Below are 128,747 nucleotides of genomic sequence, written 5' to 3'. Positions count from 1 at the left end.
GGGAACCAGGACTTCCTCGGCACATTCTAAGTTCTGGGTGTATAAGTCTCCCCCACAGTCCTCGGGTGTGTACTATGACCCCCATTTTGCAGACAAGGAACAAGAGGCTCAGAGAGGTCAAGTCATTTGCCCAAGGTCACTCAGCTGGTAGGTGGGAGAGCGGGACTTTGACCTCATGCTTCAGCCCTAGTCGAGCTCAGGTGGGTCTCAGGGGTGGGAACCTGGTGCTGCCCGTGTGAGTACACCCTTGACCCTCGTGCCCCCTCCCACCCGCCCACTCAGGGGCCCAGGCCTGTGTGACGCTGACGAACAGGACCGGCTTCCTGTGCCATGACCGGAGGAGCTGCATCTCGGCCAGCGGGGTCTGTGACGGCATCCGCACCTGTCCCCACGGCGAGGACGAGGAGGAGGCCTTGTGCCGTGAGTACCTGCTCAGTCCCGCCCCTGCCCTGGGTGGGCCTTCCAGGGCCCTTTGGGGGTTGCCCCCCAATTACATCTATCCCTGCAGCCAAAACGAGGCTCAATTGTCCCTGAAATTACCAGGCACCTTTGTGTCCTAAGGCCTTCGCTTCTATGGCCCTCAGCCAGGAACACCTGCCCCCACACGCACACATAAGTAGGTGCCCCCCTTAGGGAAGGCCTTCACTCTGTGCGTCTCCATGCCCAGAGAACCTGTATTCAAACTTCATGGCAGAGTTCAAGTGTCACCTCCACCAGGAAGCCTTCCCTGACTCTCAAACAAGGCTCAGGTCCCTGCTTTGGCTCCCACAGTCCCTGTGCTTCCCTGGTCCCAGCTCTAGTCACCTTGGTTGACACTTTTCATTGGCCTTTTTTCCGTGACCATCAGACTATAAACTCCTCCAGGGCAGGCCTGGTCTGCTTGATTTGGGGGTCCCAGTGCCTGATGCAGGCCAGGACACGGAGGGTGTTCGGAATGATTTGCTGAATGAGTGATAGAATGAAAGAGTGAATGAATGAATGGGAAGGTCTTGTCCCAGACCTTCAAGACCTGATAATGAATTCTCAGGAGAGAGAGGCCAGGGCGCTTTCCATGGAGGAGGGAGAGAACTTGGTAAGTTGATGAGGGTGGAGGAAGGGAGCTAATGAGGGGAGGGACATTACATCATAAACCTAGACGAGATCTTAAAAGTCATCTAGTTGTGTCCCAGCTCATGCCCAAATCCCTTCTATAACAAACCCAGCAGAGGCCACCCAGCCTCTGCTTACACACTCCTGGAATGGGGAGCTCCCTACAACTTGAGGCAGCTGCTCCCACCATTACATGTTTTCTCATGGGATTGTCTCCCACCGGCATCCTTGATTGGTTCCAACTCTGGCCTCTCATCAACCCCTGCCCCCCGCGAACCACATCTTGATCCATCTCCATGATGGTGGCGGAACCACATCTTGATCCATCTCCATGATGGTGGCGCTGCATGAATTCGGGGAGTGCATTCCCCACCCCCAGATCAGTGTCTCCTTCCCTGGGCCACACTCTGAACTGCCAGTCACCCCCCTTGCAAGCGGTCTTCCCCACTCTCCCAGCACTCCCCAGAACACATACCAACTGCCCACCACCCTCTCCTTGGACAGCTCCACGGCACTCATGATACTTCTGACGGGCTCTGGCTAGTCCAAGGAGCAAAGGCTTTCCCCCTCGCAAGTCTGGGCTATACCTCCAGTGATGTGGCCTGAGTCTGTGTTAACTTTTGGAAGCTGTGCCACACTGCTGCCTAACACAGAATCCATTTCAAGAAAGGTGCTCTGACTCCCTCTCACAAGGTACGTGAACTCACAGCCTCTGACTGCTGGGACCCAAGTGCAAGACTTCACGTTTGCTTTTGTTATGTTCCGGTGGGAGAAGGCTTCCTGGGGGTAAAGGAAGCGGCATGGACTTGAAATAGATGGTTTTGGATGGGTGTCAAGGAGGACATTTCTAGAGAAGGGAAAGGGCAGGCAATGGTATAGGGTGCGGACGCATATGAGCTGAGTAGGGAATGAGGAGGGGAGAGGCAACTCTCTGGGCATCTTGTTGGATATACAGGGAACGGACATGTCTCTCCTTTTGACTCGACCTCCTTCCTCTCCAGGAAAGCCTTTTCCTCATGCCTTTCCTGGGACAGATGCATGGTAACCCTGAGTTTGGCAACTGCCCAGGTGGCTTGGACAGTCCACTTCCATATAGCCCCCATGAACCTCATCTTAATCTGAGACAGCTGTGGCCAGATGTGGACTTCCTCTTGCCTCATCTGCCCTCTGTAGGAGATGTGCCCCAGAGTCTCCCCAGCTTCCTTGTGGCCCACTGTGGAAACCCAGCTTCCTGGTAACCCTGAGTTTGGCAACTGCCCAGGTGGCTTGGACAGTCCACTTCCATATAGCCCCCATGAACCTCATCTTAATCTGAGACAGCTGTGGCCAGATGTGGACTTCCTCTTGCCTCATCTGCCCTCTGTAGGAGATGTGCCCCAGAGTCTCCCCAGCTTCCTTGTGGCCCACTGTGGAAACCCAGCTTCCTGGATCTACTCAGACCAAAAGTGTGATAGAACCAACAACTGTGGGGACTGCTCAGATGAACTGAGCCCAGGTGGGGGTCTGGGCACGGGCTGGGCTGGGGCAGGTGGCCAGGCAGTGACCAGCGAGCAGAGGTTGACCAGGGAATCTCTGAGGTTCCTTCTGCACCTCCTCCTTGCATTCTAGAAAGATGGGAAATAAGGGATATAGCCAACCCATGTCGGATGGGATGGGGCTCTGGGGAGCTATGGCAGGTGTCAGAGCGAGGGGTGCCCGAGGCATTCCAGGACACTACAGCTGCTCTTTTGTCGGCTCTTGTCCCTCCAGTGACTGCATGCCCACCCTGCGGCCCTGGGTGGTGGCACTGCCCCTCCACTGTCTTCGAGTATTGCGACTGTATCCCGAGGAGCCTCTGCCGGGACCGTGTGCAGCACTGCTCCGACTGGTCTGACGAGTACTCCTGTCCTGGACCCTGAGTGGCACCAGGCCCGAGCAGGACGCTGGTTGAACGGCACTGGTAATCCTTCACATGAGCATAGAATCACAGAACATGAGGGCAGGAAGGAGCCATCAAGATCACCTAGTGGGATATACACACTATTGTCTCTGAATAAGACTTGCCTCTCCGGCTTTCAAGATGTTCACCCTCTCCTTGCATGCCTCCAGGGACAGGGAGCTCACTATCATGTCAGGTAGCTCCTAACAAAAATGAGGGGAATCTGCTTCCATGATTTTAGGCTGTTTGTGGCACAACACAGAGGAGATCTGCTCTGTTCCAAGACAGACGTGCAGATCCTGACCTTACTGCCCCTTAGAGAAAAGACAGGTCTGGGGCTCACACACCAAGCTGAGGCATTTAGGCCTTATTCTCCATTTCCTGTCTCTGCGGTACCCGAGGCAGGTATTGCTGGGCTTGGCTACAGCCTTAGCATTTTCCTCATTTTCCTCGCTGGCCCTGCTGGTTGATTACATGAAATTGCGCCTGAGATGGGGCTTTGTCATCCTGCCAGTGGGAAACCGTCCAGGAGGCTCTGAGCTATAAAGTAGAAGGACTGGAGAAAGAGAAGCCCTTCTGTCCATTCCATTCTTCACCCTACCACTCCCCTCGCTCCACCCCGTGACCAGTACCAGACATACAGCCCCGGGTTCTTGTAGTAAGGATTGTATTTTTATCCCAGAGCCTGAGTGAAGGAGCTCTTTCTCTGCAGAGCTTTTCAGCTTCCCCACACCCAGACAGACAAGGATGGATGCTCCCATTAAACAGATGAGGAAACTGAGGCCCAGTGGGAGAAATTACTTGCCTGGGATCATACAATAAAGTCAGTGGGACTCTGAAACCTTTCCTGCTATCAATATAATTATCTCTTGGCTTGTGGGCCAAGGGGATGGGGATGTGCAGAGTCCCTGTGGGGTATTTTTAAAATGAGCTTGAGGGTCAGAAAGTGTCCCACCCTTGTTCTGAAAGAGAGATTTGAAATCTGGCCAACAACAGGGTTCCTGTTGAGGGAGACAGACATATCCCCATGGAAATTAATAAAATCAGTTTTATGTATCAGTCTCATGTGAGTTTTGAACTGAAAATGGGCATCTGAGAGACAGGTGAGCTCTGCCTCATTCATCACTCACCGAAGAGTCCCTATGCACCTGCCCGAGGCCAAGCTGAGTGCCAGGCACCCAGAAGTGAGGACACATGAGGAGCACATGGTCTCATGGAGGAGGCACCTCACACCATGGAAGGATGGGGTGCAGGAAATGCTAGGCAGCCGCTGGGGGGCAGGAAACCGCCATGTTCCTGACCATGATGCACTGAGGACCCATGCCTAGAGCAGGGCACCACAGGGATCCTGCCTGAGGAATGGTCAGCCCTGGGCCCTGGCACCTTTGGCTGAGTTTTCTCTGCAACTGCAGCACAAGTGAGGAGCTGTGGGTACACTCGGGCATCCCGGGTTCTGACCACCGACCCAGAGGAGCTTCTTCCCCAGAGGAGGGCCATTTGGGCTGGTTCTGGAGGGAAGGAGAACTTCCAGTGGTACCGGTGCAAGCGAAGGGTATTCCCAGCTGAGGGACCATGTGAATGAAGGCGTGGGCATGGGCCAGTGTGTGGCTCAGCCAGGGAATGCCAGCAGGTCAGGGCGGCCAAAACATCAGTGGGGTTGGTGGGACGGTAGGAGAGGAGGAGGTGAGCAGGGACATGATTCTGGAGGGCACAGCAGGTCGCACTTCATCCTGAGGACCATGGCGATAAGGCATGGTAAACGACACCTACTGGCGTCACAATGACCTTTAATTACAACAGTTCAAGAAAGAGTCGCCAGGACTGGGACCAAGTAAGCAGAGAAGGGAGCATGTCAAGGGCTACTTACTGGTGGAGCATGGAGCACATGCTCCTCAGGGACCTACGGAGTCAGGGGGTGAAGAGGAGGAGGCGGGAGTCCAGAGGCCTGCGAAGGAGCACCGGGCCTCCCTCCCTGGGCCACGCCTTCTCCAGGCGAAGAGAGGGTTGAGCTGGTCCCTGAGGAACAAGAAGCTTGTTCAGCATTCAAATGCCAACACGTTGCTGACACCCTGAGCATCGGTTGTTGAAAACAAGGTCACTGGGGACGGACCACGGGACACGAGCCTGCGTTGCTCATACCAGGCAGCCTTGCTGGTTTACGCAGCAGGAGAGCACCCAGGTCCTGGCGGGGGCTGGTGGTGCATCAGTTGGGCCCATGGAAAGAGACAGGTGGACCTTGGTGGTCATCTAGTCCTAGGCCTCTTTGGTGGCCTGTGGCTCTCCCCAGAGGCATCAGCGTCACGGTTGCACATCCTTTCGCCCGCCCCTCCCAACCAAGCCCTCCATAGTCCCTGCGGGAGTTTCATTTCACAGGAGGGCGAAACCCAGGCTGAAACCAACTTGTCCAAGTCCACTCAGCGTGTCAGTAGCAGGGTGAGGACTAAACGCCAGGTTTCTTTTCTTTTTTAAATTTAATTAAACCTACCAGGTGACATCGGTTAATAACATTATGAAAGCTTCAGGTGTACAGTTCTGTCGCACAACATCTAGGCATTGCATCGTGTGCTTAGCACCCACAGCCTAGTTTATTTCGTCTCCGTATATCTGACCCCTTTACTTTCTTCATCCTCCCCCACCCCCTTCCCCTCTGGTAACCACCATACTGTTATCCGTGTCTACAAGTTTGGGTGTTTATTGTGTTTGCTTTCTGTTTTATATCCCACAAGTGAAATCATATGGTTCTTGTCCTTTGCTGTCTCATTTATTTTGCTTAGCATAATACTCTCAAGATCCAAGCTGTCACACAAGCAAAAGCCAGGTTTCTAGGTGTGCACATTAGCGCTTGCCGAGCGCTTGCTGCGAACCGGGCACTGTGCTAAGAGCGGTGCCTCTCACTCTCCCTAAAGCACTCTGAGGGAGGTCCTGGTTATTGGTGTTTTTTTTAATATACATATTTTTATTGATTTCAGAGAGCAAGGGAGAGGAAGAGAGAGACAGAAACATCAATGATGAGAGAAAATAATCAACTGGCTGCCTCCTGCATGCCCCCTACTGGGGACTGAGCCCTCAATCCGGACATGTGCTCTGACCGGGAATTGAACCATGACTTCCTGGTTCATAGGTTGACGCTCAACCACTGAGCCACACCGGACAGGCGGGAGGTATTGTTTTAATGCAAAGCTTAGACAGGCCAGGCAGCTGGTTTCAGAGCATATGACCTGTGGGGCTCAGAGCCAGGTGTTTGAGCACTTAGCTGTGGAGGGGCACTGTTTTATGTTATGTCTCGAGGTCTGGCAGCTTCCAGTGGCGACAATGCCTAAGCAGGGACGTGATGGAGCCAGGTGGGAAGCAGGGACAGGGCAGTCCCGGCTGAGGTGTGAAGCAGTTCCCTGTGCTGGAGCTTGAGGAAGAGCCTCTGATTCGGGGCTGCAGGGAGTGAACTTGGCTCAAGGCTGCAGGGAGCTGGCAGAGGAGTTCAGCAGGAAGAACACACTGGATTCCTCCCTCTGAGGAGGGGCTGCAAAGAAGGCGCCCTCCTCTGTGCATTAGGAATAAGGACATCATGGCCAGACCATCTGCAGGCTCATGGAGAGGAAAAGGGGAGAGCTGGCATGTGAACGCCACTTGGGAACAGCGGAGCATCAGGCAAAAGAAAGGGGAGTGTCAACTGCTGTGTCAGGGGATTAATGAATATTAACAGCCAATGTTTAGCGAGCCGAGCGCATGCCAAGCACCATGGCAAACCTTTGGTTGTCTTGTCTCTTGTATCTCATTTCCAGGAACCTGGTTTGGTTATGAGCACTTCACAGAGGCATGAAGTTGCTTGCTTAAGATCACATAGCTTTTATTTATTTATTCTTCGTTAATCCTCACCTGTGGGCATAGAGACACATCCATTAGCTGCCTCCTGCATGTGCAGATTGAACCTGCAACTCAGGTATGTGCCCCTGAATGGGGATCAAAGCCACGACCCTTTGGTGCCTGGGCCAGTGCTCTAACCACTGAGCAACAGCAGCCAGGGCAAAATCACACAGCTTTTAAAGGACTGAACCAGGATCAAACCTTGATAGACCCAAATCCAGAGCCTACCACATCCCTCCTGAATGCCTCACCCTTTCTAGGCCAGGATTCCCTAGAAGAGAAAGCTGAAACCCAGGCTAGGGGTGGCAGCCTGGAAACTGGAGGTGGCTGGCACTGAAGAACAGCAGTTGTTCTTTTCTTATTTATTGGTTCTTCCTTTCGGAAAGAAGCAGATGCCCCAGCAACCCTGCAAACAGCACTCCATAAGCCAGGTCCAGAAAGACACAGTGCCCAGCGCAGCCCGCCAGGGCCCGCCCCTGGTTCTCATCAGCAGAGCAGGGGATTTAATACCATAGCCTGCAGGGAGGACCCAGGCCGCCAGCATCAATATTTGCCATCTCCCAGCATCCCTGGCCCCAGCTCCAAGATCAGTACTTTAAGTACAACAGGCTCTTTGCTGTGCAAACATGCTGGGATAGATGGATGGAATTTAAAGTGGCTCAGCCTTCACCCCAGGGTTTGGATTGGAAATCTGGTCTGACTTAACCCTCTGCCATTGCTGTTTGCCTGGGACTTTCCGTTCATCCTTAGATTCATTGAACTACAGACATCAAAGCTGGAGAGGCACTGAGAGCTTCCCAGAGAGGGAAGGGACCAGCCCAAAGTCACGCTGCCTGGTGGCTTCTGCTGGGATTCTGAGGGTCACCCGAGTCAAGGGAGAAATGATTTCTCTGAGTCCTTTAAAAAATGGTCTAATTGAGATATAATTTACACACAATGAAATGCACAGATCTTAAATATACAGCTCGAGTTTTTTAAATCAGCTTTATTGAAGTATAATTGATGTACAGTAAGCTACATGTATTGAAAATGTACATTTCCCTAAGTTTTAACACATGTATATACCCATGAAACTATTACAATTAAGATAATGAATACATCCATCATTCTCAAATGTCCTTATACTCTTTGTAATCCTTTGTCTCACCCCTCCCCATCCACACTACCATACACAGGCAACCTCCAACTTATTTTCTGTCAGTATAGATTAGTTTGCACTTTTATAGTATGTTGTATACATAAATGGAATTATGCAGTTTATACTCTTTTTGTCTGTCTGGCTTCTTACACTCAGGATAACTATTAAGAGATTTATCATGTTGTTGCATGCCCAGTAGTCATTCTTTTTATTTTTTTAGTAGCATTTTGTTGTATGGATAGTGTTTTTGTATTCCAGGCTGAAGAAATGTATTCTTCACTTATCCATCCATGAATGGATTTGGGGTTATTCCCAGTTTTGGCCATTACAAATAAAGCTGCTCTAAACATTTATATACAGTCTATATATATGGATGTATGCTTTTGTTTATCTTGGGGGAGTGGAATGACTGGATGTGGTTTAACTTTCTTTGAAACCGCCTATTTTCCAAAGTGATTGCATCATTTTACATTCCTGCCATTAGACTATGAGAGTTCCAGTTGCTCTATATCAGGGGTGGGCAAACTTTTTGACTCGAGGGCCACAATGGGTTCTTAAACTGGACCGGAGGGCCGGAACAAAAGCATGGATGGAGTGTTTGTGTGAACTAATACAAATTCAAAGTAAACATCATTACATAAAAGGGTACAGTCTTTTTTTTTTTAGTTTTATTCATTTCAAACGTAGTTTGCCCATGGCTGCTCTATATGCTTGGCAACAATGCTTGGTTTAGTCAGCCTTTTTAATTTTAGCTATTGTAATAGGTGTGTGCTAGCATCTTATGGTGGTTTTACTTTGCATTTTCCTAATGGCTAATGATGATGAGCATTTTTTTGTGTGCTCTTTTACCATCCATTTATCTTTTCTTGGTAAAAGGTTTGTTCAGATATTTTACCCGTTTTATTAGATTGTTTTTTACTACTGGGTTTTGAGAGTTGTTTATATATTATAAATGCACATCCTTTATCAGATACCCGATTAGCAAATATTTCTCCCAGTCTGTGGCTTGTCTTTTCATTCTTTTAAGTGTCTTTCAGAAATTTTTTATTTTGATAAAGTCTAATTTATGAAATATTTTCTTTTATGTATCATGCTTTTGTATTTTTTGCATTTAAAAATTCATTGCCTAATCCAAGTTCACAAAGATTTTATCCTATGAAACTTATAGTTTTAGGTTTTATAATTAAGTCTATGATTCATTTTGAGTTAATTTTTGTAGATTGATCCCCATCATACAAACTTGCTAAACTCACATATTAATTCTAGTAGATTTTTTTGGGTAGATCCCATCAGATTTTTCTATATAGCTAATCATAAAGCCTATGAATAAAAACAGTTTTATTTCTTTGTTTCCAATCTGGGTGTCTTGTCTTATCAGCAGCTATTTACAATGTTGAATAGAAGTGGTGAGAGCAGACATGGGCCTTATTATGTCTGCTCTCAGATATTCTTGATCCAGAGGAGGAAACATTCAGTCTTTCACCACTGAGTATATTAGCTGTAGGTTTTGACAGATGAACTGTATCAGGTCGAGGAAATTTTCTTCTATTCCTAGTTTGCTACAAGTTTATATTGAAAATGGATGTGAATTTTGTCAAATGTTTCTTCTGCATGTATTGAGATGATCTTTTTTGTTGTTTTTAATGTGCTGAATTACATGAATTGCTTTCAATTGTTAAACTAAATCCTGCTTTCCTGAGATAAATCCCACTTGGTCATAATGTATTATCCTTTGTATATATAGTTGGATTCGATTTGCTAAAATTTTTCTGAGAATTTTTCCATCTGTGTTCTTTTCTTTTTTTTTCTAATATATTGTATTGATTTTTTACAGAGAGGAAGGAAGAGGGACAGAGAGTTAGAAACATCAATGAGAGAGAAACATCGATCAGCTGCCTCCTGCACACTTCCCACTGGGGATGTGCCCGCAACCAAGGTACATGCCTTTGACCAGAATTGAACCTGGGACCCTTGAGTCCACAGGCCGACGCTCTATCCACTGAGCCAAACCGGTTACGGCTGTGTACTTTTCTTGACAAAGTTATGTCTTTGTCAAGTTTTGGTATCAGAGTAACATGGGTTTCAAAGATGGGTTGGGGAGTGTTTCCTCTGCTTCAGTTTTCTGTAATAGTTTGTATAGAACTGGTATTATTTATTCTTTAAATGTTTGATAGCATTCATTAATGGAGCCACGTGTTCATGGAATTTTCTTTGCACAAGTTTTAAACTAAAAATTCAACTTCTGTAATAAATATAGAAGTTTTAAATTATCTATTTCTTTTTGAGTGAACTTTGGCAGTATCTTTTCAGGAATTTATCCATTTCTTCAAAGTTGTTGAATTTACTGACAAAATTATTTGTAATATTCCCTTATTGTACTTTTAATATCTGTAGAGTCTGTAGTAATGCCACTTCTCTTATTCCTGGTATTTGTAATTTGCATCTCCACTCTTTTTTTCCTGATCAGTTTAGCTAGAAGTTTATCATTTTCACTGATGCCTTCTCTCTTTTTTTTTGTTTTGTTGGTCTTGCTAGAAATATACCATTCTGTGTGCCCTTGAGAATAATGTGTATTTTGCTGCTGTGGATTCCATAAATCAGGCCTAGGTGGTTGATAGTTTACTATATCCTGCCCATTTTCTGTTTACTTGTTCTATTAATTGTCAAGAAGAGAGTATTAAAATCTCCAGCTAGAATTGTCTACTTGTCTATTTTTCCTTGCAGGTTTATCAGTTTTCGACTCATACATTTTGAAGCTCTGTTATTAGGTGCACACATGTTTAGGATTGTTACATCTTCTTGATGAACTGACCCATTTATCATTAGTAATTAATGTTCTTTATCTCGTAATAGTCTTTGCTCTGAAATCTATTTGTCTGATATAAATTTAGTCACACCAGTTTTCCCAGTCTTATGTGGCCATCAAGTACTGCTTCCTCTAATCCTGGTGGGTGGTCTTTTCCTGGCCTCAGTTTCTTCACTGGGTGTTGAATACTCAAGGGGTATTCTCTGCATATCTCTGGAGCTCTCTGTGTCTGCAGCTTTCTCCTCTCCACCACTCTTTCCTATGACCACTAGCTGCCTTGCTTTCCCTGACTTCTTCACGCCATCTTGTTAGTTCATGGATTGTTAGGCTTTATCTGCCTGGATTCCCCTCTCTGTGCTGCAGCCTGGAAACTCTCTCCAGGCAGTAAGCGGAGCAATGGTGGGGCTCACCTTGTTTCCTGCCTCTCAGGGTTCACTGTCCTTCATTGCCTGGCGTCCAGTGTTTTAAAACTGTTGCTCCCAATAGTCTTTGTATACGTTTTGGTTGTTTTAGGCAGGAAGGTAAAGCTGATCCCATTACTCCTTCTTGGCTGCTTGCTGGATCTTTGAGCAAGGCAGAGGGAGATGCTTCCCCAGAAGTCTTCCTGGGGCGGGGGAGTGTTTATATTTGGAGATTTGTTCTACCTCATCCATTGAGAAAGCAGGGCCCAGCCGTCATTATTTCATTTTAAAGGCTGGGAGTCTGAAGCAGTGACTTGAGTGTCCTATTTTCCCCTGATGGGAGTGGTGGAAGTAAATGAGGTTAAGGCCTGTAAAATTCCCCATTTAGCCTGCTCAATGCCACGGGGAAATATTGGACCTGAAAGTGAATCTGAAATTTACACCCTGACTTTCCCAGCAAGTCCCCGACACAGCCACGCATGGTTTCTCCTCTGCAAAGCACAGGGTTTACAGAGTACTTCCCTTGGAAAATCCTTGTCATCCTCACTCCATCATCGTCATCCAGTTTCCCAAAGAGGAGTCCTTGGATCTGCCACATCAGATTCCTGGGGGTGGGGTTGGGATGTCATGCAGGGGTGTTGCTTGATGAAAATGCAGGTTCCTGGGGCCAACCAAATCTCCAGAATCAGAATGGAGGGATGAGGGTTATCTGCACTTTATTACAGGCTTCTCAAGAGGCCCTTGGGAACATCTGGGAATCGTTGATCCAAATCCTAAGCCAGTGATTTCCTTCCAAGAGCTATAACACTTGCTAGATGTGCTCTCTTGTCAAGCTATACTATCATTTTCTATTCCAAACCTCATGACCATAATTACTATTTTTTAAATATTTGTATTGATTTCAGAGAAGGGAAAGGGAGAGAGAGATAGAAACATTAATAATGACAGAGCATCATGGATCACTGCCTCCTGCACACCTCACACTGGGGTTCGAGCTCCAGGCAACCCAGGCATGTGCCCTGACCGGGAATCCCACCGTGACTCTTGGTTCATAGGTCAACACTCACCCACTGAGCCACTGCAGCCAGGCATGTGGCATAATTATTTTATTTATTTATTTTTAAAATATATCTTTATTGATTTCAAAGAGGAAAGGAGAGGGAGGGAGAGAAAGATAGAAACATCAATGATGAGAGAGAATCATCGATTAGCTGCCTCCTGCATGCCCCACTGGGGATCAAGCCCACAACCTGGGCATGTGCCCTGATCAGGAATCAAACCGTGAACTTCTGGTTCATAGGTCAACACTCAACCACTGAGCCAATCTAGCTGGACTGTATAATTATCCTATACTAGAGGCCCGTTGCAAGAAGATTCCTGCAAGAATAGGGCTTCCTGAGACCAGAGGGAAGCAGAGAAGGGAGCGAAGCCCGCCTCGCTCCCTCCCTTCTCCGCCACTTTGCTCCCTCCCATCTCTGCTGCCTCGCTCCCTCCCGTGTCCGCTGCCTCAGCTCCGCTCCCATCTCCACTGCCTCGGCTCCCTTCCCTTCTCTGCTGCTTCACTCCCTTCTGCAGCACTTGGCTTCCTTCTATGCAGTCTTCAGTCTTTGCTCTGTGCCTGTGTATGCAAATTAACCGCCATCTTTGTTGGGTTAATTTGCATATCGCTCTGATTGGCTGGTGGTCATAGCGGAGGGATGGTCAATTTGCATGTTTCTCTTTTATTAGTGTAGATAATAAAAGGGTAATATGCAAATTGACCCTAACAGCAGAATGACCAAGAATGACCGGTCGCTATGATGTGCACTGACCACTAGGGGGCAGATGCTCAATGCAGGAGCTGCCCCCTGGTGGTCAGTGCACTTCCACAGGGGGTGTGCCACTCGAGCAGAAGCCGGCTCATGGCTGGCCAGCCCAGCAGTAGTGGCAGGAGCCTCTCCCGCCTCCACGGCAGCACTAAGGATGTCTGACTAATGGGCCTAAGGCATTAGTTGGACATCCCCTGAGGATTCCCGGGCTGCCATTGGAATGTCTAACTGCCAGCTTAGGCCTGATCCCTTGGGGAGCAGGCCTAAGCCGGCAGGTGGACATCCCCTGAGGGGTCCCAGACTGCAAGAGGGTGCAGGCTGGGCTGAGAAACAACCCCCCCTCCCCCAGTGCACAAATTTTCATGCACCGGGCCTCTAGTTTTTAATAAAATGCATTAAAACAGTCTTTTGGGCCATTTCACGAAACACTTTGAGATTACCAGGGAAGCCTGATATGTTAGAGATTCCCAAGTCTGGAAGGATTTATAAAGGACATCTAATCCCCCACCTGATGTTTGGATTGCCTATATAGCAACCTCATCAATCACCCAGCTTCTGTGTGCACACTTCTGAAGACGATGAACTTACTACCTCTCCTAGCAGCTGTGAGTTTAGAAATTTCCTCCTGCTACTGAACCAAAACTGTCTTTAATTAGTTCTGAATCCAGAAAAACATATCTGTTCCCTCTCCCCAGGAAAGCCCTTCCTCTGAAAACAGTTAACTGATTCCCCCTGAGGCCTCTCAAGCTGCACAAACCCCAGGTCACTGACCGTTCCTCCTGGGATCAAGTTGTTCAGCCTCCTGAACCAGCCCACCTGCAGAGAGCTGCCCAGAGCTGCCTTTGCTCCCCTGTACCTAGGCTTCCTCTTGCTCCTTGTGAGCCACTGTTGCCTGGCACAGCCACTGCTTTCCTGAAGGGTAAGGACTGATGCAGCCTGGAGACCTGGTGGCCAAACTACTCCCTTCTCTACACGTTTGTTCCTTGCAGCATATAAACATGTGTCACATCACCAACTTTCTGATGTTAAAACAGACTTCTTCTATATCAGGTTCTCCTCTGGCTACCTTTTCAACTCAAAAAAAAATTTTTTTAACTCAGTCTTTTCTCTTCCGCCTTTGTCCAACTGATTGGATGAGGCTCACCCACATAATGGAGAGCAACCTGTTTTACACAAAACCTACTGGTTTAAATTTTAATCACATCTATAAAATACTTTCACAGCAACACCTAGGCTGGTGTTAGAACAAATAACTGGCACCATGACCTAGCTAACTGGACACATAAAATTAACCATCACAATGAATCAACTTCCTCCCTGTGAGCCTCAGCTTCCCCATCTGTAAAACAAAGAGCTGTGATAATGTTCTAGGATTCTATAAAGAACTTGAACCTTTCAGAAACATTAACACTGCTCCCTTCTTGTCAAAACATTTTCACTTCTGGGTTATATTATACACTCTCCTGGTTTTATCTTCGACTTCAACATCCACTCCCCTTTTGTTTTATCTTAACTGTGGGAAGGCTCCAGGCCCAGTCTCAGGCCTTCTTCTCTTGTCTATCTACACTCTCCCTAGGTGATTTCATGAAGTCATGGGCACGAAATATCTTGAACCCCAACTTCATTTATATCTTCACTCCTGACCACTCTCCTGAGCTCCAGACTCATATACCAATTGCCTAACAGCATCTCAAACTTGTCTAAAACAGAACCTTTGATTTCCCCACACACCTCTGTTCTTTACCTGTATTTTCCCATCTTAGTAAATGACATCATTATCCACTCAGTTGCTCAGGCAAAACCCTAGGAAGCAATTGTCTTTGATTTGACTCCTTCTGTTCCTTAACACCCTGACACCAAATATATCAGCATGACCTTTCAGCTCAACCTCCAAAATAGTCCCTAATCCAACCTCTTCTCATTGTCACTACTATCACTCCAGTCCTACTGCCATCATCTCTCACCTGCACTTTAATGGTCCTGATTGGGCTCCCTGCTCCCCTCTGGCCCCCACTATGATCCATGTTCCATACATTGGGCCCAGCAAAGCAGCAAGTGTTCGCTCTTCAAAGTATAAATCAGATCACCTGTGATTTATGCATAATCAGTGGCCTTCCATTCCATCGAAGTAAAATGCAAATTCCATGACTCAGAAGGTCTGGATCTGCCACTTGTCTCCTAAACGCATCTTTTGCCACTTACTCACTCTGTACCAGCCACCTGACCTTCAGTTCTTTCTTTTTTTCTGTCCCTAGCATGTGCCCACGGTTTGCCATCTCCGGTTGTTTTCCTTCCCCGAGACACTCTTCACCCCAATGTTTGTATGATTAGCTCATTACCATACCTCTCAACTCAAACATCATTTCCTCAGAGATGCCTTCTGTAACCCTCTAATTTAAAAATCTAAAGTAATTATCCCATCCGCCAATATCCCATTCTACTTTTTTTAAAGTACTTCTCACTATGTGAACTTAGCTTGTTGATTTACTGCCCTATTTACTTCTTGTCTAACTCATCCCCCACCTCCCAATATAAGCTCTTTGAAGGCAAAGACCATCTTTTCACTGCTGAATCCCTAGCACCTGGCATATGTTAAATGTTCAATACTTTTCAATGGATGCTTTCTCAAATTAATAGCTCAGTATTTTTTTAATAAATGTATGAGAAAACTTGGCCCAGTGTCAGAATCTTCTGTAATTCTAACAAACTAAGAGATTCTGAATATAGGTGGGGGTCCAGGAATTTTCATTTTAACCAATTCCCCTTGAGACTGGGCAGAGGTCCATAGACCACACTTTTGAGAAACACTGATTTATTCATTCTTACAAGCATTATGCAGGTAGGTGGCAGCGTTTCAAAGAGGTAAATTGAGGATTAAGAGAACTGAGTCACTTGCCCAAAGTCCATAAATCAGCAAGTGAATTCTAATAAGAAATTATAATTTAGAAATAGCTTAATCCTCACATGTAAGTTAAACACACACACACACACACTTCTTCCATCTATTTTATGCCAGTCATAAATTCTTGACCTTCATCTGATTCATTAAAACAAAGCCTAGACTTTCATAACTCCATCTGAATGACTACAATAAATTGTTCAGATCAAACAAGAAATATTTCAAGGAATCACCAGCAGAGAAAATGAGATCCTTGAAAGAAAAGGATTAAAGAAAATGAAACCTTAGCTCTAAAAGTAAACTGTGTTTATAAAAGAAGTAATCAGAAATTGCTTTGAAGGAAGATTTGCCTTCCAAAATGATCTGAACAGGTGGAATGTTTGAGAAGTAATTCCAGATGCCACTTGCTGGTATAGCACTGCAACACCACAGTGGAGGTGGTGGGAGTGGGACGTGGTCAAATTAGACTCAAGTTTGCATAACAACATGTGCTAAGTTTGGCAAGGCTGTTTATTTGCACTAGGAAGTTGGCAAGGTGTGCTGCTGTCCACCAAATGACACTTTAAAACCCAACTTTACTTCTATGAAGAAAACAATCTACACTGCCTTTCATTTTATAACTTTCACAAATCAGAGCTTTTGATATGATCCTGGGAAACAGGCTAGCACCCTAACTCTGAATAGAAAATACATACCAGATCCAAGATCTACCTTTATTAAAATCCCTGTTAAACTCTAGAGCATTTCCAAATGTCAAACCTGTCACAAAATTGGCTGGGCCAATTTTCTTAATTCCTTTAAGGTATTCTCATTCCCTTCCTTTTACTTGCCAGGCCTTACTCTAAGCTAGCTTTTAGGAATGGAATACGATCTACAGCAGCACTGTCCAGTGGAAATACAATGCAAATCACGAATGCAAGCCATGTTACGTTTTGTAGTAGCCACATTAGAAAACCAGGTGAAGTGAACATTTTTAATCCCCAAATTACCATTTTAACATGGAATCAATACTTAAACATGCAGATATCTTTCATTCATTCTTTTGTACTTCAGTGCCTGATATCCGGTGTGTATTTTACTGCACATCTCAATTTGGTCTAGCCACATTTCAAGTGTTCAATGGCCATGTGACTAGGGGCTACCGTATAGACAGAGAAGGTCTAGAGACTTGCTACTAAAAGTGCAGTCCACAAATTAGAAGCAGTGGCATCATCCGGAAACTTTTTCCAAATGCTGAACCTCACGTCCCACTCTGGACCTACTGAATCAGAATTTGCATTCTAACAAGACCCCTAGGTGACCGCATGCACAATAAAGCTTGAGAAGCACTGGTCCAACTGGTCATTGGTCTCAGGTTCCTCATCTGAGTATATTATCACAGAGGTGATAATACTTTGGAGAACTGCTGTGAAGATTTCTGGTGCTTTACTTCACAGACATAATGGCTGGGATTTTAATAAATGGTAACTGCCCTGACCAGTTTGGCTCAGTGGATAGAGCGTCGGCCTGCGGACTGAAAGGTCCCAGGTTCGATTCCGGTCAAGGGCATGTACCTTGGTTGCAGGCACATCCCCAGTGGGGGATGTGCAGGAGGCAGCTGATCAATGTTTCTAACTCTCTATCCCTCTCTCTTCCTCTCTGTAAAAAATCAATAAAAAATATATTTAAAAAAAAAAAATAAAATAAATGGTAACTATTATTTAAGAGGCACTGTCACAGAGTGGGCTTTAGAGTTGGACAGAAAGGAGTATAGATTCTGGTTCTGTCACTTACAAGCTCTGTGACCTTGAACAACTCGCTTAACTTGAGGCTGAGTTTTCTTAACTCTGAATTGGAGCTAATACCTTTCTTCCATGGGGCATTCAATATGGTGGAGATATATATATATATATTATTGGCTGGGCCACATTGGGGTGGCAACAAATCAAGCTAAGCTGCCTTGTTATTTCAGATGGCCTTTCATCCCAAACCAGTATTATTTCCTGTGGCTCCAGTCCATATTTCATAAGCAGAACTTAAGGAGAGCAAAAACGTTTATTTGAAAAAATTACTATGTATTGAAAATATACATTAGAAATTATTACATACTTCCATAGCATTCCCCTCCCCCACCACAAAAGTAGAAATATCTGCTTGCTATGCTAATGTCATAGGTAAATTCAAACAAAGAGGAAAACATCAGCCCCTTTCCTCATACATTAGAGATGGGGCGGAGGGGGGGGGGCGGGGGAGGTCAACTTTCATCTGCCAATCAATAGGAGTTTAACAAGTCCCAGTCTTCCACAGCAAGACACACATATTTCTGCTTTGAAGACTGTGAAGAGTTACTCTGTTCCTTTTCTGGCTCCTCAAAACCTCTCTTCTTGCTCTTCTTTGACTCCTGGCTTGAGACAGCTTCAAGTTTCAACAATGGCCCATGGCAGTCTGGGGCTTTCTCTCTATAGAACTGGAGTTTCTCAGAAGAGTTCATGTGCGTGTCTGCCAGGGGACACTTCCCTGGGGTTTCTGTTTGAGCCCGCTTCCCATCTGTAAGAGCGACAAAAGGAAGGGTGATGAGTTTACTAGGCTGGCATGCTAATGCCTGCCTAGGTCTAGAAAGATGATCCAAAGAAAACAACATAGGTCCAAACAGGGAGATGTTTGCATTAATTTTATTCCCTTTTGAGTGCCCTATGAAGTAATAGTGGTATATGCACTAGCACAGGTTGAAGGCGTGTACACTGCCACTTCCTGGATAAGAGACCTTGGGCAAGTGACTTGAGGATCAGTTTTCTCATCTTTGTAGGGATATAAAACCTATTTCATAAGGGTGATATAAAGATAAATGAAATAATGTACATAGAGTGCTCAGCACAAGGCTTGGCACACAGTAAAAGCTAAAAAATATTAGCTATTATTATTAAAAATCAGGACTTGACTGTCTTCCAAGAGCCAAATTTATGGCACAACTCTAACAAACGATATGACATTATGTATTTCTTTTTTGGCATACCCTAGCTTCTTGTTTTGTTACCTTTATTTTCCCTTCACTTCGATATTATCACTTAGCCTCATTTTTAAAAGTTATGGTAAAATATACATAAATAAATTCACCATTTTAACCATTTTTAAGTTTACAGTATGTGGCATTAAGTGCATTCACATTGCTGTGCTACCACGACCACCATCTAACACTAAACTGTTTCATTTTGCAAAACTGAAACTCCATACCTATTTAAACAGTAACTCCCTAATACCCCTCTCCAGTTCCTGACAACCACTCTTCCACTCTGTCTCTATGAACTTGACTATTCTAAAAGCCTCATATAGAAAGAATCACACAATATTTGTCTTTTTCTGATTGGCTTATTTCACTTACCATAATGTCTTCATGTTATAGCATGTGTTAAAATTTCCTTCTCTTTTAAGGCTTATTATAATATTCCACTGTATGTAAATAATACATTTTGTTTATCCATTAATCTACTGATGAACACTTGAGTTGCTTCTACCTTTTGGCTACACTTAATTCCTTTTGAATCTCTGTAATCTATCTATGCAAATCATTTTTGGAACAAGATGGGATATAAATACATACATACATTTAATAAGCTATTTTCCTTGTACTGGTGTTCAAAGTGTACTCTAAACCAGCGGTTGCCAACCTTTTGGACCTCACGGACCACCAGCGGTCCGCGGACCACCATTGGCAACTGCTGCTCTAAACTATTTGAGAACACAAGTCTTGGTGATCTAATTAAGTTGGCACTATCACAATTAATTTTCCCATTGTGTGAAAACAAGTTAACTGCTTTAAGGGTGCAAAAAACCTAAGGGCGAAAAGGAATTCCAAAGAAAAGGGAATCTCTCACAGAAGTGCTGAGCTGCCTTTCGAGGTTCCAAGGCATCTCGTGGCTTCACAGCTTCCGAAGTCACACGCTCCCACTGCAGAACAATCTAAAATGCATTTGGAAAGATTTGAATCTGAACAAAATCTCAAGCTTTTAATCTCAAACCTTCCTTGTTCCCCTTTGTTCCCTTTCCATAAACACAAACTCCTGCGGTAATCTTACTTCAGATGATTGGTGATAAGAATAAGAATCAAGTCAAGCCTGGATTTTCTGTTTTAATGCAAGAGCCAGTCAGAATACAAACCTGTTAGATATGTGTATTTGCATGACTTAGGAAAAATCCACAATGCTCACTCCCTCTTTTCATCTCTATTCCAAGCTAGAAATAAATTGCATATCCTTAAACTAAATACTAAAATTTGAAACCTTAGTCATTACTATTCACACATTTCTAGTCTCACCCTCATGCCTTAAAATACATCAGTATAACTCAAAACTCTTGTGTGTAAAATGCCCACATTTCCATATTCTCAAGACACTTCATGATCAGCTGCCATTTTTAAAACCATTACAAATGTATTTTTATTATAAGCTACTACAAATTCTTTTGGAAATCTGGCCAGGTATAAACTTTATATAAATAAACGATTATTTCACATATACCATGAGTAACAAGAACTAAACTTAATACTTTTCATGGTATGCAATGAAATGATCATAAAGAAAAACATTTTCAGGACACAGAGGCAGTATGACACAGTTTAAGAATACAATTCCAGAGTTAGCACTACTACTTACTAGCCAAGGGACCCTTGGCAAGTGATTTAATTTCTGATCTCAATTTCTTCATCTGTTAAATGAGATAACATACATGAAGGGTCTGGCACACAAAAAGCACTCAATAACTATCAGTTGTCAACCCTTCTATGATACTTTCCTGATTATGGGAAATGTGGACAGATCTAAGAGAATGCCAAGGTGGATGGGCTGAATCTGGTGACTCAGTGGGCAACTGGGAAAACAGCACTTTCACTAAGAAATAAGCATGTCAATAAGAAGAGTTTGGGGACAGGGAAGAAGAAAATGAGTCAGGTTCTGGACAAGCTGGATTTGAGGTGCCAGGTAGAGATTTATGGATGATATGTAGGAATGGGTCAAGTGTGTGAGAGAAGGTGGAATCATCCCCACGGGACAGTTATGATCACCAGGAGAGTGAGTGGAGGTATCCGAGAAGAGAAGAGGAATCAGCAAGAGCTAGAGGCAGAAATGAAAAAGTTAGGGGAGAGCTAAGAGAAAGGTCATGAGAGAAAAAGCTAAGCAGAAAAGATAAGGCAGGTGAAAATGAGCTCACATGCTACCTTTAAGAGAACAGTAGAGGATGGAGGCCAGACCTAGATCACAAAGGATTAAGAACTGAGGAGACAGTGAGGAGGTGGGAGAGATAACAGAAAACAATCCACAGTTCTGTTGGGGGATGAGGAACATATTAGAGTAAGAGTAGCTCAAGTATGTTTATTTACAGAAAGCAAACAGCCAACACAGGGTGAGACTGAAGATGCAGTGGTGGGGTAGTAGAGGGAAATAATTATTAGTAAAATATCACAGAGGAAGCTGGTGGTTGTAAGGAACAGAACTGAAAGATAAAAAGGAAAAACTAAAGGCTTATCAGTGAAATAAAAGTGGCATCCTTATTCCCCTTAGATAGGAGGAAAGTAGAATATGGTTGAAGAAATGGAGAAAATTTAAGACAGAGATAGGGAAGGAAGGGGACTCCTGTCAGATAGCCTCATTTTTTCCATGTCACCTGCTGAGAATGAAGCAGGAGCAGCCCAGAGTCAGCCTGAAACAGTTTTAATAAGGGATCAACAAGAGACAGATAAAGCTCTGCAGCCAAGCCACAGGGGCCAGGCTGAGGTTGCATGGCATGAAGCCGCAGAGTCCAATTTGCTTACTTCCAGGCAGGCTGCTAGGTATTTTACTTTATTTTACTTCACCCTTACCAAGCTCTGCAAGAGAGGTCCTGGTTTCTGCATTTTACAGATGAAGAAACAGAGACTCAAAGTTGCCTTGTCATATCCCTACTGGCTTGTCAAGCCAGGACCCCAAATCCAGGTTTCTTTGACTCCATAGCCTATGCTCTTTCCACCATGACAACCTGCTACCAAACTATCTCAAGCCTTTACATGACCATCCCACACTTACCTGCCCCAAGTCCACTACTGGCTATGTCTAGGATTAATCCAGTGCTACAATTGTGTTTGGCAATGCACTATGATAATTATTTCAGCATGCATTTTCTGGACCAACTTCAAAGTGCTTCTGAAATTCGGACTCACCAGCACCCCCTTCCCTGTTGACCTATAGCAGCGGTTCTCAACCTGTGGGTCGCGACCCCTTTGGCGGTCAAACCACCCTTTCACAGGGGTCGCCTAAGACCATCCTGCATATCAGATATTTACATTACGATTCATAACAGTAGCAACATTGCAGTTATGAAGTAGCAATGAAAATAATTTTATGGTTGGGTCACAACATGAGGAACTGTATTTAAAGGGCCAGAAGGTTGAGAACCACTGACCTATAGGGAGGTGATACTACAATCAGACAGTTGGGATAGGTCCACCATCAGGTTATAGTTTGAGCCAAGGAGGAATCTAGAACAAAACAGTCTGGGGAGCCCCCTAGGCCTCCACACCAAGTAACATTGGTTTAAAGTGTTTGAAGGAGAAAGGCACCAACCACAGGCAGGCAGGCATCTACTGGTGCTGTATACTTGGTTACCTCTGACTTCCTACTTAAGCCTGTACTTGACCAAGTTGGGGGAGACCATCAAGAAGACAAGACTGAGTCAAAGTAAAGTTCAACCAAGAAGATAAAAACGGGAACAGTCAGTGAGAGGAGGACAAAAAAGACCATTCCTCACTAAGGCTCTGAGATGTAAGAAATGTGCCCCGAAGAGGAGGAGTCAGGTTTGAATCGTTCTTAGTGTGACTTACTCTCTTTCTAGACTGCTAAGAGAATCTGTCCTTCTGAAGCTGGGTCATACTGCTTTTTTCATTAGCAGGGCAGAATTCACTTATTTTCGGAATCTTTGTAAGATGACATTTTCTCCTAGGTCCAATAAGGATAAGGCACAATCTAGTGACTAGAGCATGAGATTTAAGGACTAGCATCTAATACCTTTCCTTAAGTAGCTGGGTCAGTTATAGGCCATCAGTATCTCTGATTTGACATAAAGATGACAATTCAGCCAAGAAATACCAAAGGATTAATGTTCGTTCAAAGTGTTGAATAAGACACTTAGAATTAAAATAAAAAGCCATATTAACTGTGTGTGCGGGGAGTGGGGGCGGGGGGGGGGGGGGGGGGGGGGATATACAGTACCTGGTCAGCCCAGCCCTCGGTCTTGCAGTTACTGTGATCAAATTCCTTCAGAGGCACTTTAGAGTGGACAAGGCCTATGTGGGTCTGGAGCTTGTGTTTGACAGCTTTGATGTCCTAGTAGGGAAAGACAACAGGAAGCCCACACATCTGGTCAATTAGTACTAGTTTTCAGTAGGAAAGAAGCACCATCATAAATACTAGCCTTTTCTAAACTCCAATTAACAGAAGCAAAATATCAAATTGTGAGTGTGAAAAAATAAGAGAAGGGAGTAAAAGTCCTACCTTGAGCCCTGTCCCAGAGATATCTAAGCAGTTTAGTTTTCTAAAAGAAAAGAGGTATCCAATTCCTGCATCTGTGATCTCAGGGTTACCTAGATGTCAAAAACAGGTAGTATTCAGTTACAGTTTACTGCCAAAATGCCAACAGTAAGGTCAGAAAAAAAGGCCACACAATGTTAAAATATTGAGTGGCAAAATATTGAGTGAACAAACTTTTCAGAATAAATAAAATATAGGAATCTTATCTTTATTCTATCTGTAATATGAAGGAGTCGCACACCAGATGATCCTTAAGATCCTTTATAGCTCTAACTTTTTAGGAGATGGGGGTTTAGCAGAAAAAAAAATGAACCAGGTAATTATCCCAAAGGGTTTAATTTACAACCATATGGAAACAACATACATAAACATGCATTAAAATGGTTCGTCAGACTTTGTTCATGGCTGTTTCACTTCCAAAGTAAAAAGATTTGTTTTAAGAAGACTTTCAAAGGCACTTTGACACAGAGATTATTATTACTCTTCCTAATTTGCTTTTTCCCCCAAAGCCTTTCTTACATATTACTTTCTCACATCAGAGTCCTATATTTAGCACTGAGCCCTCAAGGCCATAAGCACAATTCCTGGCACATTGTAGATGCTCAAAAAAAATATTTGTTGAATAAATACACTTTTGTGGGAGGAAGGCAGGATATTCATTATTATCTTCATGTTACAGAAGTCAAAACCAAGGCTCAGAGAGGTTAAATAACTTGTCCAAGGGCACACAGCCGATAATAAGAGTAGCAGAGCAAGGAGTGTCCTCTGACCTCAAACCCTGCTCCCTCTATTTTTCTGACACCATACTATCCTGCCATACATTCAAAGGATGCTCAGTTAAACTGTAAATGATCCCTATCAACTTTCTACCATTGGTGTCAGTATCTGGATAACCCTGAGTAAGTTATTGCAATTGTGGATTCATTCAGATTTTCATCAAGCAAATACTGATTAAAAAAAAAAAAACAACAAAAAACTTTACCCTGGCTGGTTTTTCTCAGTAGTTAGAGCATCAGCCTGCAGACTGAAAGGTCAAGGGCACGTACCTTGAATGCAGCTCCCCAGCCCAGGTAGGGGCACATGTGGGAGGCAACCAATCGATGTGTCTCTCTCATGTCAATGTTTCTCTCTCTCTTTCCCTCCTTTCCTTCCTTTAACTCTAAAAATCAGTGGAAAAAATATCCTCCAGTAAGGATTAACAACAACAAAAAAGGACCTAGATGAGACACTGAGTCAGCAACTCAAAGAAAGTAAAGATAAACCAAATAGATGCTACGAATATGATGAAAGTCTGCCTTGTCTGTACACAGTGAGTGGCATGGATGAATCTATATGAGCTTTTCCTACTTGTAAAGAAGTGCCAACATGCCAGGAGAGGTATTTAGCCACAAGTCAAGAGCCTTTGGCTTTAGTCCTGCTCTATCACTAACTTGCTGTGGCACCTAACAAAGTCCCCTCAATTTATCACTTCTAAAATGAAGGGAAGAACTAGATGATCTCTAAGGCCATCTTTTAACATTAATAATCTATAACTTCTAATAAAACTTACAAGATAAGTCTAATAATGTTAGATTTTCAAGGCCTCTTTTCATCACTCGAACTGGTGCTGTCATTTTCCGTACCCCGGCATCAGATAAACAATTATCCTTCAAGTGGAGTTGAGTTACACTAGGAAAACAAAGTCCATAAATAAATTATTTAAGAGAGTTTGAGAAAGTCCAGGTATGTAACACACTTTCATAAAAGTTCATTTAAAAATATTAAATATCCTCTACCCCCTGCTATTTCATACTCAATGCATTCAACGAAGCTAAAGATCTTTTGGTGCTATTTCAGTTACTAAGTGAGGGTTAAGTTAGGGATCAAAATGTCATATAGTATTAATCTCAGATGGCAGAAGGCACTAGAGGTATATGGTGGAATGAGATAAATGGACTTCATTAGGGAGATAAATATACACTTATTAAACACAAAAGCTGCATTCCTGACAAATGCTATGGGAACCAAAAATACTCTAAATGTCAGGAAAGTCCGCTAAAGAACTCCTTTGAGAATTCTTTTGGCAAAACAAACAATCCTCTAAGTTTAACTAGCTTTATAAATGCAGATTTTCAGATTGAGTTTTTAAGGTATACCTATAACCCAGTCCATCCAGCTAAACTGACACTGGTGTATTAATGTGCTTCAGTGTCCATGCACAAGAGGAAACCTGAACTTCTACTAACCTCACACAAAAATACCTTTGCACAGAGCAGTATGTAGGTGTCTGTCCTAGGAAGGCCCCAGCAAGTGGGTTAGAGCCAGGTTTGTAACGCTGCTATCCCTCTGGGTGTTTATGAAACCACAAAGAAATCCATTCGGCCTCCTGTCTGCCAGTCAGACTGAGATCAATCTAATTATTTGTGAATGGTATGAACTGGGTGATTTCTTTAAATTATGGTTCTTGAAAAAGATGTATTTGGCTGTCTTTAATAGTTGACTTTTTAAATAATTTATAGTTCATTGATAGTTAAAATAGAAAATGATGACTTTGGAAAATTGTATGATTTCTCATCTCTTGCTAGATTAAACTAGGACTAGACAAATAAAGGAAAAAATAATTTTTCAGCCCAGGTAGCTTCAAGTACTACATGTTAAAGGTTATTTAGAAAAATGAAATAACTGACTTACTTTCAAAAGAGTTATCTAATCTATATTGCTCCTATCAAGTAAATGGAAATTGAAAAAGTTTACGAAAAAACTTAGCAAATAAACAGACTTGGGAGGTAATCGGTATTCTTGAAGATGATCCTATTGGATCATCCTTTCTAAAAAATAATAAAACAATTCATCTGCAAATGGTGGTAATACCTAGATAGGGCCTCATTGGTGAGATGTTCTAGGAGTTCATGTTCATCTCCAAGCTTGCAACAGGAAAGATCCAGGCAGGTCAACTCCCGGAAAGACTTAATCTCCTCAAGTTTTTCTGAAATCACCAGATATCTGTGGAGTATGGAGAAGAATCAACAGTTTTTCTTTTCCTTCTTTAAAAACATTACCAAAAAGATGAACAAAAAGAAAAAAAGATTACCAAGAAGAAAACAAACAAAAAAAGACAAAAATAAAAAAATTACTATTTGTGGCTTTATGCCGCACAACCAACATTCCATCAGGAAAAAGTACTATGTAATAACCAGACTTCACTGATTACTATGTGGGCACTGGTTGAATTTTTTTCATTAGTAAATACATTGAAAGTCTTTTTACATGACAGTGGAATAAAAACTTTAAATGAAAGTATATGAGCAAAGACCAGTCACAGGAGAAAACATCTGCTTTTTTAGACGACAGACAGACTTTGGTGGTTTGTGGACCTTATCGGAGAATTTCCAAACTGTAGGATACTCAAAATTTTTAATAAATTATTCCTTTAAGGTTGCTTTTTATCTAATGCTCAATATTTAGTGGTTTAAAAACTGGAACAGGGCCAAGAACACTGGGTTCTAATCTTCACATCCAAAGAGATATTTGACAGATCACATTTTATCTTTTCCACGAGTTTGAGTAACTGCCCACTCCACTGTGCCTCTGTTACCCAGCTAACTTTACTACAAAAAGTAAGTGCAGCATGACTACTCACTCTAATCTAGATGGTTATTAAGACAAACCTGTGAGCTCAACAGCCAAGTTAATTACACTGGAGTACCTTGCCAGACTGTTATCAGGAAGTATCAGGGAGGTGCCTCCCCTGAAGAGGAAAGGAGATCAAAAAGGCACTCCACATCCCAGGCTCCGGCCTCCACCCTGCTTTCTAGTCCTTCATGAAAAGGGATTAGGTGTGAGTGACAGAGGAAGAGGATCTTAAAAGAACAGGGAAACTAACTTGTGGCAAAAGCATGCCTTTCTGATCCATTTTCCTCATGGATGTCTAGATGTTTCCACAGAGAGATGGATGGCATGCCAGGACCAGTGGGGTTATACTTAGAAGTGTTCACATCTCTATTCTGTCAGCAGGATCATAATCACCACAAACAGGATGAAATAATGACAGTACGAGGGAAGTTAGGTCTCTTTTCTTTCTACTTCCAACAAAAAATGTACTGAAGCTGTCACTGGCATGACTGCCATGTACAGATGACCTGGGGCACTGATACCCCCTCTAAGATGCCTGATGACCGAGCTCAGCTGGGTACACAAATGAGCCTTATTTCCTCACACGTATTTTAACTGCACTATAAATAAAGCTGCTGTTTCCCATTTTACAATTACAGAGCTGAAGTGGGTAAATGGGAATTTGGGGGATTACTGGCAATCAGAGAAAGAAAAATACACATCCTTTGATCAATTAATCAAAAGATTTTTAGTAATTCTGGAACACATCTGAGAAGGACTAACAATGTATAATCTGATTAACAAACATTACAAAAACCAAAGCTAAGAAACCAACATGCAAAACCACAGACCTTACTAGAAGTTTATCTAGAACAGCAATTTTCAACCTTTTTTATCTCTTGGCACGCATAAACTAATTGCTAACATTCTGTGGCACACCAAAAAATATATTTTTTGCCCATCTAAGAAGAAAATAGGTATAACTTTGACTGATTTACAAAAATATAATAACTAGAGGCCCGTTGCATGAAATTCATGCACGGGGGTAGGTGTTCCTCAGCCCAGCCTGCACCCTCTCCAATCTGGGACCCCTTGGACATCCCTCTCACAATCCAGGACTGTTGGCTCCCAACTGCTTGCCTGCCTGCCAGCCTGATCACTTCCTAACCACTCCCCTGCCAGCCCGATTGGCGCCTAATCGCTCCCCTGCCGGCCCGGTCGCCCCCAACTGCCCTCCCCTACTGGCCTGATCGCCCACAACTGCCCTCCCCTGCCGGCCATCTTGTGGCTCTGGGCACCGCCACCTTTGAGGGTGTGGCAGTTAATTAGCATATCCCCTCCTTATTGGCTCTGGGCGCTGCCATCTTTGAGGGTGAGGCAGTCAATTAGCATATTCCCTTTTCTTCTTTTTTTTTTTCCAAATATATTTTATTGATTTTTTACAGAGAGGAAGGGAGAGGGATAGAGAGTTAGAAACATCGATGAGAGAGAAACATCGACCAGCTGCTTCCTGCACACCTCCCACTGGGGATGTGCCCGCAATCAAGGTACATGCCCTTGACCGGAATCGAACCTGGGACCCTTCAGTCCGCAGGCCGACGCTCTATCCACTGAGCCAAACCGGTTTGACAGCATATTCCCTTCTTATTGGCTGTGGGCGCTGCCATCTTTGAGGGCGGGCAGTCAACTAACATATTCCCTCCTTATTGGCTGTGGGCACCGCCATCTTTGTGACAGCACGAGGGTTAATTACCATATTCCCTCTTTATTAGATAGGATAGTTATTACCTACCCTTTTGCTCCAAAGTGACTTTAAAAAATCAGGTGCCTGTACTTGTATGTAAGGATTTCTGGTACCAAGAATTAACCAATCAGAAGCAATGTGATTATGTAATGTGACCAATAAGATGCAAATCTATTATATGACCTACATATTTATGGTTCAAGACAGGGTATTCACACCAGAAGGCTATTGTTGTGTTGGCTATTGTAATTTTTTTATTTGACCATCTGAGGAAAAAAGAAGTCAGTGCTGTTGACTAAATAGTCAGGGAGTGCATGTTTTAAAAATTCTTGCGGCACACTGGTTGAAAAAATCACTGATCTAGAACATAAGTTCTAGGGTCCTGCTCAAAACTACTCTTCCAATTTGCCACTTCAAGAGTTCAGAACAGCCGAACCGGTTTGGCTCAGTGGATACAGTGTCAGCCTGCGGACTGAAGGGTCCCGGGTTTGATTCCGGTCAAGGGCATGTACCTTGGTTGCGGGCACATCCCCAGTGGGGGGCATGCAGGAGGCAGCTGATCGATCTCTCTTATTGATGTTTCTAACTCTCTATCCCTCTCCCTTCTTCTCTGTAAAAAATCAATAAAATATATTTAAAAAAAAAAAAAAAAAAAAAAAGAGTTCAGAACAGCGAGTCGGGCCACCTTCAGTCCCGTGAGAAGGATGCGGTACTGTAGGACCTATGGGTGCGGCTATGGTCAGAAATTAGTCAGGAGAGATTAAAAATGGCGGCAGAATAGGAGGATGCTGCACAGACATGCTCCCAGGAACAAGCTGGAATTACAACTGAAATACAGAAAGGCTTCCTGAATAATCAATGGAAAACTCACAGGAGAGAACCCTGATACCCAAGGACCGAAGATGGAGACAGCATAGAGACTGGTAGGAGGGGCGAATGGGCTGGCCAGGCACCTACAGACAGCAACTGAAGTCCCGGAGAGCTATCTCAGCTGTGGAGGGGAGCCACTGAGAACTCTGAGATCTAATCCCGAAGCTGAGCTCCCCAGTAGAGAGCACCAAACTGAGGAGGGTAACCACATAGTATCTAGCTGTGAAAAGCAGTGAGGTGCTGTCTGCCAGGGAGTGGCAGCTGAAAGTTCAGGCACGCTCGTAAAGGGCCAATGCACAAAAATTCCCAGTGGAGCCACCCACCTTATGCTCTGGCAGAGGGAGGGTGAAGTGGACTGGAGCTGTGAGAGCAGAACCCAGGACTGGGGACTCGGGGGATAGAGCTCAGAAGGCAGACACCCCAAGTTTCCTAGGCTGAGTCATTTCCTCACACAGTGGAGGACATCTTTCCCACATAGACATCTGCCTTGACTGGAGGAAAGACAGTTGACACACACTGAGGCCACTTAAGAGATTAAAACTAACAATTAGCCTCCAGGAAGAAGCAACTGCCCACCCTGTTGAAAAAACTCTCTCCACACCTGAGGATGACTGCCTGGGGGCAATTCAAGTCAGAATCCTATTAGTCTGTAGACAGAGACTGTCTCTGGAAGCTTTGAGTCTTTGCCTGATCCAATTAGTCAGAAACAGCCTTTAACACTGTCCTGCACTAGAGATTGAGAGGTGTAGAGGATCTACCTAATACATAGTCACAAACCCAAACAGACAACCAAAATTAGGAAACAAAGAAACAACCCCCAAATAAAAGAACTAGGGAATTCTCCAGAAGAAGAGATAAATGAAGCAGAGATAAGAAATTTATCTGAAACAGAGTTCAGAGTAAAGATGTTAAAAATGCTCAACAGTATGAAAAAAGATATAGTAACCATGAAAAAAGAACAGTCTAAGATAAAGAATGACAAGACAAAGAACACATTGGAAGGAATACACAGCAGATTAGGGGAAGCTGAGGATCGAATCGGTGGATTAGAAGACAGAGTTGAAAATATCACTCAATTAGAGAACCAAAAAGAAAAAACAATTAAAAAACAGAGACAGCCAAAACCGGTTTGGCTCAGTGGATAGAGCGTCGGCCTGCGGACTGAAGGGTCCCGGGTTCGATTCCGGTCAAGGGCATGTACTTGGGTTGCGGGCACATCCCCAGTGGGAGCTGTGCAGGAGGCAGCTGATTCGATGTTTCTAACTCTCTATTTCTCTCCCTTCCTCTCTGTAAAAAATCAATAAAAATATATTTAAAAAAAAAACAAAAAACAGAGACAGCTTAAGGGAGCTGTGGGACAATGTGAAACGTAACAATATTAAAATAGTAGGTGTGCTAGAAGAGGCAGAAAGGGAGAAAGGAATAGAGGTGTTTGAAGAAATAATGGTAGAAAACTTCCCTAACCAGTAAAGGGAAAAGTCACACAAGTTCCAGAGGCACAGAGAACCCCAAGCAAGAAGAACCCAAACAGACCCATTCCCAGACACATCATAATTAAAATGCCAAAAATTAAAGACAAAGAGAGAATCTTAAAGGCAGCAAGAGAAAAGAAAACTGTTACCCACAAAGGAGTTCCCATAAGGCTGACACCTGATTTCTCATCAGAAACTCTACAGGCCAGAAGAGAATGGCATGAAGTACTCAAGGTAATGGAAAGCAAGGATCTGAGACCAAAATTACCAAATCCAGCAAGTCTATCATTCAAAATATGGTCAAATAAAGAGCTTCCCAGACAAAAATAAGGCTAAAGGAGTTCATCACCACCAAGCCAGCATTATAAGAAATGCTAAAGCAGTGGTTCCCAAACTTATTTGGCCTACCGCCCCCTTTCCAGAAAAAATTAATTTTTTAAAAATTTTAATAGCAATTAAACAGAAAGATATATGTATTAATGTTTCTACCTTTTTCGTAAAATATAGTAAAGAAAGGTGTAAATTAGAAACATTGAAGTTTGAAATTATGAAACTATTTATTGAACTCAGAATAGAAAGGTAATACAAAAAAAGTTAAAACAAATGCACCTGTGGCCATCACCGCCCCCCTGGATCGCTGCAGCGCCCACCAGGGGGCAGTAGCGCCCACTTTGGGAATCACTGAGCTAAAGGGATTGCTGTAAAGAAGAGAGAAACCTAGCCATACAGAATTAAAATGACTATAAATAAGTACCTCTCAATAATAACCCTAAATGTAAATGGATTAAATGCTCTAATCAAAAGGTGTAGGGTAGCTGAATGGATACAAAAACATGACCCAACTATATGCTGTCTACAAGAAACCCATCTCAAAACAAAAGACACACATAGGATGAAAGTGAAGGGATGGAAAAAAATGTTCCATGACAATGGAAAAGAAAAAAAATATGGAGTAGCAATACTCATATCCGGCAAAATAGACTTTAAAAGCATCATGCTAAGTGAAATAAGCCAGTTGGAGAAAGATAAATATCATATGATCTCACTCATTTGTGGAATATAATGAACAACATAAACTAATGAACAAAAATAGAGACAGAGGGGAAAAAAAATTCCAGAATATAGAAGTAATCCTGTTATTTGCAAATTGTTAATATTTCCTACAACTTTTATTATATCATACTATGTTAATACAGTTTTGGGAATATTATACTTAAAATTCTTTTTTTCTTGAAATAATAATGTTTATTGCATGTAATATTATTATATAAGATCATTTTTTGAATAATTGGCATTTATTGCATGTAACATTATATTTAAGATCGTTTTTCTTGAAATATTAAGATTTACTGCATGTAACATTATTATATTTAAAATAATTTTTCTTGAAATAAAAGAACTAAAAAGAAATTTGAAAATGGTGGCTCCAGCTCCAGCCCCTTTCCAAATTTTCAGCCCTGCCCTGTTTAGATTTTTTAATTAAAGACGAGTAGTTCTCTTCGTGTGAAAAAAATAAAAAAATAAAAAAAAAAAAGAAATTTGAAAAAAGAAAAAAAATTAGTCAGAGGAGTTTGGAACATGGAGAGTTAGCAAGCTACTGGGCATAAGTTCAATCAGTTTTTTCTATCCCTTAGTACTGGTAGGCACTGGAGCGAAATTGGACAGGAGGGGTAGGATTAGGAACACTTGACAAGAACAACAAAAATGCAAGATTTTATGAAGAAAAAATATATAAAGTTTTTGAAAGAGATAAACGAGGGCTTGAATAAATAGAGAACTACACCATGATCATGGATAGACTGAGTATGGTTAAGATGTGTGAAAAAGAGAAGCGTCACCAGAACCATGGCCAAATACTCCTACGTCAAGTCCACCAAGCTTGTGCTGAAGGGAACCAAGGCCAAGAGTAAGAAGAAAAAGAGCAAAGAGAAGAAGAGAAAAAGAGAAGATGATGAAGAAACCCAACTTGATATTGTTGGGATCTGGTGGACAGTAACAAACTTTGGTGAAATTTCAGGAACCATAGCTATTGAAATGGATAAGGGAACCTACATACATGTACTTGACAATGGACTTTTTACACTGGGAACTCCACATAAAGAAGTGGATGAAGGCCCTAGTCCCCGGAGCAGTTTATAGCTGTCAAACTGTCTGATTCCGGAAGTGCCCTAAAATCTGGCTATGGAAAATACCTTGGTATAAATTCAGATGGACTTCTTGTTGGGCGTTCAGATGCTATTGGACCAAGAGAACAATGGGAACCAGTCTTTCAAGATGGGAAAATGGCTTTATTGGCCTCAAATAGCTGCTTTATCAGATGCAATGAAGCAGGCAATACAGAAGCAAAAAGTAAAACAGCAGGAGAAGAAATGATAAAGATTAGATCCTGTGCTGAAAGAGAAACTAAGAAAAAAGATGACATCCCAGAGGAAGACAAAGGAAATGTTAAACAGTGTGAAATCAATTATGTAAAGAAATTTCAGAGCTTCCAAGACCAGAAACTTAAAATAAGCAAAGAAGGCAGTAAAATTCTTTAAAAGGCCCAGAAAGATGGATTTTTGCATGAAACACTTCTGGACAGGAGAGCCAAATTGAAAGCTGACAGATACTGCAAATGACCAGGGTTTTTGTCTCTGTCTTGTTTGTTTGTTTTTCTGAATAAAATAATCAGTGGAAGTGTTTTTACACAAGAAAAAAAAAAGTTCAGAACAGTGAGTGGAGAAGCAATAGAACAAGCACAGACATATTTTAGAGTCAGATGTACCTGAGTTTGGATTCTAACAACCCTAATTACTTTTGTGATTGTGAGAAAGGTACTTAACCTCTCTGAGCCTCAACTTCTCCAGCTAGAAAATGGGGCTGATAATTACTTCTTTTCAGGATTATTAAGGCCTTTATTAAATGGTAGCTACTAATATTTACTTCAGTTACACAGGGTGATATTTTAAGGAAAACATGCTTGCCTCCATGTGACCACCAGTGGGATTAAAAATCACTGGGGTTTCAACACAGGGAGGACAGTTCTATAGGGTTGGAACCCAGTTGCAAAGACACTAGCTTCTCCTTCTGGCAGGCAGCTTTGTCACTCAATCCCAAGACAGCAAGCCCTGCACCTACCCAATTATCTTATTTTCAATTATTTCCCAAGCTCTTTCCCTTTGCCTGAACCCTTTTGTGCTGGTAATACCTTTGCTGCTGCAGCTTCAGCCTTGGATTGCAAATGCAAACCCAAATTTCTTGCCCTGTTCCTATTTTTGGGGTGGGGGAATTCAAAAGGAGAAGGGAAGTTTTTTGATCACAGTTGGAAATCTTACTCTTATATCTGAAAAGGACAGCAAAGTTTGGAATTAAAATCTGAGCCAAAAGATTGTTAAAAAATGTTTCTTATATTTTTCTGATTATAAAAATAGCACATCCTCCTTGGAGAAAAAATTAAGAAAATATGAAAAATTAAAAAGAAAATTAAACATTGGGGGGGGGTGAGGGCATGAGCGGGGAAGTGGGAGGGCAATGGGGGAATAAGGACACATATGTAATACCTTAATCAATAAAGAAAATAAAGAAAGAAAATTAAAACCCAGTTTCAATCCCACTATCTAGATTATATTTCAGTGGGTTTCTTTTATCTTTCTATATATGCAATACATATAAAAATTCTTATTTTAAAAAACAAACTGAGATTATAAATATAACTTCAATTCTTATTTTTTCATTTAGCATATAATGAGCACTTCACCACATAATTTTAAATGCTCTTTAAATATTATCTTAATAGTTATATATCATATGAATTTACTATTAATTTGCTTAACTAATTTCCTCTTGTTGAATAGTCAGGTTTCACTATTACATCTACTACTATAATGAATACTCTTATGTAAAAACATTTGTTCCTATATGCAATTATTATATTAGAAATTAGAACAGATTCTTAGTAAATGGAATTAATGGACTAGCAAATGTTATGGGTGTTTTTTAAGGCTCTTGATACATATTGCTAAGCTGCTTTTCAGAAATGTTACACTAATTTATGCTCTCATTAAACATGAATAAAAGTACTATTCTCATCCAATCTGACCACTGGAACAATAAACAGACATCACAAATGGATAAAAAGCATTTTCACTATCATGACAAATACTTAGGCCATAATAGTAAGTAGATAAAAAACCAGAATACTAGTTGTAGATTAGGGTATATCCCCAAATGTATAAAGATATATATTTGAAAGTGATTACCATGAATGGTGAGACTATTAATTTTTTAATATTACAGTTTTATGTATTTCACAAATAGTATGTATTGCCTTTATAAAATAATTTTAAAATGAGGTATACATCATAATTCTATTTTTCATTGTTCAAAATTTTCTACAATAAACAAATAACTTGGAATAAAAAATAAAGAAGTAAAATGTATTTAAAATGTATGAGCTGCAATGAAATACTGCCTGACTTTTTCATTTAGAAAAGGTAATTTTTTCCTTTCCACTGGCAGCAGCCCCAGGTTCAGCCGTGACTGAGACCACAGCACAAAGACAGAGCTTTCATAAGGTGTCTGTACCTCATGAGTCCACAGTTGTTTTTTTCCTGCATCTGTTTATGTCTTTTCTTTTTAAAATACAATATTTGGTCTGGGGTAAAAATATTAATTCTATGAGCTGATTAAATAAAGATTGCTTCTTTATTTTCCCAAGCAATATGAGCTTAACTTATGCTTTCTGGAATGACTTTCTCTTTTAGTACATACTTTCTGTTTAGCCTTGTTTTAACGATCATATATTTTTTTAAATTGATTTGAGAGAGAAAGGGGAAGGGAGGGAGAGAGGATAGGGAGGGAAGACGGAGAAGGAGAGAGGGAGAGAGGGGGAGAGGGGGAGAGGGAGAGAGGGATAGAGGGAGAGAGGAGAGAGGGGAAGAGGGAGAGAGGGAGGGAGAGGGAGAGGGAGAGATCGATTTGTTGTTCCACTTATTTATGTATTCATTGGTTGATTCTTGTATGTGCCCTGACTGGGGATGAAATCCACAACTTGGTGTACCGGGATAATGCTCTAGCCAACTGAGCTACCCAGCCAAAGTCTTAATGATCATATTGACTATGCATCTTAATAGAAACTGCCTTTCACATTATCACAAAAAAGTTCATATAGTGGTATACTATACAGCTATTTAAAAAACCTGTAAGTATTGATGGTAAATAATTTTCAAAATATGTGAAGCAAGGTACACACAATGTAAGCAGTGTGTTGCCATTTGTATGACAAAGGGAACTGTATATGCATGTATATGTACAGAATATCTCTAGAATGATATAAAAGAAATTGATAATAGTAGGGGCCTCTGGAAAGAGGAAAGAGGAGATGAGAGGAAGGCTTATGTTTGCCTTTCTACTTTTTTGTGTTTGTTTTAAATTCTTTTCTGTGTACATTTTTTTAAAGTTTTTAAAAAATTCGTAGATGCTTTGAAAGTCATTTTACATGATGGTGGAATAAAAACTGTAAGTAAAAAGAAGTATATGAGCAAATGCAAGTTACAAGAAAATATATCTGCTTTGTTAGGAAAAGACAGCCCTTTGTGTTAGTGTTTGGACCTTATTTGAAAATTTTCAAATTTTAGGATACTTGAAATTTTAATCAGTCATTCTTTTCAAGTTTCTTTTCATCTAATGCTCAAGACCTAGTAGTCTGAAAACTGGAACAGGGCGGAGAACTCTGCTTGCTAATGTTCACATCCCCAAAGCATACCAAGAAACAGATCACATCTTGTCTTTGCAATTTTCTCTTACGAGAAAAGTTGATAGAAAAGTATTTTCTACCTAATGGAGCTGTGGCAATCAACTAATCCTTGTAAAGTGTTTTCAAAATAAAGCTAAGCGTTGTCTGTGAGAGTGAGGGTGGAAGACAGTGATTTTTCTCAAAATGGTGCACCTCTTTGTCTGGAAGTTCTAAACTAAAGTTTTATTTGATGGGGGAAGCCTCCAAACCTACTAAAGCCCCAGAGCTTGACACAATTAACACACCCAATAAAACATTCAATTTCCTAATCAGAATACCCACCTGTTTCTCAAACACAGGGAGCAAAGCACCAGACTTCCATAGGCCTCTGTGAATTTCTGTAAAGCTCTTAGCCCTGCACCAGGCTCTGTGAATTTCTGTCTGGCTTCAGCAGCAGAGAATAGCTTTTCAGCAATCTGCTCAGGAAAGCCAATAAGGGAATCAATGTGATCAACATTGTCGGAGATGAAGCCCAGGACCAAGCTGAAGAGGGATTTGGCAGAGTACCGGAGGTTCCCCTCCCGAGTGTATGTGAAGATGAAATGATCGGTCTTCTCTTTCTGTGCAGTATCATCTTCCCTGTTCATGCAAAGCTCCACAGAAAAGCCTTTGGGAAACAGTCTGAAAGGCCTTGGCTTCTGCAGGCTACTCCTGACGCCATCCAATGCCAGATTGACCATGTGCAGCTGCCCATTCTCTCGCACATAGATGGGCCCTGGGTCCAGGTGGTTTTCTGAGTTGAGGTAGTAAGACATTGCCTTGCTTGCAACTGCAAAAGCAAGGCACAAGGGAAGCAAATCCAATTAAAATGCCATTTGTAACATGTAACTTCATCTTGCTGTGCCCAGAGTTTTATGAGCCTACCAGGCAGGCCCTGTGGCTGGTTTGGGAAAATGAAGCTTACCAGTTGCCTATGAACTTTGGCACTGGAGATCGCTTCTATTACCTCTACCTGGAATGCCCTTTCCTACCCTCCCCCTTTTCTTGTCTATCTGGTGATCTTCTATTCATCTTTCAGAATCCAATTCATACCAGTATGTCATTTTTAAAATTTACCCTCAGGAAGTTTAATGCAGAAGTGGGCAAAGAATCATCGACAAAGTAAGTCATGGCAGCAGTTGATATTAGCAAAACAATGGGAAACAACCTAAATGTCCAAAAACAGGAGTGTTATTAAATAAATTATGATACATCCATACCATGGAATGTTATGCAGCCATTACTATTATAAAATTTTTATTGATTTGAAAGTTACAAATAGTACATTTGGAATTTATTATTTCTATTATTTTTAAACCATATATATATATATAAAACAAAGACTAGAAATGAAAAATTCCCTTGCTACCATGGTACCTTCCTCACACTTCTTTGTTGTACTTGGCTCACTGCTCTGCTACTGATTTGTTTCTGGGCCTGTGTTCAGCTGGTTTGAGCCCCTTGAGAGGAGGGACCATGTTTAATTCAGCCAGACTTCCTAACAAAGTGCTCTGGCATGTCACAGGCCCTAAGAAGGTATTTGCAGAACTGCAGTTTACTCATTTGCTAAACCTTACACAGACCACAAGCAATAGGGTTTGTATTGGATTTACAAATGAAGACCTCCGTCACAAGAGCTAAATAAAAGCTATTCTAACCCTTGGAAGCATCACTTTTATTAAGATACTTTTAGGGCACTTTTGAGGTAAGATGAAATATTAAAAACAGTTGGGTATTTATGTGATCACATGGTTATATTTTGTATGGAAGCACTAACTGGAATAAATACTTGTTTTCCTGAGGAACTGTGAGATTTCCAAATACACAAGAAATTGCTATGTTAAAGGAAAGTATTTGATTATCATTTCTACAACAACTAGTACAAGAAATTCAAAAAGCTGCTATTATCTCTGAAAGACTTTCATTGACTTTTAAAGTGAACCCACCCAGCTTTTTCTGCATTGATGCAGGGCTAGGATGTAGCTATGATGACACTTAAAAGTGTCAGCAAACAAGTCAGTGATCAAAAATGCTGACTCTCTGAAGATCAAACAGTTGATCCTGTTTGTGGGCATCAGTACAATCCATGTTTCTCCCAAGGATAATTATGTGCGTAAAACACATCAGAAAAGAGTGCCTTGCTTAGGCTAAGAGCCTCACCCTTTTCCTTTTGCTCTACTCTGACTAGGCAATACCACCCACCAGGTAAACTGGCTGGGCTCTTTTCCCACTGGCCTTTGCCCATTTGGCTCCCTTGGGCTGGAATACCCTTCTCTGCTTCCCTGACTTAGCTAATTCCTACTCATCATTACCACCACCATCCCTCTCCTGGGAAACCTTCCCTAACCCCTGTACCAGTGCCTGTCTGGTTTTTCCCAAAGCACCAATGGCTCCTTCTACATAATACTTAGCACCATGTACTCTGTCTCCTCTCTTACCAATGTTCCCAGAGTTGTGAGCTCTTTGAAGGCAAGGCACTTATTTGATTTGTTTTTCATTCCCAGGCCCAACGTAGCGCCTGGTGCTGAGTAAGCCCTCAACAGATATTTGCTGAGATGAAGAGTGAGACCTCAAAGGGACAGGCTTAGTGCTCTGAGCTTCAGGGCCTGCTGATACTGTTGCTAGGAGCCAGCTCCTCTTCCAGGCAACAGCTGCAGCTCCTCCCCCACTTGCCAGACCCTTCCTTCTGCAGGTGGTAGAAGCAAAGCAAATGATGGGAGTATATTGCTACTGGTACTACGAGGGCGGGGGCGGGGGGGGGGGGGGGGGGAAGGGGGGAGGAGGATCTACAAACCAGAAAAAAACAAAAGCCTCCTATAACAGTGCAGGCTCTTATAACTCATAGTCTTGCTGGTGTTCAGCTTGCTACTAAGGAGATGCCTCACTTATTCTAAGGTCTTCTTCCAGTAGAAGTAAACATCTGGTTCCTTCAACCTCACAGACTTTAATCTTGATGAGGAGATAAAGCAGACCCTTTGGTCTTTATCTCTATGATTGGACATTCAGAGTCCTACTCTACCTGAAGATCAGAAAGTAGACAGCAGGTACAGTCCTAAAAAGAAATGATTTGATTTTAATAGAAAGGCAAATTCAATGGAAGATAATATATTACAATGGCTCAGCACACTATAAGCTCCTTGACAAAGAAACAGAGTCTGCCCATCTGTACTACCCATAATCTTCACCCCCAATAGTGCCTTCCACAAACTTTGGAGTAGAATGGACAAATGCGGGAATGGAGTACTTTGGGTGAAAATCAGAAAAGTCTGATTCTATCCAGCAGGGGGCACAGCAGCTTGGGACAGGAGTAAGGATGTTTACCCAGGCTGCCCCAAATCCTGGCAGCTTCTGCTTCCAGAGATCATTTTCAAAAAAAGAGCATAGTTATGGCTATATTTTACCCTTAAAATACTCATCAAATGCTAGTTGTCTTCCTAAATAATGAAAAGAGATCCAAAATTTCCTAAAGAGTAAACCCATATCATCTGTCCAGAAACCCCAAGGCCTCTCTATTCTTCAACTATGGCACTTGAGGAACTCATCTTGGTTCCAGGTATCCTGCTGAGCTTTGATTTCTACTACTGAATCTCTGCAACTTGCATTCTCCCAATAAGGAGCTTCCTGAGAATCTGTGAGGTACTATAAAATGATCTAAAAATCACAACCTTTTGTATTTAAACCTTTCAAGATAATAAACCATGAAGGCAAGAGAACTCCACACAAAGCTTCTGTACTTGTTTCTTTTTTCCACCTGGCTGATGTACAGGGTGGTCTATTATGAATGGGTCTCCTCAGGGGACATACCATGGCAAAACCCACAGAAACTGGAAAATTAAAATAATCAGTATCTGTAAGGATAACAATGTCCAGTGTAGATCTGCATTAGCTATCTTTTATATTAGATCAACAGAGTAACAGGGCCATTCTATTAATTTCCCAGCCTCCTACAGAGAGGCATTTTTGTAACACATACAACATTGTAGAAAAATATCACAACAGTGCATGTTCTAGCATTTGGCCACCATAAATGAACCAATACCACGCCACATGTCATTTCATCCAATGAGTAAAATATAACCTTACTACATTAATAACTCAGTTCTCTGCAGCCTCTTTGAATCAGAGGCAAAATAAAAGAACTGATAACTAAACATGATAGTTTTTTTAGAACCTGAAGCCAGTTTACCAAGCAGGAAGCATGAGAATAAGGAAATGCCTTCTTCTCATGTCAAGTGGGGGGGTTGGAAAGTTGGGGGGGTAGGAGGCAATAGGATTAAATTTGTGATCTGAGTCTATGGATATCTAATTTGAAGAGAAGGAGAAGAAAACACCTAACTTTAGTAGGTAAAGTAAGTTAACAACCCCCATCATAATAAATCCTAGGGAAGACTATGATGATAATGATAGTAGGTATGATAGCTACCATTTATTAAGCATCTGCCAGTTGTCAAGCACTATGCTAGGTACTACATTAAATGATCTCATGGAATCTTCAACAATTTTATGAGGTCAAGACTGCCATTTAACAGATGAAGAGGCCCAGAGAAGTAACGTAACTTACTTAAAATACACAACTAATAGGTGACAGAGCCAGCATTAAACCTCAAGGCTGTAATACTCCAAAATTCAAGCTCTTTCCACTGCATGATGCAGTCTCTCAAGAATAAAAATATGACATAAGGATAAAACAGTATGTTAAAAATTAATCTCACCCACCTGTTTGATTCCTCTGGTATTCACTGGCTCAAGCTGGGAGGATGGAGGGACAGGGAGGAGACTTAAAACACACACACACACACAAAACAGTGGACATTTGAGGAAAGAGTTGGTGGGAACAGAGCCAGGAAAGAGAGCTACACTGAGGCCTCCCTTCTTCCTTCTGCCAGGGCAGAAATGACCCACATCCACACACCAGGAAAACATCTGTCAACTCACGGCCTTCATCCCCAGGCTGCAGACACCCTTGGTTAATTTGAAAATGCAGAATTCTTGAGAAAATTTCCAACATAAAAACCTGAACAGAAACTAGTTCCAAGCCATGAATAAGCAACTGACAAGCTTACCTTCACTGTTCTGTGTCAGCCACCATTATTCAATTTTCAGTTCCTCTCACTCTTCTTTTCCCCTGTAACTTGCATTTTCCTACCTGCCTTCTCGCCCATACCCTTTCCTCTCCCAAGCTCCCGAGGACAGCACCATACCCTGCTCCCTAGTGTGCTCCAGGAACACACCAACCTCTCCCACATCTGGAGACTTAAAGTTTAGTTTTCCTACCCGCTAACTTTAGAGCTTCTCACACAAAATCCAGTTTCTCCAGGAAAAATCCCAAACCCTCTTTCCTTCGCCCACTCTCAGCTCCTCTGCCCACACCTCTGAAACCTTATGGCCTTCTAATCCAGTGGTTCTCAACCTTCCTAATGCCGCGACCCTTTAATACAGTTCCTCATGTTGTGGTGACCCCCAATGTCATTGTTACAAATTGAACATAATTAAAGCATAGTGATGAATCACAAAAACAATATGTAATTATATATGTGTTTTCCGATGGTCTTAGGCGGCCCCTGTGAAAGGGTCGTTCAACTCCCAGAGGGGTCGCGACCCACAGGTTGAGAACCGCTGTAAAAACCTGGCCCTTCTGAAATTGGGCTCTGGGGCCCCAGACCCAATCCCACCACCACCCGGCCTCCCTCTTACTCCCCACGTCATTCCACCCACTCTCACCCCCAGGCACCATCTATTCCGTCCATTACCACCTATCCTTCCCTTCCTCCCCCTCTCGGATTCCCTCTCCTAGGATCCAAACCTCTCCATCTCTTTCCTTGTCCTGTCTTCAACCTTCAAAATCCCCTTCCTTCAGGCCTCATAGGCTCAACTTCACAATCCACAGCCCCAACTTCTTTCTTCCCTACCCTCAAGACCCCACCCTTTCTCCTGCTTCAACCTAGATCCTTTCCTCCTCGCACTCCTCAAAGCCCCTTTCCCAGCACTGCAACTCCCCATTTCTCTAAATTCCCACGCATGCCCCTCCCCGAATCCACCCCCAAAAAATCCGGTTCCCTTCTCCCACCCCGCCCCGAACCCCGATTCTCACACGCCCCCATACCCAACCGCAGCACCACTACCTCACCCTTAAACCCATCTTCCACACCCCCTATATCCTCATCTTCACACCTTTCACCGAACCACACCCCAACCGCATCCCCCCCGGCCTTCCCCTCCCCCACCCGCCCCTCCCTCACACCTCGCCCCCGCCCCCACTCGCGGCCCAGGGCTCCGTGAGCCGCCCAGCCCGCGGCCGCCACCTACCTGTGCCCCTGCCCGGGGCAGCGAGCTGCAGTTCGTCGGTGGCAGCTCCCTCCTCCCGCGGCGTGGCAGAGCGAGGAAGCGGCTCGGCTCCCCGGGCACAAAGCTCCGGAGGGTGGGACAGAGAAAAGATGGGAGGAGGGAAGGGGCTGGGGGCGACCTAGCGCCGTGGGACCGCGGGGCTGACAGGGGCGAGGGGTAGGCTGGGCAGGGGAGACGCGCGTGCGCGGACCCGGCATGAGGGGCGGGGCCGGGCCGGGCCTGGGGGCGGGGCCGGGCCCTGGGCTGGCGACCTGAGGGCCAAGGGCTCGGAGCGCGGAGAGGTGGGGACTGCGCGTGCGCGCTCGCGCGGGGGCGGGTCCCTGGGGGTCTCACAGGCCCTAGGGACGGAGCCGAGCTGGGGAGCCGGAGGCCCCGCCTGGGTAAAGGCCCGTGGGCGGTCCTGCGCAGCTCAGCGGGCGAAGTGGAAACGAGCTTGGGGGCGTGGTCTGGGTGGGGCCTGAGGGCGGGGCGGGGTGAGGGGCCTGAGGGAGGGGCGGGGTGAGAGATTTGTGCGCGAGCCCGGGAATTCCGTGGAGGCTCAGGCCGGTGCGGAGCGGTGGAGAGAAGACCGGGGGCGGGGCGGGGCGGGGACACGGGGCGGGGCGAAGAGTACGGGTGAAGAAGTGCGGGTACCCGAGAACTCCGCGGAGGCGGGAAGAGCGGGCGGGGGCGGGGCTGGGGGCTGGGCAGCGGGGAGCTCCGCTAGGCCTGCAGTCTACGCTCGCGGAGCTACCCCGAGGCCTAGGCAAGCGGGTCGGCCCGAGGTCCAGGCGAGCGGGTGGGCGCGGCGGGCTCGGCCGGCACCCGGGGGAGGTGGGAACGGGGCTGGACTAGGCCACGGAGGGCGGAGGGGGCGGAGAGGGAAGCGTGAGGGGGCGGAGGGCGGGGGGATGGTGAGGGGACGCGCGGCGCGGAGGCGGGCGGCGGGAGGGCGCTGTGGCGCGGCCGGCGCGGGGGCTGCGATGGGAAAAGTCTGACGAAGGTCTTTAGCCCTAGAGACACATGAATGCCAGCCCACGAACTTTTTTGAGTTTTGGAATAATGTTTTGACCCCCCCCCCCAAAAGGGAAAAAACGATTGCAATGACTACATCTACCAGATTTAATGTAGGATGTGGGTTCATTCGTGTATTTTATATAACTTGGGGCGTGCATGAGTGTTTCGGGCTCTCGGAGGTCTTGAGACGGCCTGGACTTAAGAGGAGCCTGTGTTGGGCTGGAGGTGAGGGGCGGAGTCGGGCAGCTTTGCCTCCGAGGGGTCCCCAGCGCAGATGGCACTGGGGCCGGAATCGCTGTGTCCGCCTTTACCCGGGAGTGCCCAGGGGATGCCAGGGGGAAGAAGGGGGCTGGTTACGGAGAAAGAGGACGAGGACTAACCTGGAGGGGCTTCTGGAAGGAAGGATCTGAAAGGGCAGGCGAACGGGAGGTGCGTGGGTAGGTAGTTCCGCGGCTCTGGATTTAGAGGGCGGGACAAGACAAAATGCCCACTGTGTGCCAATAGCATCACACCCCATCCCAAGTTGTGACAGCCCACATGTCTCTAGACATTGTTAAATGTCGCTGAGGAAAATGGGGCTACAGGATAAAACCCATTGTCTTTTTTTTTTTTTTAAACCCACTGCCTTTAACCTGACTATTAAGATCCTTCATTATCTGTTCGCAATCTACCTTTCCTAGAATTTGATTGAATCTGAAAGAACCACCAAATGCAGGAATTCTTCCTTTAGTTTCCTTCATAGATTATTACCTAGTCTTCTTGGACACTTTCAGAGATGGAAAAGATTTTAAATCTTTACTTTTTTCCAGAAAGTTCTTATATCTATGATGTCTTCCTGCTTAAAATTCACATTTGTTCAGTCTAGTTGTAAAAGAAAAATTCTTATCCTTTTTCTATTTGTGAACACGTGTGATATTAAAAATTATAGTCATATTTCTCTCATTTCTTGAAATGTTTCAGCCCCTGTTCCTTTAGCTTTATCTATGTCACATACTTTATAGATTGTCAGAACTTTTTGCTCTCCTCTGAACAATATCAAGCCTGATAATGTCCTACTTAAAATGTACTACCTAGCTCGGCAGGTACTGCTCAGTGGTTGAGCATCGACCTAGGAACCAAGAGGTCACGGTTTGATTCCTGGTCAGGGCACATGCCCAGGTTTTGGGGTTGATCCCCAGTGGGGAGCATGCAGGAAGCAGCTGATGGATGATGTTTCTCTCTCATCGATGTTTATATCTACCCCTCTCTAAAATCAATAAAAACATATTTTAAAATGTACTACCCAGAACTGAACAAAGCATTCTGGATGTAGATCACACTATAAGCATATAACATATTATATGCATGCTTGTCCATCTTCCTTGACTCTGAGCTTGAAGGCAAGAACCAAGTTTTAGTCACTATCTTTGTCTTAGGTATAGTCATCTTTGCATTACTAGCACAGTGCCTGAAAATTTGATGGAGTGCAACTCTTTTACCTTTGGGAGCAGATATAGTACACTCTTGCCTTAGAGTGACTTTGTAATGAACCAAACCTATCCTATATAAAAAAAAAAAGCCTAATATGCAAATTGTCCCCTCAACCAGGAGTTTGACCAGGGGGCAGGGCCGGGAAGGGAGGCCTTCCAGGCTGTCAATAGCAGGTGGCCAGGGAAGGGAGGTGCCCCAGCCAGTAGCCGCTAGGAACCCTACCTGTGTACAAATTTTGTGCACTGGGCCTCTAGTATATTATAGAAAAGCATTCTTAGGCCATACAAAAACAGGTGGCAGACTAGAATTGGGCTCACAAGCAGTCATTTGCCAACCCCAATCTAGACTAATCCTTGTGTGATTGATTTTTTAAGTCTGAGTAGATAGGCTTTTACTTTTATCCTTATAATATCTTATTGATTGCAACCCATCTTTCTAGCTTGCTGAGATCTTTTTGTGTGCTGATTCTGTCATCTGGCATATTAGCCAATTTGTGTCATCTGCAAATTGCTAAGCATACTTTTTTCATCCTTAATTAATAAAAATGTTGAATGGGGATAAGGATAGAGGTCTTCCACAGAAGTATTATTTTGTTCTGTTAATCATCATTCTTTTAGTATAGCCATTCAGAGTCATAAATATCTACCTAAAGTACCACCTGTCAGCCAACCCATATTTCTTCATCTGTTCCATAGGATATCTTTAGAAGCTTTATCTGAAGTTTTGTTGAAATGTTCAGAAAATATTCCTAATTGGTAGTGACTCCATTAAACAAATGTATAGGTATGGTGTAACTTTTGTGACCTAAAGTTACTTCTGCTTCCTATTTTACTGCATTTTTATTTACCTTTTCAAAGCCATAATTTTAATAATGAAATTTAATAATTTTGTTGAGAATTAACATCCAAGTTCATCAATCTATTATTTTTAGGAATTCACAATCTTCTCAAACTAAGGGTTAATATTTATCTAATACCAGTCCTCTGGTACCAGTAGTAATAAAAGCAAGAAAAATGCACGAATAAAAAATATTAGAATATATGCCTTCTTCTTGACCAGTCTTACCACAGTTTTAATATTGTCATACTAGATTTCAAAATCACAATAAAAAAATGAATTTTATGCCAATAAATATAAAAACTAAGAAGAAATGGATAATTTTCTATAAAATATAAATTCCAAAATTGTTTCAAGAAGGTGTAGAAAACTTGCCCAGGCCAGGTAGCTCAGTTGGTTAGAGCATCATCCAAATACACAAGTTCAATCCCTTGTCAGGGTACATATAAGATTCAACCAATGAATGCATGAATGGGTGGAATAACATCAGTGTTTCTCCCTTCCTTTCTCAAGTTAATTTTAAAAAGAAGGTGCAGAAAACTTGAACTATTGAACTTGAAATAGTAAAAAAAAAATCTACATACACACACTTTATCAGGCTTATAGGATCAAATAACCCCTATCTTTTAAAAATTATATATATTTACTGATTTCAGAGAGAATGGGGGAGGTAGAAAGAGAAACATCAGTGATGAGAAAAAGCATTAATTGGCTGCCTCCTGTATGCCCCACACTGGGATCAAGCCTGCAACCTGGGTATATGTCCTGACCAGGAATCAAACCGTTCACAGGTCAACACTCACCCACTGAACCACACAAGCCGGGTATAAGAAGTCAGTTTTGATTCCTGGTGTTCACCTAAATGTAATGTGTTTTTTGCTTTCTCTGTTTTCCCCCTCTTTAATCTTCAGCAGTTGACTAAGACATGTCTAGGTAGAATCTTCTTTGTATTTATCCAATTTAGGGTTCATGAACTTCTTGATCTGTGGGCTTATGTCTTTCACAGATTTTGGGAAAATTTCTGCCATATCTCTTCATCTACACCAGGGGTCCTCAAACTTTTTAAACAGGGAGCCAGTTCACTGTCCCTCAGACTGTTGGAGGGCTGGACTGTAGTTTAAAAAAAACTATGAACAAATTCCTATGCACACTGCACATATCTTATTTTGAAGTAAAAAAAACAAAACGGGAACAAATACAATATTTGTATTTGCATGTGGCCTGTGGGCCGTAGTTTGAGGACCCCTGATCTACACTGTTCTCTATCTCCTCTCCTTCTGGGACTCCAATTACATGTATTTCAGGATAGTTTGATAGTGTTTCTCAGGTTTCTGATACTTTTCTATTCTGTTATTTTCATGTACTGTATATCTGTGTTTCATTTTGGATCATTTCAATTGACCCATCTTTAAGTTCACTGACCCGTTTTTATGCTGGGTCCAATCTGATGTTGAGCCCATCTAATAAAATTTTTACTTCAAGTATTGTACTTTTTAGTTTTAGAATTCCTGTTTCAGTTTCTCTGCTAAAATTCCCTTTCTGTTCACCCATTTGCCCATATTTTCACTAAATTCTCTAACAGATATATAGCAGTCATCTTTATCTATGTCTGCTGATTCCAGCACCTGTGTCATCTATAGATCCGCTTCAAATGACTTTGTATATTGGACATTGTGTTTAAATGAATAGACACAGCATATAATTTTTAAAAAATTTTATTGCTGAAAGTATTATAGATGTCCCCTTTTTTCCCCCCATTGAGCCACTCCACCTTGATTTTGCCCCCTCCCCAGGCCTTCACTGTACTATTGTCTGTGTCCATGGGTTATGCATATATGCATATAAATTCTTTGGTTAATCTCTTTATATAAGGTTAGCCCCCTTCCCCGAGAGAATACACTATTTTCTTTGTCTGGGAGCTAGAATAAGGAGCAAATCACTTCAGTCCCCCTAGGGATTGTGCTAGGATTGGTTTCAGCTGTAGTTTTATTTAAATAGTTCAGTTTAGCCATGGCTGGTTTGGGTCAGTAGATAGAGTGTCAGCCTGCAGACTAAGGGTCCTGGGTTCGATTCTGGTCAGGGGCACATGCCAGGGTTGTGGGCTTGATCCCCAGTCAGGCGGCATGCAGGAGGCAGCTGATCAGTGATTCTCTGCTATCATTGATGTTTCTCTCTCTCCCTCTCCCTCCCTGAAATCAATAAAAATCTATTTTTAAAAAAATTAAATACTTCAGTTTACCTCTGATTTTAGATATTTGGGAGTGAGATTAGGTCCCTCCTTCATAAGGGTTTTGAGATGTAAGTACCTGAAATCACAGAAATTTTTTGCTTTTCAGTTCATACCAACTTCCTCTGAAGCTCTATTTAGGGACTGATTTAAAAAAAAAAAATCTCATTAGGAGTTAAACAGGGTGGGGGTTAAGATGCACTTTACTTAGTTACACTTCAACTCAGTTACACACAACCACATGCATAAATCTCAAAAACCTAATAATGAGTGAAAGAAGCCAGATACAAAAGAGTACAATCTGTATGATTCCATGAATATAAAGTTCAGGCAAAATTAATCTATGGTGTTAGAAATAAGGACCATGCTTTACCTTTAGAAAGGAAGGAGGAGGAGTGCTTGAAAGAGGGTATGAAGAGGGCTTCTTAAATGCTGATAATGTTCTAGTTCTTTACCTGGGTGGCAGTTACCTGGGTAGTGGTTACTGGGGTGTGTTTACCTTGTGAAAATTTGTTGTGCTATATACTTATGATTTGTATCTATAACTATATGTATGTTATAGTTCAATAGCAAAAAAAGAAAGTGTGTGTGAGAGGTGGGGAGACTCCTACACAAAAAAAACAAAGTTACAAAAAAAAAAATCAAACCACAGAGTAGAAGATATTTACAACATATAATAATGGATTTCTACCCTGAATATTTTATTTTAAAAATACCTACAAATAAAAAAGAAATGGACAAAAACTTTTTTTTAGAGCAATCCAATAGAAAAATGAGCCAAGGATAAGAAAAATCAAATAACAGAAGAAGAGGCCTGAATGGCCCATAAACATGATAATGGTATTCAGCTTCACTAATAATCATGGAAATACAAATTGAAATCTTATTGAGATACCATTTCATACCAATGAGATTGACTATAGCCAAAAGTCTAACAATACCACATAGATTATGGTTAGACTTTGAGGAAGCAGAAACTCTCATACAATGCTAATGGCAATGAAAATTGTTATAATTTAGAGATCAAATTGATCAATTATTGACTTAAAAACATGCTGATTCTAAGTTTCTGCAATTTTATTTCTATAAAGAGAGTCTTTCTGTCCTGGACAAATTTTCTCAGTGGTTACAGTGTCACCCCACAGATTGAAGGGTGGTGGGTTTGATTCCGGTCAAGGGCATGCAAGTACCTCGGTTGAAGGCAGGATCCCCAATGCTGGCCCTGGCGCTTGGGAGAGGCAGGCTATTGATGTGTCTCTCTCACATCGATGTTTTTCTCTTTCCCCTCCGTTCCACTCTCTCTAGGAATCAATGGGAAAAACATATTCACTCCTCAGGTGAGGATTTGAAAAAAAAGGTAGCAAAAGGAACCATCCAAGTTTTCAAAGAATCGTGCATATTGTTTATGGAGACATATGTATGATAATAGTATAAAATATAGTTAGGAGGGATATTTATCAGTTTTAGAATAGCTGTTACTTCTGGGCCATGAAGGGAATGGGGCCAGTGAGGGGCTACATATTTCTCAAAAAGAATTTTTTTAAGTAGATATAGCAAAAATGTTAACATTTATTACCTCAGGGCAGTAATGCATAGTTGTTTAATATATATAACATTCTCTGTACTTTGCCATTTGTTTATTTGTAATTGTCTCCTTTTTTAAAAAAAACTGGGATCAGTGTGTAAAGGGTATTGGAAGTCTTCCTCAGGTTTGTAAACACTCTTTTAATTCTTTGTAGATACAGCTTTCCCAGCCACTTTGCATCTATATATTAGTTTTTGCCCTATCATCACCAGATCAAGGAGGAGGGTGAGTGAGATCTAGCAGAATCGTCTCTGTCTTCCTTATCTGTTTTACCCACCAGGGTTCATAGTAGAGCTCAATACTATCTTTTCAGGATGTTTCTATTAAACTTAAAATGTTAGCATACAACATAAATGTCTTTAAGTCCGTGACCCAAGTGAGTGATTTAGAATTTGAAAATAAGTAAAAGGATGTCTTCTCTCTTACATTTCTACTCAAAAAAAAGATGATGTTTAAGATATAAATAATATTGCTTGCTATTTCAGTTGATAAATGTATTGATAAATAGTCACAAAGAATCTGTTTTTATGCTCCAGGTTTTTAAAAATAATTTCAGAATTATAATAATTTAAGTAATCTTAAAGAAATTAACCAATTCACTTAGGTCACCTTAGCTTTTTAACTACTTTCCTATAATTATTGAGGGCTTTTAATTTTAGAAGCAGAAAAATTATGTAAGTATAGTCAGGGACTTGTTTTCTGGGGTAGTATAGTGGAAATACTCATATTTTACAGATTATTCCTGGGAGAGGTCTGAAGTTTACTTATGTAAATAAACATGTTAGCGTCCTTCCCATTTGTTGAATTGCTTGGTTGTTAAGCTGTGTGCTAGGCAACAGGCTTTCTCTCTTCCTTTTCTCAGATAAAGTGCAGAGAATCAAGAAGTAGCTTTTGTTATTCCTGTGTTATTGTTTTATTTGCAGGTTAAACAGTTTAAGATGAGAAAAGTTGATCTCTGTTTGAGCTCTGAAGGGACGGAAGTGATTTTAGCTACATCGAGTGATGAAAAACACCCCCCTGAAAATATAATTGATGGGTAAGAGTTACTATTCGTTCTTCCTTAAAGTCTTGATATTAGGTCAGTGAACCCCTTGAGTACTGGGACTATGTATTTTATAATAACTAACACTGTTAAACATAGTTTAATAAACGTTTGGTGCAGTAGATAATCTGACAATTTCCACCTTTGGTCTCATTTTTGAAATTAATTCAGTTGTATATGTTTAGGTTTTGATCCTTTTCTTGAAAATTCCTAAACTGGCCTTTACAAATAGTATTTTAAAAAGTAGTTTAGCCCTGGCCGGTTTGGCTCAGTGGATGGAGCGTCGGCCTGTGGACTCAAGGGTCCCAGGTTCGATTCCGGTTGGGGGCATGTGCCTTGGTTGCGGGCACATACCCAGTAGGGAGTGTGCAGGAGGCAGCTGATCGATGTTTCTCTCATTGATGTTTCTAACTTTCTATCCCTCTCCCTTCCTCTCTGTAAAAATCAATAAAATATATATATTTTTTAAAAGTAGTTAAAACCTCAAACAACAACAACCACCTCATTTTATGGAAGTGTACATTTTAATACCTGGTTATGGTTTTATTTCAAGTTTTTCTTAGTAAATAGGAATATAAACACTGTAACTTTCTATGCACTGCCTATTTCCATATTAGTCAAAGCAACATCTTTGCTAAACTGAATGCTTCACTCACTATCTGCTATCTAGCTGCATTGTTTGGCTCTTGGCCTCTTAATATTATTCCAATTTTCACTCGTTACCATGCTAGAGCTTATTCTAGGTAAAGATGAATATCATTCTCAGACTTTTAAATTCCAAGAAAAAGTAGATAATGGAAGAACTCTGGCTATTTTATCACCCTCTTGAGTTCTCTTTCTTGGTATTTGTACAATGACCAGAGTTTCACTAATAGAATAATGTAATTTTAGAGCTAGAAGGACTTAAGAGTTCATCTTATCTAAACTTTCATTTTAGACTCATGGTAAGACAGGCCTAAAGAGGTCAAGTACTGTTTTGAACTATTGAAGGCAGAGCCAATTATAATACAGATCTTGTGGTTCTTTGGGTTCTGTTGTGAAGCCCATGTATCTGAGTAAATATAAGCAACTCATCCTCTTTTTTTAAGCCTAGTTGTTACCTTCTTTCTGACATTTCTCCCTTTCCCTCAAGGAGGATGAATTTACCTTTTTTGTTGGACTCCAGTAGAATTTGGTAGTTACCCTATTACCTTATTTATTCCTTTATAATTATTTGTTTAATTTTGTTTCTTAATTGTGAATTCTTAAAAGTCAGAGACTATGACTTGTTCATCTTTAACTCCATAGTGTCTTACAATATTTGTTGAGTAGCTTTACTGAATTAGACCATCAATTATTAGTAAAACTTAACTAATATCGGAGAGTAGCTGAGTATTTAAGCATACATGTATACATGTACATACATACACATATGTGCATATGTTACTTTTAATTTGCATGGGACTTTATTGTTTCATAGACTCTATGTTATTTGACACACACTGTAAATTTGGGAAATAAGAAGCAAAAAAAAATTATTTTCAACCTCATTGTAAAGATGATGAAAAGAATGATCAGAGATAAAATGACTTGCTCAACATCACACAGATAACCAAGAATCAAGATTAACACTCATGTCTTCTAACTCCTAGTTTGGGGTTCTTTGTACTATACTATAACTCAGACTTAAGGTGTGCATCAAAAATTTAATATCTGCTTTTTGCCTGTGCATCTTAATCCTTCTTAGTTTTTTACTTCCTAAAATTCGGGCCATAATAATTTATCCCACTCTGCCTTGGAGTAGAGAAATTAATGTGGGAACTGCTGTGAGAATACATAGATGTATACAGATCTGCCTTAAGTTGTTTGCCAGAAATAGAGATCTTTCCATCATATCAGTTCATATTAATGAATGACTACAGATATCATATTCTTTTTATTAGACAAAACCTTTAGTACAAAAAAACTACATAAAAGTAGTTACTGACCTGGTAACTGAACAGAGTACATTGGAGACTTTTAATCTGTATTCATGTCCAACAAATACAATTAGACTTTATTAACAGATATTAAAAATTATTCTTGCCCTAACCGGTTTGGCTCAGTGGATAGAGCGTCGGCCTGCGGACTCAAGGGTCCCAGGTTTGATTCCGATTCTGGTCAAGGGCATGTACCTTGGTTGCAGGCACATACCCAGTAGGGAGAGTGCAGGAGGCAGCTGATCGATGTTTCTCTCTCATCGATGTTTCTAACTCTCTATCCCTCTCCCTTCCTCTCTGTAAAAAATCAATAAAATATATTATAAAAAATAAATTAATAAAAATAAAGTTCTTAACACACTATAATATTTAAAAAAATTATTCTCTGCTCATAAATTGGTTTATTTAAATGAAAATAACCATAGAATTATTTGGAGAAAACAGTGCTATAAATTTGCCTCAACTGAACAGTGCTCCCAACTCTCCATTTCCCAGAAATAGGAATTAAAGAAAGTGATTATATTTCTACTTACTCTTAACTCTACTTCTTTTATGTGGCATTTAATATATTAATGAAAAAGGAGAAAAAAATTCTGCACTAGAAAAAGTGAATTAAGAGAAAAAGAAGACTAGTGGGGCAGGGACATGTGCTAGGGAGCGGGAGCAGCTGGGGAGAGATCAATGGGGGGAAAAGGAGACATGTAATACTTTTAACAATAAAGAATTTAAATTTTAAACAAAGATGGTTAAAAAAAAGAGAAAAAGAAGATAAAGAGAATTAGTGTGTTTTTTTTTTTTGAATACTATAAAAGAATACTAGAGTGACAGTTAAAATTCCTGGGTAAGTGAACTATATGTGTTACTCTTTGAGCCTCAATTTCCTGGTCTGAAAAATGTGGATAATACCACCTTTCCTAACTACCTCAGAGTTGTGAAAAAAAATCATGTGAGAAAATAGATACTAAACAGTCATTATCTATAAAGCCTTATTTAAAACAATTTTTATGACTTCAATAAATATGAGGATTCAGTTGTATGTCATTTTAAAATCCATGTCTGCACATACTATTTGATGTTATATTGGTTGTGTTCATTAAAAGCACCCAAGAAAAAAACACAGGGCAATTAAAAGTCATTTAATTTATTTAAATAAATAATAGTTAAAACCATATAAATGTAAATTTTAAAAATTGTGAAATATTAAGCATAATATTAAAAACCCAGAATCGTGAGTTAGGAAACCCAGTTGCTGCACCTGCTGCTGCTGCTGCTGCTTCTGCTGCTTCTGCTCCTTCTTTTTATAACAGCTTTATTGACATATTATTCACATGCCATGCAATTCACCCATTTAAAGTGTACAATTCAGTGGCTTCCAGTATATTCCCGGAGTTATGCAACCATCTGCACAGTTTTAGAACATTTTATCACCCCAAAAAGAAACCTTGCAATCCATTATAGTCACCCCATATTTTCCTTATCCTCACCAGTCCTACTTTCTGTTTCTGTAGATTTACCTATTCAGATATTTCATATAAATGGAATTACACATATGCAGTCTTTTGCTTTTTTCAGTTGCTGTTTTCAAGGTTTACCCATGTTGCAGTTCATATCAGTGTTTCATTTTTATTTCCAAATAATATTCTATTGTATGTATATAGCACATTTTATGTATTCATTTATCAGCTGATGGATATTTGGGTTGTTTATACTTTTTGGCCACATTTCCCCAATCTTATTTAAAAATACCAACTTATAGATCCAGGAAACTCAGAAAACCCCAAGCAGGGTAAAAACAGAGGGACCAGCCCAGCCACTTTGGCTCAGTGGTTGAGCTTCGACCCATGAACCAAGAGGTCACTTGTTCACTTCCTGGTCAGGGTACATGCCCAGGTTGTGGGCTCAATCCCCAGTTGGGGGCATGCAGGATGTTTCTCATCAATGTTTCTATCTCTCTATCCCTCTCCCTTCCTCTCTCTCTAAAAGTCAATTTAAAAAATTAGGGACCATATAATAATCTGCTAAAAAATAAAAAAATGTTGCCCTAGCTGGTTTGGCTCAGTGGATAGAGCGTCGGCCTGCAGACTGAAAGGTCCCAGGTTCGATTCCAGTCAAGGGCATGTACCTTGGTTGCAGGCACATCCCCAGTAGGAGGTGTGCAGGAGGCAGCTGATCGATGTTTCTCTCCCATTGATGTTTCTAACTCTCTATCTCTCTCCCTTCCTCTCTGTAAAAAATCAATAAAATATATTTTAAAAAAATAAAATAAATGTTAAATAGCTGGAGGAAATAATACATTAAATATAGGGAAACAATAGTAACAGTGACAGCTGACTTTGCATTACAAACAGTGAAATCCAGGTGACAATGGAACAGTATTTTTTAAGACTGAAAAAAAGACAAACATTCCACCTCCCCCCAAAGCCTGTCTATCCAGAATTCTATATCTAACTAAAATATCCTTCAAAAATGAAGATAGAATAAAGACATTTTATTCAACACAAGTAGACCTGCATCACAGGAAATGCTAAAGGAAGTTCTATAGGTTGAAGTGATATAATACTAGATGGAAATTCAAACCAGCCCTGGCCAAGTAGCTCAGTTGGTTAGAGTGCCAAGGTTGCAGTTTCAATCTCTCCTCAGGGCACATACAAGAAGGAACCAATGAATGCATAAATAAGTGGAAAAATAAATCTCTCTCTCTCTCTCTCTCTCTCTGTCTCTCTTCTCTCCCCCCGCCCCCCAATCAATAAATAAAATTTCAAAAAAAGAAATTCATACCCACAGGAAGAAATTAAGTTCATTGGAAATGGTAAATATTTGGATAATATGAAAAAGCAACCTTTTTATTTTAAGTTTTTTGAAAGACAACTGACCACTTAATGGGGAAAAACAAAACACTGTACTGTGGAATTTATTACATATGTATTAAGGTACAGGATCATGAGCCTGCATGATGTGTTTGCTGGATTTTAACTGGCCCAGTGTGACTATAGTAATGGGAGATGATAGCATGAAGGACGAGGATATGATACTTTAATGATGGAAGACCAGATTGTTATTTAGAGTCATAAGATAACATAGTTAGGCATTTAGATTTATAGGCAACAAGAGGCCACTGGAGGCTTTAGACAAGAGTGACATAAATTCTATGTTTTTAAATAATATATCTGGTAGTAGTAAAGAATTATTAAAAGTAGGGAGAAATTAAAGGCAGAATGAGTAGTTAGAAAGGGATTGCAAGAATCCATAGGTCTTTTTTTTTTTTGAATACTTATTCACTAGAATGTTGTGAATGTTTAATTTTTATTTGGCTATTTTTCTCTCTCTCTCTCTTTTTTTAATTAACAATAGGAACCCAGAAACATTTTGGACCACCACAGGAATGTTTCCCCAAGAGTTCATTATTTGTTTTCACAAACATGTAAGAATTGAAAGGCTTGTAATCCAAAGTTGCTTTGGTAAGCAATTCATACATTAATTTTCATCATCTTTTAATTTTTCCATAGGCAGAGGACACATACAAATTTTTAGCAAAATTTTTCTATGCAGTATGGAATCCAGCTTTATTGCTGGGTAGGAGAGTTGGGTGTATGGGTTAACTGCCTTGATTACAGTTAGATTCTATGAAACTGCAAATTTGAAACCCTTCCAAAGCAAATAATAATTTCCATGCAATTTACTATGTGAAAGTCTTTGGCAAAAGAGCCTATTATGAACATAAGAAGCCAGCTTGCCAGAACGCTAGATTTCTTGACATATTTATTACAGATTGTTTGGCTTGGGGTTCTCTGTTAAATTCTTTCTGGAAATCTGATAACCCTGATTATTTGCATTGGATAATTTTGATTCTTACATTAAAAATGACATTTTCTGATGGATTTAGAAGGAGAATCTCCCATTAGAATATCATCCTAATCCTGTCTTTATGTTTATGTAAGGATAAAGTATATCGGACAGAATCATGGCAGGAAACAGAATACACTCCAGATGGTTCAAATGAAGAGACTTTATTGATGGGTCTACTTACAAAATTATGTTCTGGCTCCAGAGACTAAACCAGGGATGTGAGACACCCAGAAACTGGCTACAGCAGGATGCCATTGCCACCCCTGAGCTCAGGGAAGGAAATAGTGTTTTGGTTTTGGAGCCCAGTAAAGGTTGGAGCTTGTAAATAAGGACCTGCCTGGCAGGAGTTGTAATCATGAAGGAACACAACCACTGTCAAGACACGGCACTGAAGCAGGAAGGGAGTGGAGAAAGAAACAGCCTGATTTGACTTTCCCACTGCCCTCCAATTTCCTCTCAGTGCCACCCATTGGCCACAGATGGCCCGTAACCAGTGAGCAAGTGAGTCCCGGAGATGCAGTCCATGGGGATTATCCCCCCAGGGCACAGAACACAGAATGGGAAGAATGGATCTGGGGTAGCTGGAACTGGGTTAGGGGTGATGGAGAAAAAACAGTGCAGAAGGAAGATGACTGCATTCCTGTTAAGTCTTTCTCCTGTCATTAATTGTAGAGGCTCTGGAGTCAGACAGACCAAACGTTTGAATTTTAGTTCTGGCACTTACTAATTCTTTATCATTGAACACTTTGCCTGACTTCTCTAAGTTGCCCAATTTCTCTAAGCTTGTTTCCTTATCAGTAAAGTAGGTTAATATTACTTTTTTCATAAGGTTATAGTAAAGAGTAAATGAGGTAAATATACCTGACTCATAGTAGGTTCTCCTTAAAGGTAAAGACGTATGCCCAAGACTACTAATGCTATTACTACTATTAATACCAATATACAAAAAAATCTGGATGATACCAAATTCAAAAAGGCTCCAAAGCTGTGTTATATGTTTGCAAATATTTGTAAGATTATAGTGACACAAGATTGCATTTCCCCATAGGGACATATAGAAAAAGAGTAAATGATTTTCAGAAGATGGTCTTCCTAATCCCAGTTCTTTGTGCATTCCCACCAAAGCCTGACAGTCTCAGAGGATAAAAGGAATATAGGAACAACAACAAAGAATCAGTTCGATAATTAATCCTTTATATGTTTTGTTTATTTACGATGTTAGTACGGACCTTGCAAATTGAAAAGAGCACATCTAAGGAGCCAGACAGTTTTGAGCAGTGGATTGAAAGAGGTATGTGCTTGTTTCACCAGCGTTGTTCTGGGCATGATGGAGGGGAGAATTGTCCTTTGATTCTGTACTTCATCTACAGTTAGATGAAAAATGATCACCTGAATGATTCTTGTGACATATTTAGAGCCTAGAAAGACCCAGGTTTCAATACAAGACTGCTTCTTTACTTACTGGGTATGTAACTGTTAACATGTTACTTAATTTTTCTGAGTTTGTGAATCCTTATCTGAAAAATGGAGATGATACCTATGGTTTTTATGGTTTTTACCACTTATGGTTTTTTTTGTTTGTTTGTTTGTTTTTTGTTTTTTTTAAAATATATTTTATTGATTTTTTATAGAGAGGAAGGGAGAGGATAGAGAGTTAGAAACATCAATGAGAGAGGAACATCGATCAGCTGCCTCCTGCACACTCCCTACTGGGGATGTGCCCGCAACCAAGCTACATGCCCTTGACCGGAATCGAACCTGGGACCCTTGAGTCCGCAGGCTGATGCCCTATCCACTGAGCCAAACCGGTTAGGGCCCACTTATGGTTTTCATGAACAAAATATCTGGTATATGCTAGACAAACAATAAATATTAGTTTTGTCTTTCCAGCAGAATTGGTAGCCTCTAGTTAAATACATATTGCCTTCATGTGTCTATCTCCATTCCTTCACAAAATAACATGCAAATAATAGTAAAGGAATAAAAGGAGGCATAAACCTAGAATGACAAAAAATAAACAAACAAAAAACTAGGAGACCAAAGCAGATGTGAGAGATCAATATATATTATGAAAGAGCCTTAGCTGGTTTGGCTCAGTGGATAGAGCATCGGCCTGCAGATTGAAGGATCCTGGGTTTGAATCTGGTCAAGGGCACATGCCCAGGTTGCAGGCCTGATTCCCAATAGGGGGCGTGCAGGAGACAGCCAGTCAATGATTCTCTCTCATCATTGATGTTTCTATCTCTTCCTCTCCCTTCCTCTCTGAAATCAATAAAAATATATTAAATATATATATATACTAGTAGCCCATTGCACAATATTGTGCAGTGGGCTGCCCACTGCTTCCGCAGGAGCTGGCAGGAACCGCAATGCACCGCCCGGAGCTGCACTGCTTCCACCAGAGGCAGGAGGGAGCCGCGCTGATTCCGTGGGAGGTGGGAGGGAGTCACGCCACTTCTGCTGGAGCATGGAGGAACTCGTGCAGATTCCGTGGGAGGTGGAAGGGACCCGCGCTGCTTCTGCGGGAGGCAGGCCCGCCATCTCCTCTCCGGGCCTGCGCTCAGCTGCGGAGGCTACAGGCCAGCCTCCTGTCCCTGTCTATGTCTGTTCCAGCCGGAGCCGCCTCCAAGCCTTTGCGATCAGGCTCACGGGTCACGGGCAAGGTGGCTCCTGGGTCCCGGGGGTGCCGCCTTGCCTGCGGCCTGGCTTTCTGATCACGATCACCGACTGGGGGGCCGGCAAAGGCGCTCCGGTTCTCCAGCTCTTGCCTGCCGCCTGGGTTTCCGATCACCGTTCTTCCGTCCTTCCCCTTTCACCTCCCATCATTGCGCCTACCTATGCAAATTAACCGCCATCTTTCTTGGCAGTTAATTTGCATATCACCCTGATTAGCCCATGGGAAGCGTAGCAAAGGTACGGTCAATTACCCTGTTTGTCTTTTATTAGATAGGATATGTTATGGAAGAGAAGATGCTGATGGAGAACTTCTATAGTTGAATGGAATAAGTTATAACCTAAATGCCTGCCAAAGAGAAAATTAATGAGAAGCAAGCCAATTTGCCTAACAGAACCCCAAAAACTTCTAGAACTTGAAGGGAAATGGTAACATAGAAAATGTGAGTGAGGCATGAGCCATAAAAGAGGGGTCATTAGTTGAACATCCATATACAAAGTAGTTGGACCCTAGGTACCTTCTCCTACCCCAAAAGCCAGGTGACCACTCCTTCCTCCCATAAACCACCTGCAAGGAATGATTGTATCCTCCCCAAGGAACATTAAATGTTGAGGCTCAGAACCCAGGGAGACCAGGCATAGTAGAGACATTTCATGAGACATGCAGTTGAAAACAGGAATTTAGGTGGAAGCCTGCATATTGAATAGTGGAACTCCTCCTATGCTCTGCTGTTTATGACAGCAACCAAGAATATAGCCCCAGCCAGGAGATGGGAGAATTCATCTTTGGAGAAACTGAATGGCCCCAGAAAGATCTATGGATGTTGACAAAGACTAGCTCATTCCTGGTCACCCTATTGAGCTCCACTAGTCAACAAGCCTGGCTCATGCACATAGTTTTCAAATGATGTATTCATAAATAACAAAAGACAGCCAAAGATCACCAGACATGTGATGAAGACCTCAAACCCTGAATGTAATCAAGCCTTTAGCTTTAATTTCCAAGCTATAGGAAACATGCAGGATAGAGAAGCAAATTAAATGAAACCATGAGAAGGCAAGATGATAAAATACGGGGCATTCTACAGGACAATTGATCTGGTCTCTTCGATAAGTCAATGGCATGGAGGAAAAATGTGTATGTGGGAGGGAAAGCAGTTCAAGTTTAAAAGAGAGAATTCTGATTTCAATAAATCAACTATAAAAAGACATTTTTGCATCAGTGGGGAAATTTGCATATAGACTGAGTACCATATGATAATAAAGCATTATTTTAAATGTTAGTATAATAATGGTATTGTGGTTATATAAGAAAATATCATTATTTAGAGATGTATAATCGAATATTTGGAAGTGGAATATCATGATGTATTAGACTTGCTTTAAAAATTTTAGCAAAAAAATGAAATCAAGTATGGAAAAATATTAGTAAATGTAAAATCTAAATGATGAGTTATATATAGGAGTTATGTTCTGTCTTCTTTTATGTTTGTTTGAAAATGTCCAATGTTTCATAATTTAAAAAACTAAGCAAATGAAATAAGAGGTTATTATTAACTTCTGGTCAAGGAGGAGTTAAATGAGAAAATGTGATCATAATTTGTTATTTATTTCAGCAGCAAATAACATGTATAGAGACTAATTTTGCCATCAAATACTGATTTCAAAATTGAGAGGATGACAGGAGGGGAAAGTTGCCAGAGGAGGAGGAAGAGGATATTAGTTTAAATTTTCACCCATCATAATATAAAGTCAGTAAAAAATTGTTAAGTCAAGAAAAGAAATATAAACAATATAATTTCAGGAAAAATAGCTTTAAGAGTTGAAAACATTTACCTGGAGGGAGCAGGACGGTAGGATTAAGGAGAGGACAAGCAGGGGATTACTATTTTTCATTGCCCCAGAGAAAGGTTAAGAAATAGAAAGCAATACATAATCTTACTTCCCAGAGATTTCCCTTTGTATACTATGTGCCTTTTAAAATTATGTACACTATTTTAATACAAATAAAATTAATTTCTAAATAATCTTAATATTTTTATTATATCAATTAAATACTTCATGGTTCCAAAATAATGTTTGATATGATTATCTTATGACCAAATAAATTAATCTGTCCTAAAATTATATGAGTAAAGATTTTCTAAAGTTGGATACCAGAAAAGATCGATTCAAGGGTAGCATAATTCTGCATTATAGTAAAAATTTATTGTGAGAAACTGAGCTTTAGTTGTTGCCCATGGGAACAATAAAATGCCTCCTTTCAGGCCTGCAATTGCTGTTAGTAGCTTGATCCTTAAAAGGGATTTTCACAGTTTATCAATTCCTTACTTTATATTTCTTTACTATGATTTACATTTGGATTGCCTTATGTTTTTACTCACTAGAGATACTTTCTAGCTCATAAGCAGTTTATTTTTCATATCTTTTATATCAAATATTTCTATCTGTATATTAAATTTTAACCCCAAAACACTGGTAAATCTGGTTTAACTATAGTTTACCACATATGTTTTGCTGAACATAAATTTCAGTAGCTATCCTCATGTCTTTTAAGCCCTAACTCATTTCTGTTAAATTTATGTTTTAGATCTAGTACACACAGAGGGGCAGCTTCAAAATGAAGAAATTATGGTAAGTAAATATACTCTGTAGAGATAAATATCATCTTTAGCCAGCACAATATGTTTAAATTTTAAACCTATTTCTATAGTAATAAAGTTAATAAATACTCTCATGATAGTATAGGTTCTGTACTTAATCAATAAACAGAGATTATTCTCAATAATATTATAGTCTAAAGGTAGCATTTATAAATTAGGCTTTTATCTATCATAGACAGGATTACAGCAAGAATAAAACAGAATTATTCACTTTTTTAAAAATATATTTTTTATTGGTTTCAGAGAGGAAGAGAGAGGGAGAGAGAGATAGAAACATCAGTGATGAGAGAGAATCTTTGATTGGCTGCCTCCTGCACGCCCCCTACTGGGGATCGAGCCCACAACTCAGGCATGTGCCCTTGACTGGAATCGAACCTGGGACCCTTCTGTCTGCAGGCTGACGCTCTATCCACTGAGCGAAACCAGCTAGGGCATGAATTATTCACTTTTAAAAAAAATGTATCTTTATTGGTTTCAGAGAGGAAGGAAGAGGGAAAGAGAGATAGAAACATCAATGATGAGAGAAAATCATTGATTGGCTGCCTCCTGCACATCCCCCACTGGGGATCAAGCCCGCAACCCAAACATGTGCCCTTGACAGGTATTGAACCTAGGATCCTTCAGTCCGCAGGCTGACACTGTATCCACTGAGCCATACCAGCTAGGGCCAGAATTCACTTGTTTTTGTTTTAACTGTGTTCATTTTTTAAATTGGAAGTATTTACTTGCTTTGCTTTCTTTCATTTGATTCTGTAGGCCTTTTAGAGTAGGAATCATAAAAGGTTGAGATGCCAAAGCTGGATGTTAATTTATGCATGAAAGGACAAGGGAGATTCAGATAAGGGGAACTGGAGCATAGGATCAGCAACAAATAAACCAAAGAGAGATGGGGTGGAAACAAGCATTTGTCGACAGCATTCCATTGAGCTTTGCTTGTCAAGTGGAACGAATGCCCATTGATGAGGAAGTACTGCCGCATCAGGAGTTTCTCTGTTCCTGCCAGTTTGTCAGGCTCTGGGTTTAGACAAACACAAAAACGTGGAAAAAGTGAATATGTGTTTGTGTGTTTTATCTTCTCCCAAGGATTTGTGTTGTTGTTTTTTTATTGATTTTTAGAGATAAAGGAAGAGAAAGAGAGAGAAACATCGATTGGTTGCTTCCCATATGCACCCCAACCAAGGATCGAACCCCCTGACCTAAAATCAAACCCACAACCTTTGGTGTATGTACGACGCTCCAAACAACTGAGCCATCTGGCCAAAGGCAATGTGTGTGTGTGTGTTTTTAAAGGTGGCAGTGTTTGTTTAATTAAGGTTTCTTGAAATGATAGTTAAAGTGGTACCTTGTCCATTAAATTTCCTTTTTCACAACTTGTTGGGAGCTGCTATGAAATCTGTACTTCAAAAGAGTCTACAGGATGTTTTTGAATCCTATTAATTCTTTTCTTTACCACCCAAATATGCCCAATGATTGGGAAGGTGAGTTGGGGGGCAGGGGGAGTTGAAAAACAATTAGACTGAATTTTATCTTCCTATTTTTATCCATCTTTACCAACAGGTTATGATTAGTAAGTCTCTGCTGAATATTTTGTTTCAGGACCCTCTAAGGATCAGAGAAGCTCACATCATTATAGAACATTTGGAAAATAATAAGGGGGTTGGGAGGCTGAATATCACTCATCATTTTATCACCCTGTCATAACAGCTTTTTCTGTATCTATTTTCTTCTAGTTATCAACCATGTGCTTTACATATAGTTATAATAGTAATGTATGAACAATTTTGTATCATTTTTAAAACTTACTATATACAAGCTTCATAATTTTAAGATTAAACATATGCAAATAGGCAAATGCTAACTAATTTCCTTTTCCTCCCTCTGTCATTATAAGTACTACTACAAGGAACATCTTATGCATGTTCCCACTACCACAATCTTCACCTTTTTAATTATTTCACAAGATTAGATTTCAGAGAATGAAATTACTAGATTGAAAGATAAAGACATATTTATAGCTTTTTAATATATTGCCAAATTGCTTTCCTGAAAAATTATATAAATGTAAAAGTATAGTAATGTTTCAGGGTATCATATTCTGAGGCATCTTTAACCAAAAGAAATGTTTTGTTATGAAAAATACTTTAGAAAAACACTTTGAAAAAATTGATCAGAAATTTACAGTTGTAGCCTGGCCAGTGTAGCTCAGTGGTTGAGCATCAACCTATGAACCAGGAGGTCACAGTTCGATTCCCGGTCAGGGCACATGCCCGGGTTGCGGGCTTGATCTCCCGTGTGGGGCATGTAGGAAGCAGCCGATGAATGATTCTCTCTCATCATTGATGTTTCTCTCTCTCCCTCTCCCTCCCTCTCTGAAATCAATAAAAATATTTTTTTTAAAAGAAAAGAAGTATACAGTTGTAATTTTTAGCTCCATCAACCATTTTACATCAAACCAAGGCTGTTATTTAGCTAATACACACTAGAACGACTGTACTGTTATATGTGGCTGGCTTCTTTTCTGAATATTATCTTGTAAATTGTTATATATTTAGACTATACTCTTTTTTCTGCTAACTGCTTAACAGTTAATTAGAACTGCTAAGAGCATTCTTATTGATTTTTCCCCTACAGGCAAATGATGGCCATGCCACTTACTTGAGATTCATTATTACATCAGCCTTTGATCATTTTGCATCTGTGTATAGCATTTCTGCAGAGGGAATAGCAGTCTCAAATCTTTCATAATAATTATAACAAAATGCTTTTGTATGTTTCTTAACAATGTATTTATTTTAAAATAAAGTTGCCACTGATGTACTTTATTTAAGGGATTTGCATCAACCTGTTTCAGTTTTTATTTTCTCTTTAATATTTTGTACAAAGGAACTTGGTATGATCGGTCAGCAATAATGGCCACCATGGAGGATATAAGAAAGCTTTTCCTTTAATATATATCTTAATCAAGGAAGTGGCTGTACATGAAAACTGAATTGGTAATACGTTGTATTCCCCACAGCATCAATAAGGTGCCCTTCCTATCTCAGTGCATTAATTTTTAAATTTATTGATTGATTGATTGATGCAAAGAATTAAGTGAGCAGTATAGTCAGTAAACTATGTATATGTTCAGAAAAAGAGAAAGTACTTATGGGCAGGTTTCACTGAGGTCACGGAACTTGAGCTGGGCCCTGCAGGACAAATCACTTTATTCTTTTTCTTTTCATTTTATTTGGTCCTGATTTGAAATCCTCAGAGAAGAGTTAGGAAATACATAATCTTACTTTCCAGAGACAGCCATTATTGATATTATTTTTTGTAAGTATTTTGGGTGGTAAAGGAACAGGATGGAACAGATTGGGGGAGAGCTATACTTTATTATATAGGTTGACTTTGTAAACATAAATAACTAATATAGCCAAAAATTAAAATAAAAAAGCAATTATAAAACATTGACAACAAATAGAAATGAACCTAACTTTATTACAACTTGATAAACACACAGGAAAGAAATGATATGAGATCATATTTTGTCTGTGTAGTCTGTATTAGTTTCTTAAGGTTGCTGTAATAAAGTTCTGCAAACCTGATGGCTTAAACAATAGAAATTTATTCTCTCACGGTTCTGAAGGCTAGAAGTCGGAAATCAAAGTATTGGCAGGGTTTGTTCTTACCTTTCTCTTAGCTTCTGGTATTGCTTGCAATCTTTGGCATTCCTTGGCTTATGGCACCATAGTTCCGATCTCTGTCTCTGTCATCATATGGCATTCTTTCTGTCTTCACGTCATCTTTCCTCTGTGCATATCTGTTTCTGTGTGTGTGTTTATCTTTTTATAAGGATATCAAGCATATTGAATTACAGGCCCACCCTACTCCAGAGTGACTTCATCTTAAATAATTACATCTGCAATGACCCTTTCTCCAGAAAGGTCACATTCACAGGTACTGGGGAGAGAGGACTTGAACATGTCTTTTTGGAGAAACAATTGGACCCACAACACAGTTTTACTGAAATATATTTGTGATAGTTAATTTTATGTGTCATATTAACTGGACCACAGTGGTCAGATATTAGCTTAGACATTATTCTGGATGTTTCTGTGTGGGTGTTTCTGGATGAGATTAACACTTAAATGGGAGGACTTTGAGTAAAGCAGATTGCTCTCTACAATGTGGGCCTCAACCAATCAACCAGTTGAAGACCTTAATAGAACAAAGACTGACCTCAACTGGGCAAGAAGGGATTCTAACCTGGAGTGGCTCAGTGGTTAAGCTTCAGCCTATGAATCAAGAAGTCACTGGTTCGATTCCTGGTTAGGACATATGCCAGCTAGCGGGCTCTATCCCCAGTGGGTGATGGGGGAGCATGCAGGAGGCAGCCTGAGAAGATAGATGTTTATATCTCTCTATCGCTCTCTCCTTCTCTGTAAAATTATGTTAGAAAAAGAAAAAGAATTAGAAGAAGAAATTCGGCCACCAGATGGCCTTTAGATGTGTGTACTGCAATATCATCTCTTCCCTGGGTCTTTAAGTCAGGGTCATGAAAAATGTTAATTAATTAAGGAAGGGGGATCTGCTCTACATGCAAAGAGAGAGGTAAGAGCTCCAATAACTGCATGCCATTGTTTTTCTTTTTAAAAATATATTTTTATTGATTTCAGAGAGGAAGGGAGAGGGTGAGAGAGAGAAATATCAATGATGGGAGAGAATCATTGATCAGCTGCCTCCTGCACACCCCCTACTGGGGATTGAACCCGCAACCCGGGCATGTGCCCTTGACCAGAATCGAACCCGTGACCTTTCAAGTCCACAGGCTGACGCTCTATTCACTGAGCCAAACCAGCTAGGGCCAGCCTCTTTTCAAGTGTGAATATATTGGGTAGGGGGCTCAGTTGATTGAATTGCCCTAGGCTCCCATATTATTTTAGGGATGGCCCTCTTAGCACTATTTTTTTCCTAAACCTATGATGTATATTGTGTTTATTATCTCTCTCCCTCACTAGAATATAAATTCCACAGGAGTTTCGTTGCTTTTGTTCATGACTATATTCTCAGGGTTCAGAACAGTGCAGGTAGTAGATTTTCAATAAATATTTTTTGACTGAATAAATGAACATTGTTCGGGTTTTTTGCATGTCTGTATCTCTTTATACTGTATAATCCTCAAGGAGTTTTTAATAAAGCTGCTAATAATATACATTTTTTGATCACTTACTATGGCCCTGTGCCTATCACAGTGTCTTACATGAAGTTAAATAACCAAGACATTTTTATTTAGAAGGCTGTATTAAAAAAGTAAAGGTCTGCCCTGGCTCAGTTGGTTGGAGCGATGTCCTGTATACTGGAAGGTTGCGGGTTCGATGCTGGTCAGGGCTTGTGCAGGAGGCAACTGATCCATGTTTCTCTCTCCCTCCCGCTCCCTTCCTCTCTCTCTAAAATAAAAAACGAATTGCCTGGCTCAATGGTTGAGTATTGACCTATGAACCAAGAGGTCATAGTTCGATTCCCGGTCAGTGCACATGCCCAGGTTGCGGGCTTGATCCCCAGTGCGGGCATGTAGAAGGCAGCCAATCGATTATTCTCTCTCATCATTGATGTTTCTCTCTCTCTGTCTCTCCCTCTCCCTTCCTCTCTGAAATCAATAAAAATATATTTTAAAAAAATAAGATTTAAAAAAATTTTTTAAAGTAAAGGTATAATAACTTTTTAACCATGTACTAAAGAAAGGCAGAGAAAGATACAAATGAAAGTTATGGTGTCTGTCACTCATTTACAGACTTTTTTTTAGAGTGTCACAGTTGTGAATCCTATTTCAGGAATGTCCCTCTGTGCAAGGCTTCCTTTGGGGGCTTCACCTTCTAGGTGATGTTCCAAGAGCTCTTGGTAGCTTGACCCTCATGCCTTCTAAAAAATAGTATGTAACAGAGTGCATCAAAGTTTTAAACAGGCATATAGCCTTTGATATAGAAATTTCATTTCTAGGAATCTATTCTAATGAAATAATCAGATAAATGACAAGTGGACCAAGTTTTATAGCAATGCTATTTATAAGATGGGCAACTGGAAATGACTATGCATCCATATATTAGAAAGTATGATATGTATGGTCGTCATATATTAAACTTTGTAACGGGAAATTATATATATTTCTGCTTAAAGATGGTGGAGTGAATGGAATTTTACACCATCCTCTTTCTCAAAAGTCATTGTTGACAACAACAAAAAATTATAAAAAGAAAGAGAAAAGAGTTTTAGCTTCCAAGGAGATTGTTACAACCTCTAACTGGAAAGCATACTCGCTAAGGACTGTGACATCAGGATTTGGTGAAGGAGGTGGGAGCTGAGACCTGACTTGCTTTCTCAGAGCTAGAGACTTTATCTTAAACATGTGAGTTATGAAAGGCTTATCCAGCAATCTGTTGATTAAATTGACACACTCTCCATCTGCAGTGGCTTCAGGAGAATAGAGAATGTCCCCGTAGTTCTCAGGTTAGTAAAACTGCAGAGGAGATGGAGCTGAAGGCGAAACCAGGCAAGACACACCAGAGCATACCGCTGGAGGTACACCATGGTGAAGGGAAGTGTTTTAGATAGCTCAGGCTGCCATAACATCCATATATTAGAAAGTATGATATAGCATAGGCTCAAGTAACAGACATTTATTTCCTCATAGTTACGGAGGCTCTCAAAGGAGAATATAAGGATTTAAAGAAAAAGTTGACACAGAGGATGAAAAGTGAGCTGGCAGGGCTAAGAAATGGAAGAGAATAATAAAATGTCTCAGAGGTGAAAGCACGTAAGAAGTAAAGGGATGATGGTGGCAGTTGTAGCAGTCAGTGTTCAGTTAGGAAAACTGAAATCAATGGAGATATACAGTATATTTAAAGCAGCGAGGGAAATAATGCAAGGGATTTGTTGTAATAAAGTGTTGAAAAACAAGTAGGAGATAGGGATGAAAGGCAGAACTGGAGTCCATGAGCCGCACTCACTGTTGACTCATCGCTGCCTCTGAACAGAAGCCATCCCATTGCCATGGCTGGTCATACTGTTAACGTAAAAACCACTGAAACCTGTAAAGAATTTTTGTGAGTTTATTTGAGCCAAACCGTTGACATACGCCAGGAAGCAGAACCTCAGAGAATTGAGATAATGCTCCAGAGAATGGCCCGTTACATCTGTATTTATACATTGCAATCAAAGGAAAGGGACGTAGGTGGGTTACATGAAATCCATTGGTGATAGACTAGAGAGGCGGGAGAAAGCAAAGGGGGGGGGGGGGGGCGGGGCTGGGATTGGATACTTAGGTGGGTGCAGGAACAATTAACATGATAATGAAGGAATTTGTGGTATCTGCCCTGGCTCCCAGTACCTTAGGTTGTGCCCCAAGGGGTCCAGAAAAAGAGAAGTTACAAGTTACCCAGACATTTCAAAGGGTATGTTATCATAGATGCAAAAAGACAGATAGGCTCAGTTAAGGTAAAGGTTGACTTTGTCAGTGAAGATACCGGCTAGGAGGTGACTACCCATCATAACTGCTTTTAGTTAAAGTTTAATTTCAGACAATCCTTTGTGGTTACTTTAGGTCTCTGAGTTTGCAAGATGGCCATGCAGGCCTTCTCTGAGCTTGTCAGGTTAGCATGTGGCCCCTTTCATCCACATGGGGACATAGACCTCCTGTCAGGCACACAAGGCAATGTCTTGTATCTGCCAGAATGGGGTATGGGCTCATTGCCCCCCCTCCAAAACCAGGTACCCCAAAGAACATCACCTTCAGAGAACAAGTGAACTGGGGAGAAATCTGTCAAAAGCAGAGAGAGTTGATGTTCTGACTGCAAATTGTACCTGGAGCTGGACAGGAAATAATAAAAAGCTTCATTCACTTATCAGTAGTTTACAATATTAGCCAAGCAGAATGGGTTCATTCTTGTTATCCAGACCCAGAGGGTTCATCTTCAAAGAGAAAAGCCCTTCTTCATTGTGAATTAAAATTGAGCCCAAACCTCTTGCAGTCCTCTACACCTTTGCCCATGTAGTGTTCTCCACTTAAATGCCCATCTCTCTTCCCATGTTCTCCAGGTTCCCATCCCAAATTATGGAAGCATTGGGCACCCCAAAGATCGCCACCTCCATAGCGCTTTCCCAGGTGCAGCCGGCTCAGAGGGATTTCTCTCCTCTGTATTCCCTGAGCATTTAGTCTTTACCTCAGCTCTAACCCATCATATTCCACCTTGAATTATGGTAATCACAGTGTACATCTGGTATCCCATGAGGTTAAGGTTCTGAAAGACAATAGCTGGACCTTGTCCACCTTTGCATTACTCAGCACCCAGAAAAGAAGAATTGATGCTCAATTGATGTCTGATGCATTGAATTGAAGAGAATTGAATTGGAACACTTGGAGTCTATTTTATAATTCTGTAAATTCCTCAGTTCCAGCTACTATTATTTGTTGAAAACTGGGAGGTTTCTGTGCACTTATAGCCATGAACTGGAAGACCATCTGAGAAGTGAACTTAAGACTTAGGAAGGACAGTGCTCAGAGGTGCTTTGGTTCCACCATTTTCACAGCTACTCACCTTTCAGTTTGCCTTCACAAACTCCTGCCAGTATTGAACAGTTGCTTTGGCAAGTTGAAGAATTGTTATTGTGTCCCTACTGTTCTATCTTCTTTCTACTCCTCACCCCTTAAAAGGAGCCTGAGGAGGCAGTTGTGGAACAACAATGATGATGATGATAATAATAATAATAATAATAATGGCCAATGCTTCCATGGAATTGTATTCAAACCAGGCACAGTTCTGAGTGCTTAACTCATGAATCCTCTCTATGGGGTAGGCACTATTGATATCCCATTATAGCTCAAGATACCAAGTCACACAGCTAGCAGGGAGTAGAGCCAGGACTCTGACCCTGAAGTTAGAGATGGGGTTCGAATCTCAGCTTGTTACTTACTAATTTGAGACCCTCCACAAGTTACTTAATGCTGAGCCTTGATTTCCTCACTTGTAAAATGGAGATAATAAGTTTCCTCTTTGAGATATATAGAGATTAAATGAGATAACATACCTGAAAGCCCTGGTGTCTACTAGGTGACTAAAAATAGTTATTATAGAAAGGGCAAAATAACACATTAGTAATATTAACTTTGTAGCAATTAAGGCAGGGCCAAGGAAAATGTGTTTTCATATTAGAGGAATGTCTCCCAAGTTCATTCTTTTATGTCATGTTGTGAAGGTTGTTTGATTCCAATGTGGAAAAATTCTCTATCGGGAGTTCATAAGACAAAACCACATTTGACATGTAACACAGAGACTGAGTGTTCTTCCCATCAAATGAGGCCCTTCCAGCATATGGTATTTTTGTGGATCAGATTACTGCACATTGGGGTATCATAAAAGATAGAACAGGCTGACACAAATTGGAAAAGAAAATAGATCACACTGAAGCCATCCCAAATGGGCTCATGTATTTTAATCATTCTGTATTAGCTTGCTACATCTTCAAATATTTTATTTTCAAATCAAGTCACAGCTGTGTGTACTTTAGGCTGTGGCCGTCATAAACAAATATGAAGAGAAGCAGAGTTAAAACAGATGAGTACCAATGGTTATCCATTAGTCTGATATAACTGAACACAAATGACCATTAAGAGACTTGCAAAGAAAAAATCTGAGAAATAGAACTTCAAGTATGAGCTTCTGCATAACTGAACGACAGCTTTGCTGGTGCCTGTTGTCTAGTTTGGTCAAGGTTATAATGTTTTTGGGAAGCCAGTCCTCTCCCTCCCAAGTGACTCCATTGATAAGTAAAGATAGTAGAAGATTCCAGAATACAGAGAGCCAGATTTCTATGAAGTATATTCAAAGATTGTAAAGTAAGTACCCACCTCTTCTACAGTAGACTTGGAGATGCATTACCATGGAAGCTCACCCCTCACCGCCACCACCACTGACTGGTTTCAGTTTTTTGGCAGGGAAAGGATTACCATCTTTACTGTCTCCTCTCATCCCTACTCCCTCCTTTTCCAATTCCTTATATCTCTCTAAACACCTGGAGTTCTCCCATGCTTGGGTCTAAAAGCCAGTTTAGTGTCTTAAATATCAATCAGTTCCATAAATGACAAATTTGGTGAAATGCATTTACCTAACATAAGAGATGCCATATCTAATCACTTGGTACTAGGGCAACTGGAGAGACCACGTGTGAGAAGTACACCCAGAGGATGACTGCTCACACTCAGAGACGTCATGCTGTGAAGTGGTGTCCACGGTGGAGACAGTTTGGAGCTGTACATTCTTTAACAGTCAGCTCACTGGCTGCTTCATTTTCTGATTATAACAACTGTTTGCTTAGATCAGAAAAATCTGAGCTAGTAATTCCACTGAGACACAGGTCAAGAGGTAAAAGCCAGCTGGGTTGGGGGGAGAGCCAAGCCTTAAGGGAGCCTTCCTCTTGGTCACTGGAACTGGGGGATCCGTCCAGGTTAACTGCGGAGTTTTTCCAGAACAGCACGAACTTCCTCTGGGTGATAGTTCCAAGGGCCAGGCTTACCCTGCAGGAGAAATAAATCAGCATTCCCAGATTTCTGACTTGCAGGAGATCTGGGCCGATGACATCCATGTGGGAGTCATCAGGATGGTGGTGTCAGTGGCAGATGCAACCCTGAGGTGTGCGAGATCATGCAGGGAGAGTGTGTGGAGCGGCCCCACCATTTAGAACAGGACAGAAGTAGGAGGAAAACCAGAGTGGGATAAAGTGAATAGTTTCAAAAGGAGAAATGGGTCTATACAAACACAATTTTCTTCCATAATCATACCTTCAGACTGGCCTTATCTTCTCACTCCCCATATCAAGTTCTATTCATTCTACATCAGAACCACCTCTGCCTCTCTAATCCCAACGCTTAATTCAGCCCTCTTCCTCTTCTACTCGGGCAGCTGTCTCACCTCCTGACTATGCCCTGCTCTCTCTGCATTCCATTCTTTACCCAATAGCCAGTGTTCTTTCTAAAGTAAGGATCTGATCATGTCTCTCCCCTGCTCAGAACTTCTCAATGGCTCTCCTTTGCCCTAAAATGAAGGCCAAACTCCTTGGTCCAGAATGAGACCCCTGTAACCTAAGTGCCCTCAGTTCTCCATTCACACCCTGCCATAGCACGCCTCAGTGCCTTTGCCCACCCTCTTCTCAATATCTGCAATGACTTTCACTCACCATGCTCACAAGGCTGGCTCCTGATCCCTTAGCCAAGCAATTACCTCCTTGGAAAAACTTGCCCTTCCCCAGGGGTTGGAAAACTGTCTGAGAGCTAAATCTGTCCTGATGCCTCCATACCCCTTCGTTTATACTTTGTCTGTACCATTTTTGTTACACCAGTGGAACTGAACTGTGGAGACAGGGACTGTCTCCTGCCCTACAGCAAAGGTTTGCTGACCCCTGCCCTGGAGTCTCACAGCCCTTGGGATACTATGACACTCTATTTGGATCTTCCTTATCCCCTAGACCAGTGGTCGGCAAACTGCGGCTCGTGAGCCACATGCGGCTCTTTGGCCCCTTGAGTGTGGCTCTTCCTAAGCCTTAGGAGTACCCTAATTAAGTTAATAACAATGTACCTACCTATATAGTTTAAGTTTAAAAAACTTGGCTCTCAAAAGAAATTTCAACCGTTGTACTGTTGATATTTGGCTCTGTTGACTAATGAGTTTGCCGACCACTGCCCTAGACTGTGAGCACAAGGAAGGTTTGGGCCATTTGAAATTCGTTTTTGTGTGTGTGTGTTCTCAGTGTTTGCACAGGGCCTAACCTCAGGCTCTGACCCTCAGCACCCTAGAGATTCATCCACAAGTCGTTTCTTATTTCAATTGCATACATAGGCCAGCTCGCTCTGTGGGCAGAGGAGTATCCACATGGCTGGGCTTCCTGTGCTCTCCAAGGCTGCAAATGCCTTCAGCAGCTACCAAACTTGGTTTCCAACCTCTCAGAGGAGGCCAGCAGGGCCCAGGGGTGAGAGGTTGTGCTTATATCCCCCCCTGGTCAGACTGGAAACCTTGAGAGGAACGCAGTCCTTCCAGAAAGGAAGCCTGGACACAATCCCTGTCTTGAATCTCTGTTTCAGCAATTCCAGCTCTGAACTTCAGGGTTTGTGTTCTTCCCACTTCCTTCAGCCCCTCCAGGTTCAGGCCTGCCTCAGAGATTAGCTGCTTCAGACCCTCCCACTTTATCTCTCAGCTTTAGACTAAACCGGGCTGGGCCAGTCTTCTGGGTTCAGAAGGCTGCCAGGGGGCTCCAGTTCCAGTCTAAATGCTAGGGACTTCCCTGTGCATAATTTTGTCCCTTGAGACATGGGAGCCAACATCCCCATTTTGCAGAAGACAGTGAAGCTCCGAGAAAAGAAAGGATTTGCCCTTCGTTACATGGATGGTAAATGGCTGGGCAGCTATCTGAATCCAGGTCTGCCTGATGTGAAGCCTCTTTTTGCCCCTTGCCCTCCCTGGGCCCCTGCCCTGGGGTGGGGGTGGGAGCGGTCACCACCTTGTAGAGGATCCTGCCCTCCTGGAGCACGTAGAGCCTGTCGGGCAGCGCCGCGTAGAGCTGGCTGCTCTGGTTCTTCATTGTGTCCACCACCACAGGGCACCGGGGGCTCCTGTCCAGCAGCAGGTGGGCTGCCTGGAGGCGGTCCTGGAGGTTCCGGTGATTCTTGATGACCACGTTGTTCTTAAAAGCCCAGCCATCTACAAGAGAAAGGCCAAGCAGTGGACCCTATGGGCATGGTATACACTTCCTTTAGACTAAATAGCCGCCACTTTTAACTGGGGGGTCCCAGATTGAGGACCCTTAGCCATGATTTGGCCCAGTTTCCTATTATGGGTAAATTCATGAGATCAATAGGGAGTTAGTGGTTGATCCAGAACTAAAGCCCGTGGCTCCTGACATCCAGATCTCGGCTCTTCAATGTGTGACAATCCAACAGACCAGTGCTTCTCACACTCTAATGTGATAATGAATCACTCAGGCATCTCGTTAAAGGAGGATTCTGATTCAGTCTGTCTAGGGTGGCCCTGAGCCTAGCTAGCTCCCAGGATGCCAAGGCTGCTGGTGCCTGGACCACACTTAGGCCAGGATCTAGAGCAGTATTTCTCTAAGTGTGAGCTGCCCAAACCAGCAGCATCAGCATCTCCTGGGAGTTTGTCAGCCATGCAAATTCTTGGGCTCCAACATAGACTGACCAAGAATGGGTCAACAATCAGTTTTAACAGCCTTCCAGATGATTCTAACACATGCCAGAATTTGAGTACTGCTCTAGAGTCTAGACCAGGGGTCCTCAAACTACGGCCCACGGGCCACATGCAAATACAAATATTGTATTTGTTCCTGTTTTGTTTTTTTACTTCAAAATAAGATATGTGCAGTGTGCATAGGAATTTGTTCATAGTTTTTTTTTAAATTATAGTCCGGCCCTCCAACGGTCTGAGGGACAGTGAACTGGCCCCCTCTTTAAAAAGTTTGACAATTTTCAAACTTTTTGGTTTGAAAATAGTTACCTCCCAGGGTAATATAAGTTGCTTAAGTCCATCAGCAGAATTTGCTTCACCTCCTCAGTGTTTCAGAGCTGGTCTAGACAATTTTCCTCTTCTAATTATTCTCCACCAGAGTTCTTTCCAAAAAAACGCAAATCTGACTATGTCACTCTCCTGCTTAGATCTTTCAGTGGCTCCCTATCACCTGCAGGATAAGCCCCAAGCTCCTCAGGGTGGTCTACCAGGTCCTTAGTGACCTGGCCCATCTCTCCGGTCTTCTTCCAGCTTTTTGCTCCAGCCAGTGTACCAGTTGGGGATCCTCGACCCCTCACCCCCAAGCTATCTCTCACTTCTGCCTTTTTCATCACAGCTCCTGCCTCTAGCTGGACTTTTTCTCCTTGTTTGGATACTGTGACTTCCGCTGCCGCAGCTGATGTGTTAGCTCTCTAACAGCCTTATAATAAGCCACTCAGGGTGAGCTTAGGGCCAAGTAAAGCTCCTAGCCTGGCAATGACCTCCTGGTCTTACTACTTTCTAACTCGTCATCCAGAAATCTCTGAGAATGATTCCCAACACAAAATTTGATCATATTTTTTCTTTCTGATTAAACACCAATTACGAGACCAACTCCTTAGCATAACATTCAATGATCCCTGTCATCTCTCCCCACCTATATTTCCAATCACGGCTGCTAGTCCTTTCACATCTAGCTGGAGTGGACTCCTCAAATGATGCTGACACCCCTTTGCCCTTTCTCCTTACCATCTTTTCCATGTTTGAAATCCTACCTGTCCTTTTAAGGCTCAACTGTACACAGGGCTGCTCAATGTTGGCACTATTGACATTTCAGGCTAGATAGTTCTTTTTGGGGGGAGGGGAGGGTCCATCCAGTGTGTTGTAGGATTTTGAACCGCAACCTCCCCACCACCTTCAATTTGTGACAACCAAAACTGTCTTCATATATTGCCAAATGACCCCTGGAAGACAAAATTCCCCTTGGTTGAGAACATCATCTCCAGGAAGGTTTCCCTGACACACTAAGACGTGTGATACTGGGCAAGTTTTCTAAAACTCTAAATTTTCAGTTTTCTTATCTGTAAGATGGGTTAATAGGACCTACTAATGAATAGAACCTATTAAGTAGAGGACTGTGAGGCTTAAATCAGATAACATGAATGGAATTCCCAGTTCTCGGCCTGGGTCATAGGACCTGCTCAAAACATCTTAGTTTATTTTGTCTGACTGCTCCAAATAACAGAAAGGTAGGAAAGAACCCAGTTTTTATTATGTACTGCAGATTTTCTGCTACTTTGCTCTGAAGATGTTTCCCCCAACCCCTTCCAAACCAAACCATTTAAAGCTACTTAAGTTAAATGGAAGACTTTCAATTGGCCTCATTTGCCAGGGTGCCCTTCTGCCTGCTCACACGAGGTGGCACTTATTAGCTAATGGACCCACAGGTTGAAAAAGTAACCATAAATTGCTATGTCCCCTTCTACTTGCCCCATTTCTGAGGAGCCTGGAACCCAGACAATGTGGGCATGGGTTCCTTTGGAAGCCACATGGTCTGTGTTTATAATAATAGTTACCTCCCAGGGTAATATAAGTTGCTTAAGTCCATCAGCAGAATTTGCTTCACCTCCTCAGTGTTTCAAAGTCCTCTGCTCAGTACCCTCACCCCAAGAAAAACCAGTATTTAAAGTATTTATTACCTGCCCCATGACATCAAAACTTTTTAGATGATAGTGGCACCACGTTAGGGCAATTAGTTGATGGAGCTTCACAGCAGCCTCCTGTGGAGGCCAAACAGAGCTGCTCCCCATCCTGCAGCTGAGAGCATGGACGCCCAGACAGGAGCGCTGACTTGCCTCCCAACTTCAGCTGTGAGTTCCTTAGAGGCAAGAACTGTGTGTATCTCTATAGCCCCAGACCCAGCACAGGGCTGGGCACATGGCAGGCACATGTTAAATATTGCTGACTGAGTGATTCTGTGGGATCAGTGCTGTCATCCCATTTTAGTGGCACAGAAGCTGGCATGGAAGGTACGCTGGCCCAGGTTGTGTGGCCAGCACGCGATGCAGCCAGGACTCAGGTTCAGGCCCGAAACTCCAGTCTGCTCCTCCCACCACATCACCTACTTTCCCATAATTTACCTGGACAAACGTGGTATCTGTGAAAATGGAAACTGACTGATTTGGGCCACGGATCCCAGACCTCCTGGGATCGGTGGACACTGGCTCTGTGCACTTCAGTTGTGGGGTTCAGGCCATACCCACTTCTGTCTGAGTGACAGAAACAAGTACCCTGGGGAAGGAGGTGGGGAGGAGAAAGAAATGCCCCAACTAGGAGTGGCAGAGCACAGGGGCAAGAAATCAGGTCTGTGTCAGGATAGGGATAGGAAGCTTTTCCTCAGCGGATGAGGTGGGCAGCCCTGGGCTATGGAAAGGGTTAAATTGGCTGGGTCTGATTCAAGGAGAAATGGGTGAGGAGACAGATATCAGGACCAGAAACAATTTCTGTGATGGTTTGACCACCATTGTCCCAGTTTGCAACTTATTTTTTAGAGATTAAAGCTGGATCCTCTAGGGCCCTGCCAATCCAACTGTGGTCCCTGAAGCAGCAATCTCAGGATCACCTGGGGAGGCCCTGGCCTGGTGGCTCAGCTGGAATCTGCATCCTAGTGAGATCCCAGGTGGCTTAAGTGTAAACATTAAAGTTTGAGAAGTGTTGGCCCAAGACAGTTAAATCAGCCTGGGCCCAGCTTCAGCTGTCAGCTGTGATGACACCAAAGCAGCATCCCCGTTCAGACGTGGAGGCCAGACACTGTGGGCACCCACGTTTTCCTTCTTTACTGTTTCAATTTTATTACAGACATTTTTAAATATACATAAAAGCTGAGAGAAGAATATAGTAAAACCTCTAAGTACCTATTACCCTATGCTAATATTTTAAGTTTCCCCAAAGTCTTAATGAGGACAGGAGCTGCCAGTTAAATGAATAAGTTAAAAGCAATTTTCAAACCTTTGGGTACATATAAATCAAGATGCAATGGGCCTGGGTTAGGGCCCAGGAATATGCATTTTCAACAAGCAACCCAGGTGGCACTGACACTAGGGATCCTGGGACTGCACTGGAGAAAGCACTGCTGAATCAGCTTTGCTGATAATTAATTAATAGCAAGCTCTACAATTACAACACGTGGAGGAGCCAGCAAGGCCAATTCTGGCCTAAACCACTCACTTCACTCATTCACCCACCTTTTACTGAGCTCTAGCTCTGAGACATGGAGTCTGCCTGGTGCTGGCTGACAAAAACAAATATTGTGGGAAGAAAGGTGAATAAATGACACTCACTCCACGCGGCCACCCAAACCTCTTGCCTTCTTCAATCTCTGGGTTTGAGAGTTGGGCCAACTTCATAGGTTTGACCCCCATAAAAAGCAGGAAAGATAGAAGAGTATGTGACCATTTTGTAAACTTTGTGGGGCTTAGACCAATACAGTGGGGCCTTGATTTACGAGTGTCCCGACTAACGAGTTTTTTGAGATACCAGCTGTCTCTTGGCCGATTTTTTGCATTGAGTTGATAGAGTAATTTGAGTTAACGAGCTCCTTAATGGGCTCCTTAACGAGCTTGGTCTCGGAACAAATTAAACTCGTAAGTCAAGGCCCAACTGTATGTAGAAGTTTCAGGGAAGGATATATCCGCCCATTGCAAGAAAGGGCTTTCTTGCAAATGAAGCTGTCCAGTAAAGGAAGATTTCCCATCCTATCTAATAAAGAGGGAATATGATAATTGACCCTCACACCATCACAATAATGGCAGCACCCATGGCCAATAAGGGGGGATATGCTAATTGACTGCCCCACCCTCAAAGATGGCAGCACAAGATGGCGGTGCCCAGTCTCCTCAGCCCTGCCAGGGCAGCAGGCACACGGCAAGGCCGTCTGCCTCCGGAGTCCCCCAGTCCCCTCAGCCCCGCAGCCGCCCAGGGCCGCCCCAGGCTCAGGTAACCAGGGCCGGCTGAGGCTTGCGCTGCCGGCAGTGGCAGCAGCAGACGTGGGATGGGGTGTTGCCTTCCTCTGATCACCGGCTCGCCTCCTGCCCCTGAGGGCTCCCGGACTATGAGAGGGGGCAGGCCGGGCTAAGGGATCCCCCTCCAGTGCATGAATTTTCACACACAAGATCTCTAGTGAAGTAAAAAAGATGGGTGACCACCTGTTAGGGACTGAAGAAAGGATTCCTGTCCCAGGGGAGTGATTCTCAAAGTGTGGTCCCCAGACCAACTTCAGCATCGCCCAGAGCTTGTTAAAAATGCACATTCTGAGCCCCCACGGGGATCTGACTCAGACTCTGCCTCCTGGGTGCACCTGACGGTCACTAAAGTTTGGGAACCTCTGATGGAGATGAACCATGATGTCCCTTTGAGCTCAGAAGGGCTTGGGATGGATTTCACAAGTTAAATAGCAGTCATTTCTTTCACTTGTGACATTTCAGCTCTAAATTCCTTGTAATTGTGCTCATATTAGCTCCTCTCTCTTGATTTCCCTACTTATCCATTCAGAATGTTAGATGCTCCCCCATCTAGACCCTGTCACTCCAGGTTTCCTGCTCTGTGTGCCTAGTTGAAAGCACAGACTGAAGTTAGTGGTGGGTAAACCTAGCAGGGACTGGGAGATGGTGGGTGAACAGCAACTCTTTCCCTCTCCTCCTATACCTCTTCCCACCCCCAACATTGGTGGAAGGGAAGCAAGTAAAGAGAGGGCAGGAGGAGGTAGAGGCAGGGAATCTTTGTGTACCTGATGCATGTGCTTCTTCAATGTAAATGACGAGAAAATCTGCTATGGCGCTAAAGTCTTCAATAAGTCTCTTGAATTGGTCAAATTTGAAAAGAAATGAAGGTCAGGTACAACTTCCAAAATTCAGCACCAGTGGCCTGTTGCCTGAAACAGAAATGGAACCATCTCCAACCAATCATTTACACACAGCATTTATTTTACAAGCATCATCTTTGCTTCCGTGTCAGTCCCGTTATCTTTATTTCCCCCTCTCAGATGGATCAAGGGCACAGTGAGGAGCAGAAGCTTAGAGAGCATGACTAAGCAGTATCTGGAGCCAGTTTACTCCTCTATAAAGTGAGGGTTTTTATCAGGCAGTCTGAGTGGGCCACCACAGTTGCTGGGTGAGGATGAAAAGAATGATAAGAGTCCCTTTGAATGCAGTTTACAAGGCAAGCATACATCCATTCTCTTATGGGATGTGATTGGTACACTACAAGGTAGACAATTTTCTCTCCCATTTTATAGACAAACTGGAGGCCCAGGGCGCGTGCGAGGAGGTGCCCCGCCTCCCACCATGTGAGGAGGCACCCCATGGGAGTCAGGCTGGACCCGCGCTGTAGGCAGCTGGGACCCGCACCTGACTTCCGCCCCAGGCCCCCCCTACTCCCCTCCTTATGTCCGCTCCAGGGCTGCCCAAGCCGGCACGGCAGCTCGGCCAGCCCCAAGCCTCCCTGGCCCCCCTACTTGTGTCCGCTCCAGGCCATCGGAGCCACTACTCTGGCTTGGGAAGGCCTCCCTGTGTCTGTCTCCGTCTCTGCTCCCAACCTCACCTGCGTGCGCACAACCTCCTCCTGTCTGATCGTGACCCTTTACGGCGCCCCAGCCTAATTTGCATATTACCTCTTTATGTGTATAGATTGAGTTTTATATGCATGTCTCATGTCAGTAGGTCAGCAGTGGAATTAAAATTAACACTGTCTCTTAGACTCTCAATTCAATGTTCTTTCCATTCAAGGCATCTGTTTTCTCACCCACAAATGTACACATTAATAATACATAGTAATAATAGGATTGTTATGAGAATTAAAGAAGTTAATACAGATAAGGGCTTAAAATGGTGCCTGGCCCATAGTAGGTGCTCAATAAATGTAAGCTGTTATTAGATATTATGTTCTCCCTGAGCCAAGATGTCGGGGAGGCAGTGAAAGGAACTCCAGGAAGGGCAGTGAAGGGTGGGAGCAGGGCCAGCTACATAATTTACTGGGTCCAGTGCAAAATGAAAACTCAGGGCCCCTAGTTCAAACAGTGAGGGGGAAAAATGTCATCTATACTAATAAAAGGGTAATATGCTAATTAGACTGGGAGACCTTCTGGATGTCCTTCTGGACAAAGCCATGATGGTGGGGCGAGGCAGAGGCAGTTAGAGGCGAACAGGCCGTGGGGGGGGGGGGCAGTGGGGGCGAGCAGGTCAGCAGGGGGGGCAGTTGGGGGCGATCAGGCAGGCAGGCAGGCAGAGTGGTTAGGGGCAATCAGGCAGGCAGGCAGAGTGGTTAGGGGCAATCAGGCAGGCAGGCAGGTGAGTGGTTAGGAGCCAGCAGTCCCAGATAGCAAGAGGGATGTCCGACTGCCTAAAACTGGCAGTCTGACATCCCCCAAGGGGTCCCAGATTGGAGAGGGTGCAGGCTGGGCTGAGGAACAACTCCTCTCCCCCCCCCCCCCTGCACAAATTTCGTGCACCGGGCCACTATTTTAGTATATTAGATATAAAGATTTTTCTTATCTTCTGTGGTCTCTGTCTTGCCCTGGTCTGGTACTTTTTTTTTTTTTTATAACAAAGGTGGAAATTTATTGAAGAACAAGTACAGATTCCCACGTAGGGAAGCGGAATCTCACAGCACAGACTCCCACGTGGGGAGGGGGAAGAGTCCCACCGACTTCCTGTTTCCAGGGTTTATCAAGGCTGCAAGTCCCAGTGCCTTGATCCCTTCTGATTGGTCATTATTCCCTTAGACTGGTTACTATAGTAACTCCAGAGCTCAAAGGTGAGGTTTTCCTCCCCTCCTTCCTTATTGTTTACCTATTCCCTTTGGGCTTCCTCCTTCTCCCTTTGAATGAGGGGTTTCCTTACCTTTATTTTGTAAATATAGACCTTCTGCTGTTTCCAGCTCCCTCATTCTATGGAAATGCACCCGTTGCAGCTTTCCAGCCCTGTGCTTCTTCCACGGTCCCCTTAATTGCTAAAATTTCTAAAATGTCCTTAAACCTGTCTTTTTCACCCCTAGAAATTCCCATTTCAGTACATTGTGCCAGTCGTTGTTCTTCATACATGTTCTGTCGGCGACGCCGGCTTCTTTCGGCTTCAGCGGTGCGTAGTGCCCGTCGTTGTTCCTCAGACATGTTCTGTTGGCGACGTTGCTTTCTTTCGGCTGCAGAGATTCGTTCTGCCAATCGTTGTTCTTCAGACATGTTCTGTCGACGCCGCCGGCTTCTTTCGGCTTCGCAGGTACGTTGTGCCAACAGCTGTTCTGCAGACATAGTCTGTCGACGACGTTGCTTTCTTTCGGCTTCAGAGATTCGTTCTGCCAATAGTTGTTCCTCAGACATGTTCTGTCGACGACGTTGCTTTCTTTCGGCCGCAGAGATACGCTGTGCCAGTCGCTGTTCTTCAGACATGTTCTGTCGACGCCGCCGGCTTCTTTCGGCTTCAGCGGTGCGTAGTGCCAATAGCTGTTCTGCAGACATGTTCTGTCGCTGACGTTGCTTCCTTACGGCTTCGGAGATTCGTTCTGCCAGTCGTTGTTCTTCAGACATGTTCTGTCGACGACGTTGCTTTCTTTCGGCTGCAGAGATGCGTTGTGCCAGTCGCTGTTCTTCCGATATATTCTGTCGACGCCGCCGGCTCCTTTCGGCTTCAGCGGTGCGTAGTGCCAACAGTTGTTCCTCAGACATGTTCTGTCGACGACGTTGCTTTCTTTCTGCTTCAGAGATACGTTGTGCCAATCGTTGTTCTTCAGACATGGTCTGTCCCCGGCGCCGGCTTCTTTCCGCATGGTCATCAGCAATTAGCCTGACAAGAGGCCTCTTTGTACCGTCGCTGTTCTGTGCCCCGCTGCTGCCACTCGCCGTGGCGGATGCAGAGAGCTGCCCAGCAACAGCAGCGTGGGCAGCGATGGGCACTGCTGGCGCTGAGACTGGCTGCTGGCTCACAGAAACCGTGGTGGTTGTATCCACTGAATTAGCATCTTCAACTACAGAATCCTCGGTGACATCACTGGTTTTCTGCCATGGCTCCAGCTCCTCCTCCTCACATTCCAGAAACTGGTCGAATGGCTCCAGCTCCTCCTCCTCGCATTCCAGAAACAGGTCGATGTCCGCCATGCTCCCGCGGTCTTCGCCGTCTCCGCCGCCGCTGGTAGTCCGACCCAGAGAAGGCGCCATCGCCTTAAAGGGACCTGCACTCGGCGCCGGGAGAAGAGGGTGGGAGCAGGGGAGAGGAAGGTGGTCTGACCCCGAGAAGGCGCCGTCTTCTTAAAGGGACCTGCACTCTGCGCCGGGAGAAGGGGGTGGGAGCAGGGGAGGGGCGGTGGTCTGACTCGGAGAAGGCGCCGTCGCCTTAAAGGGACCTGCACTCCGAGCCGGGCGAAAGGGGTGGGAGCAGGGGAGGGGCCGTGGTCTGACCCCCGAGAAGGCGCTGTCGCCTTAAAGGGACCTGCACTGGCGCCTGGAGAAGGGGGTGGGAGCAGGGGAAGTGACGGTGGTCTGACACGGAGGAGGCACTGTTGCCAAGGCTTAACTTGCAGAGGTTCTCAACCTTCCTAATGCCGCGACCCTTTAATACAGTTCTTCATGTTGTGGTGACCCCCAACCATAAAATTATTTTCGTTGCTACTTCATAACTGTAATTTTGCTACTGTTATAAATCGTAATGTAAATATCTGATATGCAAGATGTATTTTCATTATTCGCGACCCACAGGTTGAGAACCGCTGGAAGCCTTAAAGGGACCTGCAGTCCGCGCTGGGAAAAGAGGGTGGGAGCAGGGGAGGGGACTGTAGTCTGACCCGGAGTAGGCGCCTTTTCCTTAAAGGGACCTGCACTCGGTGCCGGGAGAAGGAGTTGGGAGAGGGGGTTTGGGGGGAGACGGAGAAGAGGGAATCGTTGAAAGCTCGTCTTCCTGAGGGTGCCAGGAAACCTCCCTCTGGTTCGAGTGATTTGGGATGGATTTTTCTCCTGAGGGGGCCGGGGGCGGGGGGGCGGGCAAGGGAGGGGGTAGGAGGGCCAAGGAATGCAGCTCCGTGTACAGGAGCTGGCGCGGGGGAGAGAGACGCCAACTTCCCCACCGACCCTCTCGACCCGCCTGGCCTGGTACTTTTTGTTGCTATTTAATGTTGCACTCCCCTGGGCACAGGGATATTCATAGGGTGGATGCAGACTCTCACAGTCACCCAGGAGCCCCCAAATTCAGTGTGCATGAGAATGTGTGTCTGTGGCCACTGGCTATTGGCTTTCCTTTCCCTCCAGCCACCAGACCAATGCACCACATCCCAGCCAGGAACACAGACATTTAGCCAGACATTTCTCCTTCCCAACCCAACCCACAGGAGATTACAAACTCTGTGCATCGACATGCCAGATACCTTGATGCCAGGGGAGGTGGGCAAGAGACTCCTCCTATCAAGGCACCCCAGTCACTTGCCAAATTGCACCATGATGCTGTCAGCCCTGGGTGAGGACGGCTGCCTCATGCCCTGCAATGAGACGCTGTGGGATGCCCACACCTGATCTTTCCCAGGCCCAGGCCCAGGCCCTGTGTGGGCCAGAAGGTGGCAGCAGTGACTGGGTGGGAACAGGAAGGAAGCTACATGGGATGGGAGAGGAAGAGTGGGCCTTGGAGAGCAGGAAGGCTATGGGAGGTGGGATCCTACAGAAGCCAGGTTCCAAGTACCCAGGATATGTTCCATTGTTGCATCAGGTTACAAAATGCAAATTCAAAGATAAAACTATTAAGAATTTTGCCCGGCTGGCGTGGCTCAGTGGTTGAGCATCAGCCTATGAACCTGGAGGTCACAGGTTCAATTCCCAGTCAGGGCATATGCCTGGATTGCAGGCTCAGTTCAGATTTCGGGCTCAATTCCCAGTGTGGGGCGTGTAGGAGGCAGCCGATCAATGATTCTCTCTCATCATTGATGTTTCTATCTCTCTCTCCCTCTCCCTTCCTGTCTGAAATAAATAAACTCAATAAAAATACTTAAAAAAAAAAGAATTTCAAGACAACTCTAGCAAAGCATTAAACCCCAAGCACAGGGCCCTTCTGAATGTGGGACCCCAGTGATTCACTGGTCCCATAAAGCCTGCCCTGGGTGGGTTGCCTTCTGTAACTTTCCAGCCTAGATTGGGGTGAAGTCTAGGGAGCTGATAGCACCCTGTGGTTACTTATGGCCAGAGCTGGCAGTGTTGAGCCCCTACTGTACACCTATTAGAATATGCAGGTCCTGCACTGGGGCATGGCCTGTGCGTGTCTGTATCCCCCAGGCTACTCATTGCCCTTGAGGGCAGGGCCTGTTCCTCACTCCTCCTCACATCCCCCACATGAAGCACACTTTACTTCATCTACAAGCATTTATTCAGCACCTAAATATACAAGGCTCTCTGTGATATGCCAGTGACTCGGCAGAGAGCAAGACCAGCAGGTCTCTGCCTGCATGCAATTGGAGGCCTGCTTAATGGGGAGACAGGCAAAATGTAAGTAAAGGTATAAATGAAGTAATCTCAAGTTGTGGTAAGTGTTACAAAAGAGGCTCTAAAAGAGTGACATGCTTTCAGTCAAGTCAAGGAAGGCCTCTGATGAGATGTCTGTCATTTAACTAAAGAAATGAAGATTAGGAATGAGCCAGGGGGCTAAAGGGAGGAGAAGCAGACAAAGGGACTCCATGTAGAAAGGCCCTAGGAGGCACAGACAGAGGTTGGTGTGTTCAAGGACCTGTAAGGCCAATGTGACTGAAGCCAGGCTAGGGGAGGAATGAGAGTGAGTTATGGATGGAGAGGCAAGTATGGGCCAGAGCAGGCAGGTTCTCCTACACTATAAGGAATCGGAATTTTATTCTAGGTGCAATAGGACTTCATGGAGATTCAAAGCAAGCATGGTGGATATTTGTTATAATTTTGGCTGCCCATCTCCTAATTGTCCTTCCTACTTGAAATTCCCTATTTTGTGTATTGTTTATTAATGGGAGAGTGTGCTCAGCCTTGCTCTATGGAATACAGAGGGGCCAGGGCACAGTCAGTGACTCAGGTAGGGCTGATTGGACCCTCCCACATATATCTTTGATTCTGGAATAATTGAGATGGTAGAATTTATCCACCGTCCAGTGGTAATGCCCATCAGGGATGGTGGAGTCCCACAGTGTTTATGGTTTCCCATGGCAACCACAATGATAGCAGCATCCAGGCCTGACCTTTGATGCTAAAATATAGTCCAGGCCTAGTGCTCCAGCTGTGGTTGATTCTAGGGATCTTACAATTTTCTAATACATTCCTTTGTATATGTATATGTGTGTGACTAAGAAAACCAGAGTGGCCCAGCTGGTGTGGCTCAGTAGCTGAGCATTTATGTATGAACCAGGAGGTAACGGTTCAACTCCTGGTCAGGACATTTGCCCAGCTGTGGGCTCAATCCCCAGTAGGGAGTGTGTAGGAGGCAGGCGATCGATGACTCTCTCATCATTGATGTTTTTATCGCTTTCTCCCTCTCTCTTCTTCTCTGAAATATATATATAAATATGAAATACAAAAGTGAGTTTCTGTTGCTTGCAAGCCAGCCTCCTGATGCCACAGTAGAGCTGTATAATGAAAAAATGATCAGGTTTATACAGAAGATCACTCTGGCCATTCTAAAAGGAAGGGTCTGAGGTGAGAATGGAAGCTGTAGAGAAACAGTTGGGAGCATGGGAGGAATCCACATGGGAGACCATGAGAGCATGGGCTAGTATGTGGGCAGTAGAGAAGGAAAACCGAATTGACAGGACTTGCTGATGGATGGGGAGTAGAGGACATCTTACCTTGCTTGTGGTTTACTTGGTTCGTTATTTCTTCACCTACTTCTGCAAAGGATTTGAAGTAGCTTAGGAGGCATAGAAGAGGAGGGAAATGTGGAGCACATAAATAGGCTTTAAGGTCCCTACATTAATTATAACAGCTGATATTTGACTCTGAGTTTCCTAGTGGCCAAGTAAAAGGGGAAGTCATTGTTATAGTCCTCATTTTTCAGTATATGAGGAGAAAGCAGGACGGTTTCTTTGGAGATACACGGTTCTCCTTGTCCTTGGCTCACAGATTTTTCTGTTAAGAGGCCCTAGAGCAGTGGTTCTCAACATGTGGGTCGCGACCCCTTTGGGGATCGAACGACCCTTTCACAGGGGTCGCCTAAGACCATCGGAAAACACATATATAATTACATAACGTTTTTGTGATTAATCACTATGCTTTAATTATGTTCAATTTGTAACAATGAAATTGGGGGTCACCACAACATGAGGAACTGTATTAAAGGGTCGCGGCATTAGGAAGGTTGAGAACCACTGCCCTAGAGGGTGTTGAGTGGGCTCTGTCACTGCTGCTGGATTGCTCAACGAGTCCTTGCCCATGTGACAGGGTTGCTCGGGCCTCAGCAGGAGAAGCTCAGGGGCCAGTCATGGACAAGTGGCTGGCCATTGGCCTCTAATCCAAAAGACTTAAGGTCAGGACCAGAGTTAAATATTAGCTGTCTGGAATTTGTTTTTAATTGGAAAGAAAAAAGATTCAGCACCCACTGATCAGTACCTTAGAAGAAACAGAGCCATTTGTTTGTTTATAGTGTGGTGGGTGCAATGATCAGTATTGAGGGCAAAGTTTAAACTCAGTTCCCTGCTTTCCTGGTGATAGAAAGAGGAAGGATAGGTACAGGGGGGTGGCAGTGCTGAAGGCTGACACCCTGCCCATGTCCACAGGCCATGGTACAGAAAACACCTGTCAAGAATGTAGGGCAAAAACTGTCAATCAACTTATCTGTAAAAATGGGAAAACAGCTCTGTAGTAGTGCTGGACTCAAATCTACCATCCTAAACCCCCCACTCCCACCCCAGACCAGTAAATTAACCCCCATGCGGGGCTCTCTCAGCACAGACAGTCCATTTATAATTACTAGATGACACCTCATAAATATGCTTAGATTTTAAATGATATGAAACAAGGGCTGGAATAAATCGGTTTCAGATTAATTCCTAGGTACCTAGAAAGTAAATCATCAGGCTTGCCTTCCACCACAATACACAAGTTAATGTTTTGCTGTGTGTGTGTGTGTGTGTGTGTGTGTGTGTGTGTGTCCAAAGGCATGTGTATGTCATATCTGTGCTTGTACATGCAGAGGATAGGTGGTGGCTGAGAATTTTTCTGAGCCTCTGTTGTCTTACTCAATGAGAGAAAGTGCACTGGCTGAAAGTCAGAAGGCACATGTTCTAGTTCTGGTTCTATTAGAACTAGCTGTGTGACTCTAAGCGAGTAGTTTACCTCTCTGGGCCTTTGTATATGAAAAATGAAAGAGTTGTTTTAGGTTATCCTCCATAAAGACTCTGCCAGACCTTCTATTCTGTGGCTCTAAAATGAGTTCAAAGTATACAGCAGAACTTTTTAGTGGCTTCATGGGTTTCCAAAACAGTTACAGGATGTCTTTCTAATAAGCAGACCTGATCATGTTAACTCCTTGCTTGAAAATCTTTTTAGAACTCACCAACACCCTCAGGATAAAGTCTGCTCTTTGGTAAGACACATTACCACCTCCCCCCAAACTCTAGTCCTTGATGGTATCCCCTTCACCCCTTCATGCCTTCCACACCCCACTTCTGCCAAATTGACCGATGCTCCTCCCCATCTCAGACCTCTGCTGCTCCCTCCTCTGTCCTTCTCTGCTCCCACCCACCCCAACGCCTCACTGTCCCTAGACAAGTGGTCGGCAAACTCATTAGTCAACGGAGCCAAATATCAACAGTACAACGATTGAAATTTCTTTTGAGAGCCAAATTTTTTAAACTTAAACTATATAGGTAGGTACATTGTTATTAACTTAATTAGGGTACTCCTAAGCTGGCCTTTGCTAAAAACATCCTCAATCTGATTGAGGTACATTCGCTGAGGTCGACCCCTTCCAACTCTCCCATCCACACTTGTCTTGTATACTTGTTTCGTCTATCTCCTTTCGTTCATCCTCTCTATATGTCCAAACCATCTCAACATACCTTTCTCAATCCTCGACACATCTTCTTTCACTCCACAACGTTCCCTAAAATTAACTTAATAAACTTTACTTAAAGTTTTAAGTCAACTTTGCACCGTACATGCACGCCCACACGTGGTATTCTGTGGAAGAGCCACACTCAAGGGGCCAAAGAGCCGCATGTGGCTCACAAGCCGCAGTTTGCCGACCACTGCCCTAGACAATCAGCTCACCATCATCCTTTCCAGGAAGCCTTCCTCTGAATACCTTGCTACCCCTCCCCACATCCTCCAAAACCCTCTGGCTCCCTCCCCCACTACACCGTCTCCCTCTCTGGGCTATGAGGTCTACCAGACAGAGAGCAGTCGTGTTGCCCTCAACACTGATCACTGCACCCACCGACCATACTATAAATAAACAAATAACCAGCACCTATTATTTCAGGGGCCTCTGGATCAATGTGTTGAAAGCCAACTTTATTTCATAAATAGAGTTTTCTTTTTGTCTTTTAGCCTCTTTCTCTCTTCTTTCTTCAGTCTCAGAGATAAATAAACAGCCTTCAAAATGTGAACTGGCCCACTAAAAGGAAACGATTAAAAGGGGCAAGTAAATTCTGTGAACTAACCATGAGGCAAGGTGGCTTTCATGGAATTGATCGCTAGATGATTGATATTCAGCACATCCGCCTGGTTCTATCACAGTGCTTGGCACATAGTAGGTGCACAATAAAAGTTAGTTGTTACTATCATTACTCTTATTATCAGTGGCCACTTGATAAATATTTGTTGAATAAATAGAGGTCATCTGTGCACCCTGTTTTAAAGTCATGAGCAAGAAAAAGAAAACAAAACTCTTGGCTTTCCTCTTGCTTGCAACACTTCCCCTTTTCCATTCTCAGGTACAAAAATCTTACTCTTCAAAGCCTAGTTCCAAAGCCTCCTCCTCCAGGAAATCCTCCAAGCCCTGCAGGCAAAGTTCCTAGCTCTACAGCCTCCTCCATCTCACAGAACTGTAAGCATTTGTATATTATGTCCATCTATTCTGTAGAACCGTAAACTCCTTGAGCGAAGGAGCAAACTCTTACTTAACTCTGTGTCCCTGGCATCTAGCTGAGGGCCTGGCACATAGGAGGTGCTCATGAATGTTTGTTGGGGTGCAATAATAAAATGGGAAGAAGCAGTCCTGATTCTGGGTCTGACTCAGTCAGTCACTGGCTCTGTTACCTTTGCCTCTCAGTTTTCTCCATTTCCTTTCTAAAATGAGAGGAATGGATTAAGTCAACATTTCCCCTTGGAACCATTGTGATGATAGGCATTTCCTCTGGTGGAGAGTGGGGATGGTGTGTGTGTGTGTGTGTGTGTGTGTGTGTGTGTGTGTGTGTTTTAGGAAAATTTGTCAATGCTGTGCTAAAGTTTTTTCAAGTTTTGTTTGTTTGCTCTTAGGCTTTGGATCTTCTCAGAACCTGTTATATGTTCATGCCCACTATGAATTTCCAAGAGAAGGGTATAGTGTGCAGGGTTTCCCAAACTACTTCGACCAGGGGACTCTATGTAATAAAACATATTTGTGGGACTTGGGTTCTAAAGAACACTTTTAAAAGCACTAGATTAGCCAAACTGCCTCAGGGATCTTCTCTACTCTATCTGCTGTGTCTAGGCCCTGGGAATTCAAAGATGACTCAGACACAGCCTTGTTGCAAGAAGAAAACACTTATGCTTAGGCAGCCCAAGGCTGGGTAGGAACAGTCAGTGACCGAGGAGAGGTGCAGACGGAGAGCCATGAATCCAGAAGGGAGAGAGCGTCTGAGATGGCTTCACAGATCGGGTGGCAAGAGAGGAGGGCCCTGAGGATGAGGGGGATTTGAACTGTCAGCAATGGAGTGGAAGAGCCAACAACTTCAGCAAAGAGAGAGGAGGACAGCACCATGGACGCACGAGGTCCAACAGTTGTCTGCAGGCAGTGAACGTAAAGGGGAGGTTGCTGGTAAAGTTGGGAGGAAAAGCTGGAGTCAGTCCAGGAAGGACCTTGAGCACAAAGCACAGCCCAGGGAGGACCTTGAGCATTCATCCCGAATGCGTGGGCGTTGGGGGGAGGGTGCTGAAGTTTGGTGAGCTGGGATGTTGATGGGTCAGGAATGTGCTTGTGGAAAAGTATCTGGAATGAGGGGGAGGAGAAGTCCTGATAAGAAGAGCAGCTGTGAGGACAAAAGGCGAAAACTGATTGGAGAGGGCTTTAAGAATCCAGATAGGTTGAGCTGGTTTGCCTGGAACAGATAGCACATGAGAGATCTTCAACAAATATTTACTGAGCAACAACCATGAGTCAGCAGCAGCCCTGGGGGGCACAATAGTGGGTTAGAGCCATGGACACCACCTGGACAGAGCTTGCAGACTAGTGAAGGAGACAGACATTAATCAAATACCCACACTACGATTAACACCTGTCCTGGTTTGTAATTATAAGAAAAATTTAGGATGTTAAGTATCAAGAAGGGGTAACCTAGTCCGGGGAAGTTGAGGTTGGCTTATTGCAGGAAGTGTCACTGAGCAGAAGTCTGAAGGATGCATAGGAGTTGACAGGGCATAGAGGAGGTGAAGTGCACCTTAGGCAGAATGACCGTATGGTAAGAGCAGTACTGGGGGAGCTGAAGGCCAGTGTGGTTGCTTTGTGGTTTGAGTGCCCACAAAGAAAGGTGCTGATGCACTCAGAAAAATAGAATCCAGGAAAAGTGCTGGTTCCTGGAAATAGGAAGTGGACAAGAAGCAAAAAAATGAGCAGCTGAAGTAGTAGAAGAAGAATTCAGGACTTTCCAACCCACCTCCCACCCACCTTGAGCATCCCCATTCGAAGCACCTCTCAATCAAGCTAGATCAGCCTCCTGACCTTGCATGAAGTCCCAAATGTGACACCTCTGTCCTGAAAGGCGGACCACAGGGCAGTTTGGAGCTAGACTCCCTTCCTCAGTCTTGTCCTCCAGTCGTTGCCAACGGACCTTCAGGATGAACCAGAAATACGGGGTGCTGAAGAGGGTTGGAGCCCAGTTATCATAGGAGAAGTGTGGGTTCTTCCGGTTCATGGCCAAGATATGCTGCTTGACTCTCCTGGGAAACAGTTTCAGTTGTACTTTGCCCAAAGCCACATGCAGGACCACCTGCAAGAGTATCCAGAGCCTCTTCAGCCACAGCCCTGGCTGGGGCAGCCCCATCTCGTCACAGCCAGAGCTGGCTCTGAGGCTGATGGACAGAGACACAGCAGCTGGGCCACAGTGGGCGGAGCTGAACCAAGGTGCAGGGTGGAAGTAGCCAACCCTGGCCAGGAGGAAGGTACCAGGACAGAAGGTGTTTGCCTTCCTGCCAAAGGAATGGACAATTCCCAACTAGGGGCTGCAAAGATCTGTTCTAATTATTATCATTCCTGATTCTTTGCCTTAACCTTTGAGAGATTCTTGGACTGGAAGACTTCAGATCTTACATTCTCCCTCTGATAAAATTTCAAGAACAAACACTTCAAAAGATCACACTTAAAGGGACTCTGTGGTCCTTTAGAAAGGTTCTGTTGCAAGCAAGTACGTCCTAGTGTTAATTATTCTTTTAATAAAGTAAATACTTCTTTTACTAATGAAAGATGTTTTTCCCCACTCACAGCTTCTAGCTGGTGGTTGAGTGTTTCTGGAGGCAGAGGCATCCCTGGAGTATTTGGGTCTGGAAGCCCCCAGGCAGAGGCAGAGCTGGGGCCAGCTCCGGAACACTGGGCTGTGACCTTTTCCCTTAGCACTGGGGGCAGAGTACAAATACAGCCCTCTGATCTCAGTGGTGTGGTGGTTTAGAGTGGGGAAGAAACAAACAGAAAATTGCCACTCAGTTTTCAAAGTCTTTATAGTCTATTGTTTTGTCTTTAAAGATCTATGTAATTGGACTCAGAGATACAGAGAACAAACTATGGTTGCCAGTTGAGTGAAAAAGGTTAAGAAATACAAATCGGCAGTTACAAAATAGTCATGGGGAAGTCAAGTGCAACCTATTTCAGTTCTCCCTCACCCACACATGGCTTCAAACAATCTTAGCTCTTAACAGCAGGTACATTAAAAAAAGGAAAAGAGGTCTGTGTGTTGAGACTTCGAAAGAAAAAGATTAAAGTGTTACCAACTGTCCAACCCCGGGCATCAGGCGGACTGTCGTGGGAGGAAAGGAACAAATGACCACACTTAATGGGGTGTTCGATCTCTCATTCACAAACTCAGAGTAATGGACTCATCCACTCCCTCGCTGGTTAATTACATTTTTATGGCCAAAAAGAATTGGGAGAAAAGGATTGCTGACTTTATTTTCACAATCGTCCTTCGTTACACTGTTTTTTATTTTAATAGGAAAAGAGGTATAAACATACAGAAAATACACTCCGCACTCTAGAGATCTCTCTGCGCCCCGCCAGAGCGAGGCGAGCAGAGGGGGGCCTTCTCGGCGCGCCCACCTCGTGCGTGTCTCTTTAAGAACCGGAGCCTCGCACGGGAAGCAGCGGGCGAAGGGAGCAGGTAGGTCGGGTTGCCGCCGACCTAAGTCTACCGGTGTTGCTGTCTCTTTAAGGAGGCTGGGGCTCTGGAGAAGGCGGAGAAGTCCCGCCCCCGGATCTCCGGTTTCCGGCAACTCGGAGGGACCGGAACCTGCTCGGAGCATCCCAGAACCCAGCCTTCCTGGGCGGCTGGACAGCTGGACGGCTAGACGGCTGGACCCCTAGGCCCCCGAGGTGAGGCGGCCAGGTGTGCGGGGCCTGCCTGGGACCGAGTGGGCCCGGGACCCCCTACCTGCCGCGGCCACTGAGGCCCAGCTCCTCTACCTGAAACACCGCCTCTGCTTCTTGGGCAGCTCTCTCCCAGACCTTCCTTTGCTCAGGGTATTACAGGCTGCAGGGTCGCCATCCCTCCAGCGCCTGCTGTTTGGCTGTGCATAAGCGCTGTACCGTCTTATTTAATGCCCCCGCCCCCAACACCGTATGTGTAGGTATCATTATGAACCCTTTTTACAGATGAGGAAACTGAGGCCCCAGGCGCCCACAGTTACACAGCGAGGAGCAGCAGAATCGGGAATGAAACCCAGGTCTGTCTGACCTCAGAGCCTATGACCTTAACCACGGCCTAGGCTTAACTGTTCTTGCTTTTCACTGTCCTCAGAGACACCTTTCTCAACCTCATCCTTCCATCTCCAGGCTGTACCTGGTCCCTAAACACAGAGTGAGTGAAATTGGATGAAATCCCTTTGGACTCTCCCCCACTTAGTTTCTTTATAATATCTAATGCTTTATCTTTATATAAAAACTACGGAACCCCACTAAAAAGAAAAGCAAATAACATTTCGAATGCCGAAATGAGATTTCTTTGCAGATATTACATTTTTGTATCCTCTTAAGTTTATTCATTTTTCCCTTTTAGACCTCTGCAAATTTGCTTTCTAATAATTGGGAGAAGAACCACTGGCTGAATGGCAGCTGTAGATGACTTGCAGTTTGAAGGTACATCAGTTGGGTACCCACTTTCATCTTTATGATTGGTATTTTTGCAATCACAGTAACATATTTTCATTGCAAAGCTGGCACATACATTAAAGAAGATCATTTCAAACATCTGGGTAAAAGAATGTTGGCTCCATCCAGGTTTTTCTGTTTGGCCACACCAGCTGTTCTTTTTCGCCAAATAACCCTTCAGATGGTAAAATCATAAATTTAGTACACTGTTTACAGAAAATCTGAATAGAATTCCTGCTTTGCTTCTACAGACAGAGCTGAAATAGTTATTTTATTCTCCCTATTTACCAATGAGGAAATTGAGGCATAGGAAAATTAAGTAATTTGCCTGAAGGTCATCCTATATAATAAAAGGCTAACATGCAAATCAACCAAATGGCGGAACTACCAGTCGCTATGATGCGCACTGACCACCAGGGGGCAGATGCTCAACACAGGAGCTGCCCCCTGGAGGTCAGTGTGCTCCACAGGGGGAACGCCGCCCAGCCAGAAGCTGGGCTCACTGCTGGCGAGCGCAGTGGGAGTGGCGCTAAGGATGTCCTACTGTCGACTTAGGCCCGCTTCCCATGGAGCGGGCCTAAGCTGTCAGTGGGACATCCCCCAAGGGCTACCGGACTTCGAGAGGGCACAGGCCAGGCTGAGGGCCCCCCCTGAGTCCATGAATTTCATGCACCGGGCCTCTAGTATAGTTAATAAGTGCTAAAGCAGGGTTTGTACCCAGGCAGCTGACCTTCACAACCTATGCTATCTCACTACTATCTGAGGAAGAGATATGATGAGAAATTCATTTCATCAGCAAAAACCATCAGTTCTATTTTCAAAGTACTTCCAGCATCTGATCACCTCTCACTACCTCTGCTCCTCTCCCACCATGCTCAAGGTCATGATCACCTCTTGTCTGGATTATAGCCCTTACCTCTGGTCTTCCAGTTTCCTCCCTTGCTCCTCTCCAGTAGGTATTTTCCAGCCAGGAAGCCATATCATTCCTATACACCTTCCAGTGGCTCTCATCTCACTAGGAGTAGAATCCAGAGCCCATTCTGTGCTTAGGAGGCTCTCCATGATCCAGCCCTCCACTCTCTGATTTCATCTCCTACTACTCTTGCCCTTTCTCTGCTGTACCCACACAGGCCCCATCACTCTTTCTTCTGGACACCAAGTACACTTAGAGCTTAGGGCTTTTGTGCCATGTTTCTGTTTGGGATATTCTTACTCCAGATAGCCACATGGCTTGTTCCCTCATTCTGTTCAGATCTCACTTCATGAGAGAGGCCTTCCTTGACCATCCTGTCTCTGTACAGTGTGGGAACATTCAAGCACAAAGAATGGCATATACAAAGTACCTGCGAAGGGAGGAAGTGTGCTTGATTTTCCCCCCAAGTAATTGAAAGAAGGCCAAGGAACCAGAGCACAGATGGTGGGGGAGGCTGTCACAGGGTGAGATTTGAGGGTGGAGAGGAGCCCAGTCTCTCAGGACTTTATAAACCATGTTAAGGACTCGCTCTGGGGGTCATGGAAGGCTTCCTCGAGGAAGAGTGGTAGTGTTAGATGAACAAGTGGAGTTCAGCACTCTCCAGGTGGACGGCATTGTGTCAGGAACGGAACAGAGGCAAAACAGCATGGGATATGCTAGGATGTAGAAGTAGAGAATGTTGGTGGCAGAAATAAGAACATACTAATCTTGCCCTCAAGGGCAGAAATGGGCAAGAATAACTAAGAGAGCGGAAGGTGTGAATAGTTATCATACATTCTACATTTCAATCAAACTATGCCATCTGCTATTTCTCAGACATGGGACATGTTTTCCATCTTTTAGGTCTTGCCCTTCCCATTTGCTTTGCATGAGATGCCATCCCTGCCCCTCTGACCATCCTTCTCATATGGCAGCTTCTCCAAGAAGCCTTTCCAAATCCCATCAGCTAGATGAGTCATCATCTCCTTTGAACCTCTTCGGCCTTTGTACCTCTAACCCGACACTCTCTGTTCTTCCTTCTGACAGTCCCTTCCCCCCCCGGTAAACTACTGTATTTAAATATAAAACACACACACACACACACACAAAACCCTAAGTATATCTTCCTTGGCCTGATTCCCTCAGGCAAAGTCGTGACGTGTCTTTTAAGTGTCAATGCTACGTCCAGTCATTAAATGATAGCTATAACAATATTTACTATCTCATTCTCCAAATCTTTCTGTAAGGAAGGTGTTATCTACATTCCATAATTGAAGAAAAGAGACTCAGAGGTATAGAGTAATTTACCCAGGGTTATGGAGTCTTAACTTAAACAAAGGACCTCATGCTCCAGAGCCTCATGCTGCTTCAACAGTCAAACATTGGAGACTGAAGCTTAAATGATTGTAACATACCAGCTACCTAGTTAATCTCAATCACTTTAGTTCTCTCCCTAAAACTATTTGCATAGCTAGAAGGCAATAAGAGTGGGCTTGGCTAACTAAGAGCCCCATCCTATTGTTAGTCACAGGATTCATGCCGTGCTTGTAGTGTTATAATGGTGCCCTGCTGGTACCCTGTCTGAGTCCTGCCAAGTTCTGGAGATGCCCTGAATTGCATTCAAGAGCAGTTAAATAAAGTTCATTCGGATATCCAGGGACAGGAAGTCTTAGTCATTGCTTGTGGACATGAATAGGTTAGGTTTTTTTGGAAAGCAGTTTTAAAAGTATGGCTCAAGAGCCTTAAAAATGGTTTGCACCCTTTGACCTAGTGATCACACTGAGAAAGCTTTTTGCGTTATTGCCATACATTCTACATTTCAATCCTTTGACCTAGTGATCACACTATGGCAATAACTCAAAAACTTTCACTACACAGACTATTAGTACTAATGAAGATTTGAAAACACCTCAAACATCTGAAAACAGTGGAATAATTGTGTTAACTTAGGGTTTCTCTCTCCCACTCTCCCTGACCCCGGCTGATAGAATATTATGTAGCCACATAAGTGATCATTGTGTAGACTGATATAAAAATGGAAAAAACATTTTTATATAACCCCCCAGTAGACAGAATAGGGTATAGTATTGTTTACATAGTATTATCACATCCTAAATTAGTACTTGGCACTGTAGGCATGAAGTAAATATTTGTTGAATGAATGAATGATCTTCTGGCGTGAATCTTATTATATAGAGAAAAGGAAATATACCAAAAGTTAATCATGGTTGCCTTTATGTGATGGGACTAAAAGTGATTTTTATTCTGTGGTTTCTACTCTACATTTTGTTCCCATATTTTCTATAGTGATTACATAGGCCTATTGGAAAAAATAACGTCATTAAATTTTGTATTAGAATCAAAGAAGAAAGATTCAGATTGGGTACTTGCTGTGGGCCAGGCACTCTGTTAAGGACTGTCGTTAGGTAATATTGCTAACTTTCCCATAATTCTTTAGAGTAAATATTCTCCCCATTGTATAGATGAGAACACTGAGGCTTACAGAGGTTAAGTTACTTACTCATGTTCATGTAAGTAGCCGAGCCAGGACTAAAATCTAGGTCTGACTCCAACTTCTGTTGCCTTCATAATTATTATTCTCTGTCAGCTTGATTTCTAGATGACATTTTTTTTTTCTCCGAAGCCTCGTTTATTTTTATATTAAAAAGTCATGCCAATTCTGCATTCTACTCCGAAGCAGTACTTTTTTTTTCTTGTTTAAAGTATTACAAATAGTAGTACATATATCTCCTTTTTTCCCCCATTGACCTTCCCCCAGCCTTCCCTAACCCCCGGCACCTGCCCTTAACTCACCGCCTCCCCCCCCCCCCCCCACCCCAATGGATGACATTTTTTTTTCCAGAGCCTTTTTGCCATTTGTATTAGACAGGGTCTGTAGCAAAGTTGAGGTTATAACAGCTTGTCTTTAAATTAAAAGTATAGCATTTCTAGTGTGGGTAAGGCCTTTGATACATTTGTGTTCTAATTGATTTCAGAATTTGGTGATGTAGGCACTTCTCTAGCAGCAAACCCAGATGCCACCACGATAAACATTGAGGGTCCTGGTGAAACTCCCAAGAGACTAGGACCCCCAAGGGGCTCTGGGAGAGAAGAGGATGATGAATTACTGGGAAACGATGACTCTGACAAAACTGAGGTTTGTACTTGTCTTTGAAATTTTATTTTTGAGAAAACGTGTCCGTGCATTTATTTACTATCTCCTGTGTGCCAGGTAGGGTGCCAGGCAGTGGCAACACAAAGTGGCATCACACGTGGTCCCTGCTTTGGAGGGATAAACAGATAGGCAAACAGACCATTGTCATCCATGGGAAGCACACTGGATGGGGGAGCACCAGGGTTGTGGAGCAGAGAGAAAGGGGTTACAGAGGCTTCCTGGAGATGGTGACACTTAACTGAGTCTTGATGAAAGAGCAGGTGGTAGCCAGCGGAAGAAGGCAGAGAAGGGTGATCTAGGCAGTTCAGACAGTACATTTCCCATTCTCCCATTTTCACATACATTGGGAACAAAATATAGATGAAAACAGGAGATGAGGTGACACAGACAGGCAAGGACTCAACCCAGTGAATATGAATATTCTGAAAACTATCTGGAGCTACTAAAAGATTTTAAACAATATGGCCAGATATGTTTAAAGATATTTAAGATATGGCAGCCGTGTGGAATATAAATTGGAGGGAGATGGACTGGAGGCTAGATGACCAGGTAGGAGACTGTGGAAGTGGCCTAGGCTGGAAGTGATGAAGCCTGAACTAGAGCTGGACACACATGTTTAGGAGGTGGGCTCAGTAGGACTTGGTGGCAAAGGGGTGAGAGCATGAGGGGGAATTTTCTAGGGAGACGTCTAGGTTTTTGCACCTGGTTGGATGGTGACTGTCAGGTGGCTTTTTTGGTATCAAAGATTTATTTCCATGTTCACTGTTGTGTTCCAGGAAAATCCTATTTCTAGTAATATTTTGTAAATGGAATCATGACTGTAGTGCACTAGGGGAGCACCCAATTTATAGCAGTGGGTTCCATCCAGGCTTATTAAAATAGTGGAGCTCTTGGGTGTCAGGTGCTCTTTGTAAAACCCCATGAAATATCAAAATAATTACCAAAGTGTATGCTAAATCAAATACCATTATATACTAGATGTGAAAAGAGCTCAGATTTAGAACCCTAACTTGGAATCCTGGTTTGGTATAGTAGTAAGAGCTATGTGGTCTTGGGTAAGGTACTTTAACTTCCTGAAGTCTAGGTTTCCTCATCTGAAATGTAAGAAGACAGTATGTCATCCTTATCATCACAATAGTTAATCTTTATTCAGTGTTTAGTAGCTGCCAGACACCATTTAAAGTTCTTAACTTGGATCATCTTATTTAATCCTCAAAACAATCTTGAATGCCAGGAACTATTCTTATCCTCATTTTACAAATGAGAAATCTGAGGCGCAGAGTGTAAGTTACTTGCCACAGTACACAGAACAGGCAGGTAGCAGATGGAACTTTAAACCGGGGCAGCCTGAGTCCCGAGCCTGTGCTCCGCCCCTCTATACTGGAGTTAGTGTATTTTAAGTGCTTATTAAAGTGGTTGGCACCCTCAGGAAACAGGAGTGATTAATCTACACTAATAAAAGAGAAAAATGGTAATTAGCATACGACCGCTACCCTTCCCATTGGCTAATCAGCATATCCTTATGCAAATTAACTGTCAGCCAAGATGGCGGCCGGCAGCCAGGCAGCTGGAAGCGAACATGAGGCTTGCTTGCTCCCGTGACTGCGGACTCCAACGTTCCCCCGCCTGACTTGCAGGCCTCTGAGCTGGCAGTTTGAAACTTTGTAACAAATATAGCCAGCTGGGATCTCAGAGCTGAAGTTATACATTGTTTCGATTATAGAACGGCAAACAAACCAGCAGCGGAAGCCTCAGAGCTAGAGCCAGAGCTAAAGCTGGCCCAGAAGAAAAAAAGAAAAAGAAAAAAAGGAGTGGTTGGGAGCTTCAGTCAAAACAGCCAGCCTGAAAGCAGCCCTCAGCCCCTCATCCAGACTGGCCAGGCACCCCAGTGGGGACCCCCACCCTGATCCAGGACACCCTTCAGGGCAAACCAGCCGGCCCCCAGGCCTCTATCCTATATAGTAAAAGGGTAATATGCCTCCCAGCACCGGGATCAGCGGAGCCAAGAGGTCTCCTGGCACCAGATCAGCGTGACAGGGTGCAGCGCCCAAACCCCCTGATCGCCCTGCGGCTCTGTGTGTGACAGGGTGTGGCATCCCAACCCCCTGATCGGCCCTGCTCTGTGTGTGACGGGGTGGCGCCCCAACCCCGCCCCCCCCCTCCACGGGCCCTGCTCTGTCTGTGACGGGATAGAGCCATAACCTCCCCATCGGCCCTGCCCTGAGTGTGACAGTGGTGGCGCCCCAACCCCCTGATCCGCCCTGCTCTGTGTGTGACAGGGGGCAGTGCCCTAACTCCCCTATCGGCCCTACTCTGTGAGTGACGGGGGAGCTCCCCAACCCCCTGATGGGCCCTGCTCTGTGAGTGACAGGGGGCAGCACCCCAACCCCCTGATTGGCCCTGCTCTGTGCATCACAGGGGGTGGTGCCACAATCTCCCCATTGACCCTGCCTTGAGTGTGATAGGGGGCGGTGCCCCAACCCCCCAATCAGCCCTACCCTGAGCGTGACTGAGGGTGGCATCACAACTTCCCAATCCGCCCTGCTCTGTGCATGACAGGGGGCGGCGCCCCAACTCCCCAATCAGCCCTGCTCTGAGCCCGACCAGGGGCTGCACCTAGGGATTGGGCCTGCCCTCTGTCACCCAGGAGCAGGCCTAAGCCAGCAGGTCGTTATCTCCCGAGGGATCCCAGAGTGCGAGAGGGCACAGGCCGGGCTGAGGGACCCCCCCCCCCCCCCCCAGTGCACAAATTTTTGTGCACTGGGCCTCTAGTTATTTGTATAGTTAAATGTAATAGTCGGGGTTCTGAGAAATAAAACCAATAGGATGTGCATACATAGAAACTGAAATTTATTTTAAAGAATTGGTCCACATGATTGTAGATGCTTGGCAAGTCCAAAATCCGATGGAGGAGGCTAATAAGCTGGAGACTTGGGAAAAAGTTGGAGTTCAAGTCCAAAGGCATCTGCAATAGAACCTGGCAGAGCCAGTGTTGCCAGTGAAGTCTGAAGGCAGTCTACTGGAGAAGTCCCTCTTGCTCAGCAGATCGGCCTTTCATTCTGTTCAGGCCTTCACCTGGTTGGCTGGGGTCCACCCACATTTTGGAGGGCAATTTGCTTTACTCAAAAAGTTCACTGATTTAAATGTAAATCTCATCCAAAAACACCCTCTTAGAAACATCCAGAATAATGTTTGACCAAATATCTGTGCACTATGGCCCAGACAAATTGATATATATATATATATGTATGTATAATTAATCATCACACTGAGCAACAGCAGGCTTCAAAAGTTTATGAAATGTATAGGGGAAAATCTTAACATTCTGCCCATCATTTTAATGTTGTCTGTATGTTGGGAAAATGTTACCAATATTCTGACAATTAATTGACCTAGAGTATGGAATGTGGGTCTTTGGTGTTCATTATCTTGTAATATTAGGGTTGGAAAGGACCTCAGTTTCCTCTATTTCAGTTTCCCTTCCAAGATATTAATGCTGCTTGAGGTATGTCAGAAAGACAACCAGGAATGCCTCCAGAAACAGGCTGTTCATCACCATGGAAAGCAGCCACTGCCACTGTTGGGCGACTTGAATTGTGAAATTTTTTCCCCTTTACCCAGTATAATGGACAAAAATATTTGCCGAGGGTACCTACCCTTGCCCTTCAAAGTTCCACCTAGTCTATTTCCCCCCTTGCTATATGAGTCCTCTTCAGATAACTGAAGACCAGTCCCGATTCCTGTCCTTCGGCCTGCACTCTGCAGTCAGGTAGCTGTGCTGTTGGGACAGGTGTGGCCCCCATGGGAGCCTCTTCTAACCTGGGGTTTTGTTTCTTTTGTAGAGAAGTCTATTTTAAGTTTCTAGTACTTCAGAGTGAATCAGTATGTCAGATTTTTGAGAATTCAGGTGAGGACAGTAATAAGGATCTTGAGGGAGTGAGGGAAGAAAAATATTTACACTAAATGCCTTCTGTGTGTATATATGTGTGTGTGTGTGTGTGTGTGTGTGTGTGTGTGTGTGCATATGCATATATAAGTTATTGTACATAATACATAGTATATTATGTATAATTAATCTAATCCTCCCTATAATCCTATGAGGATTCATGTAATCCATATGACCTATATATAATCTCCCTCTGAGGTAGATCTCGTTAGCACTACTTTGTAGGTAACAGATCTGAGACTGAGAGGAGTGTAGTGATTTGATGACGCTGCCCTTAGTGGAGGGACCAGCATTTTGGTGTGACTTCAGAGCCCATGCTTGTTTTTTATCAGGCTGAGCGTCGGGTGTGGCTGCTGCAAAGTTGACGGATACAGAGAGCTTGGTCTTTTCTGCATCCTGATTTTACATATGATCAGCGCCCCCTCTCTCTGTGTATCCGGAATAAGGAAATCACTTGTGTTCATTATGTTTTATTTTACCTCTGACAGTTACTTGCTGGACAGAAGAAAAGCTCCCCTTTCTGGACATTTGAATACTATCAAACATTTTTCGATGTGGACACTTACCAGGTGTGTAAAGCAGTTTCACCTTTCCTTTTACATGTAATGGAGACTTGTTTCTTCTATAGTTAAGCAATAACATGTGAAAGCTTTTGTATACTGGATAGGATCTTACAAAAGTAAAAGGGTTAATAGTATTTGAAAATACTACTATCATAAAAGCTCTAATGAGTTTCAGTTTTACAGTAGTTGATTTATTAATCTTAAAAAAATCTTCAGTAGACTTACTACTATGTTGTCTTCCAGGTCTTTGACAGAATAAAAGGGTCTCTTTTGCCAATACCAGGAAAAAACTTTGTGAGGTTATATATTCGCAGCAATCCAGATCTCTACGGTATGTGTAGTGCCGTTTTGATTCTTTACCATGTGCCCGTTGAACTCAGGTGAGTGTGCGGGTTACCTGGAAGTTGGAGAAATGCATTGTTGGTGGGGCATGCAGCATTCTATTTGACTTTTCTGAGCTTCAGTAGCAAACCTTGGAAAGAATTTTGGAAAAAGGGCAATTATCTGTTACATTAATGCCATGATTATAAGTAAGAGTGTGCCCTTTGAAAGTCCTCAGATGACATTACAAACTTGAGACAAATTAAGTTACTTTGTCTAAGGGGAGATGCTGGTTTTAACTTTGGAGGAATTGGTTTGGGGTAGAGAAGTACTCTCACATTTTGTTATTGAGTCCCAGCTCTGCCTTCAGACAGGCTGGCTCCCCTTGGGACGCAGGCAGCACTGGGGGTGTGTAAGAGGGATGGGCCAGGAGGTGACTGTCATCCTCAGTGTCCCTGCTATCTGAGAAAGGTCAGAGGCTCACGCAGTACTCGGAGAGAAAGGGCTCCCACACCAGTGGGTTTATGCCCTACCTTCCTCTCTAAAATCAATAAAAATAAATGAAATAAAAAAGTAGAACTGGAACCTAGTTCAGTGTTTTGTTTTTAATTTTTTTTATTGATTATTACATATGTGTTCTTATCCCCACGTTACCCCTATCACCCCCCTGTTGTCTGTGTCCATTGGTTAGGCCTATATGCTTGCATATAAGTCCTTTGGTTGATCTCTCCCTAGTTCAGTGTTATTTATGTAAAGCCCAGATTTATTCTATGAGACTGGAAGTTTTAAGATATAGAACCTTTTCATCAAATGGCACAGATGTCCACTATTTTTTCAAATATGTCTTTATTGATTTTAGAGAGAGAAGGAAGGGAGAAGGATAGAGAGATAGAAACATTGATGAGAAACAGCAATCAGCTGTCTCTTGCTCGCCCCCTACTGGGGATCGAGCCTGCAACCAGGGCATGTGCCCTGATTGGTAATTGGACTGGTGACCTCTTGGTTCATAGGTTGACTCTCAACCACGTAGCCACACCGGCTGGGCAGACGTCCAATATTTAAACCATTAAAAGAGTAACTGCTCTGGAGGTTGAGGAGAGGCCCCCTTCTGGTCAGTGCCCACTCTCTACGATGGGACCAGAAGCTCCATCCAGAGACCCGTGGAATTCCTGGAGCTCCAGTGAGCAGGGTGTGAAAACCATTGCCTTGGCCCACGCCCCTCATCCAACAGTTGCCAAGTGTCATTTCTTTTTAGCTCTCTCATTCGTTCTTCTAGCTTGAGAACTTCTTGAGAGTCAGGCTCCATGTTATCAGTGCAGGGGGCTTGGCACAGATAAGTACTCAATTTGTGAGCACCTTATTTTGTGCTAGAGGCTGAGGATTCAAAGATAAAGTCTTAGCCTCCACCCCCAAGGGGGAAGAAGAGAGAACGAATGTTTGCTGAGCACCCTACAAATGCCAAGCATGGAGCTAAGTCTACTTTATACTATTTATTTCCTACACTCCAAGGCAGTCTTACCAAAAGAGAAAAATTGAGATTTGTTTTTATCATTCTTTGTGCTTTTCTGTATGTTAGGAATATTTCATAATATAAAAATGCATACTACAAACTAAATCAAGGCTCCCTCCACCCTTACCCCAAGTAAGAGTAGGAATTTGTCAGGAAGAAGGAAGAGAGAAGGTAGTATGAAGCAGCGTGCAGGCCTGGGATGAACAGGCGGTGAGTGTGTCTCTGGAGTCCAAGCTTCTTTGTGTCTGCTGTGCATTGTGTCCCCATGGCCTAGAGGCTGACAGAATACGATGTTCTCTGCTTTCTAGTTGTGGGTACTATAATATTGTGTCCACTTGTGGTCATATGCTTGGATGGTCTCCACTCATCAACAATAGTCAGTTTTGTTCATTTTTTTTTACAAAGCTTTTGGGAAATTTTTTTTTTTAATCCTCACATGAGAATTTTTTTTTATTACTTTTCAGAGAGAGTGGAAGGAAAGGGGGGAGGGAGGGAGGTAGAGAGAAAAAGAGAGAGGGAGAAACATCAATGTTAGAGAGATACATCGACTGGTTGCCTCCTACATGAGTCCCAACCTGGGACGTGGAGCGAACCCACTATACAGGTATGTGCCCTTGACCGGGATCGAACCCATGATCCTTCAGTGCATGGGCCAATGCTCTAACCACGGAGCAACACCAGCCAGGGTGGGAATTTTTTAATTGTTGGTTGTAGGGTTTTTCTTAAAAAAACCTGTTTTGTTTGTTTGTTGCATCTTAAGGTGGTAGGCTCTCAGAATAATACTGTGAACAAGATTTAGTCTTTGGCTGCAGCAGAGACTCTTTGGAGCACCCAGTGTTGGTGCTCCCTTTCCCACCTTCGGGATTCAGGGTGGCTCTGAAAAGTGCTAATCCTTTTCTGTTAGTCATCTCCCCAATATAATAGTTCTCTTAATTTTATGATTTGTCAAGGTGCCTGCAGTTATCCCAAAAGGTATTGCAAAATATTAGTGAAATTGAAATTCATAAAACATATTAAAATCTCTAGATTTAAAATTATATGCTAATAGTACTTTTTCTAAATGGCGAGAAACAAAGATGGTGTTCATGAAATCAAGGAAAATGATGAAAGGGGTCTGCAAAGCATGGTGCACCATCCATCCAGTGGAATGTTTTACAGTCACTGAAAAAGAATAAAACTTATTTTTATGAATAGCTACGATAGAATCTCCAGGATATATTAAGGTGAAAATAAATATGTATGTTGCCATTTGTATAAAATGCATGCACGTGTGCGCACACACGAACACGCATGCACACTTTTGCTTATATGTGTATAGAACTCTCTGGCAGGATTTACCAGAAACTGATTACAATAGTGAGATCTGGGAGAGGAAATGGATAGCTAGAGAACAGAGAGGAAAAAGTTTGCTTTTCTCTATATCCCCTTTTGTACCTTTTGGACACTGAATTATGTGTGTTTATTACTTTTTTTATTAAAAATAAAGAAAAAAATAAAGCCTTAAACACACAAAAACACACCAATAGTGAACGGGTAGATTGCATTAACTCTTCCCTAAAGCGTCTGCTTCCCCTACTCTTCCATTTAGACCACAGAAGAACCTGTCTGCTTGAAGTTATTTTTTTTCTGGCACTCACATTTAGCACTTAGACAAAGGAAGTACTTGGCTTCCTCTATCCTGATGGTAAAGGTTTAACAGATTTGGTGATCCTCCAATAAAAGAAGCTATAAACAAAACAAATCAGTGTGTTTATTCACCTAATTATGGAGGTGTTTTGGGTTTTTTAAATTAAATATATTTTATTGATTTTTTACAGAGAGGAAGGGAGAGTGATAGAGAGTTAGAAACATCAATGAGAGAGAAACATCGATCAGCTGCCTCCTGCACACCCCCCCACTGGGGATGTGCCTGCAACCAAGGTACATGCCCTTGACCGGAATCGAACCTGGGACCCTTCAGTATGGGACACATACTATTTATAGCAATATGCATTTACCAGTCTCTCTTTGCTTAACCATCGAAGCTACTTGAAGGCAGGGTCTATAGCTCATTGATAACATTTATTGAGTTAAACTCTAACCAAGGTCATTGACCCGCAGACCGACACTCTATCCACTGAACCAAATCAGCTAGTGCGTTGTTTTGGCTTTTATATTCCAATCTCCCCTGCCTTTAAGACGGCTAATTACTTCCCTAACTGGTTTGGCTCAGTGGATAGAGCGTTGGCCTGTGGACTGAAGGGTCCTGGGTTTGATTCCGGTCAAGGGCATGTACCTTGGTTGCCGGCACATCCCCAGGAGGGGGTGTGCAAGAGGCAGCTGATCGATGTTTCTCTCTCATCGATGTTTCTAACTCTCTATCCCTCTCCCTTCCTCTCTGTAAAAAAATCAATAAAATATATTTTTTTAAAAATTAAAAAAAAAAAAGACAGCTAATTACTGAGTTCTGTATTCGACCTTTTAAAAAAGAAAATCCCCACTAAACAGGTATAGTAATGCATCTAAAAAGTCATTGTCCCTTGCTTACATGAATAGGGCAAGGGAGATGAAAAAACACACTTTAAGAATCTAAAGGCTGGTGCTTCATTTTCTTGTCTCTGAATTTTGTGGTTTCCTTTGCAGGCCCCTTTTGGATATGCGCCACATTGGTCTTTGCCATAGCAATTAGTGGGAATCTTTCCAACTTCTTAATCCATCTGGGAGAGAAGACATACCATTATGTACCCGAATTCCGAAAAGGTTGGTGAGTAGCTTGATTCATTTGGAATGCTGTCAGTTGGTAACCATGAGTGCCTTTACCCACTGAGCTCTTGGGCCTCTGTCTCTAGGTGCTGCATCCCCTGCTTGCTGTATTTCAGGGTTCAAACATACTCAGCGTCAGCATTTACCATCCATTTGTATAAGTACAAGTAAATTTTTAAATTGTGATAAAATATACTTAACATAAAATTGGCCGTATTAACCATTTTCAAGTATACAATTCAGTGTACTCTCACAATATTGTAATTTCATATAATCTTCTGTAAAACTAAGGGAATGACCAATAGAAACTGGAATTTATTTAAAGAAAAATGAACAAAATAAGCAAAAAGCATTGTGCATGAAAGTTTCCATTGTAGCATTATCTGTGTTATCCAAATGTTGGAAACAATAGGGATGTTGTTATTTAAGTCACGATGACTCAACTAGCTAGGTCTGTAGCCACTAATTATGAAGCTCTAGAGAAGGGTGGGAAACCTTTTTTCTGCCAAAGGCCATTTGGATATTTATAACATTATTCGAGGGCCATACAAAATTATCAACTTAAAAATTAGCCTGCTATATTTGGTCAAACATTTAATTAACTCACCCTTAATGCCTCGGCTGGGCCAGACCAAATGATTCTGTGGGCGGGCCGGACATTTCCCACCCCTGCTCTAGAGCAAGGTGGAAGACTGATCATCAAAACTTATGCTTGTGCTGTCAGCAACTTTGTTAAAGAGAAGTCTGCAAAGGGCCAGGCTCAGAAGAGAAAATGCAGAAATGACTCGTGGGCTGTGCATCACATTCCCGTTCTAAACTTCCCTTCTTGTGTAGCATTGGCTAATGAAAAACAAAAACAGAAAACAACAGTTAGGGACTTGCAGGTGAGAGCCACTTCAAAATGAGAAAGTTTGGCTTTGTAGGAGATTGACCTATGCCACGCTCTCAGTTTTCTCCTCCCTCCCTGCCTGCCTGCTCTGCTGATGAGGGGCTGTATATCCTGTATAAAAGCATGGTTTCTGGAACCAGGTCACTGGCTTCAAGTTCCAGCCCCACAACTCATTAACTTCTACCTTGTCGGGAAGGTTATTTCATCTCCCTGGGCCTCAGATTCCTTATCAGTGAAATGGAAATATTAATACCTATATTATAGGGCTATTGTATGAATAGAGTTGATATATGTAACGCAATATGTATGTGTGTATATATATATGAAGACATATATGTACACACACATATATGTATATGTGTATATAGAGGTATGCATTTACCTATATATGTGTGCCTCTGTGTAGCCTTTCTTCTTTCTTTCCCTCTACCTTCCATGCCCATTTTCCCTTCTCTTTCCTTCTTCATTGTGGAGTCAGACTTGGATTCAGTCCCAATTCCATTTGTCAAGTGACCTTGGTTAGAGTTTAACTCAGTAAGTGTTATCAGTGAGCTATAGACCCTGCCTTCAAGTAGCTTCGATGGTTAAGCAAAGAGAGACTGGTAAATGCATATTGCTATAAATAGTATGTGTTAATTTCTATGTCTGAGGTAGGTGTAGGTATATTGACAGAAAAGAAGAAGTGAATCACCCTGCCTGAGGGTCTGAGAGCTCAGGAGGGTCTTTATCTGTTCTTACCCTCTTTGGCTGGCATCCCAGTCTCAAGGAGTCATGGGATGTAAAATAGTCATTGCCTCTATCAATGAACAGTTTTCCATTTTATGTAAAGAGTGTAAGTCACACAACCAAGGTCAGATCCTGCTTCCACCACTTATTATTTGACCGTGACCACTTAGCTTCTCTGATCTCATTTCCTTGTCTCCAAAATGAAGATATAAAATATATGAAATAATGTTTACTTATCTGTTAACAATATAAAAATCTAATTATTGGTTATTTATTATTTATCAATCAGTGTTCTAAGTATACCTGTTTGTACTCTTTAATCTTATAAAGTAGTCTGCTATTATTATTCCCACTTTACAGATAAGGAAACTGAGGCAGGATGGTTAAGTAACTTCCACCCAGGGTTACGTAGCTAGAGTGGCATAGCTAGGATTAGAACCCATGGAGTCTGCATCCAGAGCCTGCGCCCTTGACTGTTATACAGTGTTGCCTCTCAATAAAGCACTCAGTGTAATACCTGACACCCAGTGGCTAGCTGTAGCTTTAGTAGTAATTCTTTTCCTCTTCTGTTAGTTATCCAAAAAAAAAGCAGTATGTCAGCAAAGTTACATTTAGCCTAATCAGGGAGTTTCCAATGTGAAAAGCCTCTCTGGTAGCTAACAGTGTTTTGGACAATCACGTGTCTTAACCAGTTGGACTGTAATTGCTAGAGGTGCCTTTGTTCTTGCCAGGAGCGTTGAGTGAATTACCTGCTGATTTTTATGTAGGAAGGGCTGGTGCCACGGGTTTAGCTATGTTTTATGATCCTCCACTCCACAAGAGGGAGAATGAATCCTCCAGGGCGTGCTGCTGCCAGAGGAGGAGAGAGGTAAAGTAATATACTGAACATTGCTGTTCTGAGGAGCCGTGAATAGCTTTTCCACCACAGAGACAGAATTATTTAAAAAGGAAGCGAAACTGGAGAATACTAGTATGTCAAGCAATTCATCAGTGAGCTAGAATTCCCTGTTTCAGAGACAGAAGGAACCCTAAATAGTATGCAGAGCAAGTTAATCTGTACCCAGGGCATGTTAATAAATTTGCTAAAGGAATCAATGTCAGCTCTTGTTATACTAGGACAGATTATGTGTTCTTCCAAGGGAATAGTTGGCTTTTATTTTATTGAAAGGCTCAGTACATTTAAACACTTGTAGTGTGGCCTTCCAAAGTATTTTAGTTGAATAATTCAAGTTTTTAATAACTAATTTAATAATATTAGTTGTTAGTTATTAAATTTAAAAAACCATATGAGAGACTACTGGTCATCATCACGAAGACAAATGCCAAAGATTGATCAATTCTGCCCGGCTGGCGTGGCTCAGTGGTTTGGCGACCTATGAACCAGTAGGTCATGATTCAATTCCCAGTCAGGGCACATGCCCGGGTTGCAGGCTCGATCCCCCAGTAGGGGGCAAGCAGGAGGCAGCCATTCAGTGATTCTCTCTCTCCCTCTCTCTCTGAAATCAATAAAATATATTTTTTAAAAAGATTGATCAATTCAGAACATTTATAGAGCGCTTATTGTGTTTCCGGTGCTGTGCCAGGCTCAGGGTCCATGATGATCCCATGGCCCAGTGAAATAGATTCAAGTATTAGAAAGTAGGTTCAGTAAGGTACTGGAAGTGCTCTGGTAGTACATTGAAGGCTTGTGTCCTGTTATCCTCAGTGTCCATAGCAGCCACAATCATCTATGCCTACGCCTGGCTGGTTCCCTTCGCACTCTGGGGTTTCCTCCTGTGGAGAAACAGCAAAGTTATGAACATCGTTTCCTATTCGTTTTTGGAGATTGTGTGCGTCTATGGGTATTCACTCTTCATTTATATTCCCACAGCAGTAAGTACCACACTTATTCTGAGTGATGTCCTGTTCTTGGTTGAAAATTTAACCGGCTTCATTATTCCTAGCCTAACACTGATATGCCCCTGAAAAATACCCTGGGAATTGCTTGGAACAGACTGACAGATCTCAGAGGGAAGGGGAGTGGGGTGGGGGTGAGGAGAGATTAAGCAAAGAACATATATGCATAACACATGGAAACAGATAATAGTGTAGTGAAGGCCTGGGGTGGGGCATGGGCAAAGGGGGGAAATGGGGGACATCTGTGATACTGTCAACAATAAAAATAAGTTAAAAAAAACACACACCACAAATTAACCCTGTGAATTTAGAAGTTCAACATGAATGGGCACTGGGGAGAAAAGTGCCTTCATGGATCTAAAGCCCTTCTGTGAAAGCTTTCCCCTGAGTCTGCATGCTGGTGGTGTTTCTCTAGGCTGTCCTGAGAAACCAGAAAGGCAGTGGGGGCCAGTGCTGATTGGCTTACGGGCCTTTATAAACATACTAGAGGCCCGGTGCATGAAATTTGTGCACAGGTAGGGTCCTTAGGCCTGGCCAGCGATCAGGGCCAATCAGGTTCCCTGCCTCCCCGCCTCTTCCTTCCATTGCTCCCTCAGCGCCCTGCCACCGCCACTGGTCACCCGCCATGTTTGCACTGCCCCCTGGTGGTCAGTGCACATCATAGTGAATTCCCGGTTTCATGGTTGAACTTCCAAAGGGACACTTTGCATATTAGCCTTTTATATATATAGACTAGAGGCCCGGTGCATGAAATTCGTGCACGGGGCGTGGGTCCCTCAGCCTGGCCTGCACCCTCTCCATTCCGGGTCTTGGGGGATGTCCGACTGCCGGTTTAGGCCCGATCCCACAGGGACCCCACCTGTGCACGAATTTTCGGGGATGTCCGACTGCCGGGGATCGGGCCAAAACCGGCAGTTGGACATCCCTCTCGCAATCCAGGACTGCTGGCTCCTAACCACTCACCTGCCTGCCTGCCTGATTGCCCCTAACCACTCTGCCTGCCTGCCTGCCTGCCTGATCGCCCTTAACTGCTCTCCCCTGCCGGTCTGGTCGCCCCTAACTGCCTCTGCCTCGGCCCCCGCCACTGTGGCTTTGTCCAGAAGGACATCTGAAAGGATGTCCAGAAGATGTCCGGTCTAATTAGCATATTACCCTTTTATTAGTATAGACTAGAGGCCCAGTGAACGAAATTTGTGCACGGGTGGGGTCCCTAGGCCTGGCCGGCGATCAGGGCCAATAAGGGCCTTGCAGCTGCCGGCCAGGGCCTTCCTTCCCTGGCTGCCCACTGCCTGCCAGCCTGGGCCTTCCTTTGTTCCGTGCTGCCCCCTGGTGGTCAGCCCACGTCATAGTGAACGATTGAACTCCCAGTCGAACTCCCGAGGGGACAACTTGCATATTGGGCTTTTATGTATATATAGATATGCCTCTCTGAAGTGCCTCCCAATCCCTCCACCTCTTCTTTCAGATACTGTGGATTATCCCCCAGAAAGCTGTTCGTTGGATTCTAGTCATGATGGCGCTGGGCATCTCAGGCTCTGTCTTGGCAATGACCTTTTGGCCAGCTGTTCGTGAGGATAACCGGCGCGTCGCATTGGCCACAATTGTGACAATTGTGTTGCTTCACACGCTGCTTTCTGTGGGCTGCTTGGTATGGTCTCATTCCTGTTTTTATGGTGTGCTTTATTTATTTGTTTGTTTATTTATTAAATAGACATTCTTAGTATTACATATATTTGCTTTTATATTTTTGTTAATCGGAGGATATTTTTCCATTGGTTTTTAGGGAGAGTGGAAGAGAGAGGGAAAGACAGAAAGAAATATTGATGTGAGAGAAACACATCAATTGGTTGCCTCTTGCACGAGCCCCGACCAGGGTCCAGGCTGGGGAGGAGCCTGCAACCAAGGTATGTGCCCCTGATCCGAATCGAACCCAGGACCCTTTGGTCTGCAGGCCGACGCTCTATCCACTGAGCCAACCGGCTAGGGCTGTGGAGTGCTTTAAATGCAAATACTTAAAGGCCTCAAACTGTTTGACATGGTGGTTCTTTAGAACTGGCCCCATGAAATAAACATTGTGTTAGATAGACTCTCCTGGATTGGAAGAGTAAAGTCATAGGAATTTTTTATCCTTACCCAAGAGTATGTTTTATTGATTTTAGAGAGAGAGGAAGCGGGGGGAGAGAGAGACATGACAGCAATATGAAAGAAACATTAACAGTTTCCTCCCTTACATGCCCTGACCAGTGATCAAACCCACAACCTACGTATGTGCCCTGTCTGGGAATTGAACCCACAACCTTTTGGTGCATGGGACGATGCTCCAGTCAATTGAGCCACCCGGGCAGGGCAAAGTCATGAGGATTTGATTGTAATCTGCAGCTTTACCTGATTTCTAATGTTTTATCAAGACTTGGTGTCTGGCCTGAGGACATAGGGATGGGTGAGTGTCTATAAATAGGACTGGGAGTTCTGCTTTGGATGCCTTTGCTAGTTTCTGCACATAACTAGAAAGAGTTTTGAAATTTAAAGCTTCATAGGTGGAAAGCTTGAGAATGAAGTCCAGTACAGGAAAGGAGAGAGTTATTTTAAAGATGGAAAACATTTAAAACCGTTTTTGAGTTCATGTGTTTAGGTGTCTTTTTAGGGAGAGTGTGTGCTTTTTGAGTCAGACAGGTCCAGGTTGAAGGCCAGCTCTGTCACTCACTGGCTCTGTGAACTTTGAATCTGTAATGTGGGTATAATAGGTCCTGCCTCAGAGGGTTGTTCTGAGGACAAAATAAAATGACATATATAAAGCACAGGACATAGAACTTATCCCATAAATGCCCCTAAATTAGATCCCTTTCCTTTGATCCAAAGGAGACGTGGCTTTGTATCTTTTGTAGACATGGTGCTCAAAAATTGCTGTCCGTGGCCTTAACAAGGCCTGGCGCAGGGTTTGAAAAACCTCCAAGTCCAAGAATGTTAATAAGGTCACTGATGAAGGAAAGGACATGCCCGCGGGGAGTCGTCCACAGAGCCCACATCCAGACCCTTGGTCAGGTTTTGCAGTTGTGGGAGGAAATATTTCTTTGGTACCATTTGATCTTTAATGTTTTTGTGTAGACGACCATGGTCTCATTAAGTGTTTAATAAGATCCCAAAACTCTATCATTGAACAAGTCTCATAAAAAGTGTCCAGTTCTGAAACACAGCCCTGGTTTACACGCACTCTACATGTACCTAAGCTTTAAACCCTTGAGGCAGAGACTGTGGGTTTGGCTCATGACAGAGCCTCCCTGTTCATTTCGGGCACTGGAATCTGTGCTGATCCCCTGAAATGCTGCCGTGATCCTTCTGTTTGCTGAAGAAGAATGCCCTTTGCATGGTAACTGCCTCTCTCTGTAACGCCTTTCACTGGCATCTTCTGTCTCTCTTCTGAATTTTCCCCCAGTATATGCCTGTGGAGAACTTGGTGAAGAGAAAAGGCGTTATTGCCTTGTTTGGTTCTGTAAAGAGTAGAGAGGAGCAGGCAGATTGGATAATAGAGCAGGGAGGTGTGGTTGTGGTTGTAATTACTGTTATTGTTAACCCATTTCATTTGGTACCTGTGGCCAGAATCTCTTACCTCCTATTCCTATTACTCCCTTCTGGGGTGAAGGACACTGAAGTTAGGAATTACTTGCCCAGGAACTTTTTGAAAGAGCACTCTAATGAGGGGAAAAGAGCACGGGACTGGGAGCTGCTTAGCACGCGGAACCGGCAAGTGACTTAACTCTTAGAACCTGTTTCCTCCTTGGTTAGGGAGGTTCCTATTTCCGTGGGCTTTTGTGAGACTCAGTGAAATGGCTGTGATGGGCTCCGACACTGTAACAGTTTCTTCAGATGTAAAGAAGCTATTAAAAAAGCCCTGTGTCATCAGGAACCGCCAGGCTCCACTCCGCTGCTCATCGCTCCTGAGGGCCCCAGTAAGAGCCGTCCACGGTCACGGTGCCTCTCACTGACTTCCTGTTTCTCCTGAACTTCTTACCCTTACATTCCTGGTTGAGAAGTTGGAGGAAAGAGGCAGGAGAAAAGGCACTGCTCAGTTGAGTTCTAAGGGACTTGGAGGAGCAGGGAAGTAATTGCTGGTGAAGGATCCCTTGTTGGAGGGGAGGACAGTTTTCTCCTTAGGGAAGGGAGCCATCCCATGATCAGGTGTGTAGCCAGGGTGCCTGGGGTTTTGTTCTCCACACTGGAGCTTGCTGTCTCCTTTCTCTTCTGGAGGAGGTGTGCAGTGCAAGAGGGCTGAGGCAGGAATGAGGGGACAGGTTCTCGTCCTGTCTGTCACTCCCTGCTCCGGTTATTTCCCCCCTCTGGACCCCCACCTCCTCACTTAGGAAAAGGAGCTGTAGGAAGGACTGAGTGATGCGTGCAACAGGAAAAACAGGACAAGCTGTACAAACGAAGATATCATTGGAAAGGCAGGGAGAGGAACTGTCAGGGGAGCTAGCTGAGCCAAGGGACACTGGCTGAATCAGACAGCTTGGCCTTCTCACTCCTGGGGGAGCACAGATTGGCGCTGTTGCCTTAGTGCAGTGAAGCATGTGACAGCCCCATACCTGCTGAGGTCCCCTCGGTGCTGCACCTGTACACGATGTCTAAGTTGGTACTGGCACACCTGGCAGGGACGCCTAAGGAAGCAGCAGAGCGTGAGCCCTTGGCTAATATGACCGTAGATGTACCAGCCTACGTTTGAGGTGGTTACTGCCAATAGCAGCGGGCCCTGCACCCCAGTATTTGGGGAACTAATGAGTCATAGAATTATAACTTGCCCTTAGAGATCATTTTTTCCAATCCTTTTGTTTTACAGATAAGAAATTGAGGCCTATATGCCACATATATTTTTAGACCAAAAAAAGAGAGAGAGAGAGAGAGAAAGTGCTAAGAAGGTGTTTTTATAACAGGGTACTTTCATACTTTTGTATTATTTGAATTTGTTATAATATGTATTATTTTTAAAATCAGAGGGGGAAAATATAATCCTTTTTTCTTTTAAGAGAGAATTCCTCAGCTTAGTCTATAAAGTTAAATCAAACTATTAAATTGAACAGTATCCAAAATAAATATCTTCAGCTTTTTTTTGTTGTTGTTAATCCTCACCCGAGAATATTTTTCCATTGATTTTTAGAGAGAGTGGAAGGGAGGGGAGAGACAGAGAGGGAAACACATCGATTGTTTGCCTCCCACACGTGCCCTTGACCAGAATCGAACCCAGAACCCTTCAGTCTGTGGGTTGATGCTCTATCCACTGAGGCAAACCGGCTAGGGCTACCTCCAGCTTTTAAAACAAAACAAAACAGGCCATAAGGGGTAGAGTGACTTGTCTGAGTCACAGTGCAAGTTACTAGCAGAGTCCAGTTTAGCACCTGGGCCTCCTGTCTCATTCCATCTGATGAGGTTCCTCCAGTAGTTGGAAGAAAAGCATTGCTCCTGCATCATGCGGGCTGCATGGCCCAGTGCTCCTGCCAGGGAACTGGAGGGCCCAACACTAGCAGCATGGCCCCTGGCTCCCCCTTAAGTTAGGAACTGTTTTCTTGCCTCAGAAAACAGTTGCTGGAAGGGGTTCTGGGAGGAAGACTTTTAAAACTAATAGAATTACCCTGGGAATGTGGTAAACTAGAGGGAGTCTGCAGCTAGGAACTTTTTGAGAGGGACTGTTGTAGAGTTAACTGGGAATCTGTTTGGGAAAGCTCCAGCGTGTCATGTTGGTGCCCCCTTCTGGCCAAGAGAGCAGAGTAGGTGAAATGGTTCTTAACTTGGTCCTTTTTATCTTTTTACCTTCCTGATGCCCTAACTCCTTGATTTATTAACGATTCACCTTTCTTTTGAATATCCAGTGTTCAAGGCTAGTGAGCTTGGTATTTGAGGTTGGTATTTTCCTGGGCTAAAGTTAGGAAGCTGAGACATTGACACAGGTGAGAAGATCCTCCTTAATGTTTTCCCTCTTCCACTTCCTTCTGATTTTTGACAGTTAAATTATAGATGGTGAGTGGAAGCACTTACCAAACCTTTCATTTCCAAGCTGAAGACTTATGAGGCACGGCCTGCCTAGCATTTTCTTTTGAAGGTCTTTGCAGAGAGCCACCTGGTTTAGCAGCAATCTATCGTAGTTCAGTTCACTGAGTATTGATTGTTGACATGGTGCGCCAGCCCTGTGTGAGGGGCTGATGACAGAGACAAGAAGGATACAGTCTTTGGAGAAGACACTTGAGCTTTGGAGTTAGAAAGAGCCACCTTTGAGTCCTGGTTTCACCACATGCACCCGATTGAATGACGGCCCCTCTGAACCTCAGTTTCTTCATCTGTTAAATGAGGAGGATAATAACCTCACAGGGTTGTTATGAAGATTAAGTTATATGTAGTAAATGTTCAATAAATGGTAACGGGATTTTAAAAAGGCACTCACAGTCGAATAAGTGAGAGACAGAAGCAGAGACATTGTAGTTCAGTGTGATGACCAATATGTGACAGGGAAACAGGGGCCATGCGAACCCAGCAGTGCCATTGGCCTGGAGTCTTTAACGCTCTGTTTTGTAACTCCCCTGTGGGTCTTCTTTTTCTGCAGGCATACTTTTTTGATGCACCAGAGGTGGACCATCTTCCAACAACTGCAGTTGTTCCAAACCAAACAGTTGTAGCAGCCAAGTCCAGCTGAAGAGGAAGTAAGAGGTTATATTTTTATCTTCTTGCTGTGTGGTACAGTAAAAAATGGGCAGGTGCATCGGTTCTGTTAGCATAAAACAGAGGGCCAGACCCCTTCATCTTTTTGCAGTTTAATGTGGTGTGTGTGTACATGCATGTCTCTCTTGCTGAAGTCTCCATTTGTGAATCCATGTGATTTGGGAAACGCAAGACCTTAGATTCTTCTAGAAGAAGAGCTCCTGCCTTTTGGTCCCAGCATCCCCTCTACTCCCTACTGCCTTCCCAGCAGCACAATGTAGGTTTGTTCCATTTGGTTACAGTCCTAGTGGGTTTTTTCTAGTTTCCCAGTGATTTCTCAACGTGGGCTCAGACTCTGAGTGTGACCTCTCTTAAATTACTCACTAGAGGCCCGGTGCACAAAATTTGTGCACAGGTAGGATCCCTAGGCCTGGCGGCCAATCAGGGCCAATCAGGGCCTTCCTTCATTCCTCATGGCCCCCTGGAGGTCAGCGCACATCATAGCGAGTGATTGAGCTCCTGCTCTCCGGTCAAACTCCTGAGGGGACACTTTGCATATTAGCCTTTTATATAGAGGTTTCTCCAAGGCTTACAAATTCTCATGCATGGTATGTTCTCTGGGCCTCTGATGATTCCACTGTCAGTGGTTAGCTTAATGGGTTAGAGCAGTGGTCAGCAAACTCATTAGTCAACAGAGCCAAATATCAACAGTACGATTGAAATTTCTTTTGAGAGCCAAATTTTTTTAACTTAAACCATATAGGTAGGTACATTGTTATTTACTTAATTAGGGTACTCCTAAGGCTTAGGAAGAGCCACACTCAAGGGGCCAAAGAACTGCATGTGGCTCTCGAGCTGCAGTATGCTGACCACGGGGTTAGAGTACAGGAAAAATGTCAATTCCTCCATGGCTGTTCTTGCCTCCCTGTTCTGCCTTGTCAGTATTCCAAGGCTTCAGCCATGCTGAACTTCTTGCCATTGCCAGACACATTATGCCTTTGCACAGATGTCTGAAACATTCCTTCCCTTCCAACCTACCTTGTTATCCCATTACACCTGTGTTGTACATCGTAGAACTGAGTCCTGAATGAGCAGAAGTAATCAGTTACTCCTTGTTCTGAAAAGAGTAATCAGCTTCCCATGGCTTTTTTGAAAGTGAAGACACAGGCTGTTCATTGGGCACAGTGATACCATATCACTGAGAACAAGAAAATCTGAGCCCAGCTGGAGAGGGACAGTGGTAACAGGTGCTTGGGTCTCCACCTTGTCAGAATACCAGACATGAAGCTGGTGAGGCCCTGGTGGGCTCTCTCAGCCTGCTCCTGAGCTGAGATTTCAGTTCCTTTCTTATATTTTGGTTATGAAGGCTCCAGACCAAGTGTCCCAGGTGCTGTGAACCTTCAAAGTCAGAAGCTGTATCTGAGAAGAGACTGGCTCTCAGGGCCCGTGCAGGCCTCCCATCCTGATTTACACCGATGTGATACGTCTGGGCTTTGCTCAGATCTATAAACGTGGGTGTCAGTGCCTCCATTTGGGTGTCAAGTCTCCAAATGAGATAGTGATGAACAGTTTCTTTGGAGCCTCCCTGGCAGAAGCATCGATCGCTTTGCCAGTGAGAGGGGCTGTCCAGAGCTCCAGGCACTGCAGATTTATGAGCCGGCTGTGCCCTCTACCGTAATCTCTGGACTCCTAGCTTTCACTGAAAAAGTATGGCTTCTAATCTCGAAAATAACCTTCCTCATGTAAATCTGTGCATTAGAGGGCGTGGCCTGGAATGGATCACTGGGAGAGCATTAACCCCTTTTCTCCATGAAACCTCAGATCACAGGGGAACCTCCCATTACTTGTAATCAGGGAGGCTACCCCTACGTAAGTCATTGAATGTCTGGCTTCCTTCCTTCCTTCCTTTTAAAAAGTCAACTTATCGTCAGAGGCCTGTGCCATTTCTCCTCTGAGCCCAAACCCTGGTAAAGCCTGGAAGCTGCACCTAGGAAGTCTGACTTTGGCTTGAGGGATGGACTATCCGAAGGGCCTCATCCAGATTGGGGCTGCCTTCCCAGGGCGGTGACAAATGGGTCTGTCCAGTGGAGCGCCCCCAGCAGATGACTATGCTGCAGTGCAAGCAGGGCTTTAACAAGAGAAGAGCTAGGACTTCAGGAGACGCCTGTATCATTAAAACCCTCCCGATCTATACACAGGTTTATATGCGGTTATCCTCTCACTCACTCGGGTCAGGAGTGCTTATTTCATAAGCCAAAGCTGCACACCTTCCTTTTTTACCAGGTTTATACACATCAGTTCTTTTATTCTGAAATCAGCTTTCACTCAGTGCTCTAATCCCCTATAACACAGCATCTAAACTGCACAACTTCACACCATGGCTAACACTATTTTCTACCTGTCTCTTAATCTTTCCATACCATGTCTGAAATGTCCCTGCCCAGAGAATCCATTTTCAGTTCCCGGGCTATTTCTTTCTCACTGTTCTTCTTTGTTCCCTTTCTTTGCGGTAAATTGGGGGAACCTGGGGTGGCAAGTAGGTCAACATGATAACTTTTTATTCTTTTTTAAAAACTTAATTTAGTGGAAAATTTTAAACAGAGACAGAAGTAGAGTGAATAGTATATTGACTTTCCATGTACTCATCAACCCACTTTCCATGGTTGTCAACTCTTGGCCAATCTCTTTTCATTCATACACCCACCTCTTTCCCCCATAGTATTTTGAAGTAAATATAAGACATCCTGTTATTTTTTTTAATATATTTTATTGATTTTTTACAGAGAGGAAGGGAGAGAGATAGAGAGTTAGAAACATCGATGAGAGAGAAACATCGATCAGCTGCCTCCTGCACATCTCCTACTGGGGATGTGCCCGCAACCCAGGTACATGCCCTTGACCGGAATCGAACCCGGGACCTTTCAGTCTGCAGGCAGACGCTCTATCCACTGAGCCAAACCGGTTTCAGCACATCTTGTTATTTTATCCATAATACTTAAATTCTGTATCTATAAAAGACCCTCTTTAATAGATTATCATAATATTATTAAAACATTATCATAATACTATGGTCACATTTTAAAAAATTATAACGCCTTAATATCAAATATATTCAGTGTTTAAATTTCATGTTGAAGTTGTTTGATATAGCTCTTAAATGCCTTTAAATTATAGAATCTTACTCCATCTCCCTTTCTCACTTAGCCATTTATTTGAATAGTTTATCCGATGGTTTCTCACTATCTGGATTTTGCTGATTATATCTACTTACTAGTAGTGTTATCTAAAGTGTTGCCCTATCGTCTTTTTTCTGCAGATTGGTGGTTGTATCTAAAGATTTGATCAGATTCAGGGTTTTGGGTGTAGGAGGAAGGGCAAGACTACTTGACAAGTGAAGTTAAATTCTTCTATCCATAAATTCATAATGCCTAATTATCTTTTTCTTTTTGATAATAGTGGCCATTAATAAGCAATGCCTAGATCCATTAATATATTAGGGGCTTCAAAATGGTGATATTTAAATTCTATCTTTCCTTCTTTGTTTACTAGCTGGAATACTTCATTTATAAAACTTCCCTTCATCTACCGTTTGGTTTTCCCGTGATATAGTTTATATAAGAAAAGCAGTCCGGTGGTGGCAGATGTCTTTGGTGTTGAAATTATATCTTTTAAACATAGTAGTATGCTTTTCTACAATTCAGCTCCTTTTTATATGAGGAAGTCTTTATCTTGAAAGTTACTCTTTTTTGCTTGTTTGTTTTTCAGTCCTCTTTTAAGTTTTTTGGAATGTGGTTCTTCTGGACACCAAAGCCAGCAGGAAAATGATGGAATGGCACCAACCCCTAACATCTGAAGCCTAATTACCTATTTAACAAACAAAAATTAAACGTTGTTCAGCACATGTGTCTTTCAGCTCTTCTTTTCACTTGTCTGCTGTCATTGTGACTATGCGCTGATTTGGAATGAAACACAAGGGGATGGGTTATGCATGCTCAGGTGCCTGCCGTTCGCTTCTCAGGGTCAAGTGATGTGCCTCACATTAGATACGCCCTTAATTCCTGACACGGATCCATCCTAACTTATGATGTCTTTTCCCTGAATTGTGTACAGATTTCCTAGGTGATCCTCTTCTCTCCAAATGCTTGCCATCCTAAAGTGGCCAAACAGCGTGAACTTTGGTTGGAATTCATTAGGCGCCTGATACTGGGCAACTGAACCTAATGGTTGCAAAATAAATACCTCACGTAACATCTGTGTTTACACTTGATGACTTTGACCTCAAGTTCTTCCTTGATGTTTGTCTTTAGCATGTTGGAAGCTGCCAAGAATTTGATTTAATGTGCTAGCTGCTGAAGTATGGGGGTTAAGCTGAACATCTGAATTTTCCTCCTATAAGTATGGAATAGTGGGTTTAAGGAACATGATCGCTTACAGCATATTTTAGACATTTCTTTAAGGGCACTTTGAGTGTCCCTTCAAGGTGGCACGACTTCCTGGCTCGAGTGCACTCAAGGGAGAAACCAGTGACACCTCAAGAGATATTTTTTTAATACTTTACATTCAAATGCACACCATCCGGGAGGCTGAGCTTCTGCCAGGTCAGTATTGCCTATTCCCTCCGCTTTGTTGTTCTCTTCAGGACAGGAGTTCCCTACTTATTTGTGAGTAGGCTACAAAGACACATTGGACTTAAAGTCTGACCAGGCAGATAAAGGAAGATGTACACAAATTGAGGCAATGGTGAGCTTAAGGTCACCTTGGCAAACCTACAGACAACATCTACAACTGAACTGGGTGACAAGATATCACCACAAACCCCAGAATTCAAGTAGGTGGAAACCACTGTCAGCCTGAAGACTTACACGGAGTCAGCATTTTTGTGCAAAGAAGCAGAGGGAAGTAACAGGGTGTCTGAGAAATCTAAAAATAAGAGAATCTCAAAATAGCCAGAAAGTACTCCCTGGAAAGTATAGAGGACCAATAGAACAGCAGCTGGTACAGGGGTGGGGAGGGGAAGTTTTATGCAATCCAGTTGGCAGCTGATGAGTGCAAGGGGTCCAAAGTAAGGTCTGAAGAAGCTGGAGCAGCCCAGATCCTGTGACCTCTCAAAAAACCAGAAAAAATGTCTCTCCAGGACACCAGAGTAAAAATGCAGGGAACAGAATACAAGTAGTGCAGGCCAGAGGTATCTGGGGCAAAGAAAAGGGAAGCCCAGATGACAGTGAGGAAGGGGAACAGAGCCAGGAGATCTCAGAACATCTGAAGCCATATTTTTTGAACACTTCATAAAAACAGAAAAGGAAGAGCTTTGAATTTAGCAAAGCTATCCTGATTCGCAGGAAAACTAATTTCATGTAAAAATGAGCAACTGAAAGGATTGCAGCCAAACCTCATAATGAAGTTATAAAAAACTCAGAGCCCAGCTGGTGTGACTCAGTGGTTGAACATAAACCTATGAACCAAAACGTCATGGTTAGATTCCTGGTCAGGGCACATGCCGGGGTTTCGGGCTCAATCCCCATTAGGGGGTGTGCAAGAGGCAGCCGAGCCATGATGTTTCTATCTATATCCCTCTCCCCTCCTCTCTAAAAACCAATAAAAACATTTTAAAGAACAAAACAGAACAAGGAGCAGAATAACATTCCTAATGAATGAAAGCACTCCAGACAGACATGTACACAAAACAGGGTAAAAACGATAACAATGTATCAAAATGAGCTAAAGTAAATTAAGGAAATAGTATAAGATATGAAAGAAAAGCACAAATCAGAATTAGCAGAAACTAGGTAATAAAACTCAGGAAAGATTTTTAAAGAAAAGAAAACTTATTTTACAAATGAAGACTGAACTAGAAGGAATATCATAGTAATAAGGTTTTTGCACAACAGATAATCCCTTAAGGGAATAAAAAATGAAAAGAAGGAAAAAAATAATTCCAAAATAAATAAAGAGAAATCAAAGAGAAAATGACAATATAGAAGAAAGGCCCAAAAGTTCCAAAGGTATATTGTACATGTCCTTCAAGGAAAAAAAGAATAAATTAAAAAATACTATAATAATAAAAAAATCTTTCCTGAAAAAAATTAATAAGATTTGTAACTTCTTATAGGAAGAACATACCTCATACCTGGAGAACTCAATCCAGAAGATCCACATTGAAACATCCTATATAATCCTATATAATAAAAGGCTAATATGCAAATTGACCCAGCAGTCGCTATGACACACACTGACCACCAGAGGGCAGACGCTCAATGCAGGAGCTGCCCCCTGGTGGTCAGTGCGCTCCCACAGGGGGAGCACTACTCAGCCAGAAGCCGGGCTCATGGTTGGCGAGTGCAGCAGTGGTGGCAGGAGCCTCTCCTGCCTCTGCAGCAGTCAAAGATCCCCTGAGGGCTCCGGACTGCAAGAAGGTGCAGGCTGGGCTGAGGCACCCCCTGAGTGCATGGATTTTTGTGCACCGGGCCTCTAGTATTATAATAAAATTAGTGGATTTTAAAGAAAAATATTGGGGGCATCCAGACTAAAACACAAATTCACTTATAAGGGAAAGAAAGTCAGATTATTATCAGACTTTTTGACAACAGCACTTTATGTCAGAAGATTCTAGAGTAAAACAAATCTAAAATACCCAAGGAAAGAAAATGTGCGCTAAGGGTTTTACATCCAGCCAAACTGATTTTTAGGTGTAAGGCCACAGACAAAATGTTTTCAACATGGAAGAACACCAGGAATGTTCTGATGAGAACTTTCTGAGGCACCTCTAGAAACACACTTCCCAACAACCCGACATGGAAGGTGAGACATTGATATAACAGGTGGTTATGTCACTAAGTATATATTCACTTTTAGAACTAAGACTAAATGATGGTTTTAAGGGGAGAATATAGTTTATAATGGTTGTGTGTACTTAAAATAAAAATATAGTATAACTAACAAAAATGGAAGAAGGGAAGAACATTTATAAGACCGAATAAGATTGCTTATTCTTAGTTATAAACGAAGAAGAAAACAATATTGCTTCAAATCAGATGCTAGAGAAGAAGGAAATGAGGAAGTTATTAGGTAAGGTCAATCAATGTTCATAATAGAAAAAAAATCCAATAATTGTCCTCCCAAAATATAGGGGATTAAAGATGTTATATAAAGGAAAAATTAGAAAAAATATAAACCTTTTTAAATATTAGGAAAAAGGAGAGAGCAAGCAAATAAATAGATCAGATACTGAAAAACTATATAAAAGAGTTGAAACATTCAAATAGCTGTGGATATGGATGCCTGCTTCATTTTCCCTCTCTCTGTTCCTTCCTCTGCAAAAGATTCTATATAATAAAAGCCTAATATGCTAGGTGTCCGGTCGTCTAGTTGTCATTCAACCAATCAAAGCATAATATGCTAATGATATGCTAAGACCACTCAGCTGCTCGCTATGACATGCACTGACCACCAGGGGGCAGACTGTCAGCTGGTCAACCAGTTGCTATGATGTGTGCTAACCACCAGGGGGCAGACTCTCCAACAGTAGGTTAGTTTGCTGCTGGGGTCTGACCAATTGGGACTGAGTGAGATGGGCTGGACATCCCTTGGAGCCCTCCTGCAGTCCCTCCCCAGCTGGCCAACTCCCACATCCCTCCCCGGCCCTGATTGTGCACTGGTGGGTCCCTTGGCCTGGCCTGTGTCCTCTCGCAATCCAGGACCCCTTGGGGGATGTCGGAGAACCAATTTAGGCCTGATCCCACAGGCCAGGCCAAGGGACCCCACTGGTGCATGAATTCGTGCACCGGGCCTCTAGTTTCACCTATAAGTGACACATGTCTTTTCTGCTCACAATTCGTTGACCAAATGGTCACATGGCCATACCTAACTTTAAAGATGGCCATTAAGTGCAATCCTATTGTATGACCAGAGAGCAGAGAGCTGGAAGTACTTGGTGAACGGTATTAATGACTATCTCATTTGAAAGGTGGGTAACGGAGCTCAATTAAGACAGGTAGATAGCCGAAACCGGTTTGGCTCAGTGGATAGAGCGTCGGCCTGCAGACTGAAAGGTCCCGGGTTCGATTCCGGTCTAGGGCATGTACCTGGGTTGCGGGCACATCCCCAGTAGGAGATGTGCAGGAGGCAGCTGATCGATGTTTCTCTCTCATCGATGTTTCTAACTCTCTATCTCTCTCCCTTCCTCTCTGTAAAAAATCAATAAAATATATTAAAAAAACAAAAGACAGGTAGATACAAAGAAAGAACAGTGCACACTATTGTCCCTCTTTTTATGGTTTAGGAAAGTTATAAAGTAAGAGGTTGAGTTACTTGCTTGACTAATCTGCTATTAAGCAGGGAGCTAGAATTCAAATCTGTAGTTGTGTTACTCTAAAGCAGTGGTTCTCAACCTTCCTAATGCTGCGACCCTTTAATACAGTTCTTCATGTTGTGGTGACCCCCAATTTCATTGTTACAAATTGAACATAATTAAAGCATAGTGATTAATCTCAAAAACAATATGTAATTATATATGTGTTTTCCGATGGTCTTAGGCGACCCCTGTGAAAGGGTCGTTCGACCCCCAAAGGGGTCGCGACCCACAGGTTGAGAACCGCTGCTCTAAAGCCTTTACCTCAAGCATGTCAAACTCGCAGCCGGAGGGTTTGCCATGCTTGCTTTACCTATTGCATCCCAGACACTTAATTATCCATGTGAAAAACCTTTGATCCTGCCTCTTCCTCATATACTTGGAGATGAGGCACCAAGTAGTCTCACCTTTATCCATAGACTTCATTTCACTGTCTCTTTATCATAGGCAGAAAGTTAGATCAGACTATGTAAACAACCTAAGCCAGTTAAAAAGGGAGAAAAAGGCATTTCTGAAGTCTAGATGACATACTTCACTTTCACTCTGTGGGTTTTCCCTTAAGGATCTCCCTCTCTTTTTCTTTTGAAATCTGACCCCCAAGAAACTAGCAGCAGAGGACAGGCCCAACCCAACAGCCAGGAAGGGGAGGAGCCTGAGCCTTCTTTTCAAATTGCTGAACCTTTAAAAAATTCCCCCAAGGTTTCGGAGTTTGGGGACAGAGAGAGAGAGATATTGAGTTTTATCCTGTGGAATATGTTCTCTATGCCCCCCTCCAGAAAATATTATCCATATGTTTTGAATTTTTTTTTTGCTTGACTAATCAAAATTCTATTGCACAAGAGACTGTGAATCTGTCCAAGGAGCTCTTTTTTTTTAATTAAAAATATATTTTTATTAATTTCAGAGAGGGAGAGGGAGAGAGAGATAGAAACATCAATGATGAGAGAGAATCATTGATCAGTTGTCTCCTGCATGCGCTCTACTGGGGATCGAGCTCGCAACCCGGGCATTTGCCCTGACCGGGAATCGAACCCTGATCTCCTGGTTCATAGGTTGACACTCAATAATTGAGCCACACCGGCTGGGCCAAGGAATTGTCTTTTAAAATAAACGTTTTATTTTGCTGTTGGAAATGGCTAATCACATTTTATCAAGAATCAGTAGCCTTCTTTCTCGGAAAGACTGAATTTGACACTAAACAGGTTACGGATGTGGAGAAAGAAGGGTTATTTGCCACCACCAATCCCTAGTATTTATTGGACTATAAGATGCCTAGGACTATAAAATAAGTGAAGGCCACCTGTCAGAGTGGCTATCATCAACAAATCAACAAACGGCAAGTGCTGGCGAGGATGTGGAGAAAAAGGAACCCTCATACACTGCTGGTGGGAATGTAGATTGGTGCAGCCACTGTGGAGAAC

The 128,747-nt window shown here is 43.1% G+C and overlaps 5 protein-coding genes and 1 pseudogene across 23 annotated transcripts in view; 4 read left to right on the top strand and 2 right to left on the bottom strand.

The window, feature by feature from the left end:
* LDLRAD1 (low density lipoprotein receptor class A domain containing 1) overlaps window positions 1-4,027 on the top strand; it is a 9,128-nt gene extending 5,101 nt beyond the window's left edge. For both annotated transcript variants that reach the window (XM_070403341.1, XM_070403340.1), the window contains 3 exons: window positions 283-420; window positions 2,456-2,584; window positions 2,839-4,027. In XM_070403341.1, the coding sequence (XP_070259442.1) occupies window positions 283-420; window positions 2,456-2,584; window positions 2,839-2,987 (416 nt within the window). In that variant the 3' untranslated portion in view covers window positions 2,988-4,027. The remainder of the gene's footprint in view (window positions 1-282; window positions 421-2,455; window positions 2,585-2,838) is intronic.
* Window positions 4,028-17,935: 13,908 nt separating this feature from the next.
* Window positions 17,936-43,390, bottom strand: LRRC42 (leucine rich repeat containing 42). 4 transcript variants are annotated; one of them, XM_070405188.1, is made up of 8 exons: window positions 43,188-43,390; window positions 37,185-37,671; window positions 26,303-26,434; window positions 25,002-25,120; window positions 23,417-23,505; window positions 23,135-23,248; window positions 19,772-19,856; window positions 17,936-18,446 (listed from the first exon to the last, which is right to left on the bottom strand). In XM_070405188.1, the coding sequence occupies exons 2-8, from the start codon at window positions 37,655-37,657 to the stop codon at window positions 18,172-18,174; spliced, it is 1,287 nt and encodes a 428-aa protein (XP_070261289.1). In that variant the 5' UTR covers window positions 37,658-37,671; window positions 43,188-43,390; the 3' UTR covers window positions 17,936-18,171. The 4 variants fall into 4 exon arrangements, with proteins under 4 accessions (XP_070261289.1, XP_070261288.1, XP_070261290.1 ...); XM_070405187.1 differs by lacking the exon at window positions 43,188-43,390 and adding an exon at window positions 39,320-42,910; XM_070405189.1 differs by lacking the exon at window positions 43,188-43,390 and adding an exon at window positions 41,945-42,910.
* On the top strand, window positions 32,574-33,747 carry LOC139001807 (protein FRG1 pseudogene; annotated as a pseudogene).
* A 177-nt stretch (window positions 43,391-43,567) lies between the features above and the next one.
* Window positions 43,568-94,779, top strand: IFT25 (intraflagellar transport 25). 10 transcript variants are annotated; one of them, XM_070405186.1, is made up of 9 exons: window positions 43,946-44,004; window positions 50,062-50,093; window positions 50,496-50,566; window positions 51,265-51,377; window positions 56,693-56,799; window positions 58,410-58,478; window positions 62,451-62,494; window positions 90,960-91,072; window positions 91,504-92,494. In XM_070405186.1, exons 4-8 carry the CDS (start codon window positions 51,280-51,282, stop codon window positions 91,041-91,043), a joined length of 402 nt encoding a protein of 133 aa, XP_070261287.1. In that variant the 5' UTR covers window positions 43,946-44,004; window positions 50,062-50,093; window positions 50,496-50,566; window positions 51,265-51,279; the 3' UTR covers window positions 91,044-91,072; window positions 91,504-92,494. The 10 variants fall into 10 exon arrangements, with proteins under 10 accessions (XP_070261278.1, XP_070261279.1, XP_070261281.1 ...); XM_070405177.1 differs by lacking the exons at window positions 43,946-44,004; window positions 90,960-91,072; window positions 91,504-92,494 and adding exons at window positions 43,568-43,606; window positions 83,097-83,383; XM_070405176.1 differs by lacking the exons at window positions 90,960-91,072; window positions 91,504-92,494 and adding an exon at window positions 83,097-83,383 and having other exon boundaries at window positions 43,932-44,004.
* On the bottom strand, window positions 69,594-93,266 carry DIO1 (iodothyronine deiodinase 1). 3 transcript variants are annotated; one of them, XM_070405173.1, is made up of 4 exons: window positions 92,945-93,266; window positions 80,833-80,976; window positions 75,049-75,248; window positions 69,594-73,072 (listed from the first exon to the last, which is right to left on the bottom strand). In XM_070405173.1, the coding sequence occupies exons 1-4, from the start codon at window positions 93,264-93,266 to the stop codon at window positions 73,004-73,006; spliced, it is 735 nt and encodes a 244-aa protein (XP_070261274.1). In that variant the 3' UTR covers window positions 69,594-73,003. The 3 variants fall into 3 exon arrangements, with proteins under 3 accessions (XP_070261274.1, XP_070261275.1, XP_070261276.1); XM_070405174.1 differs by lacking the exons at window positions 69,594-73,072; window positions 75,049-75,248 and having other exon boundaries at window positions 80,903-80,976; window positions 92,891-93,266; XM_070405175.1 differs by lacking the exons at window positions 69,594-73,072; window positions 75,049-75,248; window positions 80,833-80,976 and adding an exon at window positions 90,565-90,640.
* On the top strand, window positions 94,717-122,878 carry YIPF1 (Yip1 domain family member 1). Of its 4 annotated transcripts, none has more exons than XM_070405168.1 (10): window positions 94,717-94,804; window positions 95,487-95,566; window positions 99,527-99,687; window positions 104,140-104,220; window positions 104,458-104,545; window positions 108,668-108,784; window positions 112,108-112,274; window positions 113,764-113,946; window positions 118,885-118,981; window positions 122,745-122,878. In XM_070405168.1, exons 2-9 carry the CDS (start codon window positions 95,536-95,538, stop codon window positions 118,972-118,974), a joined length of 918 nt encoding a protein of 305 aa, XP_070261269.1. In that variant the 5' UTR covers window positions 94,717-94,804; window positions 95,487-95,535; the 3' UTR covers window positions 118,975-118,981; window positions 122,745-122,878. The 4 variants fall into 4 exon arrangements, with proteins under 4 accessions (XP_070261269.1, XP_070261271.1, XP_070261272.1 ...); XM_070405170.1 differs by having other exon boundaries at window positions 118,885-118,988; XM_070405169.1 differs by lacking the exon at window positions 94,717-94,804 and adding an exon at window positions 95,137-95,154.
* The last annotated feature ends 5,869 nt before the right edge of the window (window positions 122,879-128,747 follow it).

The sequence above is a fragment of the Myotis yumanensis genome, unplaced genomic scaffold (genome assembly GCF_028538775.1).
Source record: "Myotis yumanensis isolate MYYU_CA2020_CCGP unplaced genomic scaffold, mMyoYum1.0.hap1 SCAF_2, whole genome shotgun sequence".
Classification (NCBI taxonomy): Eukaryota; Metazoa; Chordata; class Mammalia; order Chiroptera; family Vespertilionidae; genus Myotis; species Myotis yumanensis.
This window is presented reverse-complemented; position numbering and strand designations above follow the sequence as displayed.

What these genes read in the sequence shown, in the direction of transcription:
- LRRC42 (XM_070405188.1), bottom strand. Translation starts at nt 37,657, where the DNA reads ATGTCTTACTACCTCAACTCAGAAAACCACCTGGACCCAGGGCCCATC. An exon ending in ACCAATGAGGCCCTATCTAG is followed by an intron (nt 25,121 to 26,302) that starts GTATTACCACCA and finishes TTGTTTTCCTAG; the next exon opens with TGTAACTCAACTCCACTTGA. An exon ending in TCTCTGGGACAGGGCTCAAG is followed by an intron (nt 23,249 to 23,416) that starts GTAGGACTTTTA and finishes TTTCCCTACTAG; the next exon opens with GACATCAAAGCTGTCAAACA.
- IFT25 (XM_070405177.1), top strand. Translation starts at nt 51,280, where the DNA reads ATGAGAAAAGTTGATCTCTGTTTGAGCTCTGAAGGGACGGAAGTGATT. An exon ending in TGTAATCCAAAGTTGCTTTG is followed by an intron (nt 56,800 to 58,409) that starts GTAAGCAATTCA and finishes TTACGATGTTAG; the next exon opens with TACGGACCTTGCAAATTGAA. An exon ending in TGAGCAGTGGATTGAAAGAG is followed by an intron (nt 58,479 to 62,450) that starts GTATGTGCTTGT and finishes TTTATGTTTTAG; the next exon opens with ATCTAGTACACACAGAGGGG.
- DIO1 (XM_070405174.1), bottom strand. Translation starts at nt 93,266, where the DNA reads ATGGGGCTGCCCCAGCCAGGGCTGTGGCTGAAGAGGCTCTGGATACTC.
- YIPF1 (XM_070405168.1), top strand. Translation starts at nt 95,536, where the DNA reads ATGGCAGCTGTAGATGACTTGCAGTTTGAAG. An exon ending in TCGATGTGGACACTTACCAG is followed by an intron (nt 104,221 to 104,457) that starts GTGTGTAAAGCA and finishes GTTGTCTTCCAG; the next exon opens with GTCTTTGACAGAATAAAAGG. An exon ending in TCATTTATATTCCCACAGCA is followed by an intron (nt 112,275 to 113,763) that starts GTAAGTACCACA and finishes CTCTTCTTTCAG; the next exon opens with ATACTGTGGATTATCCCCCA.